The 107,286-nt window shown below is 38.4% G+C and overlaps 2 protein-coding genes across 18 annotated transcripts in view; both read left to right on the forward strand.

The window, feature by feature from the left end:
* The first annotated feature begins 15,433 nt into the window (after nt 1–15,433).
* slc6a16a (solute carrier family 6 member 16a) lies at nt 15,434–60,713 on the forward strand. 6 transcript variants are annotated; one of them, XM_039776224.1, is made up of 13 exons: nt 15,435–15,532; nt 20,548–20,731; nt 34,281–34,534; nt 34,660–34,817; nt 35,597–35,723; nt 36,315–36,490; nt 36,587–36,697; nt 37,209–37,450; nt 37,758–37,932; nt 53,750–53,951; nt 55,146–55,305; nt 55,427–55,589; nt 57,124–60,713. In XM_039776224.1, the coding sequence occupies exons 3-13, from the start codon at nt 34,306–34,308 to the stop codon at nt 57,481–57,483; spliced, it is 2,103 nt and encodes a 700-aa protein (XP_039632158.1). In that variant the 5' UTR covers nt 15,435–15,532; nt 20,548–20,731; nt 34,281–34,305; the 3' UTR covers nt 57,484–60,713. The 6 variants fall into 6 exon arrangements, with proteins under 6 accessions (XP_039632162.1, XP_039632158.1, XP_039632163.1 ...); XM_039776225.1 differs by lacking the exon at nt 15,435–15,532 and adding an exon at nt 16,115–16,316; XM_039776228.1 differs by lacking the exon at nt 20,548–20,731 and having other exon boundaries at nt 15,434–15,532.
* Nucleotides 60,714–79,698: 18,985 nt separating this feature from the next.
* The window catches only part of LOC120543262 (zinc finger protein 25-like), a 72,958-nt gene continuing 45,370 nt past the window's right edge, over nt 79,699–107,286 (forward strand). The window contains exons 1-4 of one of the 12 annotated variants that reach the window (XM_039776262.1): nt 79,699–79,822; nt 87,466–87,539; nt 90,015–90,133; nt 93,852–94,057. In XM_039776262.1, coding sequence (XP_039632196.1) covers nt 93,868–94,057 — 190 coding nt within the window. In that variant the 5' untranslated portion in view covers nt 79,699–79,822; nt 87,466–87,539; nt 90,015–90,133; nt 93,852–93,867. Of the gene's footprint in view, nt 79,823–79,879; nt 80,127–80,465; nt 81,359–87,465; nt 87,540–90,014; nt 90,134–93,848; nt 94,058–107,286 lie in introns of those variants that run through there. The other 11 variants (XM_039776258.1, XM_039776257.1, XM_039776255.1 and 8 more) reach the window with 11 other exon arrangements.

Raw genomic sequence — 107,286 nt, forward strand, 5'->3', positions numbered from 1 at the left:
GCCTAATTTCAGAGAGTTCACTTAGGCTTAAGTGCAAACTATACTTAATTATGTCAGTCAAATTATTCAAAATATTTTACTGGTTGCTTTAAAGTACAAATAGAATAGTAGCTTACATTTAACAAGACACACTAAAGACGGACTATAAAGCTATTCCAGTTTTAAATTTTTACAAACAACCAAAATAAAGCTTTCAGTTCTAGAATAAATAAATCTTAGAAATTAGCATTATTAGTTTGAAAATGAAATATTCTATAATACGCCCAATATTCCATTGCACCACTTTCTACCTGCAGAACAACATCCGGTCCTTGTTTGCTATGGTGTATAAAATATTGTACAGAGATGCATGTCTGTACTGATCTTATTAGGATTACATTTACATTTTTCCATTTACATTTATTTGATTGTCAGACACCTTTATCCGAAGCAACTTACAAAAGAGGTAAACATAGTCGAGTAACATTAGGCTAGGATCTATTTGTTCAGCAAGTGTAGTAGGATAGGTAAAAGTTGCCACAAGTGAAAAGATGTAATAACTAACAAATTTATAATCACAGATTAACAATGGATAAAATAATTGAACTTAATATTAACAGCAAATCAATCAACAATATAAAAGACCACAGAGCAAAGTTTTATTTATTTATTTTTTACAGATTACAGATGAGATACTTGACACACTCAAACCCATGTACCATGAAATGGACAAAATAAAGAAAGCTGGCAAAAAACTGATGGAATTAGGCATTTTATGGCTTTCTAGACACATTAACAACACTGGATGCGAGAAACATGTTACCATCTTCTTTTTGTCCAAAAATATATTTGTAAATGTTCAATTCCAGAATAATCTGTAGAAGAATGAACATTCAAGACCAAATAGAGTATATTGGCTCATGAAAAAGAACAAAATGCATCATACGGTGGGTGCATGGAGAGAGGGGAGGACAATGTGACACCATACAACTTCAGTAGTGATCTTTACTGAAGATAAAATCATAAAGAAATAAGGGGACCAGCTCTCAAAACCCAAGGATTTTATTTTGTTCTTTATTTCACCTTATACAATTTCTTGTATTAGGAATTTGTTAGTTTTCACATTCCCCTTTGGGGTCAGAGAGCAAGGTCAGCCATTGTACAACGCCCCTGGAGCAATTGCCGGTTAAGGGCTTTGCTCAAGGGCCCAGCAGAGGCTACACCTAGATGAACTCAAAAAGGGTAAAAAGTGGCAACCATCAATTTTGAGGGCTTGACTGAAAAAGATGGGAGTCTGAGAATGCCAGGTTGGTCAGAAATGTATAGAAATTTCTCATTCTATAGAAAATCTTCAGGGTTTATGAGATCAGTGGATTGAATTTATAAAGACGAGGTTTACTTTTCAGGGAGGAATTGGGTAAGATGGATGGAAAGTTAGGTGAAATTTGATTGGTCTCGATAGAGAACTACAACAGAGGACTAGAGGGCATAATAAACCAGTTACATAGAGGGTGAAGAGTAAATGCCCAGTGATAAAGCTCCACGCTGTGGCGAAGAAAATTTAATGGAGTCTTTTGGAGTTCCAAAGAAAGATAGAAAGGAGGGTTCCAACCTTTGTTTAAAATGTTGGGATGGTTGTGGCTGGCTTAAAGTGGTACTGTTGTGATAACAAAATTAAAAGGGGATCAATATTTATTTTAATAATTGCTAAACAACAGTGAAAGGATAAAGAAGAGTACTTCAGTGATTAAGGGAGACCCTAATGTCATTTAAACCCCAAATGAACTACTGTATTTCGAAGGAATCTTAATACCAAAAAAATTGTTCTAGGATGTCAAATTTCCCACGGGGACAAATAAAGTTCTATCTATCTATCTATCTATCTATCTATCTATCTATTCGGATGGGGGAGAGCAGCCTGCTGACAGTTAAGGGGAAGGGGGACAGATTTAGAAAAAAATATTTTATTTTACTTTATTTTATTATATATGCTACATTTGTAGCAGAAGTACATTGCAGTAATCTAGTCGACTAAAAATAAAAGCGTGAACTAACTTTTCAGCATCTTGAAAAGTTATAAGGGATCTAACTTTTGCTTTATTCCTTAAGTGAAAAAATACTGTCCTGGGGCCTCCTGTAAAAATGGTGCATACACACAAAAATGTTGCATGCAAACGTGTCCACATTCAAATTGCAATGCATAAAACCTAAACTTGGCGTAAAGCCACACACATTTTTACAGTAGATCATACCCTGCCGTACGCAAGTTCTCTGCTTGTTTTTGCAAACTGGCGGCACCCAGCGTCAAAGCAGTGTTACTGTTACTGTGTGGTTTCCCTTTCTTTTTTAGATCCACATCCCTGATGTGGCTTTATAAATACACCGAAACTAACCGCATATTGTTTATTAGTTTAATGCATCTGATAGTAATTAACATGTAACAATATAATGGTCCACAGAATGGTCAAACTATTCTAAATACCATAGCTGCTTTAGCGTTGTCACTCGCACTGCACTGAACTTTTTTTCTTCTTCTTCTTTCAGCTGCTCCTGTTAGGGGTGGCCACAGCTGATCATCTTTTTCCATATTACTCTCACTGCACACATCACTGTATCTGAGTGGGGAATCACAGCTCTACAGCAGCTGAATGGAAAGAGAATTATCGGTATACTGTACAGCCTCTAGCACATGCTGTCTATTGAACTACTCTCATATGGCAAAATCTTCAGCACCATTCCTCACGGTTTAGAAACAGTTTCATCCCAAGAACTATAAACACACTCAATCAGTCCATCAATTGCTCCTTGTAGAACGCTTTGTACTTATAAGTACAATTATCTCACTGTAAACTTGTGATACAGTTATAATATTGTACAACCTGAACCACTTTGTAAAGTGCATATTTAATGACGATACCATTTTTAAGATGAAATGCAGCAAAATATATTATACAGATAAAACTAACTTCATTTAAATAATGTATATTGTTAATTAAACATGTGAGGACATGGTTCCGCAGCGCTAGCGAGGTGCTGGTACTCCATTCACGGATTGTTCCTGCCTTGCGCTTGTTTCTTGCTGGAACTGGCGTGACAAGGGAAGGATAGATGGATGGAATAATTAAACATTTACTGCGAAGATATTTCAATGTTCTCTTGAAAGTTTTGAAGAATCAGCGTTCTAAGCTTACAGATGGTTTAACGTTTATTACAGAGCTGATTGACTGGTGATTGGTTACTTGGAGAAAGAAAAGGAAGGACAGGAATTGGAGGTAAGTATGTTTGAAAGAGACAGTACTGCTGCAACAAATTATTTCAGTGAAGGTCGCACGACGCAGCAAGCATTCTGCATGAGGCATGAACAATCACTGCACCGTGTACCCATCTATCTATATACATAAAATTCCTTTCGCATTTGAAACGGAAATTAGGCTACGTATGACCAGAGAACATATTATAATACAGGAACTAATCACTTTGTTTGTGGACGACATCGTCTTTATCTCTTCTTGCACTGTTTTTGACACTTCGAGTGCCCTGTCGGCTCCTAGGAGAGTGGAAATCTTTGCGAATGAGTGTAATTGGTGCCATCGAAACAAGACTCTCTTTGTAAATTGCGCTACACGACTACTTACTGCCCTTAAGGCGAGTTCAGGTCACTAAAACCCCGCAACATTCAAGGTTGCTTTTGGGATTAATTCTTTTAAGAAGATGGAGGGTTTTGTGACGATGCGGGTTCGTTCCATGCTCTCAACCGTCTTCATGGGAGCCTTTGAACCCTACACCGTCAGTAATGTTACCGATGAGCTTAGCAGTGAGGCACAACAAAGCAAGGGGAAGGTAAAATGTGTCAAGTGCTTTTAGTTGAAAACAACAAAAAAAAGGTGTTCAAAATAATTGCTGTGCATTCAAAAGTCATTAAATAAATAATCCATTAAAACGAGTGTTATTGTGGAGGTTAAAATTAAATAGAACAAATCTTCTAAAAACAACGATGTTAAAATAATGCAGGAAGCAATCCTTTAAAACAACAAAGTCAGGTGTCTTCTTTCTTGCGGCAACTCCCGTACTCCTCTCATCTGGGCTTCTCAACAAAGGAGTTGCCCTACCTGCTGCTTGACCTCTGTCCACTCTCCTGCTGGTCGGCCGCCTTACCAATCCCTGGCTCCGGTAGGCTCTACGAACAGTGACTTGAGATTCCCCAACGACCAAGGCTCTCACGCTGGGGACACCACATCCCAAGTTTCGACTCCCGCTGCCTTCCGCGGAGAGTCATCCGCCTTCCGGTCACTTCCGTCCTTCATAAAAACAAACTCTGCGGGAGCGACCAAAACTACTACGCCACGGGTGTCGGCCAAACACCCAGGCTGCCTGCACAGCTGCATGCGAGCCTTCACTTGCTCGCTCTCCCGCGCCAACTTGCATGCTCTCAATCTCTACCCCCCTACTAATACTGCTGCATCAGCATCATCATCATCCTATCTATCTATCCGACTCGCACTTCAATTTATTAAAAGACGCAATGGCTGCTGTGGCAAATCAGCGGACCCAGGAACAATCACGGATGTGGCCAGTTTCTGACCTGTGCCCTTAGATCAGAAACACTCACACCGCGAATCTCCCCAACAACAGCGGTGATTATTTATTTAAAAACTGACCTTTTGTCGTGCGCTGTGGACCCGCTACACCACAGGTTTACATCTAAGAAGATTTACCGACCTCTTCATTCTAAGTTTTGGACTTGAGAATTGTTTGGACTTTCTGCCCGTTAAGCACGGAAGGGCAGTGTCCACATTTCTCATAATAATTTTTCTCTTAAATCACAGGCACGTAGTGCAAGGTTGTCAGGCAGAAATTTGTGGTATTGCATAGAAAATGTAATTTCTATACCACAACAGTCGTGCAGCATCTTTCACAAGGGATCTGCTACCGAGGGATGATCCAGATACATTTAAGCTGCTGTTAGTGCTACTTACCCGTTGTGTTATTACGCCTTTAAAATGTACTTTACCCAAAAGCACTCCAGTACGGCTCAATGTATCTTTACTTCTTACATGTTAACGTTTTACTGTTTAATAATTTATATACTACACTTTATTTTTATCCCTTGCACTCAGTGAGCGAAGCCACTGGGTAATCAGCTAGTGTTTAATAACATGCTTTAACTCCTATCATCGTGAAAATGATATCAAGTATAAATCTCAGTATTTTAATTATTCAGAGAGCTGTAATATCACGAATGCAATGGATTCTGTGTCCTGTAGGAGGAAGAGAAAGCCGGTTTAAGAAGCACGTAGTGATTCACACACATAGAGGACATAGAAGAGCAAATACAAAACAAACCATTTAATGTGCTGTGGTGTTCCTGCTGTGTTCAGTAGAAGGCAGTATGCAAGGAGGGAGGGGGAGAGAAGATTGTGGGGTTGAGGTGGAGTTGGTGAATTAAAGGATTTTGGTAAAGGAGACTACGTGCTCTTTGTTTTGGCTGAATACACAACATATTGGCGACGAGGATGTCTTTACTATCCCTGCAGCAGCCGGCACCTTTCCTTCCACACCCGGGTGAGCCTACAGTTACTTTCACTGCTTGGCTACGCATTTTTGAGAATTACATGCTTGCCGCTAATCAGGTCGAACTACACAATGCGAAAAAACGTGCTTTGCTTATTCACTGTCTCGGAGCAGAAGGGCAACGTATTTTTTACACATTACCAGCTGAAGACGATACATACAACACTGCGGTAACGGTTCTAAAAAGTTTTTTCTTCCGAAAGTTACTGTTGTCGCGCACTGCCCGGGTTTTGTTTCCTGCCTTGCGCCTTGTGTTGGCTGGGATTGGCTCCAGCAGACCCCCGTGACCCTGTAGTTAGGATATAGCGGGTTGGATAATGGATGGATGGAAGTTAATGTTGTCGTTGAACGTTACAAGTTCCGCCAGCGCGGCCAAAGGGCTGGCGAGTCGATCGAGCAATACGTTGCAGCTTTACGAGAACTGGTGGTTACTTGTGGGTTTGGAGAACTGACTGATGAAATGATACGGGATCAGGTTGTGGAAAAGACTATGTTCTTCTCGTATCAGACAATCTGCTTCTGGAGTCTGATTTAACTTTGTCAAAAGCAATTGAAATTGCAAGCCAGATTGAATACGCCATGGCTGAGGCCAAAACACTTAGCCAAGGGGCTGCTGTTACGTGTGCACACTGCTCTTACAACGCAAAAAACGGACAAAACGCCTCTGCACAAAAGCAGTACAGTAGGCTAAGACGTAGAGCGCCCACAACTAACAAGACAGTTAGCTGATATGCTGAAAAAGACGTGCTTTAGGTGTGGATCAGCGCAACACACAGCGAGTCATGCGGTTTGCCCTGCTAAAGATGCCATAAATGTAAAAGCATGGTAATTTTGTGGTTTGCCGCAGTGCAAGATATACAGATGTTAATGAAGTAACTTCTCCTGAAGTTACGGTGTTGCATGTAGAAAGCAATAATATTAATACCTCGGACAAGATCCTGTGCACTGTCTCCATCACTACTGTATCAAATAGAGGAGTGATTCCAATTAGCCTGATGCTTGATAAAGGTTCAGCTGTTTCTGTTTTACCTGAATCGGTTTATTTTACTTATTTCGCAAAGGAATAACTTACAGCTCCTAAATTGCGACTGGTTAGTTACCTAAAAGAACAAATTCCTGTTCTTGGATGCCTGCCTGTGGCTGTAACATGTCCAACAGTGTGGATGCTGAGTTTTATATAGTACAGGAAGGAACACTTATACTGGGTAGAGATCTATTTGCTGCACTTAATTTGGAATTAATGGATGGCTGTATTCATACAATGCCCTTTATCTCAGTGCAACCAGTGTCAGCACTCACACCATCAGTCAATAACAGTGCAGGGGTGTGCAAAAGACTTTGTGCATAAAATTAAAATATGAGCAGACGTTCAACAGAAATTGCAATGTTTACCTTTCTCAATAATAGATGCTGTTTCGGAGGTGTTAAAAAAGCTAGTTGAACAAGACGTAATTGAAAAAGTGGAGTCATCTGAATGTGTTTCACCAATTGTAGTAACCTTAAAGGAAACAGGAGGGATTTGTTTGTGTGTTGATCTGCGTGAACCTAACAAAGCAGTTGTATTGGATAGTTATCCATTACCAATTATGGAAGATATATTTGCAGAAATAAGAGATGCAAAGGTATTTTCAACACTGGACCTCAAAGTGCCTATCGTCAAGTACTACTTCATAAGGAAAGCTGAGATATCACTACACTTATCAGCCATGATGGTTTATTCCGCTTGAAATGTGTTCTTTATGAACTTACTTCGGCACCTGGTTGTTTTCAGAGGTTGATGGCATAAATTTTAAGAAATCAGCAAGGCGTACAGTGTTATTTGGATGATATTATTGTGTATGGGCCAACTCCTGACCTTCATGAAAAACACCTTAAAGCTGTTTTGCACCACATTAATGCAGCGAGATTACAACTGAATTTTTCAAAATGTCAATTTAGACAAAACAAATTGTCATTCCTAAGTCATATAATTTCTCAAGAAGGCTTAAAATCAGATCCAGAACACGTGAAAGCAGTTACGCAAGCTCCTGCACCCTCTGACCTGCAGGCATTACGTTCTTTTTTGGGTCTCACTTCTAGCACAGATGACATATCTGATGAGGACGCTGAGGTGGTTGCACTGATAAAGGCATTGCCTTCCATTATTACTCTGGAAGATTTAAAAATCTTAAATGCCCAGTACATATTAAGCTAAAAGAGCTTTTACAAAAGAAATGGCCAAAATCTGAAAAAAACCTAGACCCAAATCTTCGAGTGTATTACAGAGTGAGGCATGAATTGTCTTTAATGGATGGCTATATCATTCATAGATCTCACCGCTTGCTGGTGCCTCTGGACTTAAAGGATAAACTTGTACATATTGCACATGAGTGTCAGCAAGGTATTGTCAGGACCAAACAAAGATTGCAAGATCTGTTTTGGTGGCCTGGAATGGATGCCCAGGTGGAAGCGGCAATTCGTTCATGTGTAACATGTCAACTCCATGACAAAACAGCTATTGTACACAATCCCCCACTTCAGCCAATACCTTTTCCTAACTTTGCAAGGGAGAAACTTTCAATAGATATTGTAGGACCATTTGCAGATGGAGCACTGGATTGCTGCTTTTCAATTACTCTGATAGATTATTACAGCAAATGGCCAGAAGTGGCTTTTACTTCTCAAGTAACCTCTGCTATTGTGATTGTGTTCCTCACACCAGTTTTCAGCAGAGAAGGGTATCAAAGTAATTGATTTCAAAAAATGGTCCTCAGTTTGTCTTGGCAGAATTTGAAACCTTCCTGAGAGAGAGGAATATAGCACACAGAAAATCATCATTATACTATCCTCAGGCAAAAGGTGAAATTGAGAGATTCAACAGAAGTCTCAAAGAAACAATACTAACCGCCAGTCTTGAAGGAAAACCTTGGAAAGTATTTGTTTCTGAGTTCTTACTTAACTATTGAGCAAACTGGCCATACAACAACTAAGATGTCTTCTTCAGAGCTACTTCATGGTAGACAGATGTATACATGTGTTGAAAGAAAATATAAAGCCGGAAACACAGAAGAAAGCTACTATGAGTGCAGTACAACAAAAACAGGACAAAAGGGCAAGGGGCCTGGGAAGTTGATATTCAGCCTGGATCATTTGTGTGTGTGAAAAAACCTGGAATACAAAAGAAAGGAAGATCTAAGTTTACTAAACCACTTCAAGTATTGAGAAAGAAAGGACAGTATACCTATGAGATGTTAGATGGAGGTATATGGAATGCTTTTCATCTTGCTCCTGTTCGTTCAGACCCCGGAGAGGAAAATGATGAAAGACATCTATCTGTTTCTATTATGCCACACAGACTTGCCCAATCGGAACCTGTTAGAGTGGAAGAGTTAGAAAACCACCTGTATGGGCAAATGATGACCAGATGTAAATGACAATAATAGTTGGTTTTGGAGGAATGCAGAATGTATTTTCACATGTTTTCTCAATGTAAAAATCCTGTGTGCTAATTGGGATGATTCAGTTCAAGTTCTGTTAGTTTACATAATGTAATTTGGTACAAGCTTTACTTACTATTGGGGGAATATGTGGTGTTCCTGCTGTGTTCAGTAGATGGCAGTATGCAAGGAGGGAGGGGGAGAGAGGATCATGGGGTTGAGATGGAGTTGGTGAATAAAAGGATTTTGGTAAAGGAGACTACGTCTTGTTTGTAGTGGCTGAATACACAACACGTGCTACTTTAGTCATAATGGGATTTGAGAAACTAGTAAATTAAATGACTTTAAGATGAAGTTCATGATGTTCTACTTTAATGACAAAATAAACTACATGATTAAAGTGGAAATTTAGAGATTAAAGTTGGCATTTTGTGCTTTTTTCCCCACTGTGTGCCTATTTTTTTCTCTATACCCTAATAAGCTTTCATATGACACTCAGACAGTGGGCTACAGCTCGCCTTTTCACAGCAACTTTGATATCTGACAACTTCTTTTTTATTTCGGGCACTGTGCGACTTTGTAAACTTGAGCTTTCGAGTTTCTCCAACACTCTGTGTCACTCAATCAACTTCATTTTGTTGTTTATACCACTATTTAAACCAACAAATCCAGGTAAAATTCCATTTCAACGAATATCTTTACAACAAAATTTTCATTACAATGAAGTATTTTTACGATCCTGACAGCTTCCCCATATGACACGAGTCTATAGAAATCTCATTACTACGAAGTACATTCAGCAGATACTTTCATTACAACGAAGTGCACAAAAGACCTTGAAATGCCTGAATGAATCATCCACAGAGCAAGTAGTTCTGTGGCCACAGCTCAGTTTTGCACAACAATCCCCAAACACTGTAATTTTTTTTCTTTCTTCAAACGTTCCTCGTACTGTTTTTTTTTTTTTTGCCTTTTTTGTTTCCTGCGGTTTTCAGTGATACCTTTTACTTATTGCTCCTCAACATTTGAAAATTATCCATCGGAATTTAACTCATTGTCACCCTCCTATAGAAACGGCAGACATGGAAAAACTATAACAGTTCATATTAGGAAAAAATAACTTACATTTTTTGCAGCTCTCGATTGCTGCAAAAAGAAAAAAGATGTTGCCAGTGAATTCGGAATTTCGCCATCGACACTGTCAATGTTCTTGAAAGACAGAGCAAAAAAAGTAGAAAAATCTTGGGTTGCAAAAATATGTGAACTGCTGCATTTGAAGACGTCGAAAAAGTCATTTTTATGTGGTTCAGTGATACTCGTTCAAGAAACATTCCTATTAATGCGGCAGTCATTCAAGAAAATGTGAGGTTTGTAAATTCTCTTGGGACCTCCCCCAACTAGACAGCAAGCCGAAGAGCATCCCCAAGTGAGATCTCCGCGTCTGTACGGGACAATAGCAGGCTCACAGATATGCTGCGTCTCTCCGCCAAAGTAAACAGAAAAGATCTCGATGGGTGATGCAAGGTTAGGAGCATGTAAAATGTAAATGCAGATACTGTAACAGGATTACTTGATCACTGACCTGGCCATGATCCTGCCTGACTGCTATGTCTGTGTATAGCAGAGTGGCAGATCACCCTACAATAAATAACTGTGCCGTTCCTGTTTCAAGCTGAATAAAGCTGGTTTTGCTAAAGTACTGAGACTAAGCCTCGTGTTTTGGGGTGCAAGACAGGGACTTATAGCGCAACCCCGATCTTTTATGATTTGCTTCTGTGGTGCTTCACTGCAGCAATGTGAGCCTCCTATTGCCCTGCCCCAGCAATGGACAAACAATCTTCCACAGACGCTGCAACCGCGCTTCAGGACGCACTTCAGCGTGTTGTTCCTGCTGGGTGGGAAGTGGGGGGTCTCAAAAGAGTTCCGAAACCTCCCAATATGAAGAAGAAATAATGATTCGGCTGAAGACTGATGACTGTGCTGCCCACAACATGCTTCCACATTCAGATAACGTTCACTTTGAATACCTCCCATCCAATTGCACGGCAGCACTTCAGCCATTGGATTTGGGCATTATTCACACCTTGAAAGTGTATTATTGCAAGGAAATGCTGAGAAAAATTCTCATCAGCATAACTTGTAGGCAGGAAGAGATTAAAAGTAACGCGAAAGAAGCTATTGAAATGATTGCAAATGCCTGGATACAAGTTAAAGAAAGCACTATAGTAACAAATACAGAATCTTATTATAATGAAATATTCATTACAATTAAATATTTTTTAGGTCCCTGGGAGTTCATTATAACAGAATTTTACCTGTAGTGTGTTTTTCCTTGCCTCCACTTGGTATTTGCTGAAATTCTTCTATTTCCCCCCATGCTTTTACCTTTGCCTTTTCACAGAATGCTGAGCTTAAGGGCTATTCATATTGATTTGAATATTCAAACAGGCGTAATTCTGGGAGGAGACGGGGCGGGACAAACAGGCGCATGCACGTGCGTTACTTTTCACACTGACCAGGATTTATGTAGCAGAAGAATGTGGAAGTTGGCATTCGCACAGATTTATGCATCAGGATTTTTTGTGCATAAGCATATTTCCGCTTTTGTTTGTATGCCATGTTATAGTGTGAATTCTTCGCACAGCATTATGCATGAAGCCCCTGGTAATCTGATTAATATGTGATTTAAAATTTAGGCCAGAGTCAATAATTACCCTTAAATTCTTTACCTTTAGCTTGACGTTTAGGCCTAATGTATTAAGTTTACTTCTAATACCCTCACTATAACCATTTTTCCAATAAATAAGATTTATTTTTTCTCCTTATTTAGTTTGAGAAAAATCCTGCTCACCCATTAAGAAACACAAGTAAGACATTGGGATCAATGAACTAAGACAATCGAGGTCATCATTGATAAATACAATTGTGTGTCATCAGCATAGCTGTGGTAACTCACATTATCCCTAAAATAATCTAAGCTAATGGAAGCATATAAATCAAAAAGAACAGTGGACCCAGGATAGATCCATGTGAAATACTATATATTGTTTTGAAGTATAATTACCACAAGTAACAAAAAAAATTATTCTATCTGTTATAAGACTCAAATCAATTTAAGATGTTGCCAGAGAAGCCCACTCATTGGCTGAGGCTGTTTATAAAAATATTGTGATCAATGGTATCAAATGCTGCACTTAGATCTAGGATGAGAACAGATGAATGTCCTCTGTCCACATTTATCTGCAAGTCATTTACTACTTTAACCAGTGCAGTTTCTGTACTGTGATTTGTTCTTAAACATCTGAGTTTGTTAATAAAAATGCAGAAGAACAAATGTAAAGTATTTTGACCAGTTTTGGATAAAATCTTATATCAACAGATTTATATACAAGTAAATAAAAAAGTCCAAATGTATTTAGCTAGATACAGTTATTTAAACTAATTTCAAATAAAAATCTAAACCCACAAACATTAATGTAAAGTTTACCTTTGGCAAGATTCAGAAATGACCAAATTAAAAACAGTGACAGGACCAAAGGCAAGGATATTTTAGCAAGGGAAGAGTAGGGACTTTCACCACAAGGCACAAATCCAGGTATTTTAAATATACATAATGGCTTCCTCATTATGAAATTCACTCAGACATAATTACTCCTAATTGATGGCCATGATCTTTGAAACAAAAAGTGCAAAACACTTTGGGATTTAATAAAAAAAATGTCATACACTAAAAGGAATGTCTGATTCTTTTTGTCTGTACTCACTTACATGCGCCCAAACTCTTTCTAAACATTGTGCTATCATACACTGAAAGGGTACTTACCATGGAGCAAGTGCCTGAATCACATTTAAAATGGGACCGAAACGATCAAAAGTGCTGCTGCAACAAAATGCCACGGGATGGGAGATTCCACGAAGTGAAATAGTTTTCTATTGCATCTAAGAATAATACACAGAAATGACAATACTATAGCGCCCCTGTGTCCGAATATGAGAGGGACACGCTCGTCGAGTGTATGCGCAAGGATCGAAAAAGCCGTCAATAAAAGCATGAGTAGTGGGTTCAAGGATGCGCAGACACAGCACTTTCGACTGTGCGTTCCCTATCAGCTAAAGCTCATTGGTTCCGATGATTGCCCTCCGGTAAGCATCATCTATGGATCTTGGCTTTGGGTCGGCACACGGAACTGGGGGAAAGTAAGGCATATGGGTTGCCTCTAACCTCGGATGTGTGAAGTGAGACGAAGCGGGGTGGCGTGTATGAGCTGTAGAAGCTAACTGTACTTTTTAGGGTGACATTCAAACAGACTGGCTTAAAGCGGCTGAATCCATATTCCTTCTCTCTCACCTCCGTGTCGTTAAAATACATTTTAGGTCCACAATGCTGCAAAGGTGTTAACGTGAAAAGTTACTAATAATAGCTGTACAACGCATACAAACAGCGCATTGCGCATGTTAATGTCAGTTCTAATAAAAATAATGCTAACATCCAACGTTTTTCAACGCGAAGTGCATTAAGGTATAGCTTCACTACCAATTAAAATACTGAAATATGTTTGTAATACTTTAAACAATATTCTGTCAGAGAATGCTCAAAGTTATGCAAACGTTATCTTTTCTGTCAAAGTATATAAAAATACCTAAAAAAGGTAAGAGATGCCTTTTAACGTTCTGCGTGCTACCTACCACTCGTTGAAAAGTTGAGATTGAATCGCGATGTACGTTTAGCTTTCACTGTTTTTTCTGCTTCGATTTGGATTTTGCGCTGCCCTTTTTGTTTTCATGCTTCCCAATTTGTTTGCACAGTTGTCGTTTTGCTGCCTCAAATGCATACTTTATTTTCCTTCGGATTAGGCTACAGGTGTTGCCATAAGTGTACTGGACCGTGTTCAGTCTTATATCTAGTATTTCTGAATAGTATTTTAGGTTGCAATTTGGGGAAACTCTTCTGTTCAAATACTGGACTTGTTTTGTCCTTTATAACTTTTTTGACTGTTATACTGTGATCCTGTGCATTAATTGTGTGTGTGTTTGTGTAGGGGAGAGGTAATATGGAAAGTCTAAAGTTGGCCTTATGATCAAATAATCCTCAGTTTTAGAGTATTCTTTTATTCTGTAAAAAATATAAATATACTAATAATTCCCAAAGTGTTATATTTCTTTAAGGGTTACTATGTTGCATGTATGTCCTAATCTCTACTGATTGAAATAAAAGCTGGGATGAAGATGTAGTGCCTGTTAGTGACTGACCACCACAATGTACACAGAGCAACCAACACATTATTTCCTACTCACCTTGGGGTGAAATTCTTGTGATGTCATTATGCTAACATTTGTAGAAAACATTTTTTTACCACTACTGATTAGTTGACTGTGTAGTTCTTTTGAGAATTGATGTCCTTATATTTCTTTTTTAACAAAACTGAAATTATGGGCAACCATTTAACTGACATCTTAAAATAAAATTCTTCAGTCTTTCACTATTAAACCATTTGTAATGTAAGCAATTTTGGCTGTTATATTAAGCAATTAGGTTATTTAGAGTAGCTAAAAAACTGTATATATTTTCTAATCAACTCAGCTCCTTATTCATACTGTGTATTTTCATTTTATTTTGTTAGATTTTTTGTAACTTGTAACACACATTTATTTTATTGTACTCTAATGTGACAATCATAACGCTATAAACCACTAAAGATAACAATTTAGGCAACAACATATTTCTCATTCAAAAGTAAAATTGTTCACTCTGACCTTGACTGTGACTTTACTTAATGCCTTTTCTTTTCATTTTTTAACTGAACTGAAATGTAAAACAGAAATGAGGTTCCTACCTTGAGTCCGAATTTGCCAGAATAAGCTAAGTCCTTGCTTGCTTTGAAAAAAAGGGAATGAAAGTTTACTAACTTACACAAATATTTATCTTTATCTAGAAAACAGTGGTTTACTTGTAGATCAGTAATATTTTCTAATGGTTCATGGCTCTATAATAGTTTGAAGTTTTTTTTCTCTAATTCTAAAACTTACTATTGTACGTATAGATCTGCTACTTATATTTTGTTCCTTGCTCCCTTTAGGCATGGATTATATGTCTAAAATTTTCTGTTGCTACTAATATACCTGTACTATTCCCTCTTGCCCACTCCCTGCTAAATGAAGTCTACTATGTCTATTACCCTTTTCACTTTTTCGCGTCCTGTTGTATGTAGGTTAGTGCCCATTACTATCGGGACAGACTCTGTCTGTGCATAAAGATTTTGTATTATTGACAAAAGTCATCATTATTTGCCTTGTAAATGTATGTGTGAATGAAAGATTAATTTAAATCTAAGTGAAAATTTGTTTGGCGAAGCAAACCATAAGAGATTGTCATTAGCCCATCCCACCAGTCAGCCAATTACAGAAGAGAGGAGGCGTGGTAAGGAGTTATTGATATGCTTTCTGGTGACTGAGCCACGTGGCGCTGAAAATTAGAAAAAAGGTACCCTGGTTTGTAAACAGAGCGGAAGAGACGCAGAGTAAAATAACAGAGGCTGAGAGAAGGTGGGGAAGCTACAGGGACGAAGGTACAGTGAACACGTCCGTGGCAATTGTTATTTCTACTATATACAGTGATTTTAATGGCGACTCATACTAAGGTAAATGACGTATCGACAAATGTTGTAGTTATTTCTAGTGTTTTTGTGATCCAGTTGTAAAAGTAATATGGGTTTTGCACAGGCACTTAAACACTGATCCGTGTGTCTAAGCCCAAACAGACTGTTTAACTGATATTTCATGGTGGCAAGTAATATACAGTATCTCATTTATTCAGTAGATATAACACTCGACCAAGTTTAAACAGCGAATTTACTGACTAGTAAAAAATATCTATTTTTTATATATTATTATTAACCATATAAGTATGCTTATGACTGTTTAATATTAGAATATATCTTCTGATTTTATTCCAAAGAAGGAATTTGCTTTTAAAATGAGGATCGGTGTGTGTCTCCTAGCTGTGAACTTACTCATGTTTCAAAAGGCAGGTCTATTCTAATGAAGTATTGGCAACCTATTGGTTTCCTAATTAATTTTAATATACCAAGTCACAAGACAAGCGGAAAACATGGGTGGTTGTTGGCAAAGGGTGGTGCCTACACAAGAGGCACTATTTACAGACAGAATGTCACTTGAAGGGCGCCTCTCTGTTCAGCCCATCACGTCCGTGCATTTGATTGGTGACGAGCCCGTTTTGTAAGGAGCCAGGTGCGCACACCATTGCCAGCCCGACAAACACTTTCACTGCCTGCGTAACTAAACATGGTACTGGGGATTTTCCAGTAGAACGCTACCTATGCTGCGTAACAGGTAACAGAGTAAAGATCTTTACATTCAGAATGCTCTCTGTTCTGGTAATAATATGGGCCTGAAACCAGAGGACTACAGGCTCATATATTCCGTTGGCTCTATTCTTCTGATTGATCCCGAGTGAGTCATTTAATGTGTATGTGTGCAGTCTGAACTTGTATGCCTATCTCAGTAAGTTGTGGTAGATATAATTGTATGTGGTTTGGTGTGATAATTTTCAAAAATTGACCTGTGTAATTTGAAGTTTGCCTTATTTTATAATTAGATCTCCCTACTGTCTGCATCACCATGCATTTTTGAATGTGTTTACTTTGTTTCAGTTAGTATTGTTTACTTTTTACATTTTGTTTAATAAATATTTTATTTATTATTACTCTAGATGGCAGCACTCCACAGGCTGATGCAACTTGTCAGTGCCATTAGAATAGCATAGAGTAATAGGAGGGTCATCTAAAAAAGGGTTTTTTATGATTTACATAGGTTAATATGCATTACAATTTTGTTTAAATAAATTGATGGAATATAACTAAATGTCTTCTTTGCTACACATCATTTTCTATATTTGTCAACTTTAACAGGTTTGTGTGAATGTGAAACATATGCATGTGTCACCTTCTTCAACCATTATAATCTGGCACATGCGTCCAGTTCAGTTCTTCTGAGAAGTTTAATGATGCCATTCCATTGACTGGCTTTTAGTCTCCAGTTCCAAGTAATGGATGCATGTCTTACTTTGGGCTAAGATTCGAGACACAAAGCTTTTATTCACAGTCTAGTAACAAAAGTAAAAATCTTAATACACTTATTTCAGCAGTTTTATGATCTATGAGTAGGTTTCATGAAAGTGAACATGCACACTCTTTTTCCAAAGCGTGAATTGCAAATATTTTATGCAAAATTTGGGTTACATGCATAAAATTCTATCTATAAACCATTGTGAATTTCTTTGGACAACTCTTGTGCAGAGATATGGCGATCCTTGTTTACACTTTGAGCTGTCACTTTATAATACATGGAAAGGCATGATGCCAGCCATATTTTCCAATTGTACATGTGTGTGATTTCCTTATGAAACTAACCCAAAACTTAAGAGGAATAATATTCTGTATGGATATTAATTTTACCACATCATGTTTACTGAATGCTGTTTACTCCTTGAAAGATATTAGAAAAAATATATATATTTGTCACTGTGCCTCAGTGGTTGATGTGCTACCACTTCATGAACCTGGCACCCTGGCTGGTTTTCCTCTTGCGTTTGACTGTAGAGTTTGTACGTTGTTGCTTTGTTTCCATGGCTTTTCCAAATACAGCCTCCAAAGATGTGCTTCATGGTTTAATTGGCAATGATGACATTAATGTTACTATGTCAGAGTTTATGAGTATGTGTGTGCTCCATGTTAGGTCATGCATTTTGTCTAATGGTTCCACAAATCTGAATTGAATTAAGAAGATTTGAGGATGTTATACTGAGATGTCCCAAGCATAGCGTCCTGACCTTTTGTACATTTGTCTTTTCTTGAAAATTGATGTTTTGTCCTTTATATTTAAATGCAAGAATGCTGACATGATTTGTTTCAGACTCTATAGTAAGCATCACCACCAAGATGATCCAGCTCAGGCTAGTGTGAACTACTGCATTGAGTAGTGACTAATTAACTGTGGTAAATAGGTAAAGGAAAAAGAATAGATTGACAGGAAAGCCCTGGAAAGCTGAGAGAAAATAATATGGACACAAGCTGAAATTTAGTTTAGCTTAAAATGCACTAGGCTGACTAGTGGGCTGGCTTTTGGGTTGCATTTGATAGCTAAAAGATGTGTGGCTGGAAGCAGTTATAAGTAGCTTCAGTTCTAGTGGGTTCACCTCCCAGCTCTTGAGGGGGCGAAAAAGGAACATTTTCCTATTTCTTTCCTCTTTTGCTACGGTCTTGGTAGTAAGCTGTCTTTTTTTTGCTCATTTGAATGAGTTACTTTTCACTGAAAAGAAGATTACTAAATGACAGCTGACCCAAATTGTGGACTATGGGAGTATCCCTTGAATCTAAGTGCAGAAGTGTCATCTAATTAAAATGAAAAACATAACTTTAGGATCACAGAATATGTAAATAATAAAGTCAACATCCTAATCTGTTGAAGATCCAGTGCTCTTTTGTGACTTGACCAGGAATCACATTTGTGAATAAAGGTGGAACTGCACATTTTATCTATCCCATGAGGTTCCCTGAGTAGATACACAGACTAGAACATCTTTCAGTTGATGCATATAAATAAAGTCCACTTTATGTATTCATCACACTTGCTTGCTTTTTTCTGCTTTGTTTTCATAATCCTGCATTTACATTCAAGGTAACAAGAAATGCAACAGCATCCTTCTTTCATTACGTCTAGCAGATAACACACAGGCATGCAAAGTATCCCCAGCTGTGTCTCAATGTCATGCTTTGTCTTTTTCTAGTGTGCTGGCAACAGATTACATTTTGCTAAAGAGGTCATGTGCCACATTCTGGTTGGATGACTGCTAGGGAGTCTAGTTTGGTTATGTGAGATCTGAGGGGAAACAAAAGGTCATTTTTGAAATATGTAAGATGAACATTTCATTTTTTTTAATCAAGCTTACTATGGTGCTGTACTGGACACGAGTTAAAATGTAATGAGAGACTTGAAAGCTATGGTGTATACAGTATCTCTAAAAGCTGTTTGGCTCTCTGAGAATAACATAGGCTTTATAAAGCAGGTGTACAGACCATGTGTCTATACATTTAAGAAGGTGGAGGTTACATGCAAACACAGCAGACTTTACAGATCTCTTTGATCTAAACAAAAATGATTTAAACTGGATGGAATACATGGTAGAGAGTTAATTGTGGCATAGTGGTTTGCCTCACTGCCTCTTTTTCACAGCTCCAGGAGAATGGGTCTGAATCCTGACCCAGGTGAGTCTGTGAATTTTACATATCTGAGTCAGTGAGCATGTTTCTCAAGGATTTCCAGTTTTCTCTTACATATTATTGCATACTGGTGTGTATGTGAATGTAGATTGAATCCCCAACCCAGGGTTCATTCCAAGTCTTGTTGGGCTAGGCTATGGTCTACCCACAGGAGTGAATTGTTTGAAATGAATTTAAATTATTAGGAAAAATCAAATAGATAAGTGAATGTGTGGATGGAATAAGGCAGTGTAAATAAAAAAGATAATAAAACTGATCTCCCCAAAAGCTAAATATGATTTAATTTCTCTGTTTTCATCTGCTAATTTGTTGACATGAACTAAAGAGGTTTTGTGTTTAATCTATTTTCCAGCAAAGTGTTTAATATTTTGGTTGTGTTATGATGCATAATATGGATTGGTTATCAAATTAAACTGGAAGGAAGAAGAGTAGTACGAATACAGTTTTACAAACATTCTGCACAGTGACTGTTTACTCCAATTCACCTTTGCCAGAATTTTATGATAATAATGCCCTCTTCAGATGAACACAGTGTCACTTTGTCTCTGGGAAAATTTTTGTGATGTTCACAGAGCATCATTAGGCAGTAATTTTAGTGAGAAGATGCCTAGCTTTTCGTGCGTGCAAACAGTTTTTTGAATGGTGGTTTTAAAATGGTATACACACGTTTAGATTTTAACTTTTAATTTATACAAGTATGTCCACATTTCCTTGGCTCTTTCTATATACAGTATACTGTTCTATACTTTGCTGTCCCATTGAAGCATACGTGTCACCATGCACCAGGACTACAAAATTAATCGTCTCTCATGTGGATTTCATGGTAACATCCCTATAGTGCCTATCTGACACACTTTTTCCGGATATAGATTGAGGAAGAAGGGTCGATTTCGATATGCGCATGCGCCTTATTAGACGCCGCCGTAGGGGCCGCTGTCATCGCAACTCCAAGAATACAGTGATCTTTTTATTTTGAATTATAGGTTCTGTCAGTTTTTACCGGTGGTTCCACATTTATATTTAATGGAAGCTAGCAATTTAGCATTTTCTTTAAAGTATGAGGTAGAAAGATTTAATGAGCCTCGTAAAAATCAATGTATGTTCTACTGTATATAGGCAGTGTATATCTTGAGGAGTGACACTCAACTCACTATTGGCTACTAGCACAATAGTAAATTTGTTCTTCACAAGCCCCTTTTAGTGCCAAGAGAAACTAATTTCATGTTGACAAACTCGCACCCCGACTCTTCGAAGTTTATGCTGCTAATATTTCTTATCTTTAGACGGGCGATTTGCATGAAGACCCGCTTTACATGACAGGCTGCCAGCTTGGTAGCTAACGCGCGATCAACCCTGCGAGCAGGAGGGGCGCCTTGATACTGCGCGCGAAGCGCTCCGCCTCGGCTGATGCAATCTGAAAGAAGGAACTCGAGTGTGAAGCTCGCGACACATGGGGACAGAAGAAAGGTGAGTTTAACGCCCAAAATGGTATCGACAGCTCGGGTTAGCAGTTCTGATGGTGGGACATTCGCGTGCCTGAAGCCCTCCTCCGCAAGAAGAGTAGAAGGGACGAGAAAACAAGGAAGGTGGGGAGGCGAATATTACTGTCCTAGAAGTGGTTACCGAAGTAGAGACGCGCCCACGTGTACATGGAGATGTACCTCACACAGAGAGGCGCATGAGGGACCTGTGAACACACAGGTTTTTGTCGTGTGTGGACGGTACATCAACACCAATGGGCGGAAACCCCTTAATTCACTCACCATTTGGTATAGTAATAGTATGTTCGGTGTTGATGTTTTGAGCACATGGTGATGTGGCAGGTTTTTTTCCCTTACTGTTTTAAATCTGTAAAAAAAATTCGCAAATACTGTACCAACAAATAACTAAAACATATTACACTATTGATTACTGCTGTTTTTAAAATCTCTGTATTTCAGCACCCCTTAGAATGGCCAGCTGTAACTGACCCTTGTGCCTCGGCCATTTACTAACGTAATGGCTGATATTTTTTTTTCTTAGAAGTTTATTTTATTTAATGGTTTACTAGCAGTAGTGTAGACATTCGCATTTAGTAGTGTGCTTTTGCTTTAACCGTAATGTTGACATTTACAGGATTATCCAAGTACGGTAGTTGCTGTTTTTCTTTCATTTACACCTGCGTGAGAAGTATTTGATAATCCTTTAATCATAATTGGAGTAATAACCTTACTTAATCAGGCAAATGCGTCATACATACTCTGTCAGAGTGCAATAATGACCTCTTTCTTCAGGGTCATGCTCTGAGTTGGGGGTAGGATTTCAGCTTGTAGCCTTATGTACCTCTAGATCTTTTTTCCTAAGGCTGAGTCTTAAAGTGTTTCTTAAAGTGTTTCCAAAACACAAATGTAATTGCTAATAAATCAGACTTGATATAGTGTCTTTCATATTATTTAATTTCTCAGCATCCCTTATAGTGTAATCAAAGAATGTAACATAACACTGTATTTACAAAGTCCTTTACACAGCAAATAAAGATTCATTACATTGTACATTGTTTTAATCACATTTTATATGAAGCAATATTACATTGTTCTTTGCAACAGACAAATATGTCTGTTTAATTTAGAACTACTAGAAGATTGAGTTCTTTACTGTAATACTGACCCAGAAAGCATGTTTAAAAAAAACCTTTGACGGATGTGAGGCCTTAATAAAACACACATCTGAACCTGTAAGCACAGGTTACTTTGAGTACTTACTTATAATTACTCTGACTACTCCAAATGTTTCCAGTAAGTCGTACCATTCTAACATTAAAATAAATAAAGCCATTCAGTTATTTTATCATTACAATTAATTATTTCTTTGCATTAGCTGTAAATTTAATGTAAAAGCTCGATTTGCTTCACTCTCATAAGGTTTTTTTCTGCTGTGACCCTGACATTTTTTCTGGTGTGGTGCCAGCTGGACATTGCATTGCTGATAGGGATTATATTAAAGGGCAGCATGGTCTCATGGACAAGTGATAAGAATTTAAAGTTTAAAGCCCAAGATTCAAATTCCTTAGTTGGCTGATCACTGCAGGATGGGAAATTAGCACACAATTTAACTTGACTATGCTTGTATTGCTAGAGGTTTTGAACTTGTGTGTAATGTTTATGTGAAATGTGCATTGTTAAAAAAAGGCAGACTCAAATTAACATGTCAAATGAACATGTTTTTGGTTACAGTCCCATTTGCAGCCCTTTTAAGATACAGGCGTACATTGAGCACTCGGTTTATACTTCATTGTGCCAAATGTGGTCATAGATTATGCATCGTAAGCAAAAATAGTAAAGGTTCAATTGTGTTACTTTCTTCATTACTGAGTAACACACAATACATTTAGGCATTTATTTCCAAATTGTTAAAGGAATATCATGTTAAGAACTGTGGAACACTTATTGTAGGTCACCACGGTTCTATATCTAGGACTGAAGAACCCAGATGGAGTCCCACTTCCTTACATTTTGAGTGCAATAATCTGCAAAGATGAGCAGTTTAGATTTATTGGATTTATTGGTGATTCCAAATTGGTCTACAGTGAGTGTGTATGAGTAGGCACTACAATGAAATGACACCATGACCAGGGTTGTTTTCTGACTTGGATCAAGTATTATCTAAAAGGCTTTGCTTCCAAATTTCAACTTTTGTTGAGTCGGTTTGAGAATTGAATGGAATACCTCTGCACAGTTGATGATTCAATTGTTTCATTGTTTGGCCTTACTATGGTGGCCCATGACAGTAATAATTTTAAGGAAGTAAGTTTGGCATTTACTTGCTAATAAGTCAATCAGTTCAGCTTTATTTTACATAGAACCCTTTACAGAACAAACAAGGTGTTTTGCAAAGCAACAACAATTCACAGTAACAAGGTAAGCAATATCACTAAAAAGACTGTAAATGATAAAGAATCAAGCACTATAGCGCCTATTAAACAATCACAAGCCAATAGCATAAGCAAATTGGCATTATGAGTTAACAATACAGTTAAATCACAGTAAATTTAGTTAATACTGGTAATGTGTACATAAGTAAAATGCAAATGAGAAAAGCCTCCTCTGCATGCAAGCACATAGACCTTTCCAATAAAAACTCAAGAGTTTCCTAAGGTGAAAGTGACAAAGTTAAATGAGCATTAATCAAGAGAGTCAGTGAGGCTTTAGAACAGTGAGATGGCCGTTATTTTGGGTGTTGTGGCAGACTTGTTGGTGTGAAGAAAGCAGCAATGACTACGGTTTCAAATTAATAGCATTGTAAATTAGCATCAGAGACTTGAAAATAATACAAAATCATACCATAAGCATGTACAGTACTGTTTATTTGAGCTGGCTGAGGCATGAAATGTTCGATATGCTGCACAAGTCTAGCAATGGTGTTTTAAAACTGTTGTAATCTGTTGATACTTAGAGCATGAAGGATCACTGAATCATAAATTCCAATAGTCCAGTTGACAGGTGATAAAGACTAGTTGTATAATTTTTGCAATCATATTATTGGTATCAATCAATTGATATAAGTCCTTAACATTTGGTAAACTATTCTAGTTATGCGTGTGCATTAAGCAGAGAAAGATGGTGCTTCATAGGAAGGCTGATTAGGGGAAGTGAGTTGCAGTGTGTGTTTCAGTTCTCTCTCAGTTGTATAAGATTTAATTATGAATGCTTTTTTTGTCTTCAGGACCGCCATGGTGATTCCCGGTAGTCAGTTGTAATAGGCTTTTGTTGATTTGTGTCTCTTTTGTTTTAGTTCATCAAGACCTTTCTGCTAAAATATTATCCAAAAAAGTCCCAACACCTACATGGTAGTTATTAAGATAGTCATCTAGATCACTAGCTGTTATTTATTCAGCATTCTACCCATGAGAGAGTTTGCTGATGCCCAATTCTGTTACCATAATTTAGTCTACCTATTAAGCCAGTGCAGCAAGTGCTCATCAATTTTCACTGCATGCCATTCTCTCTTAAGTCAACCATTGAGTGCCTAACTATGGAATGTATTATGAACTAAGTTTCTATCTACAATTTAATTGGTTGTAAAAATAATGGACGGAGCCTTTACTTTTTTTTTCCATCACAATTGTTAATCTGTGTCTCTGTCCAATCTTAACACCCCTGCCTATCAGCAGGATAGTTGCTGGGAGGAGGCAACACAGCATGGTAAAATAAGCGAATAGCATGGCCACTATGATGGCTTGCACAAAGAAAGATGAGCAGCAGTGAAAGAGTCACTAAGAAGGTTTTGAAAGTTATTGGGGGAAAATGACTAAACAGCTACCACAAAGAATACTTCACAAGACAACTTATGGCAGAAGAATAAGTAATAAGTTGTTCACCAAGTAAAATGGCTACAGAAGGGCAAGGAGGACAGTAAAGAAACGTTATTTCAAGGTGATCTCTCTGCTGGCACTAATGAAACCTGGCTACAGTGAGACACAGTTGTAAAAAAAAGATAGTAGTGGTATTTACTGTGAGAGACACTAAAGCACATTACTTAAATTTCTCATTCCAAAATAAATGACCTTCGGGAAGCTTTGATGACTAACTAGTGTAATAACAGTGCTTGATTTAATCGTAATAATAGAAATTAATAGCTTGAGATTTAAAAAGTGAGGGTGTGACCTGCAAGACTGGATAACTACAAGGACACTATGTTACCACACAATTAATTTTAGAATGCTGTGACCATTATCATTTGTAAAGATAGGTGAAACATGTTTAATTAATTATTTTCCTGAAAAAATCCTTGTGGTGTTTCCTGCTCATTCCTTACTTTATCACAACACTTCCCCTACTACTCTTCTTCTCCTCTAATAAATGAAACAGGGCATCTTGTCAACTCCACCGCTTTCTGGGATGTTTTCTGGTATGCCAGCAGGAGCTGTGACAGTTTAGAAGTAATTAGTGTGTTTGTACAATTCCTGAAACTCATTTAAAATTAATTGACTACAGAGAACAGGTCTTCGCTTCACTTGTGCCCATTTTCTTCATGGAATGGGAAATGATCAAAGCAGCACTTGTACTGACTGAGCCTGATTCAGATAGACTCTGTCAGGTTCTTTTGTGACAGAGAAGACCTTTCTGTACAAGATTTTCAAGTGACCATTAACAGCAGCAAGCTAAAGCGACAAGAGGTGGTGTTCTTAGGCTAAATATATAACTTGGATTATGTACGCTTCAGCTGTTTTATGGGAGGCCCTCTAGCATGGAAAAGATTATCATATTTCTGAACATGATTCATTACTAAAACACCTTGCCACTTTTAACTAGCCTGGGTCAGAAAAGCCAGAGGAGCATAGGAACAGGTCAGACCTGTTCCACAAAACATGCTTTTAACTCTCTCAATAAATACAATTTCAAGTAAATAGTGCAGTTTTTCTTTCCCTTTTTGGTCCACCTCCCTTTGAACACCTATCATTATAAATGGGGTTTCAGGCTGGACAAAAGTCACTTATGCAGCATGAATAAAAATTAAGTTAATTCAAACATTTCTCTTGCATGTGTCTTAGTGCACAGGATGTAGAAGAGAGGCAACAAGCACAGGTTCAAAAACAAAGTCTGTTTAGAGGGATTAAAGTGATGCAGGCCTCATGTTTGAGTCTGTTTCACCAAGTATGACTTTTGGCAGTGCCTGCAGATTGAGAAAGTGCTGGAAATTAGTCTCCAAAGCCATGTTATCCCAATGTTTTAGGACTCATTTTCTGATCAATAAGCTTGTGAGATTTGAAACTCAGTTTTACAGAATATCTGTTTAATGGAAATAGACCCCAGGAAAGTTCTGGCAACAAATAGTGAGGCAGCATTTTATGTACACTCAGGTCATAGAACTATGCTGCCCAGTCGTCTGCTTTTTAGTGACATCCTGCAGAAAATGTTTAGGTGCCTCTACAATAGACATTAGTCTGTTTAAACTGTTAAAAAAAAAACTGCTATAATTAAAATGATACAAAGGATTTTAAAAAATGGATAGTCAAGGTAGTTCAGCCTATTCTGGATTTATGATATTATGAAAATTGTTGCATACCAGGACAATTGGAATCTTTTTTTATAAATATTTCTTTTTGCAGAGAGTCACATTATCTCCTCACCCTCATATTAGGGTATGCAGAATCTGTGCCAGCAGCATGGGGCATAAAACATGGACCAGCCTTACTTGGGACACTAGTTTATCACAGGGTTTACTCACACACACACACACACATCAGCCTAAAATAAACTGAAAGCTCATCAGTTCTTACATTTTCAGTTTGAAGTTCGTCGCAACCTTTACAGATTCAGTGACCTTAGTAGTAATCTCTGAATTCCTCCGTCATTAACAATAGAGATGGGTCATTATGTTTGAAAATAGGTTTTTAGTGAAATATTAGATGAGAATAAATGTGGATTTAGTGCCATCACATTTATTCATCATGCAAAATTAATTTGTGTGTCAAATTGCAAAGTCTTTGCCATACAGCATCTATAAAATGTATTCACCCCTTACTTGGATTGCATCACAATTTATAGTGCTATGGTTCAAGCCTGCGCCTTTACAATGCCTCACTGTGATCGTGACTGCTCTTCTTATCTTTCAGTGTCTGAAATTTTCTTTCCCTTTTAGTTTTGTTTCTTTTTATAGTAGGGTTGTACCAAATACCTGCACTAGGTTTTCACTATTCATCCAATTACAAATATTCAATTTCCAGGAAGGCTAGAATACAAGTTAAGCGCATTTCATTAATTAAAATGGGAGCACTTGCTGATAGTACTATGTATTTAATGTAATGTAATTTTTCTGAAATTCTAGCTAGTATTAATAGTATATTGACACCAACTTAATCTTTGTAAACACTATAAACAAAACTGAAAAGTTGAAGATTTCAAAAATGTACAGTGGAACCTCTGTTCATGAACGTCTCAGAACACGTACAAATCGGTTTACGACCAAAATGTTCGCCAAACTTTTGCATCTGTTCACGACTACAGACTCGTTATACGAACAAGCCAGTTTCCCGTTCGGTTTGTGCGCGCTGATGATTTCCGCACGTGTTCAGTCTCTCCCTGTGCAGCGAGAGAGAGAGACACACACACACACACACACACACACAAACACGTGCACGCGAGAGAGACACACACACACAGACATGCGCGCGAGAGACACACACACAGACAGACAGACATGCGCGCGAGAGAGACACACACACAAAGACGCATGCGCGAGAGAGACACATACACACGCTCAAGCGCGAGAGAGAGAGAGACGGCTGGATGCATAAGGCTTGTTTTTTTAAAGAGACAGATCCGAGCATTGTTTTAACCTCGTTTTTAATGAAGATTTTTTTCTATTGGATTTTAACCTCCACTTCACTTCTGTTTACAGCAATCGGTTTGTAGCGTGCATTGTTGCAATGTTACTTTTCTAGGTGGTTTATTAAATTACAAATTTTTCAAATGTTCATTTTTGCCCCTGTGCTTAAAACTCATTAAAAAAAGTGTTTTCAGTGAGCGGTTCGTAACTCTACAGCGCGAACTCTTGCAGTGTTAGTTTTCTCTGTTGTGCAAGGTTTTCTCAGTGTTATTCAGTGTTTTTACATTTAGTTTACTACTAGCTGAATACCGAGAAGTAGTGTGTTAAAGAAGGTACGAAAAAGAAAAGGAAAAATTTTAAAAATAACGTAACATGGTTGTTAATGTAATTGTTTTGTCATTGATATGAGTGTTGTTCTCATATCTATCTAACCAACCAACCCAACCATTTTCTAACCCGCTAATTCCGAATACAGGGTCACAGGGGTCTGCTGGAGCCAATCCCAGCCAACACAGGGCACAAGGCAAGAACCAATCCTGGGCAGGGTGCCAACCCACCGCAAATATCTATCTATCTATCTATCTATCTATATATATATATATATATATATATATATACCAGCAGCGCAGCGAGAAGTAGTGTGTTAAAGAAGGAAAGAGAAAGAAAAGGAAACATTTTGAAAATAACGTAAAATGATTGTCAATGTAATTGTTTTGTCACTGTTATGAGTGTCGCTGTGATATATATATATAGCAAAATACCAGCTTCTTAGCGATGTCATGTGTTAAAGAAGTTATGAAAAAGAAAAGGAAACATTTTAAAAATAATGTAACATGATTGTCAAAGTAATTGTTTTGTGTATTTGGCGGCAGCGTCACGAAGTTGTTTTCAGTAGCTGCATCAGAAAATGTACCACGACGTCTGACACGCCTCCTTTTTACTGTTTTCTCACAGCTTGGATTGCTGCTGTCATATATATACACACACACACACATACATACATACATACATACATACATACATACATATATATATATATATATATATATATATATATATATATATATATATATACATATATATACACATACATATCTTCATATCTACATATCTATATACATATCTACATACACACACATATATATATATACACACACATACATACATACACACACACAAATTATATATATGTGTGTATGTATGTGTGTGTGTGTGTATATATATATATATATATATATATATACACATACATATACTTGTGTGTATGTTTGTATGTGTCTATATGTGTGTGTATAGGTTTGGTCACTGAGTGCAAGGGAAAAATAAATTATAGTCTATAAGTTATTAAACAGTAAAACATTAACGTTTTAAGAAGTACAGGTACATTGAAATTACATTTTCTATGTGAAAGTTCAAATTTTTGCCTCTGGTAATGTGCCTTACCGGCATTTAAAGAAAATTAGTTTTGTGTCCTCTGCAGTGTTAAGAGAGAAAGGCTTTGGTTTGGGATAAAAGGAAAAAGGTGTAAAGAAAGGAAAGTTGCCTTTTTCTTTTATATAGTATAGAGAGATGTGTTCGCTGACGTTATGATCGCCTTTTGGGGACAGTCGCAGTAGGTCTTGTGTAGACTGGTGAGACGTCCCCGCCATTAATCGGCTGTGATGGCACTGTCAGTCCTCCACTCCTGTGCGTGTCTTCATAATCCGAGCTGAGGACCTCATAATCGTATACATGCAAAAGAAAGTGTGAATCGCCTTAATATTATTTTGCCGTGGTGTAGAAAAGGGGTCCCGTGTTTGCACTTGTCTGGGCTATAGCGCAGGGGGAGGATGAAAAAAATTAAAAGTGCTCACTTTGACTTAAGGCAGAAGCGCAGTCAGCGTCTCAAAGGCCGGCACAGCTATGCACGCGCTGGCTGCTCGACTTTTGCTGGGCAGGAGACCCCAGTTTTTGCAGACACGTTCATGATATCAAAAGTCTCAGCGCTCTTTGGAGGTAATTCATATATTATATATATAGCAAAATACCCGCTACGGCGGAGAAGTAGTGTGTTAAAGAAGTAATGAAAAAGAAAAGGAAACATTTTAATAATAACGTAACATGATTGACATTGTCATGAGTGTTGCTGTCATATATACAGTATGCCTGCCTAAATAAGTCACCCTCGCTTTGCTCTTACTTTTTTACCGTTCATTTAATCATGGCTAGTGGCGGAAAAATTATAAAATGGAAGGAGGATGGCTTTACCAAAACAATTATTGATGGCGAATCGATTATTCATAAAGCTTGAATTGGTGATCTGTTTTCTGTGTTAACCTCATATTTTTTCATACTTCTTCTCAAACTAAGGTGGTGCGAGGGTAAAATGAATCGGGATGCTGATCAATGTAATCGGTGTACCAGGAAATCATGCATTGACAAAAGCTCCCTTTGCTTGTAATGCAAAGTGTGATTAAATGCATTATTTTTAACGCGTTATGGAGCACATGCATCGAAGCTTCTCAGCTGTGCTTGTGCTAAGAAAAGGAAAGATTTTAAAAATAACGTAACACGATTGTCAATGTAACCTTTTGTAAGTAGTGCCTGGAGGACTCAGTGTGTAGAAACTCTAGAGACAGCGTGTGTATTAACTTGTGGATTTTTCTGTGAGTATTTGGTGGCAGTCTGACGGTTGCTTGAAGACGGCGTTAACTGAGCTTAACTCAGAGCGAAATAAGATGAATGGGAGGGGAGATGATGACGTGACTCCCCCACCCGTCAATCCCCCACAAACACAGTCTCTCGGAATTTGCATAAGCACACCCCTTCACCTACAATTTTAACTTAGTTACAAAGTGATCAAAACTCTCGTTTATATCCTGCGTCCTCTCATTAAACTTGTATCCCGCATTACCTGTGGGCATGTGAAACGCCAGCGGTAGCCTGTCTATGAACTTAATTTAAAGTTTAGGTTTACACCTTGCTTTCTTTCCGAGGTAGCAGCACTCATGAATATGGTAGTATATGTCACTCGCTCACTTCTTATTGTTTCGCTGCCTTCTCAATTATATAATGCATGTTTTCTTAAGCGCTTTTTGGAGGTCTTCCTGGTTTTCTACGCACTGCGTTGACAGTCAGTTCACGTGATTACGTGGGAGGCGTGATGATGTCACACGAAACTCCGCCCCCCCACATCTTTCCAGCTCAACTCTATTACAGTTAATGGAGAAAAATACCTTCCAGTTATGGCCATTTTGTGTAGAATTTCGAAATGAAACCTGCCCAACTTTTGTAAGTAAGCTGTAAGGAATGAGCCTGCCAAATTTCAGCCTTCTACCTACACGGGAAGTTGGAGAATTAGTGGTGAGTGAGTGAATGAGTGAGTGAGTGAGTGAGAGAGGGCTTTGTCTTTTATTAGTATAGATTACGTTGTGCATTCAATGGTGTAATTAACTATATTTGTGCTTAAAAATCTTTAAAACAAATATACTTACTTACAGTTCGTACGGTCTGGAACAGATTAATTGTATTTACATACAATCCTATGGGGGAAATTACTTCGGTTCACAACCAAATCAGTTTACGACCAGAGTTTTGGAACTAATTATGGTTGTGAACCGAGGTTCCACTGTACTTTATTACAGTTACCCTAGGTGTTACACTGATTGTATTACTTTGAAGAGCAAGGAAGGAGCAATGCACAGTAGCTTCAAGTGTCATGACACAATTTCTGCAGCTTCACCATTAAAAAATCAAGGGCCACTATTTAAAATTGTCACTGGAGTATTTAGGCAACACCATGATTGAAGATTTGGGGGAAGTTTCTCCCTTTATTTATGTGACACAGTTACAAAGTGGTTGGGGGGGGGGCAGACCCCCGTCAGACCCCCCTAGTAGTTTTCAGTGCCACAACAGGAGAATGGAGTTTGACCAAATGGAATCAAGATGGGAGCCGGTACGCATCTAAGAGTGCTGGAAGTCCACTGCAAATAAAAAAAATGTGCTTGCTAACTTACCTTCCCGCAACCACGTGGCTATGCGTCCACTCCTGTCACTTTTTACGGACCTGGCTCTGCAGAGCAGGTGGCCTTCTTCCACCACGAAGATTGGCTTACATTTTCTAACCATGAAGCTGCACATTCTTTGAGCTGCATCCAGCTTTCTGTTTACACTTTACAACATGATTACATCTGTCCTGGGGCCTCAGTTATAATTTTTTCCGTGTATTGATTGTGAAAATGTGCATACACCAAAAAAGATGGAAACATTTATGCAAAAAATGTAATTTATAAATTCTGGCATATGCATATTTATATGCAACTTTTGCAAGTTACCCATTATAAATCATTCACCTTGTAAATGTGCATTCATGAACACACCTCCTTGCCAATCAACATCCTACATAAACATAAACTTGTTGGGACACTGTTACCAGTGTCCAAGAGCATCTTGGAGCTCTCTACAAATGAGTATGCAAGATCACACACAACATTATAGCACCTCTCTGTTCTGGGTGTCCGGGGAAGGTGTAAAGTGCCAGTATCAGAGCAGGTAGACTGTGTTAACTAGATCATGTAATGCCACAAATACTGATGCAACTATTCATATAGAACATTTGAAAAACTGAGGTCTGGCAAAGCTAGTTTGCTTCGGAATAAATGAATCCCAGCTTGACCCAGGCCACATGCTTGTCAACCTCATCTTGGCATCACAGATGACTTTTGTGTTAATGGAATATAACTGTTTATTGTTAACAAAAGCTGATTTATTTTTCACTAGATGCCCTTATTGTAATAAGAGTGCAGTAATTTGATCCGATTAAATTAGGACAACCAGACACGACTGCAAAATACCTTTTTTATCTTGGTAAAAATATTTTATGTTTAATTTATGTATCCCCACACCATATGAAAACTGGATGTAGTGCCTCCTCCAGTCAGCTAATGACTTTCAGCACATCAGGAATGATGGAGTGAAGCTTGGCTGAGATATTCCTGACCTTTTGGTCAGTTCCCTTATAAGTGACAACATGTAACAAGTGATAAACTAATAACCAAAAAGTTTTTCAGTGAAAATAGGCAGCATTGGCTATTGTAAAAGGAAACTAAAATGCAGTCTGTATGTAATATTCAACACTTTTGATGTGTTTTTTGTCTTATTATAATTCATATCACCTAGCTATTATAACATTATAATAATGAGAGTGAGTTGTCATTTAGCTGGAGTAGCTATATTTACCCTATCAAGGGTGTTGTAATTTTCCAGTTTCTCTGAAATGTGTACACATCGGTCAGAGTTGCCATAAATATACCATGTTCCCCTGTCAAGTTCTTTTATAAATCCCAGTGTTTGTGTGGGAAGTTGCGTATGCACAATTCAAGCCCCTTTGTGTGTATGCAAGCTTTATAAATGAGGATGCTTTATAAATGAGGATCCAGAACATTGCCCCTTCTTCTGTCATCTGTCCACCCAGTTGGCTAGTGGTGCTGTTTGTGTGGCCTGTTGATCATTTCAGCTCCATTCATCTTGTTCATAAAGAGCACTCTCAGAACAGTGCAGGAAATTAATGTTATTAATAATAATAAATATTGACAAGTATAACTTTTATCAACAATTTAAAAAAAGTGTCAGTTTTCTTTTTTCTATAATGTCACCAAATTTCAATCAAATCAATTTGTTTTTCTTTTGTAGGGAAGGTTTTACCTCTAAATATTAATATATGAAAATATCCTTTCTTAGAGGACTTTTTTTGTTTTTTTCTGAGTGAGTGAGTGAAGGAGTCAACTTTGCATTTTCCTTATTGAGCTTCTGTAAAAATTAATGTCCCCCTATCTCTGTAGTTCCTTACTTCCAGCATAGGAACTGTCTGTGTGGAGTTTGTCTACACTCCTTGTGTCTGCTTGTCTCTGGCTTTCCACTGGTGAGTGTTAACATCCTGGCTATTTTGCTTGTGTGTGTGTGTGGCTTGACCTGAAGTGCACTTTCTTCGGAGCAGAGGGCAGTATTCTAATCCTAATCTACTGGAGAAAAGACAATACCATGATCAAGAGTAGTTTAGGTCTTCCTCAGGGTTTTATTTATGATCTTAAAAAAATGGGGAAATATTAGACTGTGTACTGTTTAAGGGCATACATTTTGCTCATTGTTTACAAATCTGTCTAACATGAAAATGTTTGTTATTTTAGTTACTGCAGTAAATATTCATTTGTCGTAGCAAAATAAAGCACTTGACATGCTTAAAGGATACGTTCTTGGAAAGGTGTTCAGCACTTTACATATGTTTATTGTTTACATACTTTTATAATATAGTTGTTTTGGACAAATTTATTTTCATGTTTCAGTTATTGTAGTTTTTAATAACCTCTGATCCAGTTTAAACTACTCTTGGCCAAATATTTCAGGCTCAGGAATTTTTAACTCCCTATGAAATGTGTTTTCTTTTGATTAAAATCAATATATTGCTTATGTTCTGTTTAATAAAAAAGAAAATCACTTTCTTTTATGATCAATACAGGGCAATTTTTAGGTCCTACTTTTTTCATTGTCTTTGAAAGGCAAAGAGTTCTGCCTACATTATATGAGGGCGTTGCTGAAAGACCTCGCGTTTTGGTCTTCAGATTTAATCAAACATATGTTTTGAAAAATTATTCATTAAAGTGTATTCCTTTTTGATTTAACTAACGGATACCTTTAAGCCTAATATACTTGACATGATTCTTTTAACATTGAGGTGGCCCTGATTGATTTGAAGTCTGATGGAGAAGAGCCGGTGCCCAGTAGAGGAAGGGGTTGGGCTAGGCTTGGCAGAATCCAGCACTGGCTTGATAGCTGACACATCTGATGGCACATTGCCTGTATATGATGCTCCAAGTACCCGGCCAACATGGGGAAACAAAATGCAGTACATCCTTGCACAGGTTGGCTTCTCGGTTGGACTTGGCAATGTTTGGCGTTTTCCGTACCTGTGCCACCAGAACGGGGGAGGTGAGTGTTAACATCCTGGCTTTTTTGCTTATAAGACGATAGCCTAACTGGAGATGGATTCATGATACACTAGTTGCTGACTTGTGTTTGCTGTTTCACTCTCACTGGTGCCCCTCTTTCCCCAGGAGCTTTCTTGTTGCTGTACTTCTTGCTGTTGATCATCATTGGAATCCCATTGTTTTTCCTTGAGCTTGCGGCGGGTCAGAGCATTCGTCAGGGCAGCATTGGTGTATGGAAACACATAAGCCCCCGCTTGGCAGGCATTGGATTTGCAAGCTGTGTGGTAAATTGAGCATATTTTGCGCCTTACCATTATGTAGCCTATGAAGGATATTAGGCCACCTTCCTCTGAAGAGAAAATTGATACTTGTCCTGTTTTATTAACACTAGAATTACCAGAGCCTACGAAAAAACTTGTACATCCGGCCCACGTTAAATCCGTTCGCACCTCTCCGTCAGCGTCTTTTGTCCTGTAAATGTGCCGATAAAGACAATATAGGAGGCAGTTAGGATCGAACCGGGGACTTGATTACAAGTTAGCAAATCTTACCGCTACGCCACGGAAGCTGTTGTCTTTTCCTTGAACCTTTTGTGAAAGTGTTTATTTGATCTTTGGACTTCAGGCTTCACACATTGTATAGTTTATGCCAACATCTTGTCATTTACTACTAAAATATGAAAAAGTTACTGTTTTAACAATGTGTTTACACAGATTATTGCAGAAATGGAACAGACAAGAAATGCATGTGTTCCAAATAACAATCTATTATTTCCACTCTAAAACTCCAGCACTTAACTCCCAGATAATCAATCAAGGCATGAGCTGGGAGAACTTTGTGCACATTCTGCGGTGGTGGGGGGGATGGAATAGTATGCTGCTTTCTGCTTGTCTTTATCGGCACATTTAAAGGACAAAAGACACTGCCGGAGAGGTGCGAACGGATTTAAGGTGGGCTGGATCTACAAGTTTTTTCGTAGGCTCTGGTAATTCTAGTGTTAAGAAACATTTCCTCTAATTATGAAGTGGCTGGCAAGTAAACCCACACATCTTTTCTGTTCCAGGTGTGCTCCTTTGTGGCACTCTACTATAATGTTATTATTGCCTGGAGCCTCTTCTACTTGGGAAACTCCTTCCAGTACCCTCTGCCTTGGGATTCTTGCCCAAGTATGGCCAACAGCAGTAATCAGGGTAAGTGTTCTAAAATATTTTCAAACTGAGCACACAAACTTAAACAAAGTTGTGCTCACTTACAGCTCCATGCATACTGAGACACTTGCATAATTTTGAATTTATTTACACAAACAACTGTTACCACTCGTGCATATTTGTTCCCTTCATCGTGCATGCTTGCACTCCATCTCATACTTAGACATTTGAGTTATCTTATTCATGCACAAACATCATTCTTGCTTACGTACCTAAGAATATTTCTGAATTGAAGAGACTGTTTAGCTCAACACATTTCTATGTCAAATGAACCTAATTTAATTGAAGTTTTGGAGTTCACATCTTGGAGACCTTAGAATTCTATCTTCACTCGCACTTGCACACAGGCAGGCTTACCATATTTACACATTAACTGTCCTGTGCACATTCATTTATGTAACATAAAAGGATGTACACATACTCGCTTAAACCTTCATATGTGCACACCTGTCATTCTTTACTGTGTACCTATGTTCTGCCATCCAATAATTCCCACAGAGCGAACTTTCAGAGCATCTCACAGCACTGGAGTGCAGTTTGTTTATTTTTATTTTATTTGTTTTTGTTTTTCAGTTCCTGAATGCACCCAGAGCTCACCAACCACATACTTCTGGTACCGCCAGGCCTTGGACATCACAGACTCCATTGATGATACTGGTTCTTTTAATCCCATCATGATTGGGTGCCTCTTTGCCGCCTGGGTCATTGTCTGCTTGGCCATGATTAAAGGCATTAAGTCTTCTGGAAAGGTTGGCCTGCTGACTTGCCATTAGTGTGCCTGTTAACCTGTCTTCCAGTACCATCTATATTCCTTCCCATTATATAAAATTTAATTGTTTTTTCAGGTCATGTATTTCAGTTCAGTTTTCCCCTATGTGGTACTTTTCTGCTTCCTAGTCAGAGGGCTCCTTTTGGAAGGTGCTGCTGATGGAATTCGCTATATGTTCTATCCACGGGTAAGTACCACAAAGGTGCAAGGGTGCATAGCTTTGTTCAAAAGCAGAATACAAATTCTGTGCATTAAATTTGTGTTACTAGAGGTTAACAATCACTCTTTATTTTACCTGATTATTAGAGGGGATTATTTTTCTAAGGCATTAACAATTATGTTCCATTATCATGGGCAAGTGAAACTACATGTGACACATAGCTACACCACAGCAATTCTCCAGAGTGGCTATCTGATAAATTGCCCCTGCTTTATTCTGTACTTTCTGGTCCTTTTTTTTTTTTTTAAAACCTCTGTTCCGCTCCATGTGTGTCTGGTATGACTCATTTGGCAGACCATCTCTATGACCTTCATGATCACACAGACTTAACAGTTTTGAAAGTCATATGTCACAGACTAGTTCCTTGACCCCTTTGTCTTTCAAGACCTATGTGAAATAATATCCTATGAAAGATCTATATTACTATGCCTCCAGATTGAGTTTCTCGAGCCTCTATTGAATATTTTTTCTTTCTTAGTTGCAGATATGGGGTGATGTACAAGTGTGGCGGCAGGCAGCAACACAGGTGTTCTTTGCCCTTGGCCTTGGTTTTGGCAGTGTGATTGCTTATTCCAGCTACAATAGCCACAACAATAATTGCCACTTTGATGCCATCCTTGTCTCCTTCATCAACTTCATGACTTCAGTTCTTGCATCATTGGTGGTATTTGCAGTCCTGGGCTTCCGGGCCAATGTTATTGTGAAAGACTGTATGGAAACGTGAGTATGCTAGTCAGTGAAGGAAACAGTTTGGGGGAACTGGCTACAAGACACTTTTTTAATTTATTTGTAATGTGAATATATAAAGTCCCTCATTTTGTGGATAACTCCTACATGAGTTAATTGGAAGAAAGAAGAGGAAAACACAATAGAAAGTGCATGCATGAAGGAGGTTTAGTTGATTGGAGGCTAACCCTATTATAGTTTAAACACAGTTACTTTTCTCATTGTCCTTAATGTAAGCATGACTGACAGAAAAAGTCCTATCCTTCAGAGGGTGATATATGTGTGTGTTTCTCTGGTGCAGAAACCTTAAGCACTTTTCAATGCTGATGAAAATGGGCTTCATAAACATAAGCCAAGTCATCATTCCTAATACCAGTGCCACTGTGCAGGAGTACCAATTGTGGTATGAGCAACATCAGGCTGTCCTAAAAGGTATCCCGCTTGAGCACTGCAGCTTAGAGAAGGAGATGAACAAAGTAAGCACCTTTTTCTTTCTTGGTTTTATTTTTATTCATCACAGATTATTGTAATATGTTTAACTTGCCTCTTCTCTCTTTCAATACACTTCTAACTTCAGTTCTGTAGTATATGTCTATCTGATTCATTCTGTTCATTTATTTATCTATACTAATAAAAGGCAAAGCCCTCACTCACTCACTGACTCATCACTAATTCTCCAACTTCCCGTGTGGGTGGAAGGCTGAAATTTGGCAGGTTCATTCCTTACAGCTTCCTTACAAAAGTTGGGCAGGTTTTATATCGAAATTCTATGCGTAATGGTCATAACTGGAAGCAGTTTTTCTCCATTTACTGTAATGGAGATGAGCTTCAACGCCGTGGGGGAGTTTAGTGTGACATCATCACGCCTCCCGTAATCACGCAGTACATAGAAAACCAGGAAGACCTCAAAAAGCGCTGAAGAAAACATGCATTATATAATTAAGAAGGCAGTGAAACAATAAGAAGCGAGCGAGTGACATATACAATCATATTCATGAGTTCTGCTACTTCGGAAACAAAGCACGATGTAAACCCTACACTTTAAATTAAGTTCATAGACAGGCTGCCGCTGGCGTTTGTAATTTAGTGCCTGCCCATATAAGGCCGTCCGTCAGCGGCAATCCAATAGCAAACTGCCACGGGTAAATATTCACGGGTGAAGGACTGTGCTTATGGAGAGGAAGATGAGATGGTCAGGGTGGTGTTTGACACAAACTCAGCGAAACTGCGAGAGAAAGTTTTAAGTGCCAGGACTAAGGTAACATTAAATACAGCCATGGACATAGCACGAGATGGCACCAGCACAGCTGGGAACCTTCGATGCATGTACACCGAGCGGCTCACGTGAACTGGCGCAGTGCACAGATAAAAGCAACAGTTCCAAAGAGCTGAACAAAACCGAATTACACAATTGAAAAGGCAGCAAAAATATGAAGCGTCTCATACATACAAGCATATTCATAAATCCAACTACTGCGGAAACAAAGCACACGTTGGAAAAAGTCAATGTCCGCTAAAGGAAGACAGTGTAAAAAACCGTGCATGCAGTGTGTCAGGTCTCAGATAAAGAAGAAGGCGAGCTGTTTATTGATGCAGTAAGAAGCGAATCGATGAATGAAACCTGTCATCTTTACAGCGATTGACAAACACGGAATGTAACTTGAACACAACACATCCTACAAATACGAACCTGATTGAAAGAAATAATGATAATCAAATCCTTGATGACAGCAACACTCAGTAACACTCACAAAACAAATACTGTATATTGACAGTCATGTTACGTTATTTTTAAAATGTTCCCTTTTCTTTTCTAGCTTTTTAACACACTACTTCTCGCTGCGATACGCGGGTATATATATATGTATATATATATAACCCGATCTACATACTCGAATAATGGATACTTTATTAGCCATCAATGATTGTTTTGGTAAAGCCATACTCAGTGTATTCATTAGATGAGCGGTAAAAAGTAAGAGCGAGGGAGGATGACTTATTGAGGCATGCAGGCTGTAGTCTTGCGTCAACTCTATCTGAATTGCGATCACATTTGAAAAAATATATCTTTTCAAGTTCTATTTAGTCCATATGTGTCAAACTCAAGGGCAGGGCCACATCCGCCCGGCGTAATTATATCCGCCCGAGATCATTTTATATACTGTATTATTGTTATTAAAGCCGGGTATATGAAGCGCTGGTAACACAATAAACTACAGATCCCATAATGCAGCGCTTCAGCTGCCTTGCCGAACAGTTACGCGTTAATCAAGTCTACCTTAAGATGCTGCAAGTTATTGCGAAGCTAGCTCACACGATGCTGAAGAGAAAAGTTGATTCTGAAAATAGAGCCTTTAAAACCGATGGGAGGCTGAGTATATGTTTACTGAACCCGTGTGTCTCATTTGTGGAGCTAATGTGGCTGTAATTACAGAATTTAATCTAAGGCGGCACTATAAAACAAAACATCAGGGTAACCTGAAATGACCTGCAGAAGATACAGAAAGCAGAAGAATTAAATAAGAATCTGAATAAGACGCTTTTACCCGTGCACAATCACAAAGTGATTTCAATTGAGCTGCTTTTATGGGAGACACAACCACTTGCCCCACTTTCCCTGTTGCCAAGTAATGTTAAACCAAGTCGTCACTACGGTGTTCCCAAATCGCACTTTGCTGATAAACTGGCGCACTGAGTTTGCACGGCGCTTTGGTGACTTTGAAGAACAAAAAGTCCGTCTACATGCGGCTCGAACCTTGTGCATGTTTGGTAGCACATATCTGTGTGAGAAGCTCTTCTCAGTGATAAAGACTAACAAAACAGCACACAGGAGTCGCCTCACTGATGAGCACCTGCAATCCATCCTGAGAATCTCCACAACACAGAACCTCACACCAAACAGAAACGAACCTGTTGCCAAAAAGATGCCAGGCGTCCAGCTCTAAAATGACATATGAGCAAAGACAACTGAATGATTTGATTTGTTATTGCTGAAAGGAACACATTTTATTTATATTTCTAGGTTTTGTTATGCAGCATGTTCATATTTGAATTTGTATAATTTTGACAGGATATATTTTTATGGAGAGCAAAATCTTTTGGGATATTTAAAATCTAAGTTTATTTTTATATATAAAATTACATAAGAGTAAAGAAATTTGAATGTTTGTTCTTTTAATGTTTACTTTATTTCTAACTTGTATAATTTAGACAGGATATATTTTTATGGAGAGCAAAATATTATAAGTTGTTTAAGGTTTGAGTTGATTTATTCAGGAATAATATTCCTGTCTGTTTTTACCATTCCTACCAAAGATATTTCTGTCGACTAAATAAAAATTCCTTCTATTTAAAATTTAAATAGAACTTGAACAAATCGATAGTTCATAATATCCACGCAGACTTGCGTAAGAGCGGGTGTCATCCGTTTTAACAAACAGCGTATTGCACTGATCTGAAATAGCTGTGTGTGTATATATGTAGATATGTATGTATATGTATATATATGTTTATATATGTGTGTGTGTATGTATATATATATATATATATATGTATTTGTGTGTATATGTGTGTGTATGTATGTATGTGTGTATGTATATTGTAAAGACCGAGGAGACAGTAGCAAGTGTTGGGGTTTTCCGGCCCCGTATATTGTAAAATACAAAACAAAATTGGGTCAATATCATAAACAAAATAGTTCATAATGCGCGACGCCGACTCCTGGCGTCGCGGCCATTTTATTGGGGAGGAGCGGAAGTGGAGGAATGCGGGAAGGACCGCAAGGGAGGATGGGAAGGATGGCGTCAGGGCAAGATGGCGGAGGAAGGGCGGAAGTATCGCGACGCGTCAATCCAGGCCTATGGTGCAGGAAGGTCTTTTTTCTATGAGGAAGCAGAGGGAGAAAGTTAATACCCACCATTCCCTGGCGGCGAGTGGTTTCCCAGGTGCTATCGAATCACTCCGCGGCCTCCTACTGCAAGCGTGCGTGACACGATCCCCCCCTTAGCCCAGGACCGTCAGGTCGGGCGGACCTAACCGAGAGGTCGTGAATCGAGAGGGCATCGGCATTGGCCTGAAGGGTGCCCCGCCGATAAGTGAGAGTGAACTTATACGGCTGTAAGTCCAGGAACCACCTGGTGACCCGTGGATTCGACTCTTTGTGTAGGGACATCCACTGAAGTGCAGCGTGATCAGTCACCAGAGCGAATTCGCGACCCAGCAGGTAGTACGGAGGTGGGTCACTGCCCACTTAATGGCCAAGGCCTCCCTCTCCACTGCCGCGTACCGGGTCTCCCGGTCCATCAGTTTCCGGCTAAGGTACATCACAGGGTGCTCGACACCATCGACGCTTTGGCTCAGCACGGCACCCAGGCCTGTGTCCGAAGCGTCGGTCTGGAGAATAAACGGGAGCCCAAAATCGGCGTCCGTAACACAGGTGCCGGCGTTAGGGCCTTCTTTAGGTCACTGAGCGCGTGTTCTGCTTTGTCGGTCCACACCACGTGTAGGGGCGCCCTTTTGTCAGGTCAGTCAAGGGTGCTGCTCTTTGGAGAAACGGGAACAAACCGGCGGTAGTAACCGCAAGCCCCAAGAAAGCCTGCACCTGTTTCTTGGTACTCGGACGGGGCCATTCTAAGATGTCTTTAACTTTGGAGCTCTGTGGCCGCACCTGTCCTTGTCCCACGAGGTAGCCTAAATATTTGGCCTCCTTTAATCCAAAAAAACACTTCCGGGGGTTTATGCGGAGGCGGCTTTAGCCAGTGTTAGGAGGACAGCTGCGACCTGCAGTAGATGCTCCTCCCAGGTGCGGAATAGATGACAACGCGTCATCCAGGTAAGCGGCACTATAGGACTGGTGGGGCTTCAGCACTCTATCTACCAGGCGTTGGAAGGTCGCGGGGCCCGTGCAGCCCAAATGGGAGGACCTTGTACTGCCAGTGCCCGCTAGGGGTGCTAAAGGCCGTTTTCTCCTTTGCGGATGCCGTTAAAGGAATTTGCCAATACCCTTTTGTCATGTCAAGGGTAGTCAGATGTCGAGCCGTACCCAGCGCTCAAGGAGGTCATCAATGCGGGGCATGGGGTAGGCATCGAACTTGGAGATCTGATTCAGACGTCTAAAGTCATTACAGAACCTCCAGGAGCCGTCTGGCTTGGAGCGAGGACAATAGGGCTGGACCAGGGACTATGGCTCTCTTCAATTATGTCCATGTCCAACATACGTTTCACCTCCAGTTCGACCTCTGCGCGTTTTGCCTCCGGGAGTCGGTAGGGCCTCTCCCGGACGATTACCCCGGGCTCCGTGACTATATCGTGCTCAATCAGCGCGGTCCGGCCGGGTGACTCGCTCACTACCTCGGGGATGGCTCGGAGTGTTTGGGCTAACTCCTGCCGCTGCTTGGGGTCAGCTCTTCGCGAGGTTAAGGGCAGTTGTGCTTGCGAAAGGGAGAGTGACCTACGGGGCTGGGGAGCTCCTCTCTATCTCTCAGTGTTTTTCGGCCCGAGGTGGGCCTAGGAGGTGAGCATGTGCCAACTCGCATATCTCCGCCCGGAAGGTGCCGCGGAATTAGCAACAACTTCCGTACCTCGCCCTCATGGGTAGCCACTCGGTACAACAGATCGTTCTCAAGGACAAAGAAGGGTTCACGCGGTGTGGATCCGTCCGCTGCTGAGCTGTTAGGCAGAACGATCGCATTCCGGGCAAAGCGCAGGGAGTCATCATTCCACTGCTCCCTCTTAAAGGAGGCGGCGTGGACCGAAATTGATGGTCCAGGCGCGAGGGTCTTGGGGCCTGGGCCGGGAAGAGTTCCTGGCTAGTCCCTTCTCCGGCGGAATCTTCGGGTCAAGGTCCGTAGCCGGAAAGGTCCCCGAGACACCAGCCCATAGGGCCTGCCCTTGTGCACGGCGTGGAGGCGCGGGAGGGTGCCTTTTCCCCTCATGACAAGATCCAACGAGGCCCCGGGAGCGGCGAATGGCTTACCGCTGATCCTTTTCGACCAGTCTTGTCCCAGAATCACTGGGAAGGGGGGGCCAGGTAACACAGCGACCGTCATTTGGATTGGTTCCCCCTTCCAGGTAACATAGCAGTGAGCCGGAACGATATGACCTAGTCCCCCCATGCACACAGGTAACCAACAAGTGCTGTTTTAACCACTGTTGCGGTAAGGCAAGCGGCGAGCAACAATGGTAATGTTGCTGCGGAATCAAACAAAGCCACCACGGCGTGCCCATTTAGCAACACCACTCCCGTATCGGACTCGCCAAGGGATGCGGCGGGTACAATACCTCTCCGATGATGTCCAGCTGCAGTCCATAGGCTCGGGCGTGTGATGGGGGCAGTTTGGCAGCAGGTGGCGGTCTCGCCACACTTAAAACAGCGCGGACCCGGCCTCTCTCTGGCTCTGGCTGGCGCTTCTGCAGCGCGTCGGGGCTCGGGGTGGCCGCCCGTCCCTGTCGGTTCCCGCGAGCAGGCTTTTCTGACCCCCCAAGTCGGAGGACCGCCAACTGACGCTCCAGGACGTCGAGGAGGCCCGACATATTCTGATAGGCGTGTCCCCGGACCTGCTGGGCGAGGGAACTGGGCATCGCGTTGACCAGGCCTTCACAGGCCACCCGCTCGACCACTTTCCGCCCGTCGGGGCTCTCTGGCCGTAGCCAGCGGCCCATCTTGCCCCAGAACTTCGAGCGCCTGGGCGCGGCGGGCTTTTCGGTCAAAGACCCAGTTCCGCCATTCGACGCCTGCTGGCCGGGCTAATGCCGTAGCGGGCCAGTATTTGGGCTTGAGGAGGTCGTAATTAGCGGCCTCCTCCTCAGGGAGGTCATAATAGGCCAGCAGCTGGTCCCTTCAGGTATGGCGCCAAGATGGGCGCCCACTGGACCGCTGCCACTCGTTCGGGTGGCCGTCCTCTCAAACATGCCCAGGTAGGCATCGGCGTCCTCCGAAGGGCCGCCGGAACCATAGGAGGAGGCGGCTGCCTGGCGGTCTGGTCTCGCCCGTTGCGCTTCCACTAACCTGGCCTTCGTGGCCTCCAGCTCCCGGGTGGTAGCGGCTTGCGCTTTCTGCAGGGCCTGGAGTTGGCGTTCATTCCTGCAGCACGGTGTTCAGGTCCTGTCCCTCCGTCATTCCGGGATCTCTGTATCCTGCCGACTACGCCACTTGTAAAGACCGAGGAGACAGTAGCAAGTGTTGGGGTTTTCCGGCCCCGTATATTGTAAAATACAAAACAAAATTGGTCAATATCATAAACAAAATAGTTCATAATGCGCGGCGCCGACTCCTGGCGTCGCGGCCATTTTATTGGGGAGGAGCCGGAAGTGGAGGAATGCCGGGAAGGACCGCAAGGGAGGATGGGAAGGATGGCGTCAGGGCAAGATGGCGGAGGAAGGGCGGAAGTATCGCACTGCGGTCAATCCAGGCCTATGGTGCAGGAAGGTCTTTTTTTCTATGAGGAAGCAGAGGGAGAAAGTTAATACCCCACCATTCCCTGGCGCAGTGGTTTCCCAGGTGCTATCGAATCAATCCGCGGCCTCCTACTCGCGCGTGCGTGACAATATATATATGTATTTGTGTGTATATATGTGTGTGTATGTATGTGTGTATGTATATGTATATGTATAGATATGTATATATATATGTTTGTGTGTGTGTGTAAATATATATATATATATGACAACAACACTCATCACTCACAACAGTGACAAAACAATAACATTGACAATCATGTTACGTTATTTTCAAAATGTTTCCTTTTCTTTTTCATTGCTTCTTTAACACACTACTTCTCCTACGCAGAGCGCGGGTATTTTGCTAGTTAATTTATATAGGTGAGGGGTAGGCAAAGTCGGTCCTAGAGTGTCTTATTGGCTTCAGGTTTTTGTTCCAACTTGATAGCTTAATTAGAAATCACTCCTTGCCAATGAAAAATCTTTTGTAAGTTTATGACTTCTTAGTGTCTTCATTCTGAAGCAGATTAGTAATTTTTAGTCGTTAACTTTTTTTTTCTGTTCAGTTTCTATTGTGACAGGTTGGGGGCGCTGTCGTCCCCTTGAACCCTCAGACTAGACGCCAGACAACCAGGTAAAAGTCCAATAATAATTTTTATTTGGACAAATACAGTGCACAAGCACCCTCCACTCCACTATATTCATAAACACAATACCAATCTATACTAATAAAAGGCAAAGCCCTCACTGACTGACTGACTCACTCACTCACTCACTCACTCATCACTAATTCTCCAACTTCCCGTGTAGGTAGAAGGCTGAAATTTGGCAGGCTCATTCCTTACAGGTTACTTACAAAAGTTAAGCAGGTTTCACTTCGAAATTCTATGCATAACGGTCATAACTGAATCCTACTTACGTACATATATACGTCCATAGCCTACGGCTCGGTCGCCATGTGAGGCAGAGTTGCGTCCCCTATCACCATTCCTCCCACGTAGTTGGCTGCCTGCCTATATTGCATCCCCCATCCCCACGCCTCCCACGTAATTGACTGCCTGCCCATATAAGGCTGTCGGTCAGCAGCAATCCAAGCTGTGAGAAAACAGTAAAAAGGAGACGTGTCAAATGTTGTGGTACATTTTCTGATGCAGCTAGATGGAAACAACTTCGTGACGCTGCCGCCAAATACTCGCAGAAAAATCCACAAGTTAATAGACACGCTGCAGCTAAATACTCGCAGGCAAATCCACAAGTTCATAGAGACGCTGCCGCTAAATACTCACGGGCTAATCCACAAGTTCTTAGAGACTCTGCCATTAAATATTCGCAGGCAAATCCACAAATTAATACCGGGAATGCCTGTTAAACATCTTAGATTCACGAGTAGCGATTTGGGTGGTGAGATATCTATCGAGGTGATCACTATCGATCAAAGAACTGTCACTTACCTAGTGGTTTCCATGCCCGGAGATGCCGCCTGCCTTTTCCATTCTCTGTGTTACATATTGCATAGCCATATCAGGCTCAATCTTGATATCTGGAGGAACATTGTTTCTTATGTATTGAATGACGGGAACATGTTCAAGGTGTGGACTGATGACGGTACAGGAGATAATTATACTACACAGGGGCACTATAAGAGTGAAATGCTTAAACCCTTCAACTATACTTCTGCATGTGAGTTGATGGCTGCCGCTGAATTATTCGGTTGTCGCTTTCAAGTGTACCAAAATGGTCAAATATTTTACACCTTTGGACAACTGCCAATGCCTCTTAAACATCTTAGATTCACAGGTGACAATTTCAGTAGTGGACACTTTGATGTTTATCAATGTTTAAACTCTCAAAAGCTGGATGTGAAGTTATCGATGAAGCCGGTTGTATGCTTACAACGCTTGACAGATGCCGAATGTCACTTGTAATGTAATTGAAACAAACCATGAAACTCAAACCGATTATGACAGCAGCAATCCAAGCTGTGAGAAAACAGTAAAAAGGAGGCGTGTCAGATGTCGTGGTACATTTTCTGATGCAACTAGTTGAAAACAACTTCGTGACGCTGCCGCCAAATACTCACAGAAAAATCCACAAGTTTATAGACATGCTGTCGCTAAATACTCGCAGGCAGTTCCACAACTTAATAGAGACGCTGCCTCTAAATACTCGCAGGCAAATCCACAACTTTATAGAGACGCTGTCGCTAAATACTCGCAGGCGATTCCACAAGTTCATAGACACGCTGCCGCTAAATATTCGCAGGCAAATCCATATGTAAATACCGGGAATCCCTGTTAAACATCTTAGATTCACAAGTAGCGATTTGGGTAGTGAACACTTCGATAAATGAAACCTATTATTTTTACAATGGTTGACAAACACAGAATGTAACTTGAACACAACACATCCTCCAAATACAAACCTGATTGAAAGAAGTAATGATAATCAAATCCTTTATGACAGCAATACTCATAACAGTGACAAAACAATTACATTGACAATCATGTTACGTTATTTTTAAAATGTTTTCTTTTCTTTTGCATAACTTCTTTAACGCACTACTTCTCTGCTGCGAAGCGCGGGTATTTTGCTAGTAATCAATAAACAATCCTCCACTCCCAGACGCGTTGCCACCCTTCCACCCAGCTCAGCTCACTCGTCTGGGATGTCCCAGAGTCCTTTATAGTCCGTAACCCGGAAGTGCTTCCAAACCCTGAGTCCATGTGACTTCCTAGCACTTCCGGGTCAGATCCAAAGTCTTCTTTTCATCCCAGAAGTACGTCATTCCTCCTGTTGCTGTGACTAAGACATACTTCCGGGTTATAGGGCATGTACAAGTCTCTGGTGGCCCCCAAGGTATACAACAGGGCTGTAAAGGAAAACCCCACTGTCCATGATTCCCTGCTGGCATTCAGGGCACCACCCTGCTGCAGGGAGAGCTCTACCTGGCGGCCTGGGGGTATTTGCCAGGCTGACTGTCCGGCCATAGTCCACACTATATTATCATGTTATTCCCCTCTGGTTACTCTTATTTCCTTTCGTAGGGATTATGTGATCTTACCAGGTTCATTAGAGGATTGCTGTATTTTCATACTTTGAAATTAATACACACATACATAGATATACACATACACACAGACACTAACCACACTTTAACCCAGTCAAGTATTGTATGAATAATACAAACAGTCCACTTTCCCTAGTACTCTAAGAGGCTTAATTACCATGTGCACAAACCATGTGCAACATCTTAGATATATCTCAGACCTTAAATATTACCTTTGGTCTACAAGAATATATTCAAAACATAAAAATGCTCAACATTTCTGTCTATAGGTCATTTATCAACCAGTGAATGTCATTCGTTAACACACTGTTCTTTAAGAGAAAGAGCTCCAATTCCTTAATTCAATAAAACCTTGCAGTCTGGATCATATGGCACTTCCGTACTGCTTCAGGTGCTCCAAAAAATAATTTTACTTCATTACTTCAATCACTCAGTATAGAAAGATGAAAACAAGTTGGTATTTATTAAAGAACAATAATAAGTAGTAGCAAATAAGATAGATAGTTAAAGCTGGATATGTGTAGTCTTTTAAAAAGCTTACTGAAAGGAATTAAGAGACGTCAAAAATGAATGTCCCGGGCAGCATTGAGTATGTCCGTTTTTTTTTTTTAAGCAATACAATTTCTAATGTTTGAACAATCTCCTGTCTCAAACTGTAATTTCCCGTCCCATGGAATCTCCTTCTGTTTACTGGTTATAAAGTAATCGGATCCAGCTTGAACCATATCATGACTTCCTTTCCCAAGTCGTAAACCAATTTTGTCCTGGTGCCTTTCCTTTCACAGGTGATAAAATCATCACTACAGCTTGAGACGACGTCTCCTGAATTCCTGCTCCGTTCAAAAGGATGGTACACATATTGGTACAATTCAGGAAAATAGATTGTCTTTGATGTTAACTGTCCATGCAAGTGACGTACAGTAATCCCTCCTCGATCATGGGGGTTCCGTTCCAGAACCCCCCGCGATAGATGAAAATCCATGAAGTAGAAACCATATGTTTGTATGGTTATTTTTATATATTTTAAGCCCTTATAAACTCTCCCACACTGTTAACATTATTAGAGCCCTCTAGACATGAAATAACACCCTTTAGTCAAAAGTTTAAACTGTGCTCCATGACAAGACAGAGATGACAATTGTAATTCTCACAATTAAAAGAATGCCAACATATCTTCCTCTTCAAAGAATACGTGTCAGGAGCAGAGAATGTCAGAGAGAGAGAGAGAGCGTGCAACAGAAAAGCAAACAATCAAAAAATCAATACGTGCTTTTGGGCTTACCACGATAAGGCGCCATTTTTTAGAGGAGCGTCCGTATCTTCTAAGCAAACAGCCCCTCTGCTCACACCCCCTCCGTCAGGCGCAGAGAATGTCAGAGAGAGAGAGAAAAGCAAACAATCAAGCACCGCGCGGGAAGCATATCTTATATCATTGAGGAGTTTTAGTTAATATGTAATACATGCTCTGATTGGGTAGCTTCTAATCCATCTGCCAATAGCGTCCCTTGTATGAAATCAACTGGGCAAACAAACTGAGGAAGCATGTACCATAAATTAAAAGACCAATTGTCCACAGAAATCCACGAACCAGGGAAAAATCCGTGATATATATTTAGATATGCTTACATTTAAAATCCGCAATAGAGTGAAGCCGCGAAAGTCGAAGCGCGATGTAGCGAGGGATTACTGTATATTTAAGTTCACCTCTTTTGTCTTGAGTAAAATATAATGAAAATATAGAACAAAACTTAGATTTTGCACACCACAATACTTTCCTTCCAAATATTTTATTAAAACCCTTCACGATTAATACACACAGGTGTATTGACTGAAACAAATTAGATGGAGAACTACTGATTCTTTTGCATCTTATTGCCAATGAGAAGCAATTAAAAATGGTGAATGCATCTGTTTAGGACTAAAACTAGCAATTAAGGATGGGAAATCATAATAAACGAGACAAGTAAAACAAAGCATAAAATTGTTGCTTAAGCAACAAGTGTTTCAACAGCAATAACTGACTTTTCACTAAGAAAACTGGTTTTAGAACAAAAACCTTTGTAAATATCTTAGTGACTTTGACAAGGACCAAATTGTGATGACTAGATGAGTAAGTCAGAGCATCTCCAAAACTGCAGCTGTTCCATGGTGTTAGTGCCGTTAGTCTGATGGGCAGTTAGTGGCAACCAAAAGTGATCCAACGAAGGACAACTGGTGAACCAGCAACAGGGTCATTCCTCTGATCTCTTCAACCTGCTTCCTACTTTCATTAAATACAAATCACAACATTATCTGCAACCATCATGTCTAACTTCTTCTGTCAACCTATTTATCACCATTGTAAATAAGAAAGGGCTCCGAGCCAATCCCTGATGTAATCCCACTTTGAACGCATCCATCACTTCCACTTCAGACCTCACCACTGTCACACTTCCCTCGTACATATCCTGTACCCCTCTTACATACTTCTCTGCCACTCCTGACTTCCTCATAGAATACCACAACTCCTCTCTAGGCACTCTGTCATATGCTTTCTCTTGGCCCACAAAGACGCAATGCAACTCCTTCTGTCCTTCTCTGTACTTTTCCATGAACACTCTCGGAGCTAATATCACATCTGTAATGCTCTTTCCCGGCATGAATCCATACTTACAGTATGGATACATTATTAATCTAGCTTCCAGTACTCTTCCCCATAACTTCATGCTGTGATTGATCATTTGTATCCCACTGTAGTTACTACAGTTCTGCACATCACCCTTATTCTTAAAAAATCGATACCAGTACATTTCTTCTCCACTCCTCAGGCATCCTCTCAATTTCCAAAATTGCGTTAAACAATCTGATTAAAAACTCCATCTCTCGTATACACCTCCCATACTTCCACAGGAATGTCCTCTGGATCAACAGCCTTCCCATTCTTCATCATCTTCAAAGCCGCCCTTACTTCCTCCTTGCTAATCCGTTTGTACTTCCTGGTTCGCTTTCTTCAAATCATTCAACCTTCTCTTGCTGTCATTTTCTTCATTCATCAGCCTCTCAAGGTACTCTCTCAGTTGGTAGAGGTCCTTTCCTCTCTTCTTATTGTCCAACCTCTCATACCACTCAATTTCCATTATCATTAGCCATCACCACCTCTCTCTTCACCTTATGCCTTATCTCTTTCTACTCCTGTCTACTTTCTTCATCTCTCGGACTATCTCACTTCTTCTTCTTTGCTAACCTCTTCCTCTGTATACTCTCCTGTGCAAACCCCATTCCACCACCAGGTTTCTTTCTCTTCCTTTCTCAGTACAGATGTCATGCCAAGCACCCTTCTAGTTGCCTCCCTTACCACTTCTGCTGTAGTTTCCCAGCTATCTGGCAACTCTTTACTGACACCTAGTGCCTGTCTTACCTCCTCCCTGAACTCTACCTTACACTTACTTTTTTAACTTCCACCATTTGATTCTTGCCTCTTCCCTCACACTCCTCTTCTTCTTGATCTCCAGCGTCATTCTACAGACCACCATCCTACGCTGCCTAACTACGCTTTCTCCTTTCACCACTTTGAAGTCTCTAATCTCCTTCAGACTGACCCTCCTGCATAGGATATGGTCCACCTGTGTGCATCTTTTTCCACTTTAGTACAGGACTCTGTGTTCTTCCCTCTTCTTAAAATATGTACTCACCACAGCCACGTCAATCCTTTTTGCAAAACCAACTATCATCTGATCTCTTCTTGACATTATACCTACTTATCACCACCTCATCCCCTCAGTTCCTTTCACCAACATGTCCATTGAAGTCCACTCCAGTTACCACCTTCTCTCTCTTGACTACACTCTGCACCACTTTATCCAGCTCACTCCAGAAAACTTCTTTCTCATCCATCACACACCCAATTTCCAGCTTCGTAGTCAACCCTCTGTCCGACACACTTTCATCTCCAAAACACTCTTGATGTACTATTCCTTCAGGATAACCCCTACCCCATTTTGTTTCCTACCATCCCATACCATGGTAAAACAATTTGAACCTGCCTCCAATACACCTGGCCTTACTCCCCTTCCATTTGGACTCTTGCATGCACAACATATCATCCTTTCTTCTCTCCATCATATCAGCTAACTTTCTCCCTTTACCAGTCCTACTGCCCATATTCAAAGTACTCCCCCTCATTTCCACTCTCCTAAACTACTTCTTGTCCTCTTGCCTCTGGACACGCCATACAACCCCTACCACCCTGTTCGCTAACAGTACTGGTGGCACAATTGTTAACCGGGGTCTTGGCCGATCTGATATGGAAATCGGTAGTGTTGTACACCTAATGCCCTTCCTGATCTAACCCTCCCCATTTATCTGAGCTTGCGACTGGCACAAAGAAACACACTGATTTGTGCATCCCACGTGGCTGGTTTAGCAGAGCTACTGTACCACAATTTTATTAAACTTAATGCTGACTCCTGTTCACTGCTAAAAGTGCGCATCAGAATTGGAATATGGAGCAATGGAAAAAGGTGGCCTGTTCTGTTGTTCTTTTATATTGTGAACAGCTAACTGTGTATGCATTGCTTACCTGGGAAAAAGATGGCAGCAGAAATAATTGTGTGGCAAGCCTGGAAGTGATCCCAGGAAGAGATTTTAAAACAGCTTGAGGTCAGAGGCCTAGTAAGTTTGGATTTAAGATGATAGATGCTTTGAAGAGCTTGTCTGACCAGATAAAGAGGGGCCAGAGGTGAAATAAGAGAATTGCAGGAGGTGTTAGAATGGAATTTTGCTTTAGCATTGTAGTGGAAGGTGGATCAGCCATCCCATGTGTTAGGTAGGTTCAGAATGGATAGTAGTTTATTTTTTCTCATCCTTTTATTACTTTGTGTTCTCCTACTATTGTATAACCCTTCAGTGTATTTATTATTGTTAGGTCAAACTTATTTTTGTATGTTTTGTCTTCCTTGATCTCATTCTAGATGTGATGAGAGTAATTGATTTAATGTGATACTCATTCAGGTATGCTATGTAATCAGTGGCCATTTTTGTAAACTTTTTTTTTTCTTCCTTCACTTGTAGACAGTGGCATACAAAAGTCTGGATACCCTTGCTTAAAATGTATGTTACTGTGAAAGGTCTGGGACCTTGGTAAAAGTTATCTGAGATCTCCGATATCTTAGTGTGCCCAGTGTATCCTTTCCTTTGTTCACTGTACAATTGTAAAAACCAAAACCAATACACTAGTCTTGCATAAAATGCTGAAAAGAAATTGCCATCTTTAACTTTATGCTTTTTGATGATCAGTTCATCTTTTGCTCACTTAACTATTCACAGTAACAGACATTTTAAGCAAGGGTGCCCAAACCTTTACATGCCACTGTATAGTAAGTCGATTAAAATTGTTTAATATGAGATTGGACCTTTTAGCTTGCATATAAAGGTATGTAACAAATATTGAGAGTTGGGATCTGCCTCAAAACTGCCATGGTCCTGTCTTAGAAAGATAATATGATGGGGGGACCCATAAATTCCCAAAGCTGATTAGTAGCATAAGAGTAAGGTGTAGTTATTGACTGACATTAAGTATCAGACAATTACAGTCTTGTTAGTCAGTCAGCTGACTGATTAACATATTAACCTCACACCTGTTTTTTTTTTTAGACAAACCCCAATGTGGTCGTTACTTTGCTTCCCTCAGATTTGACAGATGTTGCTCCCTGTGATTCTAGGAAAAGAAACGCACATGGTAGCTCACATAAATATTAAGGCTGTCAGACATAAAGTTTGCTTAGCCAACAGATCTTGCTCATCTTTTACAGGGCGTGGAAGGAACAGGTTTGGCTTTCATTGCGTTCACAGAAGCCATGAGCCTATTTCCAGCATCTCCTTTCTGGTCTGTGCTCTTCTTCCTGATGCTGCTGAACTTGGGCCTGAGCACCATGTTTGGTAACATGCAGGGCATTCTAACTCCGCTTTTTGACAACTTCTCAGCTATGCGCAGGAGAAGGACACTTTTGACAGGTGAGCAGGGTGCTGGGAAATTTGGATTGATAAATGCATTAGTTAAGTGATTGGTATATTTTTCTTAGTTTGAACAATGAGCTTTGCTTGGTCAGGGTTAGGGTGATCAGATTCTCCAGGAATTTATACAAGATGAGGGAGTGGGTTCTGCTCAATTTGGGTGACTTCTAATATATGGATTTTTTTATTTTTCAAATTTAGAACAGTAATAGTATTAGAAGATCAACTCATATTTTCCCCTCTTGTTTTAACACTGTTAGTACTTATAAAAGCTTCAAAGAACTTAAAATAACCCCAACCACTCTTATACAAATGGTTGCTCATATTGACTGTGGTAAAGCCATGGGTATTTAACATTAGCATGACAATAGAATAAAAGAAAAACACACAGGCTTGCAGATGAAAAATTTACATTTTCCAGTTCCCCCAGATCCACCCTGTTTTGTTTAGTGGCATTTTTCAGTATGTTGTGCAACCACCCACCATCCGTTTTCATTTTTCAATGAAACAACCTCTGTAACAAAACAAATATTTCAAAAATAACATTTTTAAAAATGAACAAGTTATGCTAATTTAGTGAACCGTAGTGCATCGATGGCAATGTGTCAGACATGTAAAACAGTGATGCTGACAACAGGGTGGGAGGAAGAAGCCAGCTACCTCAACTACAAACTCAAAAAGTTTAACTGATTCAGTCAGTAGGGTTATTGACAGTGTCAGCAGCAGTTGTGCTACAATTTAACAAAGCTGGTTTCAAAAACGTTCTTTCATAGCTGAAGATGCTGGGCTTGTCATTCTGGGTTTGAGGGCTATATTTTACATTTCTTGCAAGGTCTTATCAAGGTCACGTTTTCATGGATTGCACACTGCTAAAGTCAACCACCTTTACAAAGCTCACACCTATGCCATCCTGCAATGGCAATCATAAAGCATCTGCTATGTCAGATTATGTGCCCATATTGAATACCACTGGAGTGATAGGTGGTTAAACTTGGTGTACCAATGTGTGAAGCAAGCGGCAGTATGCACAGAATGGTGCCTGCAGATATAACTGCAATGTGAAATTATACATTGTCTAAAATACAGAGCAAAGAGAGACTTTTAAGAACAAGCTGTGATACCTAATTTTGGACAGATCCTGTTTATGAGATTTTTTGGGAAGTTCTGATAAGCTTCTTTTCTCTTTCTGTACAGTGTTAAGCTGCCTGCTGGGATTCCTTATTGGCCTGCTATTTGTCCAGCGCTGTGGCAGCTATTTTGTCACAATGTTTGATGACTACTCGGCCACTCTTCCACTTATTATCGTTGTAGTGTTTGAGACCATCAGTGTGTCCTGGGTCTATGGAGCTGAGCGGTGAGGATAAGAGTTTTGTCTCGTTTGATCTTGTGATTTATTTGGCACTTGCATCTGAAAGCCACATATGGTAAAGAGCTAACCATTTATTTAATTCATTATTTCCATTTTTGTCAATCAGATTTATAGATGATATTGAAGAGATGTTGGCATGGCGCCCACCAGTAGTATATAAATACATGTGGAAATATATCTGCCTTATTGGTATGGTAGGCCTGCTTCTTGCCAGTCTTATCCAAATGTGTATCCAGCACCCCACTTATAGGGCATGGAATGTCTCACAGGTAATGATTAATGTCACTTTTATATATCATGTTTTTTTGTCCTAGTTTGAGTCACTGTGAACCTCTTATTTCTTGCAAATTGTAAGTTAGAAAATATTTGCGTGGCCTAACAATTGGATGTGTTCAGGAAGGTTTGAAGGTTGTGGAATATAATATACACTGTTTAGAAAAATTAATGGAGCACTTAAATTGCACATCAGATATCGAGGAACTTAATATTAAAGTGGAAAATATTTACTGAGTAATGTAACAATGGTCAGTGGAAACAAAAATCACTAACTCATTGAATGCTGGATTTAACATCATACCAAAAATCAAAGTCAAAAATTTAAATCATAGGCTGAACCAATCTGCATGAATTTCATCATGGCAACTCCTAACGTAACTTGGTAGTGTGTATGGTGTCCACATGCCTGTATGCACTCCCGACAATGTCTAAACATGTTCCTGATGAGACGAGGGATCTCCTCCCAGTCCTGGATCAGAGCGATAGTGCCCTCCTGGACATTTTGTGGAGCTAATTGCTGGTGTTGGATGCACCAATGCATAACATCCCAAATATTCTCAATTGGATTCATGTCTGGGAAATGTGCGAGCAAGTCAATGGCATTGATGCCTTTATCATCCAGGAACTACCTACACATTATGGCCACATGACGCCGAGCATTGTCCTTCAGCAAGAGAAGCCCAGGGCCCACTGCACCAATGTAAGTTCTGATAGTGACTCTAAGCATTTTATTCTGGTGCCTAAAAGTAGTCATGGTAACCTTGCCTAGCATGTTTAGGTCTGTTCACCCTCCAAGGATATGCCTCCCCAGACCATTACTGACCCGCTGCGAAATTGGTTATGCTGGATGATGTTGCAGACTGCATAACATTCACTATGGTGTCTCCAGACTCTTTGATGTTTGTCACATGTGCTTAGTGTGAACCTGCTCTCATCGGTGAAGAGAATGGGGCACCAATGGCAAAGCTACGAATTGTGGTATTCTCTAGAGAGTGCCAGTCAAAGCTACATGGTGATGGGCTCTGAGTACAGGTCCTATTAGAGGATGTCAGGCCCTCATGCCACCCTCATTGTTCCTTACGAAACTATCAGAAACAAACTCTAACACCAGTAGCCAGCTGGAGGTCATTTTGTAGGGCTCCAGCAGTGCTCCTCCTGTTCCTACACCCACAAAGGAGTAGATACTAGTCCTGCTGCTGGGTTGATGCCCTTCTATGGCTCTGTCTAGTTATCCTTTTGTAATGGCCCATCTCCTTGTATCTTCTCCATGCTATTGAGATAGTGTGTCATCCTGGGGGAGCTGGACTACCTGTGCCACCTCAATCAATTTAGAAAATTGGCCATTGGGAGAATGCTTCTAAAAATTGTATTACCCTATGCTCTGCTTCCCTGCACTGGCTGTTTTAAAGTAAAGTAGACAATTTTGAAAACTAAAAGTTCTAACATTGAGGTTACCCCCATGTACAGAGCCAAAAACTAACTGAGCTACTGCATAATCACATCTCTGTTTACTATTTTGTTTGACAGGCAGAAGAAGTCACCCTTCAGTATCCACCTTGGGGGATGGTGGTCTTGATTGGACTCATTCTGTTGGCCTCTCTGCCTATCCCTGCCTTATTTATTCGCCAGCTGGTACGAGAGTATGTGGGCTGGCCAGATGCTGATCCCACTCAGACTTCACACAACTACTATGCTGAAGTATACTCAAAGTGCTCTACTGATCCTGATGCTGCTCAGATCGCTGAGCAGGCTGCAGAGGAGATGGATGAGGGCACCCGTGAAAATGGATTCTTTGTACGAGAGAATGAGGAGTACAAACTTCTACCACAAGAAGAGGGCACTGATGCACAAGCAGAATTTCCTTGGACAGCCACCACTGGGTTATAACTTCCAGATTTCCATCCACCCAGTGTTTTTTTCCAGGTCGAAAGAAATTTTCAGTTGTTGGTGATGGGGAAAGTTGGGGTCAAAAATTATGAATGAGAATACTGATTTAGTCAGCGTATCCCCACAGAGTGAAGCAGAATGAGCCTTAAGGAGTCTTCCTCAAAATTAGCTATAGTGATGTTCCTTCGATATGCCACACCTTGGCTTATTTCATTTGAGCCTGTGAAAAATGGCTAGGACAAATGGACATCATAATGCCCAATTTTATGTATATTTTCAGCCAAACCTGGAATCATTGTATAATAGGTTTCTTCCCAGCAATCCGCACCAGTATTATTTGTAAAAATTCTTATATCACATCAGCGCTCTTCCAGAATCCCAGACCTGTGCATTTTTAGAAAGACTGTGGCCTTCTGCTCATCATTTTATTTAGTACCAGTTCGTCTACGCATTCTGTGAATGTAGTATTGTGACAAGCCGGAATGGTATATAGTATTGTTATTGCATGATGTCACAGATTTTAACAAATGTTACCCATTTCACAACAAATTGGCATGAAAGACATTTTCTTTGTATCCCCATCACTGAAGCTAAGTAATTACCTATGCATCAGGTTAACCCTCTTCAGACATCTGTCTCTAAACTACAACTCCTTTGCCACCACTCACTCTCTACACGGATGTCCCCTTTATTGAGGCATTTTCCCCATTTTGAGTAAGGTAGAGTTGAGACAACCTCAAATCTGCTCTTTGGTGTTGCATTACTATTGTAGAAAATTTTACCTTAGATTCTTGGCAGGAATTTTTTAGCAACTTTTTTTGGGCAGCCATTTTAAATTTCTTCAAGTTGTAATTTCTGCCTCTACATTAACAGCCTTGTGCCCTTATTTGTGAAAAATGAATTTCCATTACTATTTATTTTTTAACTGCACATTTAGTTTGAATCTATATGGTTCTCAGTTAATGCAACTTACTCTTCCTTTGTCTCTCCATAACCATTATAGGAGTTTGGTTCATAAGTCATCTTACCTCTCAGGTTACTTCAGTCTAGTTTTTTTTTTATGTCTACCCCCACCATTCTGGCCCTTTGTTTCCACTTGTCATTTTTAGCCTCTGTTTATTTCTTCATCAAGGTCAACAATAAGTTTACCACATTATCCAGTCTCATCCAGTGTCTTCTCTTTTGTGACTTCCACTGACTCCAGTATAGCTTGGTCTAGACATGTTGGGCTCTTGAGTGTGGTACAACATCATTTTCTATAATATTTGATCCCAGCTTTCGCTACTTCTAAAATATTACACTTTGGTTCCATGTCACTGTGGTGCACGCTGGCCATTCCAGGTTTTTACCTTCCCAATGCAAATCTGCTTTCATATTCTTCATCTTGTATTCAGGTCTGCTACCCACACAGAAACTCTTTCACTCAAATTCTATATTCCTTAACTTTATCCAGAATCATTCTGACTTTATATTTAAATTGACCATAAATAATTGCCATTTTAACCACTAAATCAATACATCTCTGCACTGCATGCATTCTTTCTATAGTCTAGAATCAATTAAACCCTTTCTCATGGGGCTGTCAGTTACAGATTTTGCCAGCTTGGTTAATGTTGTGTAAATTAACCACACTTGTCGATTTAAACATGAGGTTGGGGATGGGTGGGTGTTAATAAAAGATGATTTTTATTTATTTTAAACACCAAAGTGTAATGTGCACATAACTGAATAATGGCTTTCTGAACCACTTACAAAGTTTTGTTTCCTCTTCAGGTAATTTTAAGTAATTTAAATGACATCTGCTTGCATTGTACTGGTTTTACTGTTACAATTGTCATGCAGCTTACCTCACAGGGCTTCAAATATTGGGAGAAGAGAGTTGGTGTGGCAGAAATTTGTTTAAACAGCTGACTGCATGCTGCCGGTCATGCATTCAGCTCTGCCTGAATTTTAATAACTTGGATTTGGAACTTGTTCAGCCATAAGCAGTGGCCATCGGCGGAGAAAAAGAAAATGTACAAAATATATAAGTTGAATGAACCTCACTGAAGGTAAATTTAACTAATATGAAATTTACATTGTACAGAAGTTTTTCTATTTTATGACATTATATAAATTTGCTAGTGCTTTTAAAATTAGATTTGCTCATATTTAATACTTGTACAGTTCACTCTATTTAAAATACCTTGGTGAATACTGAACCTTCACAACAAATTTCCTTGAAGAATAAATATACCAAACTTCAAAAAGACTTTCCACTTGTTGTTATGAGGACAGTCAGACAGTCATGTCAACAATAAACGGCCGTTTTTCACCTTTATGCAAAGTTCACCTAACAGAAAAAAAAAATGGTTAATAGTTTTTCACCATCATGAAGGGGTGTCACCACGGATACTCATTTCAATGACAATCGGAACAGGGCTACTTCATCATGTCCTTTGCAAAAGATGGTACATTCCCCTTTAGATCTGGTTCATTCTTGTGTCATGCACACCTTGCTTTCCAATCAGTTTGGTTCCTTTTTCGATGTCTCAAATCTTGAGACATTCCAAAAACAAACTCTTTAGCTACGTTTTCTTGTCCACATTCTTCAAATATGGCTATGCTACATTTTATTAAAGGTTTGTGATTGTATTTTTACTGTTTTCAGCACAAATATCATACCTACATAGGCTTTTAATACAGTGTACTGTAGTTCTATAGGTTCGGAATCTTTTGGCAAATACAGGTTGACTTGTGTTGTATGTACTGTGACCCAGTTAACTGGTCCAGTCAGGTCTGCCATTTCCCTTCCTGGCTGATGGGAGAGCTTCTGAACTAGAAGATGACATCAGTTTTTCATGTAATGAAGTAAATTTGCTGGTGGTGTCTTTATTTTGGTTTTACGTCTGTGAATGCCTAAATTGAGCGCTGTAACAGAAGCTGTATAGTCATTGCATTGCAAGAAAGTCCTTGCATTCAAATGTATGAACTGCAGAAATACAAATAAGGGGGAAGAGAACTTGCTTAGAGCAGGTTTGTATGTATGTATCATCATTAGCTCTGAATCTGAACTTGAAAATTTCCATATGAAGAGAGTCTGTTTTGCAAACTTCAGGTTTTTTACAAATTTTTTACTTGTGTCCATCTGTTCTGCTCCAATATTGTTGTTACCTCTGAATTAAGGATGTGGCATAAATCAAGGAGCAGCAGAGCTGGCAGCTGTTTTGAATGGCTGTCAATATTTTGTATTTAAGTTACTTTATTTTTTTTTTTTTTTGCATCTTTGGGGAAGATAGTATTATTTTATTGTATTCTTGTAAATGAAGAGTGTTGAAATGGAACATATTTTGTTGAAATAATAAATAGCTTTTATTTCACTTGTCTGTGCCAATTGTATTCACTGCATTGCACTATGGTTGCCCATGATCGGCTTCAGAACTTTAGCAAAGCAACCCATTCCCTTTCAGTCTGCATACATACTATTCTAAACATGGATTTAATTGCAGCACCTCTCCAGAAATTCCCACAAATACTGTATGGGCTTGATCATACTGAATACCAGAGTAAAGTAACCTTAGTGAAACTTAAAGCAACCAGTTGGCAGCTTGAGAGCTATGGCCTGGAGTACAAACAAAAACAGTAATTTATTAAATATCACCCTGCTAAAAACAGCAAACCAAAACATCAAAAGGAAGCAGAGAATGTTCAAGTAATTATACATACTTTAAGTAAAACAAAGGGATCGAATAAAGTATCTATCTATCTATCTAATAAGCTGTGTATACTAAACAGAATATTACTAAAACACAGAAAATACAAAAAAGAAATCAAAAATGTCTTTAAAAACTAAACTCAAAAAAATTAGTAAACATAAACTCAGGCCATTTTCTGTTTCATTACAGAGTGCAGACTTCCATTAAAAGGGTTCTCTTAATATTGCTTCTGCCTGGGTAATAACTTCAATTTCTTCAAACCACATACAAGTCTAGGTGGGTGTTTTTTTTTCATGTTATACTTAAAGTAGGTTGATTGATTCTGGCAGTAAGGGACACAATCTGATGCCAAGCTATATATAAACTGGAAGAATACATGCAAAGTATGCATCACAGATGAGGAACAGTGATATTTGACATGATCACTCGCCAATTATGTTTACAAAATTTTCAAAAAAGTGTGAACTCTGTATTCTGCCAGTAATTCTTATTGGATTAAATGGAAATAGAAAATGTGAAAAACTAAACTGTTAAAAAAAAAAATAAATCTACTCGAATCTACTATAGAAGTTAGACATATCCACCCTGACTTTTAAGTGATCCTCTCTTTGGCTACACAGATTCCTTTCTTTACAATGAACCAGGATGAATTTACATTGTAAAATGGGTAGTCTCTAACCAGAGTTAAATCCTGTTCAGTTTAGTGGAGAGTTATTTTAGAGATAGAAAGTATAAGTCATAACATGGCATATTTTATAATATGAGGCAGATAATTTTCTATTAATCTATCAGTTAACAAATACGCACTGACCATTATTAGATCCCTCATAAAAGCAAAATGCTGACATCCTTTTTGGGTGATATATGGGCTAATCTACTGAACATAGGGTTCTTCAGTCTCAGGTGATCTGGAGGAGCAGGAGTTAACATGAATTGAACACAGACCAGAATTAAGTACCCTGAGATATACAATGGTAGACCTGTTAGTGTTAACATGGGTTGGCAGAGCAGCACAAAAAATCCTAGGTCCAAAGCCTTAACTACTAAAACACACTAGCTGCCAATATTATTAGCCCTTGGTCAAAAAAAAAAAAAACCCAACACAAATATTGTACACAGAAAAGCACTACTTAGCTAGTTACATAGTACTTCTGATGCACCCCATCAACCAAAAGTACTATAACTGATACCCATTGTCTTATGGGTAACACAGCTATTTGGAAACCTTTTCTCATGAAACAACTATGCTCCGCGTTGATGAATTCTGTTGAAACGTTGCATACTTATTCTTAAAAGAAATTTGTTCAGTTTCCGTTCAGGTATTTTGAACAGCTTACGCTGTAGAAGATTTTACATTTTCAAAATCTCCTACTAAAAAGCATTGGCGAATTTGGGAACTCGTCCATCTTAAAACGGATAAGTGTTGTATTCGACTTCAACTACTAAAATTACCCAATGCAAGTAAGTCAGACCCCGGGCAGAGTGTGCGCAAAGAGCTAACACAGCCAGGAGCCGAAAGTCGAGGAGGAGGGGCAGTGACTAGTGGAAAGGATAAATAAGGTTTATGGCCGGTTAACATTTGATTGGCCATGGCGTAATGTGAATAGGAAATCTCGTCATTTGTCCACTTTGTCTGATGCACAAGACCGAACTGCTGGCTTGAAAACCCGGCCCAAGATTCACCTTTGCAATAAGTATGCTAAAATAAACACGGTTGCCGTGTGTTGTTTGCCTTTATTCTTGTATGATCTATTGATTCACATGTAAAAAATCGAATGACCCACCTAGATCTTTTGCCATTCGGCAGCTCAGGTAGACGGTGCGAATCGTTAAAGTAATTTAAACAATGCCCCCCTTTAATGGGAAGCATGGTCTGCATTTCAACCATCTGCTTATGAATCAGAATAACTGTTTACTAAGTATACTGCTTCAAGCCGAAATCCAAAGCAGCGTCTTACTAGGATGTTACGTGCGAGTAAGCATCGGGACAATTTTCAGGGACTACTCGTTATTCAAATAACATGACATATTGGAGACAAATAACTATTAGGTTGGTAGATAGGTGAGGCAAACAAAAAAACGGTAGGCAATAAGAATAGGAAGGCGAACGCCACTGCATTCTTTTTAGGCGAGATCGGTGACGGCCTGAAATGAAGATTAAAAAATTCTCAGAGTGCAATGAAGAATAGAAAGTGAGAAGATGGAAGGAGGAGAAAGTGAAGGCATGAAATGAACACTAAAAATGAGAGCGTGGCCCAAGGAAAATGTGGCGGCCTGGAAAGTACATTAAAAATCCAGAATGTTATATAAAAACTGATAAGTTATGCACCTGGAAGCGAACCCAGTACTCTTGAACGTCAGGCGAGTGTGATCGTTTCTCGATCGTTATGCACCAGGCAGTCGCTGTTGGGATTTTGACTGCTTGAATTTAATAGTAAAAATCTGAGCACCTGAACTTAACACTAGAGCGTTCACTTAAAATCGTTAAAAGTTGATAGCAGTTTGCAACGGAGATTTAAAACTCTCAGCATGAAGTTTAAAAAAAACAAACAAACAAACAAAAAACACCTTGACATCAGTAGTCCTTTAGGCTGGCTGTTCTTGGTCTAGGTCTCAATTTTGGGAACATGGCTTAACTCTTCTTGCAGTGTATCCTGTCAATTGTATTTAAACTTTAAAATTTCCCACTTAGATGTAGCATAAACAGTAAAAACTTATGAGTATTCATGATAAACCTATTTTGAAAAGTTCGTCCTACCCGTCAAGCACATCTCACATCCACTCTATATTGTCACTTCCCACTCGGTTGCAGGCTGCCGAAATACTGCTCTGGAAATAAACGGAAGGAGAAATAAATTATATAAGCACATATACGAATGGATTGATTGATGTGAAATTTTATGTTGATAATCGTAAAGAACCAACAGTATCAGCTTGAGGCTGAATGGTGTTTGAACTAATTAACACGGGAAACATGCAGCTGCCTTTATATAAACATTGGACGGATTTAGAAATGGACAGGAACATCGGGATGGAGCTTCAGTGGCTGAGGACCGCGCAGCTCCGATCTTTCAGTCCCAGATATACACGAATAATCGCGGATATACCCCTCACGTACGTTTCGTATTCCCATCCATCCATCCATCCATTTTCTAACCCGCTGAATCCAAATACAGGGTCACGGGGGTCTGCTGGAGCCAATCCCAGCCAACACAGGGCACAAGGCAGAAACCAATCCCGGGCAGGGTGCCAACCCACCGCAGGACACACACAAACACACCCACACACCAAGCACATTCGTATATTCGTATTCCCATTATACAATAAATCAGTTCCTTACAAGTTCTTATGTACATAATATTAAGGTATTACTGGGTTTTAAACAACTTCATTTCCTTTTCTCCTTTCAGAGGGTAATAGATACTGATCGTTTATTGATCATTTTATTAATTTTCAATATTTAATTCTATACTGCTCTATTGGATATACTATTTAAAATATTCTTTATAAAAATTGAACATAAATTAGTCACAGACCCACCACAAGTAACAAGAAACCACAATTACACTCAGCTGTGTATGAAAGCTATTGAGCAATCACAAGCCATTTTTTATTTAACTCAATTAACTCAATTAAAAAGTATTGATAAAAGTAGGTATATAGTCTACTAATACATTCTATTATTTCTGTTTTTGAATAGGACTGACTCATTGTTAAATATTCAATCAACAATATATAACTGACTCTTGAAATTAAGTAAATAAAATGTGAAAAGCTCCAACTTTCAGATCATTATTTTGTCACCCAACGCACCTAAAATGTAACTCCACGTGTCCATTGTCAAAATTTATATAAATTCTACTTGATTTTAAATACACAAGAAAGCAGGTTGTACATTCTCTATAGTGGGTTATTTTCAGATAGCATGCTTACTTTTTTTACTCCCGAAATGGTGTTATCATACTGAACAGTACTTTTTTATCCATTCATTATTTCACCATTTTAGCCTAAAATAAAATGATTAAATGTAACATTTTAAAGCCTCGGTTAAACGCAATGCTAAATGCTGTCAGTTTTGCCCAAAAAAATTATAATGGTTGTCACAATACACTGTACAGTATTAAGTCAGCGCTGTTAGTTCATAGCTGGACGGTGTCCAAGGTGCCCCAAAACACAAATCAAGCACAATGCATTTAGAAAATCAAAGTCACCGATATGTATTGCAGGAAAATTATTTTCAGTGTTTGTTAGGCGAGAAAGAAACAATCCGCAAGGGAAAAAGAAAAAAGAAAAAAAAAAGGTGTCATAAGAGAATACATAAAAATACGCATCAAGCAAAACAAAAATAGTTGTATCCAACAAACCGGACAAATTTGATACATTATTAAAAACATTCATGCAAGATAGTACAGGCAAGAGCTTTAAAATGTACACAATCCAAAGCTGCCAAAAAAAGGTGGGAAGAAAAAAGTTGATTAATTGATCCAAGAGCGCTGAAGCTCCCCCAAAATCTGAGGAAACTCTGGCTTAAAAAGATTGAGGGGGAAAAAAATACCTACCTTTATGACAACCAACGGCATACCGGGGGAGGGGGGTAATAGGGAAACTTTGCAATACTCACAATAGCAGCACCAATCCTCCTCACTGACCTTCCTGAACTAATAACATGGAAGCCTTTTAAACATTTTATATCTACTCACCTTAGGGCAATGGACTCATACCATGCTAATGGGGGGTTCACCCCCTTACCCTCACCTTGTTCATAACACAAATTATCTTCCCTACATTTCACACATGCCCAGGAATTACTTCTAAACTCTTATACAACACAAACTCCACAAGCAAGTAAGGTATAACTACTACCATCCCCGCACTACGACTGTCCCCCCCGCCCCCGTCTTCCCGTTTTGTTACTCATGGCGAAATCAGCTGCTTGCCGCCTTTTAGCCAATAGTAGAGAGCACGTAGCCACGCGCGCGCATAATGAAAACTGCCCGTCAGTTGACCACTAACGCGGCGGGTCCGCTGAAAAAGGACTCCACCAAGCTAGTAAGTGAAGGCATTACATAAAATGTAATATTTACCGGAATGACGCACTAACATTAAGTGTCATATGGGGATTCATTTGACATTACAAGCAACTGTATAATGTGTTCTATTTGGATAAATACCAGCTGCTGGTGGTTCTTCCGGCTCACTGAACCGACAGGAGACCCGGTGACGGTTCTACTCCGTCTCAATGGCCCCTGCCTTACCTACACGCTCTTGTAATATGACCTAACATCAGTAGCGTAGCTAGAGTTCCTGCCGCTCGGGGCGGGGCTTCAATTTGCCGCCCTCCAACATGTCTGAATAGGTTAATCTTAAACAGAAAATTAAAATGACGTATAGAGACAAATTAAGATGAATTTTGCATAGATTTATTCATATATAGAAAAACAGCAATAATTTTTAACATATAATTATTTATAAGCCTCAACTAGACAAGAATATAGTATAGACACACTGATAAGCCGTGTTCTAATTATTAGTTTAATATAATTACGCTGCGAAAAACAGAATCAGTTTAGTGTACAAGTGATAGGTGAGGATGTTTTCTACGCAGAGCAAGAACGCATTAGGATTGATAATGAAACGAAACTATAAATTGTAAATTAATACATAATAATAAATTTTATTTATATTGCACTTCATATTTTAGCAATCTCAAAGTGCTACAGAGTAAAAATAAAAATAATAAAACGAGAATCTGTTTATACTTTAACACAATATCTTTGTAAAAAGATGAGTTTTTAGATTCCGTTTAAAAACATCAGTCGAATGTGGGGCTCTCAGGTAGTCAGGGAGGACGTTCCACAATCTCGGCGCCACAGATGAAAAAGCTCTATCACCCATACTGCGAAGCTTGGTTCTAGGGACTTGGAGAGTGTTAGTGTGTACAGAGCGGAGAGTGCGTGAGGAGGTATGAGGGGTAAGGAGTCCCTGTAAGTAAAGGGGGGCATTCCATAGATGCACTGATGGGTGAGGAGAACGACCTTGTACTCAGTTCTGAGTGGGACAGGGAGCCAGTGAAGGGTTTTCAGGATTGGGGTGATATGGTCATGCTTTCGCACTCTCATCAGGATCCTAGCAGCGCAATTCTGAATATACTGGTGTCTCTGAATACTCTTGCCAGGAATCCCGATGAGGAGCTCATTACAGTAATCCAACCTGAAGGAGACAAAGGCATGGACGAGCTTCTCTGCATCTTCCAGGGTGAGAGCTGGGCGGAGTTTAGCGATATTCTTGAGGTGGTAGAAAGAAGACTTACAGAGGTGTTTGATGTGGGTGTCAAAGGTGAGTTGAGGGTCCATTTTAACACCCAAATTGGTGACATATGTGGAAAGGGGAATGTTTTGGCCAGCGAAAGCGATACTGGTGATGGTAGATTAGTTGTTTATCTTCCTAGAAATTAGTATCGGTGTAATGTTTATGTTTATTTTTGTTATTGCCTCATAAATTTCAACTGCTGTGTCTGATGCCGTCACAGAAGGACAGTCTGAAAATTATTTTTGAAGCATTTGTGTTTAAAAATAAGAGAATTTTACTTTTTTCGTTCATGAGTAATATTTTTCCGAACCCTGCTGCCTACACACGAATTGTACTGAGCCTTTTGGCCAATAATGCCGCCCCCAAAATGTGCCGCCCGGGGAGAACCGCCCCCTCCTGGCTTCTTCACTGCCTAACATCATTCTTCTATGAAGAAAAGATGAAATAGGCCAGTGAAAAAGTCAAAGTTGGCTCTTAGACTTAAAGACTGTAGAGATCCTGGCCAATAAAAGGATCACAGACTGTTCAGCAAGGTGGCTCTAGAGAAGTGTTTCCTTCCATAATCCATTTTTTACAAACACATTGTGGTGACCCAGTTTCCATTCCCAACTGGATGGGCAAGCACAAAAAACAATCAATCACAGATTAGACAAACATTGTGAGGTCAGCTGCATACTACCAGGTGCCAGTGGGAGCTTCTTCAACTCACCACCGCTGATTGTCATGACCGAGATGAGCAGAGCAGATGAGGACAAACACAGCCAGCAATGGGATGGTGAAAAGTGCTTGAATGTTTTTACTTTAAACAAACCAGTGTTCAAAAAGTGCAGTGCTCCTTCTATAATAATCATAAAAAATACCACACATATTCACATTAAGGCAGATTAAAGTCATCAGTTAAACCTTTTAACCTTAATTTCACAATGTCCCCTGCCATGTGCACTAGATATATTGAGATAAAAACTATGTAAATAACTGCCTTCAGGTATTGACGTGGCACATATACTCAGATTTAACTCTAGGTCACCTTTTCCATTTACAATAAGTCTCTAGGAAGAGACTGGTGTTCTTACAGGTAATTCAAGTTCAAGTTGAAATTGATTATCACAAATGCAGATTACAGTAACATTTTTACTCGCATATCAGACCAGCATGCAACTCACCATTCTTTGTGCACAATGATCAGCAACAGCAGAACTCAGAAATTAATTTTAGTTATTAAATTTTGTCATGTCATGATCTTTTTTGTTACATTAGTACTGATCCAAATTTTAACTAACAAAGCCAGGTAAATCTTATATATTATGCCTCAAAGTATTTCAAAATAAACCATTAAATACTGACTCTTCAGAGAAACAATAAGAGAATATCGAAAATAGCATTCATTTTATGGAAACAGAGGACTGGAGTCAGACTCCGCAGTACTGGCCACAAGCAACCTTGAATGTGGTTGTAGACAAGCACAAGGCCCCCACACAAGGCAATTTAGAATTACAAATCAACTTGCTTATCTTTGGGTTACTGGAGGAATACTGGAGTACCTGGAGAGATGCAAGAAATATGTAACACAAAATAAAATATACAATATACAATTTTGAATTTTCTCATGGGATTAATAAAGTTTATCTAATCTAATAATGTACAGTATACAGTTATTTATATTTTATTATTCACTAAGAAGTACACAATTTAAAAAGGAAATAAACATTACATGCCAAAACTTTTTCCTTTGTTGTTTTTGTTTCTTGTTCTTCCAATGCTCTTTTGCATCCTATACTTTATCACAGGAGGGCCTTCATTACTTGAAAACCTACTTACTGTAGAGGGTCTCTGCTGACACCTAGTGCTTTAAAAATAGCTTAGAAACACACACAGTATAAAAACACTTCAACTACACATTAAGGCATGGGTGATGCACTTCTAATTGAACCCCACATCAAAAATATTTGCTATCTGCTGCATCTAATTTGGACTTGTGAAGGAGTCTGTACAGTACAATCTCTGTCTATTTACCTATGATAAGAAACTAGAGAATGCATTTCATTTGAGAAGTTACTTGCATTAAAAAACATGCTTTAGACACATCAACATCAAATTTTTGTGTTGATGGCATGACTGGTCACTGAAGTGGACTGGAGAGGTTGACAGGATGACACACAAAAAATAGTTATTAGAGTTACTTTTGCAGCAGTAGCTGACAAAATGCTTTTAAAATCTCACTATTCCTGCCATTTATGTGGGTAATAAAAAGCTGCTTCCAGGAGTGAGACTACATAATCATTTTTTAATACATTTTCTTGTAGGTTAATTTAGATCAAGGTGTATGCAAAGTAAAGAATATAGTGGTGGTGGTTAGCACAGCTGCTTCAGTGCTCTAATGTAATGGGTGTGAATTATTGCCTGTATATTGCCAGCTCTATCATATAGGTAAACTAGGTGGACACCTAGGGCTTCCAGGTTTTTGTGGGGTGTCATTTATTCAACTATAATTGATGTAGCCATTGCAATCGTGACGGGTAGGCTTGGGGTGATCTTTGGTGCCTAGCATGTAATTTTCCATGGCTGCACCTCCTATCCTGACCTAAACCCTGCACTTTAATTTTTCATCCATTTTTGGCTAATGTGAAACTCCAAGTGCCTCCCTCAATCTTACATGTGACAAATTTGTACAACTCATTTGAAACTCTAAGGAAGACACCCCCAACTATTCTATCATCAGTAATATGTGTAATTGCTTTTAAGACTCCATAGTATGTGCAATATATTTTCACTTTTGCCTAGAGCAGCAAAAAAGTGAGAGCCAGCATTAAGCTGGCTTACTATCTGTGTAGAGTTTATATGTTTTTCCTGTGTCAGATTTTTTTTTTTTAATTCAAATCACTCTTCCATCCTACTAATTACAGTCATGCTAGGTTATTTGCCAACTGTAAACTGGACAAGATTTTGTGACTTAAATTGTCTGTGTGGCCCTTTTAATGAATTGACTGATGCTAATTAGAAAAATGATTACTGGATAGTCAGTGTTATTACTTCTTAACTGATAAGTCATTGGTGCTTAAATGTTTTCAACATCTTGTGCCAGGAAGATATTCCCCTTTCTGACTCCTGTAAAAAGAGTGTGAGAAAGGGCAATAAAGTGCATGGGCAAAAAAATGATAAAATGATAGATAGGTGGAAAATGTATTAATTCAGAAGGAATCTGTAAAAAGTTGCACCAGCAATTGCAGTCAATGTGATGGTTCATGAGTTCCACATGGGTCATGTATAAGTGTGTGACTATGGGTGGTTGATGCAGATGTTCAGTTCAATCAGTGGTGGTTTCTGTTATAGGAAGGGGCAGTGATCTCTGCACATTAATAGGCTTATTGCTTTGGGGTAAAAGCTGTTCTTTAGCCTGGTAGTGTGGGCATGTAGGGCTCTGAAGTTCCCGCCAGAGGACAGAGGATTGAAAATGTTATGGCCTGGGTGGGTTGTATCTTTACAAATGTTCTTTGCTTTTCTGCTGAAGTGGGTAGTGAAGATATCTTCCAGTGATGGTAGCTGAGTGCTAGTAATTTTCTGAGCTGTTTTGAAGATACGCTGGAGGGTCTTCTTGTTCTCAGAGGGGCAGCCAGTACTGCACTGTAATGCTAAGTACATGATAACAGACTCTGTGGTGCACCTGTAGAAGTTAGCCAGCAGCTGTTGTGGGAGTTTTTTCAGGCTTTTCAGAAAGTGAAGCCTCTGAAGACCTTTCTTGGCCATTGCAGTTGTGTTTGATGTCCATGACAGGTCCTGGCTGATGCAGACTTCCAAGAATCTGAAACTCTGGACTGTCTCCACCTTCTCATCATTATATGATGGTGACCATTGTAGTTCGGTCTCCTGAAATCCAGAATCAGTTCTTTTTTATCTTGGATTTGAGTGCAAGGTTGTTGTTCTGGCACCAACTCTCCAGATTCTCGACTTCTCTATAAACTGCTTCATCATTATTGGAGATCAGGCCTATCACTGTGTTATCATCTATGATAGCATTGTAAGCCTGAGACATTTTTTTGGGAAGAATGAGAGGGTAGTGAGCAGAGAGGCAAGACTCAGTGGTAAGAAAGCCAGTACCCGTTCATTTGGCAGTAAGGCCTTTGTGTTTATTTTCCCATTGTCTTCTTCCCTGCGATCATTTTCCTTTTTATATTTGTAAATACATTACATTTTGAGAATGTTATGTTATCTGCAAAAAAAAAATCTCTGTTCACATGTTTTGTGTTTTTTTACTGAAAGGAGGACAATTAATATATAAAATAAAGCAAAGTAACTATCATTCTTTAGGATTGCTCATCACTACTTATTTCAAGTAATTCTCTGCCATTGGTGTGATACAAACCCACTTTCTTTACAATTTTGAATCTTTCTTTGTTGTATGTGTGCAATCACCCCCAGTCAAATGAACAATTAGAATGCTCTATGAATCCCTCCATTAGAGTGGAATCTACCATACCCTTATAGGATGAACATTGAACATAACTAAGGGGATTGACTGAAATAGACTAAGCTTTAACTTGTGTAGATCTTTGTCACTGAAATAACTTTTAGAAAACTAAAACTAGGAACACCATTCTACATATCTTGTAGAGTTTGTGCAGAACCTCATAACTGGAATGAAGAAGATCCTATTGCAAATTTGAAGGAGCCATTTATCAGCATTATTGAACATTTAAACAAGACATCTTGTGTTAGACTCAGTTATTAATTTTTAAGACAATGTGGATGACCAGTATATTTCCCTAGTTAAGTTAAAACCCTCATGATTGTGTGACAGCCATCACCATTTCTTCCTGTCATTTTTCATTGTCTCAGGTATGTTTTGTTACATACAACTTATAAACCTTTTACTAAGGCAAAAGAAAATCTTAAAATATTACTAACATTGAATGGTTTTAAAGTTCACCACAATGTCTATGCTTACAAGTTTTATTGTAGGAAAATACTTAAAATTTTTTGTTGTTTATATTTAATCCTGTAATATTTACTTTTTTATCTGAGAGCAACTTATCAAATCACAACTGTATCATTTCTAAAAAAGTGTCACACAATGTTCACATAGCCACACTGTTCACAATTAAAACTTTAGCTGCTAGGCTCTCATTTTAATGCAAAGAACTGTCAGGTATTTATAGTCAGTCAGTCAGTTATCGTCCAACCCGCTATATTCTAACACATGGCCACAGGGGTCTGCTGGACCCAATCCCAACCAGCACAGGGCACAAGGCAGGAAAAATTCCCGGGCAGGGAGCCAGCCCACCACAGGGCACACACACAAACACCAAGCACACACACTAAGGACATTTTAGGATTGCCAATGCACCTAACCTGCATGTCTTTGGACTGTGGGAGGAAACCCACGCAGACACGGGGAGAACATGCAAACTCAGGTCTCCTTACTGCGAGGCAGCAGCGCTACCACTGTGCCACCGTGCCGCCCAGGTAATTTATAATAATACCTTAATGAATTAATATAATTTATTAACATGTTCTACACCATATTATATGTCAGAATTCTCTAATAGGAGCATTCTAAAGACCGGTTGGCCAAGGAAACATGGGATCCATACAGATCTCAATTGCCCACTGAATTAGCATAATGTATTCAGACTTTCTTATTTAGCTTTTAATATTTTGTTCATTGAGAATCTAATTAAAAAAACCAATAGATATATGAATATCTAAATTTATTGATATATACATGTGTGACTTTTTCAAAAAATCTATCTCTATTTTAAATCAAATTATTATTTACATTTAACATAAGCCACTGGACCAAACAAACAAGATTATATGCAGCATCAGGTACAAAACATAAACTAAGCAGTACAGCACATGCAGCAACGACATGTACCAGAAAGAGTGTAAAGGTATAACCAACAAACTACAAACAGGAAGTATCAAAAAGAACAGACAAAACAATGCTACATGACATTTCAAAGAAGGAAAACTTTGCTCAAACTAACAATCTTCTTATATAATACGCTAGCGTGGCTGTTCGTTTGTCTGTCTAGGATTTTAAATCACCTGTAGTTCGCAAACAGTTTCACCTATTGACTTGAAATTTAGTACACTTATACTACGTGACGTCTACTATCCGCTTTTGGGGTGATGATTTTTATTACTTATTTATTACAAGCGCATCAACCTCTGAGCAAACGAATGCCAAATGTACAGAGAAAGAGTATGAATGTTCAAGTCAAGTGTATTTACTGCATGTTATCGTGCAGTATGCTGTTACTGGCACACAATATTTTCTGTTAAGATCTTTTAAAACTGGCAGATCAAATATGGTAGGGAACTGAAATTAAAGCTGGATAGTTTAAGAGTATCTTCATTCTGAATTTGAACATCAAGGCAGACAGGCAGCGCTTAGACTTTGGGAAGGGAGACAACTTCAAGTGCCCAAAAGACATACAGTATATGGTATGAGCAGAACCTATTAGCATTCTGGGTTGTTGCAACAAACAGCTTTGCAAATCAGCAGCGGACCTTTGAAGACGGGTGCATACCTGAGAGGAAGCCAGCACAGATGAGCCAAGTAAAATGTGTTGCAGCTTGTTCTTTTGTCTAAATTATCCAACATTTATAAATGTGCATGGTGACATAAGCATACATGTGAATTGAAATGAATCTTTCATGTTCTCACTATAATAAATTTGTTAGGTTACATGTTTTTATCAATAAGAAATTGATTAGCTGCAGAAATGAACAAGCATAAAACAATGTTACATAGATACAAAAGCATGGACCCGGAATGACAAAGAGTTTTACAGGGAGGGACACATTGCTGATGTGTCTTGGGGCACAAGGGCAGTTTTTATTGGGACAATAACCTCATTATGGTAGTGTGCATTAGAACATATATATAAGGATAAAAGATTTGGCATCTCTGAATCAAGATCAAATGGCGTGCTTCCCCCTTATCTCCCAGCAGAAGATTCCGCTGTGTAGATATTCAATTAGTAGTAAATTTGCCTCAGTAATTTGACATTGTTAAAATGTTGCAAAATCAACTTAGTCATCAATAAAATTTTTCTAATTTTCAATGTGACTTCTTATCTATACTTTTTTTTCTTTTTGGAGTATGTCAAATTTCCTTTGTACTTGGTGCTGTGAACCTCTTTTTGGGCTGGTGGGACATGCTCTTCGACCAGCAGTGTTTTCAATAAATGTTTACTTAAGGAGTGCACATGTACAGCCTTACCTTTTCCATTCCATCTTGCAGCTTGAAGGGTATAATCCTTTAAAGTGACCTATTGGTTGATTTTTTGTGACATAGTTTAAAGTGTATGTGAACCTGCACATCTTTGTTGTTTTGGAGTTGTAATTATTACCATGAATCAATTAAATTAGTTACATTATGATTTAGCACTTTGCCCTCTGTACAGAAATGGAAATGAATTGGTATTTATTTTCATTTCTACTTTCAGTGTTGAAGATTTGATGTTAATGTGTTTTAATATTATCCTTTGGTGCTTGAAGTTTATGAAAATATGTTGATAGATTTTTATTTTGTATCTTTTTAATGGCATTCTTTGGCTGGCATCTTGTCGTCACTGGTGGAGGTAGTGTAATACATTGTGAAGCAGTCTCTCCTTTGCTCCCTTATGCAAAGTTTACTGGAAACTGTCTTCTTCCTTGGCTGCCCTCCAATGCCTGTGCTGCCATTTTGATCTTCCATCCCCCTTCCAGCCATTTCCAGTGATCATTTCTCTGCTCTTTAAGTGCTTGATCATCCCCCTCTCTCTCTGACCCTCACATTAAAACAAACACACCCTCTGCAAGGCTTCTCTGGATGGTTCCACCCCTTTTGACAACATCTGTCATCAAGATCTGAATTGCCCTATCAGATTTTTCATGCTAAAAATGTCACTGCATTTAGATATGTTGAATTCTAACAGGTGATTTAAAGCATTTTATCCATTGGAATTCAATGCACATAAATCTGAATCTTCAGTCTGACGGCAACAAGTGAAATTGTGGAAACATAGTAAATTGCCTTAGTGTAGGAGATGTATATATTTTTCTTGTTTAGTAAGATATTGTGCTCTGACACCCAACCAGAAAATGCAGGTTTGAAAATTGAGGTATATATTACATTATCCTTGTCTCTGTATTGTAATATTCTTTTCAATTTTAATAATTCTAAGTTATAATATCTCAATCCTAGTCACTTTCTTTGTAGAATTTTCACATTCTCACATTATCTGCTTACATGAGTTTTGTTCCATGTACTCCAGTTTTCTGCTTAGATCATGGAGATGTGATTGTTAGGTTAATGTTTGCTTCTACGTCAGCTATATGAGGATATGTGTGCCCTGTCCAGGGAACAGTTGCTGCCTTGAACTTGAGATTGCTCTGATAGGCTGCATCCTCCTATGTCCCTGAATTAGATTTTTTGGGTTTGACAATGCTATGTAGATAATCAAACAATATCATATGATTTTTAGGCATTTTTAATTGTGATTGCTATGAAAGGAGCTATTACAAAGAATCCAGAAAAAGAACATTGCCTTAGTACATGCAAAACATAACACTATAACTTTTAATTATTTAAAAATAATTAATAGAATTATATTTTACAATGGTTCATGCAGCTTCCTTTGCACCCAGTGTACTGAACTAGAATTTCACATGTGGACATTGCCTCTGAGGGGGCGCTTGTGTTTTCCAACTTCATCCCAAACAATGTTTGTTTTAGGTTAGTTAGTTATTAAATATCATCTTACACATGAACATATAGTGCTTTGGGAATCAACAATAACTCATAGTAGACAGCTGCCAATTACTCTGATGTACTCGCAACTTTAAAATCTGAAATGAAAGACCTTGAGTAAAATGTCAAAGAGGACAGTGAGTATATGCACAATCTTCACAGACAGTAACCAGTTTGATTACTGAACAAATGAACAAACAGATGCCAATATTCTATTTAACTTGTCTTATATGGATTTTATAAAAGAGTAGTGAGAGTAATGCTACTCATTTAGTACTTGTGTGTTTCACTACCTAGAAATTACAAAGCAGTAGCTGTACTTAAATAAATCATTTGTTGACTTAAGAGACCAGAGAACTAAAACTGGGAAAATTCTTAGGTTGTCAATATTCTAAAGCAGCTAACCTAAAACACATGAAAATTTCAGTGTAAATGATTGAGCAGGCAATTCAATGGATAATACAACTCTGATATTTATTTTTATCTGAATTTTATAGAGTGGAGATATTTTATCGTTATAAATCCTCACATCAAATTATCACCTTTTTTCCTGATATGATTACTCTCTTGTTTTGTAAGGAACTGAATTATATCCTAGCTGCACTGAGTACCTAAATAAACACCATGCGGACACATGAAGAACCAGAAAACTGATTGCAGGAACTGTGAGATACCAGCATTAATCACTGCACCACAGTACTGTACTTCCCTTATTGAAAATTCCTTTTGACTTTTATCACTTTATTTTTTGTCTGATCTCATCTTTCTAAAAGTGTTTTTCATAATGGGCAGAAGATGTTGTGAAAGGTAATGCACCAATTATTAGCACACTGTATGGTATCATTAATATTCAGTTTTGAATGCAGTTTAACAAACTGCACACAGTAATGAGGCACTAAAATCAGGAGACATCAGCACTAACATTTTGATAAAAGACAAAATTCATCCTTTTTTGTAATATTTTTCTTTGTTTTTATGTATGAACAATCCATCCATCCATTATCCAACCCGCTATATCCTAACTACAGGGTCACGGGGGTCTGCTGGAGGAAATCCCAGCCAACACAGGGTGCAAGGCAGGAAACAAACCCCAGGCAGGGTGCCAGCCTGTGCTGAAATGGATTCAGTATTCAAGTTTAAGAATATTACCTCATAGGTAAGTTTTTCATACAAATCTGTACAGTTGCATGCAAAAGTCTGAGCACCTCTGGCCAAATTACATATTTTCTTGACATCTGACATAAAAAACAGTAAAATACAATTTCAACAGTAGACAAACTAAAACAATGGCATTTTAATAAAAATATTAATGTACAATTACAATTTATTTGATGAACTGAAAAAATGAAATGTAAAAATTTAAAGAATAATTTTGGCCTTTACAAAACTTTAGGCACCCTTCAAGTTGTAAGATTTCAGGACTCGCTACATCATTACTCTGGTCTTGTTTAACTTGTTAGGTGACAGTATGGTCAAGAATTGTCATTAGGAACTGTCAGTTGATGACAGTTCCAGAGACTTAATAAATTCTATTGTGCAACACTCAACCACCATGAGCTACTGTATGTATTCTAAACAACTGATTGGGGATCTAACAATTAAACTCATTGATGTGTGCAAAACATGGGAAGTCTATAAAAAGATATCAAAGTGTTTCCAGCTAGCCATTTCTATTTTCTGAAATGATATAAAAAAATTCCAGTTAAGGTGAACCATAGAGATCAGGGCAACATCTGGAAGACCAAGAAAACTGGGACATAGAACAGAGTGTATACCATGAAGGAAGAAGACTATGCAGGACCTGCTGAGAAAGGAGTGGTAGTTCTCTGCTCTAATGTGCAGTGTTATTTAAATGGAAATTGCCTTAATGAGGGGGCCATCAGAAGGAAACTTTACCTGCGATCTCATCACAAAAGACATTGCAAATATGTAAAACAGCAACTGCATAACACAGAGGCATTTTGGAACCAAATGCTGTGGACAGATAAAATTATAATCAAACTCTTAGGTCACAACCACAAAAGGAATGTCTGAAGAAAAAAAAGGAACAGCATTTAAAGAAAAGAACACATTGCCAACTGTTTAGTATAGGGAATAGAGCCATGATACTTTGTGGTTGTGTGGCATGAGAGGCACAGAAAACACTGTGTGAGTACAGGTAGAATGTATTCCAATAAATACAGTATATAGCATATCAATTAATACTCAATGTCAAACAGTCAGTCAGAAAACTGAAGATGAAAAGAGCATGGCTTCTATGATACAAAACACATTTCCAAATCTATTATGAAATATCCCAAGAAACACAAGGTCAAGGCTTTCAAATGGCCCTCATAGTCCCCAGACCTGAACATTATTAAAAAGCTGTGTGTAGATTGTAAACATGCTGTGCACACAAGACAGCCCAAGAATATCTCAAAGCTAGAAATGATAAGCAAGAAAGAATTGGGAAACATTTCCCAAACAAGAATTCAGTGACTCACAGCAGGTTACAAAACACATATGCAAGTTGTATTTTTTGCCAAATGGGGTGTATTAACTTAGTCAGGTTCCCAAACTTTTGCAAATGTCATATTTACTCTTATTTTTTACTTTTTTGTCAGTTCATCATGTAAATTGTAATTGTACATTAATAATTCGTAAAAATGCAATTGTTTTAATTTGTTTACTATCAAATTTCTATTTTTTATATCAGTTATGAAATAAATGTAATTTGGCAAAGGATGTATAAACTTTTACATGGAGCTGAATTACGTTTAAAATTATCCATCAAATTGCATGCTCGTATTATTGTTTAATTTTATTTATTTTATTCACATATAAATGTTTGGCATTCAAGTAACATTTTACAGAATTCCAAGAATTACTTTTCATGCTTGCTTAAGTTTCTTTTGCCCAATCAATTGCATTCTTATTTCAATAGTCTCCATATTTCAGCTTCGACAAGTATTTTAAAATGTTTTTTTAGTTTTTCAAGAATAATTTGAAGTCGAAGGTTATTATGAAAGCACTTCATAAACTGAATGTTGATCAAACTGAAATATACTCGATTTATTTAACTTATTCCCCTCAATCACGCCTGAAGTGAATCTCCTGAAAACATGTTCACTGCCGTTGGATGATTAAAAGTATCACTTTCTTTACATGCACGTTTTGATTTTAAACTTTTGCGTTCGCACAGTGTACGCAAAAAAGCTAATACGTTGATATATTTTTAATCCTAATGAGCGGACTAGCTAGCTCCAGCTAATGATAAATACATGTCCGTGTCTACTGGCATTTCAATTGCGGCATATGTACTCTTAACTAATACTATGCTTAAGGTACATATGGCCCTCAGGAAACATGGCCATCGTTTCTATGGTACAAAAAAAAGTTGCCATTGAGACACGGTGGCCATCTTGCCTAGGAGTTTAGAATAGCTGGGTTTCTTTCATGTCTGGTCTCCGCGGATGTACCATAGACTCATGGATGGTCCCTTTACCTACAAGGTATAGCGCCTGCGCAGCAGAGGACAAGGAGTTCGTTGGCAGAAATTTAATGATTTTTTCCCCAGTTGTAAGCGGGTAAAAGCACTGAGACAAGGCCATGATATCAGGTAAGGGAGAGATGAATTTAGACGGTGTGATTGGTCCCGTTGTTCGCCAGTCTTCCCTAGAGGCGGGAGCGCGTCGCGACGGATTCTCCGCCGGGTTAAGCTCGTTAGTGTGTCTTACTGTGTATGAATATAGTGTCGATCGGTTTGATTTCTCTGACGTAGCGGGTTTCGATCTTGAACATCATATTGGCAGTGGGAAAAGAGAAGAAGCGTGATGGAGGAGTAAGGAAGGGGGGCTTAAAGGAGCCGGGTCGATTGCGTGAAGCAGGAGCGCTGGCCGTCAGTAGAGACGGGGGCAGCTTGGGTAAGTGGGGTTTGGGACGGGTTTGCACATGTAGGTTTGGGCCAAAACGCCAAATCGGACATATCCGTGTCAAAGCAAACGAGTATGGCAGTGAAGCCGCACACTGGCCAGGGCCCCGGTGTTAGGAGGAGATGCTGAACGGCCTCCATTTACACGCACGGCCGGCATCGCGCCGCTGAGAATTTTCACCCATTGTTTCCCCTTCGTACGGCTTTTACTGGCAAGGCCGACCTGCCTGCGTGATTTTCCCCTGCGCGCAAAACCCCGAGCACCCCCCATGTGATCACGAAGTACCCCCGCCCCTTTCCCCTGACGCCCCCCGGCCGCAGTGGATATTCTGCATGGGTCGATCATCTCGGCCTTTCCAGCAGGGTAGAGCTGAGCAGTACGCTATAGTGTGCCACTCTGCACTGGCCACATCCCTCCCTCCCTCCGGCGCCATTGAGACCCTGCGGGGTGTGGACCCGACTGTCCAGCTAAAGTAAATTTCGTTTCATTCGATAACACAGATCTCGTGCTAGTCACTGCTATACCATGACCAACGTGATGAAATCTTTCCGTATTTAGTGGACGGTCAGTCTGTCTCCTTTTTTTTCTTATTACTAGTCATGCAGCCGCCCGTTTCAGCACAAAGGGGAGTCTGCAAATAGGAGGGTCAGTCTGCGTTGCAAATTGCTTGAATGAGCATTTGACCACACAATTACTTACTTGTGTATCATCTTGCTTAAGATGTTTCATTTGTGCCTTAGGTTGTTGATATTATTGAAGGAAATTGTTTCTGTCACTTTCATCAAACACTTTTTATTAGCTGTGCGTTTTATATAGTGTCTTTCATTATATAGTTTTTGTTGTTGCTTGGAAATCAAGTCTGTGCCTCATTGCAGATTACATTTACAGTCATCTCCTTATGCAGCATATGGTAGTTAAAGTGCTGCAAGGAACTCTCATCTAGAAAACGTTTATAGGGACACCCAACAATATACATTTTTGTAGCGTAGGAGTTTGCTGATTTGGAATGGACTAGCCTCAGAGCTGTCATTCAGGCACAGTGTGTGGAGTGGCCTGTCACAAGGAAATTGTGAATGAAATCATCAGAAAGCTGGTTAACATAATTTTCATTCTAGCATTTCATAATTGGGTTATAGACTTGATTATAGTTGAAGTGTCATACTTTTGACAGCAGGTGGCCCTTGGTTAAGATCCTACTACCAGCTTCCTTCTTTAACTGTCAGGTAAGTCATTTAAACTTCTTGTATAGAATATCTCATTCTTGAACAGCTGTATGCATGAAGTGCTTATGTACAATGTTCACCTTAAATGTCACAGTGTACCGCAGAGCTGCTGACAGAGCATCATAACGTGAAAGTTATTTGTACATGTGATCACATTTTTGCACACACTGCATGGTAAATACTTTTTATTTAGATTTTTTTTGTGCTGGAATAATGTACATGGGATTAGGATTTCCAAATCTACTGTAATTGTCTTCCTGCCTGAAATCATGAACTGTTAAGGCAAACTACACAGCACAAAGTTGACAGGTAACATCCAGAATTAAGATTAAAGAGTTTTGTGGTGGCAAAAAGTATAGTGTCAAGCATACTTGTACTAAAATGATTTTAGAGTTCTCTCTTTTTTCTTTTGTTTAAGATCTGTGGAGTGTTGTCTGAGCTATTTCACTGCTCGAGCTTGTACGGCTGTCCTTGGTTTTTCTTGGATTGAAATGGACAATAATTTTATTTATTTATTTTTGAATGCCTATCCTTCAGAAGTTCACCAGACTTAATCCTTCACTGTTGGAACAGATGAATGTGCCTATATTTCAATATTTGTGTATAAATGCAATGCCATATCTTCCTGAATATTTAAATGGTTCAGATTACCAGTTTGATTGGCATTTGGACATATTCATTATTCCGTTTTTTTGAACAGTGTTTGCACTACTTGCTCCAGTATGCCTTCATTATGATAAATTGAATCTCTCCAAGGAATTGCAGCAACTCTGTGTATACTCCAGTCCGTAACAACATTATGTGTTTCTGGACATTTTATAAGAAGGAAGCAACAGTGTCTGGTGTCACAAGGTATTTTGCAGGTCAAATGGGATATACAGAATTCTTATGTACACTGAGTTACAAAAAGGCTATCCAACATTCATGCAAAATGGTAGAGCAGCTAAAGTTTGTTCTGCAATTCAAAATAATAGATGTATAATCCTGCCATTTTGGGAGTTGAACATGTCAAGTTCAAGGTTATTGTCCTCTTTATTGGATATGTCCCAGAAGCTGACTGTATGGAATGGTGAATAAGGGCTTAATCTGCAGGAGAACGTAGTTACTGAGAGATGAAATGGGAAGGGAAGACTGTGTTGGTTGTCCTCCTTTTATTTTTTTTTATTTTTATAAAAATAGGATGGATTGTGATTTGATAGATGTGTTCATTTATAATTTAGGGATTGACTCTCTTTGACAGTGTGGCCTGTCGATTAAGGGAATGGACTGGAAAACAAGCTTGTAGATTTACTTGTTTACTGTGTGTCTCATAATGAGTGTTGTAGGCTTACTTAAAATTCTTTTATTTCAAGCACTTTAATATGTCTGCTTTAACAGTGCAGTTGTCTCAAACTGGTGGTTTTATACATGTATTTGTCTTTATCTGTCTTTCAGTTTTATTTTATTCCACATTTACCAGGCCAATGAACAGTGTAGGATTCTTAATTTACTTACACACTTCAACCAGCATTGCCTTTACTGTAGAACCATATTGTGCATTTTGAATGATTTTGAAGTAAAGCATGGGCTCAAATATAAAAGTAATTACACAACAAATTTTTAACTTCATGAATCACCTACTAATCTGTTTGAATTATAGGCCTTTCATACCAAGCTCTACATCTGCTTGTAGAACTCCAAATGTACTTGGCGTTATTCTGTTTTCTGTTCATCCATTCATTAATTTTACAGATATTTTATGGTTTTAAGGGGCTATAGCCTATCCTGACAGCATCAGGCATTATTCTGGAATCACCTCTGGAGAATTGCTAGGTCATCACAAGACACATGCATGTACAAATACATGCATGAGTACACACAAATACACACTTGTCCATACCAGACCAAGCCAAACTAGCCAAAAATATGTGACTTGGCAGTTGAAGGAAAACTGAAGTATACAACTCCATGAAGTAAAATACTATGACAGGGATTAATTAACTGTTAAAGTGTTCAATAAAACACAACATGCAGACACAGTTGGATATTTAGGAATCAATTTTTTAGCATGCAATCTGATAACTGCCACAACTGACTTCTTCAGAGCCCATAATCTTGAAATGGTCTCTAACAAATTATTTAACATATTCACCATATTAACATTTGCACATAACATGTTCTTAAGCAGAAAACCGAAAGGCTTGTGAAAATGAAGCAAACAAAATCTGTGCAACTTTCAGAAAGGTGTGAATTTATGATTAGGCTGATTTCTTTGGGCAGCATATTTTAAAATATGGATGTGATGCAGTAACTGATTAACATCATTTTTAGTTTTGTTTGCATAAATATTTTCATTTTAAGAATTCTTTGAACATGCAACCTTCATTTTATAAAACCATGCGATGACTGGCTTTTGAAAAAAAAAAAAAGAAAAACATGCTAACTTTTTAGATAAGCCACGGAAAAAGTCTATAATGCCAGTTTTGCTTTGGTGTTAGTTGAGAAGGCTTCTGTATGTTCCAGTACTTATTTTCCTCAGTAGAAATGTTCTGTTTTTCTTGTAAGGCATCCTGATTGATTGATTGACTTCATTATAAATATAAAGATTTGCTAATTAAAGCCTTTCTTGGATGATAAACATGTTCTTATGTTTAATAATAATATAAATATATAAAATGTCTGTCTGAGAAAATTTTGCATAGTTGCTCTCTATGACTGTAAAGACAAAATAGACTACTTTGGAAAGCAAAATATTGACCCTGGAGGTCACACTGGGTTTGTTTTACCAGTGTACTGCATTTTGCACATCAGTGCCACCTGCTGGCTCAGAGCAAGTGAAACCTCCAAATAGACTGAAGCCAAACTAGCAGAGAAAATGACATGCAATTAATGATAATTACCTGACATTGCTGTGTGCTGCATCTATCTACTGTAATATAAAAAGGAGTATTGTGCACTTTTGCAAGGTGATGTTGGGTGAAGGCATGATCGATCAGTGGAAGTGCAGCACAACACAAAGGAGAGTCAAAGGGGTTATTTGCAATTTATAGTTTACTGTAATAATTTGCATAGGTATTGTCAACTTGTTCCTGTTTTTAGCAATTCCAATGTTTGCATCCTAGCCCAGCCAGTGTCTTAGAGTCTGCAAGTTCCCTCTGCATTCCTGTGGGTTTACTTCCATCTACTTTAGTTTTTCTCTGTCAACCCAAAGATGTGCTGCTTATGGTGCTTGGTGACTCTGAATTGACCCCATTTGTGACAGTTTGCCATACAATTAAATCGCACATTATCCTGGGCTAGATGATTTATTAAAGCTGATGCCTCCAAGCTAGGAGCAGTCAAAAAGTATTCCTTTTAAGAAGGGCACATGGCAAGAATAAAGTTTATTGAAACATTTTGGAAGTTTTAATACATTTCTTAGTGTACTTTTCATAGTGCATGTTAGGTATAAGCTGCATACCATGGATTAAAGTTTTTCATCTTTTTGTCTTGGTTAAATAATGCCTGCTTATAGTTAGATTTGTGCTGTTTGGGTGTCTTGTGGTAATGTCTAAGTGAAAGTATTAAATGACATTGATATGAGGTTAAATTCATACAATTAAAGGAACACAAAGATATATTTTTGGGTTCTCACTTCTATAGTCCTGCTATATATTTTTAGTCTGCAACAAACAAGAAAACAGTTCAAGCCAGTCCAGACTGCTTGTTAGAGGCTATAGGATTTCCTTACAGACCAGTAATTTTGGCAGTGCTAATATTTAAAATAAAGTAGGTAGGTAGGTAGGTAGGTAGGTACCAATAGAAGTGTACAAGACAAAGGGCAAAGTTTGGTTTGCTTTTGCTTGTACAGGCTGTCTTGGTTTTAATATAATAGTATGGTTCTTAATAAATAAATATATATCAGCTGCTGAGATGTTGCAGCCAGAAGTTCATGTATTTCTTGTTGTCTGCAGGTTCACTTGTTAGCCCTTAACTAATCCTCTTCTTTAGAAGCTTTCATTTTACTAGGAGCTGCAGAATTTTCTTTAAAGGATTCTACACTGTGACCACAACATTGTAATCTAGTTTTGGGAGATTGAGTGTCTTTTTTTTTTTTCTTTTCTTCTAGCCTTTTCAAAGCAAATAAAGTTATTAAGCAACAGACAAGTGAAAAATCTTTAACTGTACAGTTTGATTCTTATTTACAGGACAGCCAGTCTAATCTAATTTGAGTTTGTTTGCATTTTTTAATTAAACTTTGATTGCAGGATCTCCCTCTTTTAGTGCCCACAGGTTAGATCACCCTGAAGTGTTTCCTCGTTTATGTATGATTGCTCTTTAACTATTTCTGACTTTTGTTTGAGGCCACACAAAGGATGTTTGAATTTCATGCTGTTTTAACATTTATTTTCTTCCTTTGACTAGTCATAATTTATATTCTGATGATAAAATATATAAAAAACGTTTTGAGTAATACAGATTCAAATTTAAGATATGTGAAATGTGTTGTTGCATAGTCAAAAATATATTGCAGATATCTATAAGTATTGACTAGTCAGAATATGAATTAGAGATACTGCTAATGAATGTTATGGTATATGTGCTATAGTTGAATTTCAGAAATTCATGTCATTGCAGTTGGCACAGGTGTTTTTCAACAAGTTTAGGCTATTTCAAAACTGTAAGTTTACTTTCCTGTCTGTCTGACTCATAACAAAATGCCAGGTCTCTTTGGAATGACACTTTTTTTCCCTTCCAGTTCAACTAGCACACATACAACTGATAAACCCTTATTATTGCTTTCTTCTATCAGTTTTTTCTATCAATTTTCATTAGGTTAAACATTTATAAGAAAAATGAAACAATCACAGCTTACCTTGAAAGGAACATGGGCAAAATCTGAATTTCGACATGGTATTAATAAAGTTTATCCAATCTAATCTAATAAAACAGAAGCCCCATAATACTCCAACTATAACCAAGCCTTGTGGGGATGGTGTTAAGATTAAGGGTAAAGTCTTACTGTGCCTGGGTGAAAATGTCTATAAATAAATACATAAAAGTTCTGATAGTCAACAAGGAAACTGAGATCTTTCTGTCACTGGTCACACATCTTCTCCCCAGCTAAATGGTAGACATCAATTTCTTGCTATTGCATCTAGGAGACCCATTATGTCATGATACAGAGAGCTCATTTTGCAAAAATATGATCTGAAGAAATTGCCAGCAAGAGGATCAGGTACCTTCTAGTAAGATTTTAATTCTAACATAGCAGTGGTGCCCAAGCACAACATCAGAAGAGAGAGTGTTAAGGAAAGAAGTTAGAAATTAAAGACAACAAGCAGAAGACCAGTTCACAATTCCAAGACATGACAGTATTGGTCAGTGGTTAGTCCTATCGCAAAATATTTGCAGGGCTTAAGATATAGAAGATACCTGTATTTGAGCAGGATGGTTTCACATGTAATATATTGCATTAGTTATCATTTTGTATATCTACAATTACACGTTGTCAAATGTTATTTGGAGATATCTGCAATTCCATATTGATAAGTGGAAAATGATAGACTTCCCCCATTGATTTCTATGTAGCTTTCATTTAAGGGATATCTGTGATTATATTTTGGATATCTCTAATCCGCCTATTAAATAGTCAAAATATAACCACAGATATCAAAAATAGGAACTGGCACCTTCAAAATAGGAATTAACACAAGACGGTAAAAGTGAATGTCTTGGATCTATGCGTGCCTTTGTGATATTAACATTATAAAGTTGATTTAATTAAATAAATGTGTCCAGATTTTATTAAAGACCTACTTTGTTAATTCTAATATATACATTTGTAAATTCCAAAGACATGTTTGAGATGCTAACCACAAAATTGTTTTTTTTTTTCTTCATATTGATACCTTTGTTTTTTTGTAAGTACTAGTACAGGGTTAATTTATTATTTACCCAATTAGTCCTCTAGGCAAGAAAAAAATGTGTTAAATTCTAGCACTGCTGTTCAATTGTTTTATTGTAATCTTACTCTTTTATTAATGTAGAAAAAGGATTTGCATTATATTTAATTTTTGAGTTGTTTGAGGTTTTCGTCCGCATTGGAGTGCATTCATTGACACCTTTTTGCGTTCTCTCATTTACAGCATGTTTAATGTCATAAAAGACCTCCTGTAAGACCTGTCATCAGTGTTGCTTTCAATCGCTGCACAATGTTTAGGTAGGATTATTTTTTTCCCTACTCCTCAACAAGCTTTTATGATTCCTTAAAGCTATTCACCTAGAGTTAATGCTTTTGGTCTTTAGGCTTTAACATGGTATATATGCTAGAATTTTTTTAAGAGAAGAGTCAGCAAGCAATGACCCTCTATTTTTTTAACTGTCCTTAATAGGTATTTGAAAAAATACTGCAACTCTCTGTTAATTCTAACGCAGAAAAGAGTACAATTCATGGCATACTGGAATTGATACCTGTTCAAGTAGTTCTGTTTAGTTTTAAATAATGCAAACATTTTTGAAAACTTGTTGTCTTGTGCTTCAAAACTGCAGCATCTTGCAACAGGGGAACAATTCTGGGTGATACACCTGATGTTTATTTAAAGAGAAGGTAAATTTTTGAGCCAGGATTCAAATCTATCTGCAGCACTATTAATTACTTTAATTTAAAATACAACACAAATGTTAACACTTCCCACCATTAGTTCTAATAATGCCTTGTCTGCAACAAGAAATTCATATGTTAAGCCTAGCATCCTTGTCTTCAAAGAAAGTCTATGGTACCCAGCTGTGTCACTCTGGGAACATTTCTGATTAAATGGCGATGGTGTATAATGACAGAAAGTGATATGCAAAAAAATCAAAGTTGAAACGTAATTTAAGTATTAGTTTAACTTCTAGTGAAAGTAGTGTGGCCAATAAGTTGGCCAGACTAATTATTTTCTACTTTTGTTGAATCTTAATGTATGAGTCACACATGCTATGTTTAAAAAATATAAAATATATTTACACACCGTGCCTTGCAAAATGTTTCAAACTGTATAAAAGTGGAAGTTTTGTGTTACATTTTATTGTTAATATGCATGCTCAAGAAGAAAACCTTTAATGGCTAACTTTGTTGGTTTTCAGCACATCTCTAAAACAAGGTCAAAAAGCAAGTTTAATATTTGACTGAGACACCTTTTGCAACAGTAATATCTTTTAAGTCTTTTGGAATCGATGTCTACCAAATTTGCCTATTTTCCCATTCCTCTTGTCAGGATTGCTCTCAACTCATTCATGTTTCTGACACAGGTCTAATGTGCTGCAATATTCAAAGCTTTACTAGAATTATAGCAAGGGTGGATGATTGGACTTCAGCTGGTCCAATCCAGAATGTGTGTTTTTTTTGTAAACCTCTTTAAACTTGATCCAGTATTGGGGTTATTGTTCTGTTGAAAGATGGACCTTCTCCCAAGCTTCAAAGGCTTTGTTTAATAGGTATAAACAATGATCCTTGCAGTATTTTTGTATAGTGTTCTACACAAATTCCCTTCAGCTGTAACAAGTTTACAAGCTTTAGGTGATAAGAAGCATCCCTGCAGACTGATTTTGCCTCCAGAATGCTCTCAGTTGGAGTGGTGTTTTTCAGTGGTTAGGCATTGCTTCATTTGTGCTATGCTTCGCACTTTGAATTTTAGCTATAAAACCCCATCTTGTTCTCATCTGACCAGAAAACCTTGTGTAAAAAATGTGTACTTTGGAATGATTCTTTTTGAGTAATGGTTTCTTTCTTGCCAACCTGCCATTGACGCATGTGTTGTGTGTACCTCTTAATGAAGCTGACAGAGAGCCTTTAGTTTCATTTCAGCCCCTGAACTCCCCAGGTCTTCCAAGGTAACTATTGACATCTTTGTCACTTCCTCACATATGTCTATATTTAAGTGCAGTATTCTTTTCTAGGCCATGCTCTGTTGTACAGTGTACAGTAATGCTACATCTGACATTTACTATAAGAATACTTAGATATTGTTTTGTGTGCTTTTGCAAAATTAAAGACACTTGTGTTTTGTCTTGAAAATGCAACTGTGACTTCAGTGGTGCAGAGGCCAATAGTATAGTTATATAGTATATTCCCCCAGTTTCAGGTCATATCCTTTCAAATGTAAAATAAGTAAAGTTAACAGAACCAATATCCAGGAAGCTGAACTCTTTTCTAAGCAGCTTCCTTACGATTTTCATTTCAAGAAATCTGAAGGCACATAACTAATTCTGTCTTTTCAATTTTCTTCTGAAGTATGCACATTTGCAATAAAATTAAGATTTGGCACACTATATGTAAGTAAGATTTATAACATGTAATCCAGCAGTGTTTGAAATTTTTGAAGCGTCCAAATATTTAGCAAGGCACTTTATTATTTATATTTTATATTATTTAGTTTTCTTCTTTAAACATAATATTACAAGAGACTAAATCTCTATAATTGGTCTGGTCTCTAATTGGTTCAGCAAAATAAATGCCTGAGCATTTTGTTGTTTTTCAAATAGTGAAGGAATTTTTATTGTGGTGTCTGGTTGATGTCCGTATAAATAAATGTAAAATTGTGAAGCTTACAGCTTATTTATGCAAATTGCAGTTGATGAGTTTGCTATAAAAAATTTTAATCACTCACTGTGTTTACTGAAAGTCAGATACCCATGCTTTAATTTCCTTTTAAAGGTGTATACAAGTGTCAGCAGTGAGTTCACATACCATACACACACAGGAAAGCAGCAGCATCAAAGATACTTGCATCAGCTCAGTAAGAAAAAGTGTGTGAGTGAGAAGGGATGTATCAGGTGAGGTTCTCAATTAAGTACTGCACTTAAGTAAAACACAGCAGTGAACGCAGAGACTACAGCAGACAATCATTTATTCTACAGTTTGTTCGTTATAGATTCTAGCTTTACATTATATATCTGTGTTGAAGCAGACCAACATTGCATTAAAATATACAGTTGTCTAATTTTTGAAGAAAACTGTGCTCTTTAAACACCCATGCCAAATTAGTACATTGATCAATAATACATGTTTTATTGTTAGGTATTTTGTAGGATAGAGAGACATATTTTACGTATGTCGCCATTCAATTCATTTTTTTTTTTATACAGTTTTTGAACATTAGGAAATGAATATTCGTACAAATTAAATAGTGGCTTACCAAATGCATTTGTATAACTAATAATTCTTTATTACATTTCCTATATCATATTTAGAAGTTGGATTTACCCTTGAGTATATGGAAAATATTAGGTACTAGCCAACCCACGGCGTACCATACGCCGCATAATCAGGCCAGGTTTTTAATGATTTTTAAGCACAGGGGGAAAATGTAACATTTGAAAAATCGGTAATGTAATAAATCGGCAAGAAAAGCAACATTGTAACAATGCACGGAACGAACCAACACACAATCGTCTGCAACTGAAAACTGGCGGACCGCCATCGCTCATGTGCCCACCTCCAACTCGTCACTTGAGTCGTTGTCGTCTTTGCACAGTCCAGATGCACCTGTGACTCACGTAGACTTTCCGTGTTCCTGCAGGAGCATCTAAGAAGATGCATGTTTGTCGCAGATGCGAATTGCTGTATGTAGCGTGTAAAACAGTTTGCTATGGTGCACGCGGTTGTGCGTCGTAACCGAAAACTCGTTTTTTAAAGACTGCTTACTTCATTGTGTTTAAACCTCAGTTGTAAAGGATTGTTTTAAGGATCCCATGGGATACCCCTCACAAACCGTTTTACACGTTGCATATGGCGATTCACCTCCGGCGTGGCTCCTTCCTGCGTGCGCCATAGGTGTCTTACTTGTCGGCGGCTTAGTGAATCCACGCCCCTTCCGGCGTGAGCTTTCCATGGGTGTCTTGCCTTAGTGAATTATATATATAGATGTTCAAGTTAATATCAGTTTGCATAACTGCATGCTTATTAGTGAATTACATAAATGTCCTTTGGAAAAGAATAGTCTTTTAATTAAATTAAAGGATAATCTTTTTAATTGCATTTAGTTATTTGTTAGGACCATCTAATCAAATCTTGGTCTGCTGCACACATCTGCGAATATTTTGCAAAGTCTTGGTTAGTATCTTTTTTTTTTTTAATCTTATTTTCATTGTGTGTGTGTGCATGCTTAAGAACTTAAAACATTTGGAAAATGAAAGGAGACCTTTCAGTTCATCAAACTTGTTTGATTAGGTGAGTTATCCCAACATCTCATACAGATACTTTAAAATAAAGTATCTTATTCTAGATTATGGGCACAGTTTAAGGGGTGACTGGGAGTGCCTGGCCCCTCCAATGAATGTACTATGGTACTAAATAAATCTGTGATTAAATGTACTTTTTCCTCAAAATTGTTTTTTTTTTAAGTCAATAGGTATTGTAAATATGATAATAATAAAAAATGTGATCATCCTACTCTAAGAATCTCTCTCTTGCATGTCACTTATCCTTAAAACAAATAGAGAAACATTCTGTATAACTTCAATTATGGATTAGTTTACTGTTTCAAATTTAGATTGAGGAAGATTGGTCAATTCATTGTGGATATTCTGTATACAGTATTTTCCTCTTTGACCTGTGATACAGACACTTCTCCTGGCAAAACAGATCCTCAGTAGTAAGCTCAAACTTTTGATTCGGTCACTGAGTTGCACAAACGTAACTGTGGCATGAATGTGTTGCCTACACAAACCATGTTGCAGCGATCTGAACAAACCTCTATCACATGTTGCATTTACCACTGTCAAAATGTTTAATAAACAAGTATGTCACTTTGAAGTAAAAATTAGAAATGCTCTAAATTTTAAAACCATAATGTCAACCGTGCATTTTCTAATTTATTTAAAAAATAAAAAAGCACTTATTTTAACACAAAATGAAAAACGTTTTCTGTCGTTGAAATATTAATAGTACTAGAGTGAAACTTAATTTATGTGAAATTTAGTTTATATTAAAACTTAATATTACACACAATTTATGTTATTGTACTGGTATATGATGTTAATATGCGATAGTACAGCTGTGACTCAAAAAAAAATATTACTTTTCAAGGTTCATCTCCCCTGCCCCCAGAAACACCCATGTTCTGGATTACCAGGGCATGTTGCTTGAAGAAGTGCTTCCTGGTTTCATCCTTAAAGGACTTAACACTGGTTTCATAAAGTACATAACTCACTGTTAGACTGAAATCTACTAAAATATTTAAGCATTTAAATTGAAGCAAACTGATTGATTGAAAGACTAAATTGATTGTTCTGGGCAGGGATTTTATAGGTTAATTGATGAATGCTTAGCTTTCCCTGCTTAGCAAGAAAACATGTTTTTAAATTACACTTTGCCTAACTCTTAAGCAGAGTACTATTATGCGGAGACAGTGCTGGATTTTAATGCACGATTGCTGAAACATTCTTTGCTTAAGACCCCATGGTTCAACACATGTGCAGTATCCACCTGGAAGATGTGACAACGGTCATTTTGTGCCAATACGCTCACAACACCTTATTTGTTAAGTGGTGAAGGGGTTAGAGAGACAGTCAGCCAATAAGGGACTGAGGATGATTAAGGGGTTATAAAGACCAGGCTGTTGTGGACAACTTAGCCGGGACATTGGGAATCACCCTACTCTTTTTAAAGATGGCCAGGGATCTTTTAAGTTCACAAAGAGTCAGAACCACAGTTTTCATGTTATCTGAAAGACAGTACCATTTTTACAGGAAATGCCCCCAGCTGTCGTCACTAACACCTTTTCCAGCAGTAACCCAAGCTTATTCTGGTTGGACTCCAAGTATTGGCCGGGCCTGAACATGCTTAGCTTCAGGCAGATGACCTGTTCTGAAATGCATGTGGTATGGCTGCATGTTCTTTAACATGCCTATGGTCCAATTGTAAACTGAAATATGACAATTATGTTATGCCCTGTTTGTCTGCGTTGCCTTAAATAAAGAAGGCAAGATAGGAGTACATAAGTATGTGTGTGTGTGTGTGTACAGTATGTGTGTGTGTGTGTGTGTACAGTATGTGTATGTATGCATGTGTATGTGCTTTTGTTTTTTGTTTTTTTGGACATGCTGAATTTTAGTGTCCTGGCTATTAGGATTTTAGCCCTCCTTACTTAATTATGAACTGTGCTCCTTTCCACATCAAGATTGTGCCAAACATACTATTTCAATTTTTGGCACATATTCCTTTTTGTCATTTAGCACTATTTAAGGTTTGGCACTACTGAAGGAATTCATTTTATGATTTCTTATATCTGTAGAGATGCAGTCTTCATGCTAATATTTATTAGAAAGTATAGTTTAGAAATAGAAATATACAGAAATGTTAGTACATCAAAATTCTTTAGTTACATTTTGATTTTTCAGTTTTTACCCAGTAAATAATGAAGACAGACAAGGCTATGAGAGAAGGGTAGCAATTTATTTATGAAAATATTCATGATGTCCTTTTTCAGATTTCTTCCCCCCACCCCTTAATGTTTACATTATGAACCCCCTTCTTTTGTGTTCTAAGCAGAAGTCATCTTTCCAGCATGTCTCGGCTTCGTGCCAAGGAGTTCTCCAAGCACAGTACTTTGAGAGCACCGGGCACCATTATTAAGTGGGTGGTGTCAGAAGACGGCAGTGAGCTTCTCAAGAAAGGCGAGGTGACCCAGATCGGGCAAGATGGGAACAGGCTTGCCCCACCACACCAAGACATCGCAGCTTCTAGCACTGAAAGATGTAAGTGTCATGGCCAGGCCTTCCATCGTATTGCAGTCAATGCGGGTGAGGGTCAATTCTGCAGCTCAGATGAAGTAGATTTCAGTTAAGAAACACAATAAATAACACAATGCTTACTGAATGTATAGTCCTGAATCTGACTCCAGTGTATGACTTTAGTTGCAAACCTTTTGTTGAAAGTTCACTTTTAATCAAAAAATAATTTGCAAGGTCACTTGGGCTTCTAAATCTCAGTATTTAGATTAACAAATTATCAGTTAACTTTTCTACCTTGGGTATAGTGACTAAAGAAAACTGGCTAAAACAATTTCAATTGATGTATTTATTGAATGTTTGTTAGTACAGACTCAACTAGCAAGGCTTTTTAATAAAACTGTTAATCTAACACTCAAAAAAGGAAAGTGTTTGAAGGTGTAAATATCCTTGGGCTTTGGGTGTCTCTTATAATACAGTTTTTAAAAGAGGTCAAATGTGAGGTGTATCCTAGAAAAAAGAAAAGCTCCTGTCTGAAAATGGCAGGAAAATTTAGTTTGAACAGACATGCTGCAAAAGAGTCTACTTGGAAGCCCCTAGTACCTGTTACTAAAGATGCTATAAATCAGATTGTAAGTCATTACCACCTGACATCTTGTTGTGTTAACTCCCTGTGTAACTGACTCATCTCATATGCAGAAAATTAAGACAGAAAAGCCAAACGCAGACCTTAAGATTGTATCGTAAAAGAAGGGTAACTGTTAAATTGTGTCGTTTACACAAACAGTGCAAAAACAATAAAAGAACAGAATTGGAAATCTGTACAACTATTTTTAAAATCTCCTTCTCTAGGCTGCTGTTCATACACATGCCAATTTGTACACTGTATCTGCATTCAGCTGGCATTCATCAGCTTATCTGAAAGGCATTTTTGTTTAGTGGCTTCCCCGACCTCATTTAAGGTTAGCACAGGATGGTGCTACAGTTTTGGCCTTGAAAAGGAATTTATATTATCATAATTTACAACTAGAGAATTTTAAATATGTGCCACAGATACAAAACATTCTCTAACATTACCGTTAAGAGCAAATAGTCTAAGAAATATATGCTTAAAAAATGGCAACCTATAGCTTAATTTGGATTTTAGTGATACAGATAAGTTGAGGCATGCAAACTTAATATATCATCAACAAAATTGTTCAGAATCAAATGGTTTTTTAGTACATTTTTAGAATCTTTAGAATATTGATGTTGGGATTTTTGGATTTTAGCTTTGAGTTGCATTGTCTTTTGTTTTTAATGGGATTCATCACATTTTAATGTTTATATTTCAATGTGAAAAGGTGAGAATCTGTTTCTGCTACTTTCTGCCATGCTGAAACTAAATTATACCTACATTTTATTGATACAGTATTCTGGTGTGTGCAAAGCTATTCAGCATGTAAGTAGAGTATTTATGCAATAGCAGTATATTATAATTGTAGCTTATATGCTCAAAGCAGACAAAACAGGAAAGACTGAAAAAAGCAGTGTACATTATGACCTAAAAACCATTTGCTGATACATACCGATCAGCCATAACATTAAAACCACTGACCGATGAAGTGAATAACATTGATTATCTTATTACAGTGACACCTGCCAAGGTGTGGGATACATTAGGCAGTAAATGAACAGTCAGTTCTTGAAAGTGATGTATTGTATGCAGGAAAAATGGGTAGGCGTTAGCATGTGAGAGACTTTGACAAGGGCTAGACAACTTGGTCAGAGCATCTCGAAAATGATAGGTCTTATGAGGTGTTCCTAGTATGCAGTGGCTAATACCTACCAAAAGTGGCCATTAGAGAAAAGTATTGGAACACACAGTGCATGATCGCTTGCTGCATAACTGCAGAGTGCCAATGATGATTCCTGTCTGTCATCAAAAGTGCCTAACATGGGCCTTTGAGCATTAGAACTGAACCATGGAGCAATGAAAAAGGTGGCCTGCTCTTATGAACCTTTTTTTTTAAATATGTGAGAAAGGGGGATGTGTTGTTTACCTGGGGAAGAGATGACAGTAGGATGCAATATGGAAAGAAGGCAAGCCGGTGGAAGCAATGTGATGCTTGGTTCCTGGCATTCATGTGGATGATACCTTGACATACCCTCATTCAGCAGGATAATGAAAGGTGTTGTCTTGGCCTCCAAATTCCCTCGATCTGAATCTGATCAAGCATCTATGGGATGTGCTAGAAAACCAAGTATGATTTATGGAGGCCCAACCTCTCCGCTTTCAGTACTTAAAGAATCTGCTGCTAATGTTTTTGTGCCAGATACCACAGGACACCTTCATAGGTGTTGTGGAGTCCATCCCTCAATGGGTCAGAGCTGTTTTGACAGCATATAGGGGACCCATACAATGCTATGCACGTGGTTATAATGTTGTGGCTGATTGGGGTATTTCACAGATTATTGTTGTTGCATAAGCCAGTGTTCAGTATGAAATGTAACTGGTTAAGAACTGCTGCTTCCCAATTCCATTTCTGGGTTTACATCCATGCCTGGCCACTGCCTGCAAGGAATTTATTTCTGCATGGAATGTTCTCCAGACACTACAGTTAATGTATGACTTTAATTTGGCCCATTATGAGCATATGGTGTGAGTGTGCCCTGCAACTAATTGGCACACTCTCTAGGGTTGCTAGGATAGTCCCTGACTCCACCTGCCCCTTAAACTAGATGAGCAGGTTAATGAATGAATGGATGGAATTTATTTGTGATAATGTGTTTCAGTAGTAATTTTTTGAGTGACGCACAGCTGATTTTGAAAATATACAACTGCCTAATTGAAATTGGTCAAAATCACACATATTGTAGGGAATACTGATTGACTGTTAATTGAGAAGAACTGTTTAGGTAGCCTCTTTGATTTTTTTTCAACAAGAAAAAAATGCTATTACGTGTGACAAAAACATGTAAATATCAAAACTTCAACATAAATACAGTAGAAAATCTATGTCTAGTGTCCACTGCTTTGCTTATAAAGATTTAGGACACATCTTTCATTTGACATGTTTTGAGACAATCACTACACATAGCCTGATGTTGCTGTCGGCACAGTGTAAGCACTTTTCAAATAAATTTTTTTTTTTTTTTTACTTGAGCATGAGTGTTTCGAAGTCAGTGCCTGATTCAGACAGTTGATACACCCTCTCTGTTATTATAGACTACTGTGTAAAGCTTAGTAATTTCCACATTTCCACCTTATATGAATGAAAGTTGTTGTATTATGAATAGTGCTTAGGGAGCCAATGTCTACTTGATTGCAATCATTTTGCTTTTTTTGCCATGCATCCACTCACAACACAATGAACCTTCAGCCCACAAATTCACCAAGTATATAATGGTAGTCTTTTCGTACAGTTTCTTTTGCATCAGTTCCATTATCTGTGTCAATGTCTGGTAACCAATTCATATTGTTATCACTAGATTCAACTAATGGTCCAGTTTCAGTTTGTTCTAAAACTAGCTTTACAGCTTCTCATTGTATTTTGGTTGAAGGCTTCATTCCATTTATGAATATTGATGAATTACCTTTATGAGTGGCAATATATATATATATATATATATATATATATATATATATATATATATATATATATACAGTATGTATGTATGTATATATATATATATATGTATATGTATATATATATATATATATATATGTATGTGTATATGTATATATATATATATGTATGTGTATGTATATATATATATATATATATGTATGTGTATATGTATATGTATGTATATATATGTATGTATATATATGTATATGTATATGTATATATGTATATATATGTATATGTATATATGTATATGTATATGTATGTATATATATATATGTATATATGTATGTATATATCTATACTAATAAAAGGCAAAGCCCTCACTCACTGACTCACTCACTCACTGACTCATCACTAATTCTCCAACTTCCCGTGTGGGTGGAAGGCTGAAATTTGGCAGGTTCATTCCTTACAGCTTCCTTACAAAAGTTGGGCAGGTTTTATATCGAAATTCTACGCATAATGGTCATAACTGGAAGCAGTTTTTCTCCATTTACTGTAATGGAGATGAGCTTCAACACCGTGGGGCGGAGTTTCGTGTGACATCATCACGCCTCCCACGTAATCACGCAGTACATAGAAAACCAGGAAGACCTCAAAAGCGCTCAAGAAAACATGCATTATATAATTGAGAAGGCAGCGAAACAATAAGAAGCGAGCGAAAGTGACAAATACAACCATATTCATGAGTTCTGCTACTTCGGAAACAAAGCACGATGTAAACCTACACTTTAAATTAAGTTCATAGACAGGCTGCCGCTGGCGTTTGTAATTTAGTGCCTGCCCATATAAGGCCGTCCATCAGCGGCAATCCAATAGCAAACTGCCACGGGTAAATATTCACGGGTGAAGGACTGTGCTTATGGAGAGGAAGATGAGATGGTCAGGGTGGTGTTTGACACAAACTCAGCGAAACTGTGAGAGAAAGTTTTAAGTGCCAGGACTAAGGTAACATTAAATACAGCCATGGACATAGCACGAGATGGCACCAGCACAGCTGGGAACCTTTGATGCATGTACACCAAGCGGCTCACGTGAACTGACGCAGTGCACAGATAAAAAGCAACAGTTCCAAAGAGTGCTGAACAAAAACCGAATTACACAATTGAAAAGGCAGCAAAAAATATGAAGCGTCTCATACATACAAGCATATTCATAAATCCAACTACTGCGGAAACAAAGCACACGTTGGAAAAAGTCAATGTCCCGCTAAAGGAAGCCAGTGTAAAAAAACCCGTGCATGCAGTGTGTCAGGTCTCAGATAAAGAAGAAGACGAGCTGTTTATTGATGCAGGAAGAAGCGAATCGATGAATGAAACCTGTTATCTTTACAACGATTGACAAACACGGAATGTAACTTGAACACAACACATCCTACAAATACGAACCTGATTGAAAGAAATAATGATAATCAAATCCTTGATGACAGCAACACTCAGTAACACTCACAAAACAAATACTGTATATTGACAGTCCATCCATCCATCCATTTTCTAACCCGCTGAATCCGAATACAGGGTCACGGGGGTCTGCTGGAGCCAAGCCCAGCCAACACAGGGCACAAGGCAGGAACCAATCCTGGGCAGGGTGCCAACCCACCGCAGGACATATTGACAGTCATGTTACGTTATTTTTAAAATGTTCCCTTTTCTTTTTCTAGCTTTTTTAACACACTACTTCTCCGCTGCGATACGCGGGTATATAAATATGTATATATATATATAACCCGATCTACATACTCGAATAATGGATACTTTATTCGCCATCAGTGATTGTTTTGGTAAAGCCATACTCAGTGTATTCATTAGATGAACGGTAAAAAAGTAAGAGCGAGGGGAGGATGACTCATTGAGGCATGCAGGCTGTAGTCTTGGCGTCAACTCTATCTGAATTGCGCGATCACATTTGAAAAATATATCTTTTCAAGTTCTATTTAGTCCATATGTGTCAAACTCAAGGGCATGGCCACATCCGCCCGCGTGTAATTATATCCGGCCCGCAAGATCATTTTATATACTGTATTATTGTTATTAAAGCCCGGGTATATGAAGCGCTGGTAACACAATAAACTACAGATCCCATAATGCAGCGCTTCAGCTGCCTTGCCGAACAGTTACCGCGTTAATCAAGTCTACCTTAAGATGCTGCAAGTTATTGCGGCTAGCTCACACGATGCTGAAGAGAAAAGTTGATTCTGAAAATAGAGCCTTTAAAACCGATGGGAGGCTGAGTATATGTTTACTGAACCCGTGTGTCTCATTTGTGGAGCTAATGTGGCTGTAATTACAGAATTTAATCTAAGACGGCACTATAAAACAAAACATCAGGGTAACCTGAAAGACCTGAATGCAATGCAGAAGATACAGAAAGCAGAAGAATTAAATAAGACGTTTTTTACCCGTGCACAATCACAAAGTGATTTCAATTGAGGCTGCTTTTATGGGAGACACAACCACTTGCCCCACTTTCCCTATTACCAAGTAATGTTAAACCAAGTCGTCACTACGGTGTTCCCAAATACGCACTTTGCTGATAAACTGAGCGCACTGAGTTTGCACGGCGCTTTGGTGACTTTGAAGAACAAAAAAAGTCCGTCTACATGCGGCTCGAACCTTGTGCATGTTTGGTAGCACATATCTGTGTGAGAAGCTCTTCTCAGTGATAAAGACTAACAAAACAGCACACAGGAGTCGCCTCACTGATGAGCACCTGCAATCCATCCTGAGAATCTCCACAACACAGAACCTCACACCAAACAGAAACGAACCTGTGGCCAAAAAAAGATGCCAGGCGTCCAGCTCTAAAATGACATATGAGCAAAGACAACTGAATGATTTGATTTGTTATTGCTGAAAGGAACACATTTTATTTATATTTCTAGGTTTTGTTATGCAGCATGTTCATATTTGAATTTGTATAATTTTGACAGGATATATTTTTATGGAGAGCAAAATCTTTTGGGATATTTAAAATCTAAGTTTATTTTTTATATAAAATTACATAAGAGTAAAGAAATTTGAATGTTTGTTCTTTTAACGTTTACTTTATTTCTAACTTGTATAATTTAGACAGGATATATTTTTATGGAGAGCAAAATATTATAAGTTGTTTAAGGTTTGAGTTGATTTATTCAGGAATAATATTCCTGTCTGTTTTTACCATTCCTACCAAAGATATTTCTGTCGACTAAATAAAAATTCCTTCTATTTAAAATTTAAATAGAACTTGAACAAATACGATAGTTCATAATATCCACGCAGACTTGCATGTAAGAGCGGGTGTTATCCGTTTTAACAAGCAGCGTATTGCACTGATACGAAATAGCTGTGTGTGTATATATGTAGATATGTATGTATATGTATATATATATGTATATATATATGTATATATGTAGATATATATATGTGTGTATATATGTGTATATGTATAGATATGTATATATATATATATTGTATGTGTGTGTGTGTAAATATATATATATATATATATATTTATATGACAACAACACTCATCACTCACAACAGTGACAAAACAATTACATTGACAATCATGTTACGTTATTTTCAAAATTTTTCTTTTTCATTGCTTCTTTAACACACTACTTCTCGCTGCAAAGCACGGGTATTTTGTATATGTATATATATGTATATGTATATATATATATATATACATATATATATATATATATATATGTATATGTATATATATATATATATGTATATATATATATATATGTATATGTATATATATATATATATATATATATATATATATATATATATATGTATATATATATATATATATATATATATATATATATATATGTGTGTGTATATATATATATATATATGTATATGTATATATATATTGTATATGTATATACACACATATCTATACTAATAAAAGGCAAAGCACTCACTCACTCACTCACTCATCACTAATTCTCCAACTTCTCGTGTAGGTAGAAGGCTGAAATTTGGCAGGCTCATTCCTTACAGCTTATTTACAAAAGTTGGGCAGGTTTCATTTCGAAATTCTACGCCTAATGGTCATAACTGGAAGGTATTTTTCTCCATTAACTGTAATAGAGTTGAGCTGGAAAGGCGTGGGGCGGAGTTTCGTGTGACATCATCACGCCTCCCACGTAATCACGTGAACTGACTGTCAGCGCAGTGCGTAGAAAACCAGGAAGACCTCCAAAAGCGCTTAAGAAAACATGCATTATATAATTGAGAAGGCAGCGAAACAATAAGAAGCGAGCGAGTGACATATACTACCATATTCATGAGTGCTGCTACCTCGGAAAGAAAGCAAGGTGTAAACCTAAACTTTAAATTAAGTTCATAGACAGGCTAACGCTGGCGTTTCACATGCCCACAGGTAATCGAGATACAAGTTTAATGAGAGGACGAGGATATAAGCGAGAGCTTTGATCACTTTGTAACTAAGTTAAAATTGTAGGTGAAGGGGTGTGCTTATGCAAATTCCGAGACTGTGTTTGTGGGGATTGACAGTTAAGGCGGGTGGGGAGTCACGTCATCATCTCCCCTCCCATTCATCTTATTTCGCTCTGAGCTGAGCTCCGCGGCTAACGCCGTCTTCTGAAGCAACTTCGTCAGACTGCCACCAAATACTCACAGAAAAATCCACAAGTTAATACACACGCTGTCTCTAGAGTTTCTACACACTGAATCCTCCAGGCACTACTTACAAAAGGTCACATTGACAATCGTGTTACGTTATTTTTAAAATCTTTCCTTTTCTTAGCACAAGCACAGCTGAGAAGCTTCGATGCATGTGCTCCATAACGTTAAAAATAATGCATTTAATCACACTTTGCATTACAAGCAAAGGGAGCTTTTGTCAATGCATGATTTCCTGGTACACCGATTACATTGATCAGCGCATCCCGATTCATTTTACCCTCGCACCACCTTAGTTTGAGAAGAAGTATGAAAAAATATGAGGTTAACACAGAAAAACAGATCACCAATTCAAGCTTTATGAATAATCGATTCGCCATCAATAATTGTTTTGGTAAAGCCATCCTCCTTCCATTTTATAATTTTTCCGCCAATAGCCATGATTAAATGAACGGTAAATAAAGTAAGAGCAAAGCGAGGGTGACTTATTTAGGCAGGCATATATATGACAGCAACACTCATGACAATGTCAATCATGTTACGTTATTATTAAAATGTTTCCTTTTCTTTTTCATTACTTCTTTAACACACTACTTCTCCGCTGCGTAGCGTGTATTTTGCTATATATATAATATATGAATGACCTCCAAAAGCGCTGAGACTTTTGATATCATGAGCGTGTCTGCAAAACTGGGGTCTCCTGCCCAGCAAACGTCGAGCAGCCAGCGCGCGTGCATAGCTGTGCCGGCCTTTGAGACGCTGACTGCGCTTCTGCCTTAAGTCAAAGTGAACACTTTAAATTTTTTTCATCCTCCCCCTGCGCTATAGCCGAGACAAGTGCAAACACGGGATCCCTTTTCTACACCACGGCAAAATAATATTAAGGCTATTCACACTTTCTTTTGCACGTACTGTATACGATTATGAGGTCCTTAACTCGGATTATGAAGACACGCACATGAGTGGAGGACTGACGGTGCCATCACAGCCGATTAATGGCGGGACGTCTCACCAGTCTACACAAGACCCACCGCGACTGTCCCCAAAAGGCGATCATAACGTCAGCGAACACATCTCTCTATCTATACTAATAAAAGGCAAAGCCCTCACTCACTCACTCACTGACTCACTCACTCACTCACTGACTCATCACTAATTCTCCAACTTCCCGTGTAGGTAGAAGGCTGAAATTTGGCAGGCTTATTCCTTACAGCTTACTTACAAAAGTTGGGCAGGTTTCATTTCGAAATTCTACGCGTAAGGGTCATAACTGGAACTATTTTTCCATATAATGTAATGGAGTTGAGTTAGAGATGGCCGTGGGGGGAGGAGTTTCGTGTGACATTATCACGCCTCCTACGTAAGTACGTAGAGAACAAGGAAGAACTCCAAACTGCGATGAGCACAAAGCGCCATTTCACAATTGAGAAGGCAGAAAAACATTATGAAGCAAATGATGCATACAAGCATATTCATAAGTACAGCTACTCGGAAACAAAGCAGGCGTGAACCGTAAGTTTATATTAAATTAAGTTCATAGACAGGCTGCCACTAGCGTTTGTAATTTAGTGCCTGCCCATATAAGGCCGTCCATCAGCGGCAATCCAATACAAACACTGCCGGTAAATATTCACGTGTGAAGGACTGTGCTTATGCAGAGGAAGATGAGATGGTCAGGGTGGTGTTTGGCACAAACTCATTGAAACTGCGAGAGAAACTTTTAAGTGCGGGTCTTAGCTGACATTACGAGATGGCACCAGCACAGCTGGGAACCTTCGATGCAAGAACACCAAGCGGCTCCGTGAACTGGCGCAGTGCACAGACAAAAGCAACAGTTCCAAAGAGTGCTGAACAAAACCGAATTACACAATTGAGAAGGCAGCAAAAAAATATGAAGCGTCTGATACATACAATCATATTCATAAGTGCAGCTACTGCGGAAACAAAGCACACGGTGGAAAAAGTGAATGTCCGCTAAAGGAAGACAGTGTAAAAAAACCGTGCATGCAGTTTGTCACGTCTCAGATAAAGAGGAAGACGAGCTGTTTATTGATGCAGTAAAGAACTAATCGATGAATGAAACCTCTTATCTTTACAGCGATTGACAAACACGGAATGTAACTTGAACACAACACATCATACAAATCGACCTGATTGAAAGAAATAATGATAATCAAATCCTTGATGACAGCAACATTCAATAACACTCACAAAACAATTACTGTATATTGACAATCATGTTACGTTATTTTTAAAATGTTCCCTTTTCTTTTCATAACTTCTACTTCTCCACTGCGATACGCGGTATATATATATAAATGTATATATATACCCGATCTACAATACATACTTTAGCATAGACAAGCCACACGCTGTGGCTAATTGTAGAGTCTTAAGCCTCTAATGCCGACATTGAGGTTCGATTCGAGAGGGATGCACTGAGTATGTACGCGCTACCGATTCATTTTACCTTAGCATCTCCTTGGTTTTGGGGCGTATGAAAAATATTAGGTTAACAGAATCATGTTACGTTATTTTTAAAATGTTTCCCTTTATTAGCACAAGCACAGCTGAGAAGCTTCGATGCATGTACTCCATAACGCGTTAAAAATAACGCATTTAATCACACTTTCAATTCCAAGCAAGCGGGAACTTTTGTCAATGCATGATTTCCTGGTACATCCATTACACTGATGCACACATCACAGCTACAAAAATGTTAGAGTCGGAATAAAGCGCGTTCCTACGACTGATCATTTCGACTACCCGGCGAAGCCTTGATAAAAGCATGGTTTTGTGCACACTGAAAAGCAAGCAAAATTAGATGCATTACAGAAGCGGACTTTGTGGCTCTTACTGGGGATCATTGGACTTCCGTGACCGTTAGTAATTCTAAATACATCTAATTACAAAATGTTCAATGATCACACTGTTTTAGCCTAATGTACAAAATAATTTTGGCTAATGTTACTCAGAGTTTAAAGATTAAGTTGGTCAAATTACCTTTTATGTTTCTGACTTATTTTTTAAGAAGAAAAACTGCACTTTATGTTGAAATTTTGGTTATTATTATTTAAAGACAATACTATTCTGAAAATGTACTTAAAGTACTTAAACTACCACTTTATTTTTAAGTCTGCCCAATTTTAACCAGGGATGATATTTTTGTTTCTGTTTTGAATTCAAATGCAGTTTAAAGGCTTTTTTTCAGAAATTAAAACAGCTTCAGTTTACAATATTCATGTCCATGTCTATTATTTGATTCTGTCACCCACTAAAACCTTTTAAATTAAAAAAAAAAAAAAAAAACATTTGCGATTTGGGGCAAATTCGTGTACGATTACATACGATTAATCAAGATTAATTCTTACACAGCCTCTAATTAATTGGATTAATTTTTTAATGAGTCCCACCTAATATATATATATATATGTGGATATATATATGTAGATTTGTATATATATGTGTATATACAGTATATATATATATATATATATATATATATATATATATATATATATATGTGTGTGTGTGTATATATATATATATATATATACCAGCAACACTCATGACAATGACAAAACAATTACATTGTCAATCATGTTACGTTATTATTAAAATGTTTCCTTTTCTTTTTACTTCTCCGCTGCCAATCGCGGTATTTTGCTATATATATATATTTATATATATATATATATATATATATATATACACAGATATATACACAGATATATATATATATATATATATATATACACAGATATATATATATATATATATATATATATATATATATATACACAGATATATTTCAGCCTTCCGCCCATACGGGAAGTTGGAGAATTAGTGATGAGTCAGTGAGTGAGTGAGTGAGTGAGGGCTTTGCCTTTTATTAGTATAGAAAGATATATATATATATATATATAGATATGACAACAACACCCATATCAATGACAAAACAATTACATTAACAATCATCTTACGTTATTTTTAAAATGTTAGCTTTTCTTTTTCATAACTTCTTTAACACACTACTTCTCCGCTGCGAAGTGCGGGTATTCTGCTAGTACTATATAAAAGAAAAAGGCAACTTTCCTTTCTTTACACCTTTTTTCCTTTTATCCCAAACCAAAGCCTTTGTCTCTTAACACTGCAGAGGACACGAAACTAATTTTCTTTAAATGCCGGTAAGGCACATTACCAGAGGCACAAATTTGAACGCGTTCACATAGAAAATGTAATTTCATTGTACCTGTACTTCTTAAACGTTAATGTTTTACTGTTTAATAACTTATAGACTATAATTTATTATTTTTCCCTTGCACTCGGTGACCAAACCTATACACACACATATAGACACATACAAACATACACACAAGTATATGTATGTGTATATATAGATATACACACACACACACATAAATACATACATACATACACATATATATATAATTTGTGTGTGTGTATGTATGTATGTGTGTGTATATATGATGTAGATAGGTAGGTATGTATGTATGTATGTATATATATGTGTATATATGTATGTATATATATGTGTATATATATAGATATAGATATATGTGTATATATATATAGATATAGATATATATAGATATGTGTATATGTAGATATGTATATAGATATGTAGATATGTATGTGTATATATGTATGTACAGTATGTATGTTGTATGTGTGTGTGTGTGTATATATATATGACAGCAGCAATCCAAGCTGTGAGAAAACAGTAAAAAGGAGGCGTGTCAGTCATCGTGGTACATTTTCTGATGCAGCTAGACGAAAATAACTTTGTGACGCTGCCACCAAATACACAAAACAATTACTTTGACAATCATGTTACATTATTTTTAAAATGTTTCCTTTTCTTTTTCATAACTTCTTTAACACATGACATCACTGGTTAGCCTTGGTATTTTGCTATATATATATATATATATATATATATATATCACAGCGACACTCATAACAGTGACAAAACAATTAC

This window comes from Polypterus senegalus, chromosome 13 (assembly GCF_016835505.1).
Source record: "Polypterus senegalus isolate Bchr_013 chromosome 13, ASM1683550v1, whole genome shotgun sequence".
Lineage (NCBI taxonomy): Eukaryota > Metazoa > Chordata > Cladistia > Polypteriformes > Polypteridae > Polypterus > Polypterus senegalus.

What these genes read in the sequence shown, in the direction of transcription:
- slc6a16a (XM_039776228.1), top strand. Translation starts at nt 34,306, where the DNA reads ATGGAGAAGAGCCGGTGCCCAGTAGAGGAAGGGGTTGGGCTAGGCTTG. An exon ending in GCTATATGTTCTATCCACGG is followed by an intron (nt 36,698 to 37,208) that starts GTAAGTACCACA and finishes TTTCTTTCTTAG; the next exon opens with TTGCAGATATGGGGTGATGT. An exon ending in TAGAGAAGGAGATGAACAAA is followed by an intron (nt 37,933 to 53,749) that starts GTAAGCACCTTT and finishes CATCTTTTACAG; the next exon opens with GGCGTGGAAGGAACAGGTTT.